At 41.4% G+C, this 144,179-nt stretch overlaps 1 protein-coding gene and 1 long non-coding RNA gene across 4 annotated transcripts; one reads left to right on the top strand and one right to left on the bottom strand.

Moving 5' to 3' along the window:
• The first annotated feature begins 55,879 nt into the window (after positions 1 to 55,879).
• Positions 55,880 to 116,781, top strand: LY86 (lymphocyte antigen 86). Of its 3 annotated transcripts, XR_006202459.1 has the most exons (6): positions 55,880 to 56,096; positions 89,363 to 89,449; positions 91,003 to 91,131; positions 111,900 to 111,952; positions 115,190 to 115,324; positions 116,404 to 116,488. XR_006202459.1 is itself a non-coding variant. In XM_042937986.1 (5 exons), exons 1-5 carry the CDS (start codon positions 55,970 to 55,972, stop codon positions 116,485 to 116,487), a joined length of 480 nt encoding a protein of 159 aa, XP_042793920.1. In that variant the 5' UTR covers positions 55,880 to 55,969; the 3' UTR covers positions 116,488 to 116,781. The 3 variants fall into 3 exon arrangements, 2 of the variants coding, with proteins under 2 accessions (XP_042793920.1, XP_042793921.1); XM_042937986.1 differs by lacking the exon at positions 115,190 to 115,324 and having other exon boundaries at positions 116,404 to 116,781; XM_042937987.1 differs by lacking the exons at positions 115,190 to 115,324; positions 116,404 to 116,488 and adding an exon at positions 110,523 to 110,575 and having other exon boundaries at positions 111,905 to 111,919.
• On the bottom strand, positions 78,625 to 111,321 carry LOC122219596. The gene is made up of 6 exons (XR_006202460.1): positions 111,180 to 111,321; positions 103,794 to 103,955; positions 93,189 to 93,304; positions 90,996 to 91,111; positions 80,585 to 80,778; positions 78,625 to 78,905 (listed from the first exon to the last, which is right to left on the bottom strand). It is a non-coding gene; the product is annotated as an uncharacterized LOC122219596 (long non-coding RNA).
• Positions 116,782 to 144,179: the final 27,398 nt, after the last annotated feature.

Raw genomic sequence — 144,179 nt, 5'->3', positions numbered from 1 at the left:
AGAACCATGCTTTCTTGGACTCCATGGAGTCACTGGAAGGAAAGCTAATATCTCAAAGCCCAAACTCCACAAACAAAATGACATTTTCAATTGTTAAATAAAACAATTGAGTTTTATGGGTAAGACATTTGTCCATACCAGAGTACAAAATATCAGCATCAATCAGAAAAATAGGGAGTGTAGTAAGTGGATCTAAGAGCTTATCAATGTCATGAAAGTTCTAGGCAAATACATGGCTAGTGTAGCATTTAATGAAAATTAAAATTGTTTCTCTTCTTAAAGTGAAAATTATAATTTTAATTCAATGCATCAGGTTATTTTTATTCACATTTACAAATAACCATTTTGATCAGAATTTTTCACTGAAGAATTGATTGAGGTTTTCAATTCATGAAATCATAATTATGTCATATTATAAAAGAATTCCTCTTGGTATAATATATAAGAGCAGCCCAACTAAACATCACTTGGTAGGTTTGATCCTGTGGCTAAATAAGATCACATTTTTCCATTACAATATCCATCCCTCTTACTTCTCCCATCCTAGACTTTTTGACTTAGCTCACTTCAGATTCACACCTGCTAGATATCATCTCATAAAATCACAAAACTACAAGATGGCTCAACAGCTTTGAGATAGAAGACAGCATGGTCATAGGAAATTGGCACTGGTTGACCACCAATGGAAAACCTTACCCCAGTGAATTTGCTTTTCATTATTTTCATATGCCTCTCTCTTCCCTTTATAGCAGAGCCCACTGGACTCAGCACTTCAACAGACAGCTCTTAAAATCTTAGTGCTCAGAATCAAGTTAGATACCCAGCTTGGTAAATAAATTTTCGCTCTGCTCATCATTCTTACCTTCCTATCATTGCCCTCTAGGTCTGATATTTTGCATATCCCATCAATAACAATTGCAATAACAGTAACAATAACACTCCAAATGTAAGAGTTCCAACAATTATATTCAAATCAAGTGCTTGATTCTGTCAAGCTAGCTCATTCCCTAAGGCTTCCTCAAAGCCCCTAATAGCACTCAGACTTTAAATGAATGGAATAAACTTTATGTAATTTTTAAGTTGATTTTACACATTAACATGCAATGCTACCTTTTCACAAAATACTTCACCTGTTCACCACCGGCTTTCTTAAGGTTTGCAGGTAATAAAATGAATGAGTATAGGACATCAATTTCTACGATGTGTATGAATTTTGAAACAGCAGTGGTAATAACCATGCCTCTTTGATGAACCAAAAGAGTAATCACAGAAACTCTAATAAATCCTCTCTCCCCCTTTCCAAGGTTGTCTATTGCTGGGCTAAATCTCTCAGAATCAGATCCAGCAACCTCTATTCCTCTTATATGTGCCTCAGTCATTATATATAGAAAGAATCCATTAACTATCCACTCTATAGGATGCAAAGTGTAAGATGGCTACTAAAATAGCTCAAACCCAGTGCCACACTAATGGAGATATAGAATTCAGAACCCAAAAGAGGATAGTTACACCATGTGGTCTTAGAACATCATATAACAGGTAGGAGGGAAAAAAAGCCATTTAAAACACAATCTTTAAAAATAGTCCTTTAGTCAAAAAACTACTCTGCCCTAAATCCACTTCAAGACTCAATAGAAACTCAAAGGGAACTAAAGGCTAATGGATTCTCAAAAGAAAAACACATTATAATTGAACCATCATATTCCTTGGCACACATAACAGCTGGTCTGACCTCACATGGAGTATTAAGTTCGATTCTGGTGCCATATTTTAAGAGGGACAATGATAAACTGGAATACATTCAGAATAGTGCAGCCTATTCTGGAAACTATTTCATATGATAAATGGCTGAAAGAATTAGTGATCTATATCCACCAGTGAGGGAAATAAGATAACTGTCTGAAATAAGAGGAGTGGTTAGCAAGTGGGACTAGAATTATAAAGAGTGGCTTTGAGCATTAATCAAGGAAAGAAGCCTAAGCAAGTAAATGCAAATTAAAACAATAGTGAAATACTATTTCCACATTCTTGCCCCTCAGGAAATTGGGATATACACAAGCATGTATTTATTTTCCAATGGAAATAGCTAGTGTTTCACTGGTAGGAAGGATAGGAAAAGATTTTCTGGTGGTCAATTTGGAAATAAGAGTCAAAAGACTCAAAACTGTACATACCTTGTAACCAAATGTTTTTGCATCTAAGAAGTTATGTAAAAGAAATGACCTGAAATGTTTTCAAAGACTTTTGTAAATGAATGTCATCAGAACATTAGTTATGTTTACAAAAAAAAAGGGGGAGCAATACCTAAATACTCAATAAGAACCTTTGAATTTTCTATACTAACAATTGTATAGTGTTTACAATGTACAAGTCACTGCTAAATATTTTCCTCATAACTCTGTAATCCCCACAAAAGCCCTAGGAAGAGGATATTATTATCCCCATTTTATAGAAGAGAAAACTGAAGTAAAAGATGTTACATTTCTCAGGGTCTCCTATTCAACATGTGGCAGAGTCAAAATTCCAAAATAGGTGTTCTGACTCAACACTCTACACTCACCAATGCTATGTTAGCTTGGTAAAAAAGTCATGACATGTTAAAATATGGAATGTCATCCTTAAAAGTGAAATAAAAAAAAAGGATTACGATGAGCTCACCTGGTATCAGTCATCAATATCTACCTTAATCCCCTTTTTAGAAAACCAAGACCACATTTTCCCTTCTCCAGTCTTCTGACACTGTCCTGTTCTCCTAGTTTTTCAAAGATCTCACCCCAATACCCTTCCAATTCCTTGAGATGAAATTCTTCCAGGCCAGAGGGTCAGCCCATTGGAGTAAGAGTTTGCTCACAGTCTCTGGCTTTTACTTTTCTCTTTCAAGTGCTATTGTTCCACTGGATCAGTGGACACAAGTCACTGTTTGTTCAAAACAAAAATGTTTTCAGGAAAATTCAAACATAAGAAATTAATCATGGGTAATTTTTTTCTTTTCATTTTAAAGTAATGAGGAAAAAGAAATTAGATGGTGGGTGCACTTACCAAGAAGAAATTTTAAAACAACTTAAGTCAATGTCAAACACCTTTCAAATGAGGTCACAGTCTGTGCATTTTTCCTCTTCAAGCTGAGTTGTTCCTTGTTATGCTGCAGAGACAAATAAGAAACACCTTGGATGACAAAAACCACAAATACAATTGCTATTTCTTTTGTATTGGAAAATATCTTGGTTTAATTTTTGACTTACTTGTAAATACAAGCGCATGTTTTAAACTCACGCAATTTTTCTCCACCAATTCCCATTAAGGGCTACATAAAAGCATAAATGACCAGACGGAGGGTTTTATAAATCTCTTTATTAATACCAATCAGAAGCAGAAAAAATATAGAGGAGGAATTGCTTTGAATAATGCAAATTAGTTTGTTATAGCAAAGTAAGTATCATGTCAAGAACTGTTCTGCTTACTCAGTATTTCTCCAAAATCTACAAGTTTGATGAATAGTCTGCAAGAGCTGGTGAGAGCCAGGAGTTGTCTGATCTTTTAATTCCTTTGGCTTGAACAATATCTAGATTTGTGGACAGTCTGATGTCCTGCCAAAGACTTATGTGACTTCCCAGGAGAGTCTTCCATTCTCATGGTTACTCCTGGCTGTCAGGCCCTTATTTCTACAGAACTAGTTGCAAATGTGAATCATATCATAATTCCCTACATGCCCTTCTGTTCTGTACCAAATCAATCCACATGTGGAAATGGTGCTTTCCTTCATTTTCACAAAAACAAACAAAATTCACCAAACAAGCAAGTACAACCATGCTCATGCCAATGCATGACATGACAGATTTTATTAGAAGTTGAGAAATATCAAAGAAATTTAGATCACAGCAATGCAAACAACAGAAACTGAGTAGAGTATAATCTTTTTTCCAAACCACTTTTGGTCATCTGGTCATGAACTGTTCACCAACACAAAACTTCTGCTTGTCGACATCTTGCTAATTCTCTTCTCCTCTACCTCTTTTCCCAAACCCTCTCTCACAGCAGCATCAGTGTTATACCAAAAATGGGTTATTTCTAGCACAGAAAACTTAGCTCTTTCATTTCCTTTTCTCCTACTAACCCCATGTGACTTATTATATTATTTTTTTAACAAAGGAATTTCCTTCTACAGGAATGATAATGTTGCTATTAAGAAGCTTTTATTATGTTACTTCAGTCATAATCATAGAATCTCAGAAGTTATTTGGGCTCAGCCCGTTAAACTTACAGATGAGAAATCCCTAAAAGAAAGACCAACTGACTTACTCCAAGTTCTATACCTTAGTAGTGGCAGAGTTAACAGAAAACAACCAAAACAAACCAAAACAAAAACATGTTCTTCTGATTCTGTCTGGTGTGTTTTCCATCACTAAATACAAACACTAAGACATCTTAATATTTACTAATACTAACCAGTGGAAGAAAATTTTAAATTCTTTTATCTATCTATCTATCCATCTATCTATCATCTATCTAATACATTGTAAGAAAGTAGTACATTTATTTAATGTTCAGCCAGTCCCAGGAACTTTTAATCATCAAATACTTTTGAGCATATAGTTGTGCTAAATGTCAGTGTAGACACTAAGGACTTAAAGTTGAGCAAAATGTCTTTGGCATATAGATCCTCTGTATCGTGACCCCAAACTTCCTTTCCTAATTTATGACTATAAATACCATCTATAGGTTGGTAACTATCCAACTTCAGGTGTCTCCACTCCTGACCTCAGAAGAAAACTCCATACTTGTACCCCTAAATGCCTTCTTTACCAAGCCAACTGGTTGACTGATAGGCAAAATAGAATTCTTGAACCTTTTCTCACTCTCTCCTTAAATAGTTCCTCTTTTGAATTCTCCATTTCCGTAAATAGCATCATAGCTGCCCAGTTACTCATGCCAAAAATCTTCTGAATTATCTTTGATTTGGTTCATTCAATTATAACCTATGCCTACTCTATCAGCTCCTCTTCCAAAATACACACTGAATCCATTCTCTTCTGTCTCCTCTATAACCATCCCTGTCCAAGCTCAATGATCTTGTGACTAGACTACTACTACTCCTTATAATTTTTCCTTCATTGCTAACCCTTTTCTGTTATCTATAAGGTAGACAAAGAGATTTTTTAAAAATATAAATCATGTTATAATAATCTTCTACTCAAAATCCTCCAATCTCTTTCCATGACATTCAGTATAATAATCAAGTTCTTTTCTAGAGCCTACAATGCCCTTCTTGATCTGGCTCTCCCTTCCTCTTTGTGGTTAAATATATCAACTTCTTTCTTTCTGAGTTTTATTTTATATCTTAAGAATCCTGGGTGAGGGGTGAAGGAGGGCTCCAAGATGACAGCATAGGAAGATTCTGAACTCACCTTCTCCCATAAACACACCAAATCTATAGCTACATATAGATCACTTCCTTCTGAAAAAAAGATCTGAAAAGTTGATGAACTTTTAACCACAACAAAGGATAAAAGGTCACATTGAGATCAGTAGAGGAAGCAGAGAAATGGTCTCATAAAACACCTGACCCCTGGTGTTGCAACATACAATAAGGAGGGATCTCTCCAGACAAGTGCTTCTCCAGGAAGAATGAGGGTTTGGGCACCCTAGCCCCTGGAATCTGCATCAGAGAGATGAGCCCCAGAATGACTGGCCTGGAAAACCAATGATTTGGGGCTGGATAGTGGGGTCCCAAAGTGCTATAAGAACTCCTCTTGGAGGGTTCAAATGTTGTCTTGCTACCCTGAGACCCAACAGTTTGAAAAGTACCTAGCTTGAAATAGTACCCAGATTATACTTGAAGAAGATTTCTTTGTTGATCTGAGAGCAATGGCTGGAGGGGTAGAGGGTGGATGAAATGCTCCTTGGAGATGGAGGGACTGGTGGAGACCATTGTTGCACTCTACACATAGCAGGCTAGCACAGGGGGATGAGCTCGGTCACAGAACCCTTCCAAAGTAAGGGGTAGTGATCCCAGCACTTGTTGATGTCAGAGAATGCAGGAAGTTGTAGTGCTCCCTTACCTCCTGGCTGGAGATGGAAAACACTATAGTAGTGCTTTCTCCCACTCCCAGCCTGAAAACAGCAGAGGCACACAGACTTGCTACTCTCTCATGGCATTACTGAGGCCATCAAGCAGCACACACAAATCAAGACATTTTCCCATTGCCTTTCTGAAACTAGCCAGCATGGTCTGTCCTCTACAACCTCCCACTGCCTTGTTAAAGCAAGCTGGCATGAGCAATCCACACAGGACACAATGCTTGATAAGCAGGCCCTGTGGCCAAGAGGGGCTGGCATTCCACATCAGATAGGCAGTTCTTGGTAGGCCACCACCCCCAGGTCACTTCACTGACAGGTCTTTGCATACTCTCAACAATGGCAGCATATCAAGAATAAACCAAACAGTTTAGACAACCACAAAAATTGAGAGACAACCAAGAGCTAAGGCAAGGTTAAATGAAAAGAATCATCACCACCTAAGGCTACTCCTTCAAGACTGAGAGAAGTAACTGTTTTTGCCTAATACATACAAACAGAGAGAATCACGCAAAATGAGAAAATGGAGAAATATGTTCCAGATGAAATAAGACGACAAAACTCAGAAAATGGCCTTAATAATATGAAGATAAGTAATCTACCTGATAAATAACTCTAAGTAACAGTCATAAAGGTGCTCCCCAAACTCAGAGGAAGAATGCATGAACACAGTGGGAACTACAACAATGAGAGAAATTATAATAAAATACCAAGCAGAAGACACAGAGCTAAGGAGTACAATACCTTAACTGAAAAATACACTGGAGGGGTTCAGCAGCAGAGTGGGTGAAGCAGAAGAATGGAGCAGTGAGCTGACAGATAAAGCAATAGAACTCACCCCACGGCAGAACAACAAAAAGAAAAAAGAATTTTTAAAAAATGACAATAACTTAAGAGACTTCCAGGATAATATCAAGTGGAATAACATTTGTATTAACGGTGTCCCAGAAGAAGAGAGAGAGAAAGGGAAAGAAAACTTATTTGAAAAAAAAGTAATGGCTGAAAACTTCTCTAACCTAGAGAGGGAAACAGACATCCTCACCCAGAATGAATTCCTAAAAGAAGATGAACCAAAACAAAGCCACACCAAGACACATTATAATTAAAATGTCAAAAATTAAAGATAAAGAGATAATCCTAAAATCACCCATAGGAAAAAAAAAATTGGTTCTATACAAGGGAAATCCTATAGGATATCAGCATATTTCTCAACAGAAATTTTACAGGCCAGAAGGGAGTGCCATGACATATTCAAAGTGCTGCAAGGAAAAAAAAATTCCAACCAAGAATACTCTACCCAGAAAGACCATCATTCAGATTTGCAGGAGAGATCAAGAAAATAAGCCAGCCACACAGGAAATATTAAAGGGAATATTAAAGACTTGTTTAAGCTGAAAAGAAATGGCACTAATTAATAACATGAAAACATATGAAGGTAAAAGTCTTACTGGAAAAGGTAAATATATAGTAAAGATAGTGATTAATCACTTATGAGGCTACTAAGAAGGTTAAAAGAAAAAAGTACTAAAATTAACTATAACTATAATAATTAGTTAAAGGATACATAAAATAAAATGATATAAAAATGACATAAAAACAAAATTTGGCAGGGTGTTAAAATGTTAAGTTTTAGAATTCATTCAAATATAAGTTGCTATAAGTTTAAAATAGTCTGTTATAAACATAGGATGATACATGTAAACCTCACAGGAACCACAAAGCAAAGAATTATAGTAAATACACAAAAGAAAATGAGAAAGGAATCTAAACATAAACTAGTGAAAGTCATCAAACCACAGAGAAGAGAGAAAAAGAAGAAAGGAATGGAGAGAAACTACACACACACACACACACACACACACACACACGACAGAAAACAATGAACAAAATGACAATAAGCAAACACTTATCAATAATTCTTGTATAATCACTTGGAATGTCCTCAAATTATTCTTTTAGCTTCATCCTCAGGTTTTGGTATTTAATATTTTTATTATAAATCTGTTTTATGTCTCTCTGATAGTTCTTCTTTGAAGTTTTTCTAGACTTGCTTTAAGGACTATTAAATGTCAATTTTTGCAAATGCTACATGTACTCTTGAGAAGATGTATTCTCCAGTTATTGGATACAGGACTCAATATGTATTCATTAAATCAAGTTCTTAACTGTGTTTTCTAATCTTCTCTATCCTTTTTTATGTATTCTTAACCAATCAAATATAAGAGAGGTAGTTTGAAATCTCTCACTCTGGCGGAAGATTTTTGTATTTCTTCTTGAACTTGTGTGGATTTTTGCTTTGTGTATTTTATATCCACTTTATTAGTCCATATACTTAGAATTGTTATGTATTACTAGCAAATTGACTCTTTTAACATTTCGTAATTAACCTCTATAGCCTTAATAATTTGTCTTTTGTTTGACATAAACAAAAGGATGCTGAGATGTTTTGTTTTGTTCTTATTAATGAAGTTTTGGACTTCTGTTTGTTTTGTTTTTTGGTCTGCTTTATTCTTTTCTTTTTAACCTTTAACTGTCCTTAATTTGTAAATGTATTATTTCCAAAACTCATATAAGTGGATTTTGATTCCACCCAATCTGATTAAGCTCTGCCTTTTAATTGATAAGTTTAGTCCTTTATATTCATTGTAATTATGGAAATATTTGGACTTATTCCAACCATTTCAAGCATACTGCCTTGTGCTTTTTGGTTATTCTGAATTCCTCATGCTTTTTTTTCTCTCCTTTTATACATTTAGATTGATTGAGCTTTGTTTTTTTCCTTAGTCAATCTTCTCCCTTTGCTAATTTTAAAATTATAAACTTTATCTTCAATTTTTCAGTGCTCACTCCTTAAATTTTATCATGTAAACTTTACATCAAAAGTTAATCAAATCTCTACCCTCCTACCTGAATGGACAATTTTCCAAAGACATATAAAGGAACAACAGGTACATGGAAAGGTACTCAACATCACTAATCATAGAGGAAATGCCCATTAAAAGTACAATGAGATATCACTTCACAACTATTCAAATGGCTCCCATAAAAAATATAAGAGACAAGTATTGGTAAAGATGTGGAAAGAAGGGAACCAATTTTGCACAGTGTTGGTAGGAAGTAAATTGGTACAGCCACTATGGAAAAGAGTATGGAGATTCCTTTAAAAATTAAAAATAGAACTACTATATGATCCAGTAATCCCACTTCTAGGTATATATTCAAAAGAATTGAAATGACTATCAAAAAGAAATACCTGTATACCCATCTTCATTGCAGGATTATTGATAACATCCAAGACACAGAAACAACCTAAGTTGTGGATGAGTAAATGAATAAAGAAAATGTGATATTAGTATGTATACATATAAATTCATTGGACTATTTTTATCCACAAAAAAAAAAAAAAAGAATTCTGCCATTTGAATGGGATGGACCTTAAGAGCATTATGCTAAGTGAAATAAGTCAGAAAAAAGAAAAAAACTGTATCATTTCACTTATATTTGGACTCCAAAAGGAGCCAAACTCAGGATGCCTGGGTGGCTCAGTTGGTTAAGCCTCCAACTTCAGCTCAGGTCCTGATCCTTCATGCCCCATGTCAGGCTCTGTGCTGACAGCTCAGAGCCTGGCGCCTGCTTCAGATTCTGTGTCTCCCTCTCTCTCTGCCCCTCCCCTGGTCATGTTCTGTCTCCCTATGTCTCAAAAATAAATAAACATTAAAAATAAATAAATAAATAAATAAATAAATAAATAAATAAATAAATAAAATAAAAAGATCCAAACTCATAAAAACAGAGTAAATAGTAGTCACCTGGAGCTAGCAAAAAAAAAAAAAGGGACGTGTTGGTGAAGGGTACAAACTTCCAGTTATATAAGATCCATAAGTTCTGGGGATCTAATACACAGTATGGATTATAGCTAATAATACCGTATTATAAACTTGAAAGTTGCTAAGAGAGTAAATTCTAAATATTCACAGCCCACACACAAAAATTATAATTATGTGAGGAAATGGAAGTGTTAACCAACTTCACTGTGATTATCATTTTGAAAAATATACATATATCGAATAATCACACTTATACTTTAAACTTACACAATGTTGTATGTCTTTATATCTCAGTAAAGTTGGAGGAAAAAAACTCTACCTCCTCCTGAGAAATATAAAAACCTTAACTTCAATCTCCTCCCTCACCAGTTATATGCTATTGTTTTCCATTATTTTAATTTATCCAGTTTTTAAAGCCTCACAAATAAGACATTACTAACATTATTACTTTAAACAGTTAATTATTGGTATTCTTCTGGTATCATTTTCCTTCTTTCTAAAGCATCCTTCAGACATTTAGTGTGAGTTTCCTAAAGCTAAACTTTCTCTATTCTTGTTTGTATAATAAAATAACATTATTTTGTCCATTTTCAGATGTAGTTTTTTTTAAGTTTATTTATTTATTTTGAGAGAGAGAGTGCAAGCAGGGGAGGGACAGAGAGAGATGGACAGAGAGAGAATCCCAAGCAGGCTCTGCATTGTCGGTGTGTAACCCAACTCAGGACTCAAACTCACGAACCATGAGATCATGACCTGAGTTGAGACCAAGAGTAGGATGCTTAACTGACTGAGCCACCACCAGACATAGTTTTATTGGGATTAGAATTTTAGGTAGTTATTTGTTCCTGTCATTTTGGAGATTTTGATTGTAAGTTTACTGTCCTCTGACTTCCATTGCTGCTGATGAGAATTCTAATGTTAATTTTCTGTATTTTGTAGATGACTTATCTTTTCTTTCTGAAATCCTTTATGATCTTCTAAGATCTTCCTTTTGTGTTTTATATTATAATCTATCAATGAAGTACTATAATAAAACATATTTTATTTACCCTGTTTGTTACTCCTATATTCATGGAAGAATAGCTTTTATCATTCTGGAAAACTTTTAGACACTATATTTTCAAGTATTGCCTCCCATCCTCTCTATTATCATTTGAACTTTGATTAGACATATGTTAGAACTTTTCATTTTATCCTCCATGATTACATACCTCTTTTCTATATTTTTTCCTTTCTTTGCTCTGTGTGGGTAGTATATCAGAAACACTCCTCCAGTTAATGAATTCCGTTAGTTTGTATATAACATGCTAGAAATACACACTGAGCTCTAATTTCAATTATTCTCTTCTTTATTTCTAGGTTCTATTTGCTACTTTTCAAATCTTTCTAGTCGTTGTTGATTGCCTTTTTTTTTCTTAACTCGTTTTTGGGATTCCATTTTTTTTATTTCCTCAAAAATTTCATATTTTATTTTCTGTCTTTGAGCAATCTAATAGCTAAAGTAATTGGGGTCTAAATCTGTTGTTTACTTCCACTAATTCTTATTAGCTATGGCTTGCTGTCTGGAGTGCTTGTAATTTTAATTTTGAGCTTATATTTACACCATGGGAATTCAGAGGGGCTTGCAGGGGAAAGTTGTTCTCCAGGAATGACTTATGGGTACTTTTCCAAGGTGCTGGGAGGCCCTCAGATGAACACATGCCAGTGTCCATGACATCTCCACTCACTCTTAGATCCTACTGTCACTTTAAGTTGAAAACACAGTTGCAATTCAGGAACTAAAATACTCCATCGCTGACAATTATCAAAACCCTTTCATTTAATGTCAGATCTCGTCTCCTCTAGCTACCTGAGAAGGAAAGCTGGATCTGAGTATTGTCCCTCTTCTCCTCCACCCCCACCCAAGGCATCCTCCTCTTGCGCAGTTTGCCAACTTCAGTCTTTGATCTCCCTGGATTAGGACCAAGGGGGAGGGATTAGAGAAAAGGAATCATGCAGCATCAGAGCCATTTTTGTGCTGGATGTGTGGCTGGCTGCTTCTTTCTCTCATAGGCACTTTCGTGGGCGCTTGAAAGATTCTCCCATTGGATTTTTCCAATAACAACTCCCAGCACATGGATCTTTCTTCCCAAGTCAACTGGCTGCTTCCTCTCAGCCCTGGGTCCTCTGGCAAGTTTGCCTTGCACAGACTCGCACAGTTGGAGTCCTTTATTTCCTCCACCCAGCCCTCTGAAGCAGACCTTAAAATGGCTGCCAGTCAGCTCTTCCTCCCACACAGACCGCATCTCAGCCATGAAGGAGCATCTTATGACCCTCCAGGGAATCAGGGTGACTTTCCCCATGCAGCAGCTCCCCTTTGCTCCACCCTTCCAGCCAGTGTCTCTGTGTCTCCCAGTTCTTGCTGTAAATATGGGTTGAACCAAAACACTTGCACTGCAATAGGCTATCTTTCTCCAGAAAGGCTTTGCTTGGCGTGTGGCAGAAGATAAAATACATGAAAGCAATCTGCCTGCATCCTGGCAAGAACTGGGCCCTTTTGAACCCATGTTGGATGTTCTGTGAAGGCTGCCCGCTGGCTGTTTGCCCTTACTCCCGTGGCTTAATCTTTGGGGTCTCAACTGACAGTCCAAAGTGTTTACAAGACTCCTCCTCTTTGGTGGTCTGAACTGAAAGTTATGTCCACCCAACCCCAGGAGCATACCAGCATCTTTGCTCAGCTTTTAAGCCTCTTAGCAGCTGCTTTTGTTTGGTTTCTTGGCCTTTCATTTTTTCACATGCACAGCTTGGAAATCAGGAAATGCCTTGAAGAGAAATTGCCTGCAGACTCAACTCTCTTTGGTTCCCTTTACTCTGTGTTCATGGCCCATCAAGTCCTGGCAACCTTATACTCTAAACTCCATTTTTTTTTTTTTTTTTTTTTTTTTTTGTCTGTGGCAAGCTATGAGCTGCCACTTTCTGTCTGGGTTCTGTACCCACGACAGGACCTGAATCAGCAAATGCTCCAAGGGGACAAAACAACTGTAAAGAAAGGATTCACTCACTTCAATGCATTTGTCTCTTGTCTAGCATCTTGATCCTTTGAATCCTGGCAACCTTGATTGCTCCTTGATGCTTTCAGACTATTTTACATTTATCTTATTCTGCTTTCAGTCTTCAGCATGAGGGTTATTCTGATACAAACTACTCCTTCATAGATAGAAATGGAAATCCTCTTCAAGATTTTTTCCCCAGGAAATGGACCTGGGGGTGTATTTTCTTATTTAATAAAAATGTCTTTCAGTTGGCTTTAAATGTGGAAGAAATTTGACACAGAGCAAAATTCTTGGTTCACAAACACCTTTTCCTCAAAATTCTGTGGATGTTGGTCCATCCTCCTTTTGCATTTAATGTTTCAGAGGAAAACTCTTATGTGAGATGGATTTTTGTTTCGTTGTAACAGGTGTTAAAATTAATTAAATTAATATTTTGGGCAAGACACCAAAAAGAATGATATCTACAAAGCAATGTCTACATAGTTTTTCTGAGTAGGTGGTTGAGAAGGGATTTCACAATTTGAACCCTCTCCACAACCAGAGCACAGGGGGATGGGAAGTTGGGATGATTTGTGACGACGAAGGAAGACCTTCCCTGACACTTTGGAATGCTATGAGTCTCAAACTCTCACTGGTTGTCTCACCTCAAGTGTTTGGGGGGGGGGGGGGGGCGGTGCTCAGTGGACCACTCAGAAACCTTGAGATGCTCCTAACCTCAAGGAGACCCTTTTCACAGAGCCTTCTAGTAATGCTCATATATATTAACCATGTGTAAAAATTAATAAATATCATATGGTCTCAACTAAACTAAACATGCACAGAAAAAAATATTTTAAGGAATCACAACAAAAGAATTACAATGTACTCGGGATCTGGGTGATTTTTAATTTTGTCTTTATATGGTCCCTTATTTTCCAAAAATTTACAAAGATATGTATTACTTTATATAATCAGAAAGTGGTTTATTAGTACTTAAGTGTAAAAATTTTAATATACACTATGTATGTTATATACATATGTATTGTTAAACATACAACTAGGCAAAAAACTTGAATAAACCTCCCCACCACCACCATCACAAAACAAAACAAAAAGCAGTGTTTTTCTCTGGGTAGTGATTTTCCTCTATCTGTATTTTCAAACTGTTATATAATCAGGGGAGGCGGGGCTTTAAGAAAATACCAGTTTCAGAGGCATGAAAGGCCCATCTGTGCCTCGGGTAGTCTGACTGGTATTCTCTCCCACCCCACACCCAAAATTGGACCCAGTCAGTCCTAGTCCTGTCTCTTTACTTGGCCCCGTGCTGGGCTCTTTTCCCTTCCCTTCACAACCTCTCCTAGTCCCTCCCCCTCCCTCCTCTGGACCCTGTGCTGTTCATGGTCAGTCCTACTTAACAGGCCCTTGGTACATATCCTCCAACGTTTCATTCAACGGTTTCACCTTTATTTTGTAAGTCCTATTTCCCCCCGTTCGGGAATCTCTCCCCGGAGGGCAGCCACAGGTGCCTTTTCTGGGCCGAGCTCAGGTGGGGCTCTCCACTGAAGCGATTAAATTGAACAGGTGCCTCTATTCAGCCTTTTACTGCTTGCACCACGCCCCATTCCATGGAATCCCCAGCCCCAGCTTTCTTTGGAAAATCAAACAAGGCCAAAAGGGACAGAGAAGCGCACGGGTGTGACCAACACTGGCCCTCCCCCAGGTCAGTAATTAGTGAGGTCGGGGGAGGGGCTGACCGCGCACAGTCGGTCCTTAATGGCTCCTGCCCCAGAGACTGCCTTCAGATCGACAGCGGAGTGAATCGCCATGAAAAATTCATCAGCCTTTGCAGGTCCGCGGCCCAGATCCGGGCGGAGCACACGATCCCGGCAGGAGCAAGGGCCATTAAAGCAGTCGCCGCCGCAGAGGGGAGGCCGAGCACTGCGCTCGCAGGTAGAAAAGGGCGCACGCCGGAAGGGAACCCTGAGCCCGCAGATGGACGCGCAGGGGCCGCGGAGCCGGCTCAGGCCTCCTGAGAGCCGGAGGGCCCAGCTCAGGCCGCAGCCTGCAGGGCCGCCGCGCCCACCTGCCCAGAAGCGCACACGCCTCCTGGGAGGAGCAGGCGACTTGGCCCGCGGGGCCAAGAGCCTTGGTAATTCTCCAAAATACCAACGGGAAGCACGTCCTCGGCTCCCCGGACCCCTCGAATGTATGTATGATTAGGCCCGCCCGGGGAGACTGAGCCTCCCAACAGGGACCTCCTCCCTTGCCACAAGCTCCCGAGGCCACCGCGCATTGCCCCTCGGGGTGCAGGGTGGCCGGACTCCAGATGTGCTTCAGACCAGGAGCTGGGGCGGTGACGGAGGGTGGCGGTCCAGATTTGGAGAAATGCAACAGTGCCGCAGGTTTCTGGAGGCCTTTGCAGCTCCTGCCATCTGGGCACTGCGCAGACAGACGCTGCGTGGGTCCCCGGAGCTCGCCACCTCCGCGTAGCGCTGCCAGCCACGCCGCTGCAGCTTCAGGAAAGCTCCACGTCGGGGACTGCGGGGAGGAACGCCGGCCCAGGCTCGCCTGCTCCCCAAAGTCTTTGCATTTTGAAGTCATTTTCCTAAAATCAAACTTTAAATAACCACGATGACTTGCCTACGGGCCACGGAATACCAAGAGGGGCTATACTCCGACCTCTCTGTGATGCACAGCATTTTTCTGCTGTTTTGCTTTTGAATCAAATGTGGTGATTAGGAAGTTTGAGATTCAGGTCAGGTTTTCCCTGGACCTCCAGGCTTGGGAATGCGCTAGATTTTAGAGCAACAGCGCCATCTGGTGGTTGTGGTCAACAGGTGCGGGCCTTGCGTGGGGAGACGGGGAGAGTGATGTAATGGTCCACATTTGTCCGTTGGAGAGGCCTCTGCAGCAGGCCCTGCGCTGCCAGGCGTTTTATACTTCAGTTTTTCTTGTAAATGAGCCAAGGGGTCTCTCCACAGGGCCAGTGTTATATGTTGTAACTGAAATTTCCCTCCTTGGCTGTAATCTCTTCTAGAACTATCAGATTTGAAACTGACGGGGACATGGAGATTAAAATCCAACTTCCAGGATTCACAGCCATGAAGCGGGGTGCTCGTGACCTCTCCCATGTCCAGCCAAGCCAGGATATGAAGCCATGCCTCCTGATTCCATACCGGGGAAATGTTTCACTTTCCTATGCTCTTGACCACAACCAGCTCATCATCCCTTGGGCTTGAAGAACAGACCCCTCACTCCCTGAAAAAACTGGGGTACACGATTCCATCTAGGGTCTCCCACAGTGCCTCATCCTCCCCGGCTCCCTTTCTGTCTCATACTCTGACCCCTCCCCCGTTCCTCCCCTCTTTACCCCTCACCCTAATCTTGGCTGACATCCCGAGCTGCGTGTTCTTTTCCAGCACCTCATCGAGCCAAGACTAACGGGAGGTCACCACGCTGGGGACCCGGCCAGCAGCAAATTGCGCCTATTGGACTTTAGAGGAGCCCTCACTACCACTCAGTGCTTTCAACGTTTGTTGACTCCTGCATTGCAGATATTCCAAATGTTTCCTTCCTGTCTTCAGCTCTTGCCCTTACAATACCTCACAGTTTGCAAGACAAATTCTTCTTTCCGGAGATGAAGTTTGCCTCATGTGAGTGTCCCCAATGTTGCCTCTTTCTCACTTAAAATGTTTGCATCATCTCCTACCTTGTCATTCTCACTTACCTCAGGGGATAAAAGTCCTTAGTCTTTTCCAAACCAAATGCATCTACTTTTACTGCTACTATAAAATATTGAGCCCAAACAAAACAGAAAGAAGAAGGAGCTTAGAGAAAATATAATAAACCAAAGGAAACTTCAAGAAAATACCAATAATACTCTCAGGAGAATGAGAAATAAGTGTATACTACATACCTGAAGAGACGATACCACGAAGAAAGGAATATTCAGAAGTTTGAAAGGACTTCTTGGAGATTAAAAAATATGTATATGATAGCAATGATGAAAGGTTCAAAGGCAGAGTTAGAATAGAAAGTTTAGAATAGGGAAGCCCCCAGAAAGTCAAACACAAAGACCAAAAGATTAAAATTGTTTTAAAATAGAAAGAAAATCGCAAGATCTGTCCAAAAGACAGAGCAGCAATGTAATTTGAGGGGCTTGGTGCTAAAGGATAACATGAGGTCTCTTGTTTACAAATCGTTAAGAATTTCAAGATGGTGATAGTAAAGCGTCAACCCAAGCAAAGGGCTGGGGCACTGGGCACTGCTGTCTGGTCCTTGCTCATTCCTCACAGTTCAGGGATCTCAGCAACCCACAGTGTGAGGAATCCTCCTGGTCGGAGTTTTGAGGCACAAGATCACTGCATTTCAGACTGTTTTGGGGTTGATGGGAGGTGAGGGTGCCATATCAGCTCTATGGATGTGAAATTGCACAGTTTAGTACAGGAGCCTTACCCACACATAGATATTGAGATTCAGGTGTGGCTAGTCTGCTGGAGATGTGCTCTAAGTGCAAAAAAACCCCACTGGATTTCAAAGATTTATAGGAAAGAAAAAAAGGAATGTCAAATATCTCATTAATATTACATGTGGAAGTGGTAATGTTTTGGGTATGTTGGGTTAAATAAAATATATCATTAATTTCACTTGATTCTTTTTATTTTTAAAAAACGTGTCTGCTAGAAAAAAATTTTAATATGTCTTATGCTGTATTTCTGTTGGATAGTACTGGTCTAAAGAGGCTTATTACCAAAGCACACTCACAAACCTAGTTACTTGTGTGTTTTATTTCCTGCTCTCTTATGCTCTTACAGTCATGGCTATATCCATCAGCTTCTAAAGAAAACAGAGGGGTACTTGGGTGGCTCAGTTGGTTAAGTGAACGACTTCAGCTCAGATCATGATCTCACAGCTCATGGGTTCAAGCCCCATATCAGGCTCTGTGCTGACAGTTCAGAGCCTGGAGTCTCCTTCAGATTCTGTTTCTCTGGCTCACTGTGCCTCTCCCCCACTTGTGCTCTCTCTCTTGCTCAAAAATAAGTAAATATTAAAAAAAAAAATTAGGGGCGCCTGGGTGGCTCAGTCACTTAAGCATCCGACTTCAGCTCAGGTCATGATCTCGCGGTCCATGAGTTCAAGCCCCACGTCGGGCTCTGTGCTGACAGCTCAGAGCCTGGAGCCTGTTTCAGATTCTGTGTCTCCCTCTCTCTCTGACCATCCCCCGTTCATGCTCTGTCTCTCTCTGTCTCAAAAATAAATAAAACGTTAAAAAAAATTTAAAAAAAATTTAAAGAAGAAAACAGAAACAACTGTAGGTATTTCAAAATGAAGGAGATTTAATATGGGGAATTAGGTTACCAAATTGTTATAAAGACTGGAAGAGCAAAAGAGGAAAGTGGTTTTTCCAGAAATCCAGGACTGCAGAAGGCTGCTACCACCCTCTGTAGGAGCCAGTGTGCATGTAGCCCACACCCCTCACCCTATGCTGTTGTGGGCAACTCCACAAGCTGCTGGCTACTCCCAACAGGAACCTACTCATCTATAGCTGCTGGTAGTAGTATTGGAACTGTTGGCAGTATCGGAGGAGCCAACAGTCATCCTCTGCTGTCACTGAGTTGGAATCTCTGACACTGTTGCCGAGAGAGGGCCTGCCATAAACATAATGACTTCTAGCTTTTCACACCTTCTAATTTCTGTGAATGGCTCCAGTTGGCGGACTTCAGTAGAATTCAGCTAGCAAAGGAGTTGGAAAAATGTAGTTTGTAAGCTCCCAGCCCTGGAGGTAAGAAAGAGGATAGTAGGATGAGGCACAGAGATCTTCTGTAGGTTCTCTTCTAGAAAATGAATCCAGTAAAGGTTGTTGAAGGGATGAAAGGGAAGTCTTTGGTTGAATGGGAATGAATTATTGATAGTGAAACAGAAAACCAGAGGGGCAAAAATAATTAAAAGTAAGTCAATTACAAACTCCGGGAAAAAATAAAGTTGGACATTAAAAGAAATATTAGACCGTACTACTTGGTTCGGTTATAAACAGTGTTTCTGTGGTCATAATAATACAAATTCTGATAATTTACTAAGCACTATTTATAATTTTATTGGGATGTAGGGGCAAGCAAGACAGTACATGTGAAAAAAGTAGGTGACTTTGAGCTCCCAGTCTTCATCTCCAATGATAGTAATTTAATGCATACATTCAAACCTAGGGGAGACAATCAAGAAATAGAAGTATAAGTTGGCTGTTTATATGTTTGAAAATATATCCTCAAAAAAAACCACAACTGAACAGTTAAAATAGGGAGTAGGAATCTGAATGGGGGATATGGGGCAATAAGCCTTCCAGATATATAGATAGCTAGATAGCTACCTAGCTAGATAGATGATAGATAGATAGATAGATAGATAGATAGATATAGATAGATGATAGAGATAGAGATAGAGATAGATATATATGTATATATATTCCTTTGAAAGAGATAAAATTCAATAAGAAGTTTTTAATTTCATAAATAAGAAAACCCTCTGCACCATAAAAAAAAAAAAACACTCCCACTTCTCATAGAGCATTTATTGTGGACACAAAGAATGATGAAAAGAAAATGTCATTACTGTCAGAGTAAGGCCATGCTTGACAGCACTGAGTGTCATGATTTATTTAGGGAACAAAAAGTTGATCAAGCAAGAATTAATTATTATCTTTAGCCAGTATTCTTTACCATAACTCCACATAAGTTTTGTTATTCTTTGGGGGAGCAATTGTGGTTACAAGTACAGTAGATCCTTGAGCAACATGGGTTTGAATTGTGTTGATCCACTTATAAACATGCATATTTTTCAATAAATACAATACTGTACATGTATTTTCTCCTCATGATTTTCTTAATAACAGTTTCTTTAGCTTACTTCATTGAAAGACTACAGTATGTAATACATATTACATACAACATATGTGTTTATTGACTGTTTATGTTATTGGCAAGGCTTCTGGTCAACACCAGTGTATTAGTAGTTAAATTTGGGAAAAGTAAAATGTTATACACAGATTTTCAACTATGCAAGGGGTCAGAACGCCTTACCCCCACATTGCTCAAGGGCCAGCTGTACTATTTTGGAAGGATATATGGAGCATATTGTTCTAGTCTTCAGCCAAGCCAAGATTATTAGATAACTTTGACATCTGTGTCAGTTCTTTGAAGCAAAATTGTATCTGGAGAGAGATATTTACTTGCACCAAATATCCACATTCTTATTATTAGGTAGAGCCATGTGACATGTTAGCCAATAGGCTATGAATGGAATTGATTTGTGTCCCTTCTGAGTCAAAGCACTTAGAAGCCAGTGCTTAACATTCCAGCCCTCTCTTCCTTAGCTTTGGTGATTGTTGGGAAAAGCATTACAAGATGGTGGCAGCATCTTGAGTTACTGAGTCACGACGTAGAGGATGGTTGCTCTAAGAGTCACCCATCATTCAGTGGAAGTTGTGTGGTTGAAAAGTAAACCCTTACCGTTTTAAACCTCTGAGATTTTTGGCATATGTGTTAATGAGACATAACCCAACCTATCCTGACACCATGTTCTCTTGTATTGTCTTACTCACTATATAATTTTAAAATGTGCTATTTATAGACATCACTTACTAATCCATCATCATAAATCCATCACAAGATGTATTCAAACCATACATCTAATAGGAGCAATGGACTTATGCTGACTCTCATACACTCCCTTACACAAGGTTTCTAAGATGACTTTCTTTATAGCGATTGTTGGAAAAGGGAAGCACACCAGGTGGGCACATAACAGACCTTTTCTGTGTGAAGTTAACTCACCTTTGAGGGAACTGAAGTCACAACTGAAGGGCCATCATGTTCTAGCTAACTGAGGACTCACTAAGAAAACAGAACAAAAGGGGTTAGACTGTAGACTGAGTCAAATGTTTCAATCAATCAGTCAATAACACTAATTCAAAGCCTGCTGAGTTAACTGTGTTGAACCAAGTATAACATGAGACTAAAAATTAATGGGAGACATATTTATTTCCCCAACACAGGAAAGAAAAAACACCATGGGAAAGCAATGTTAAACATTTATATAAAATGGCATCTCAACAAATGCACAATAATATACTTCAAATTGCATGCTCGTGCTGTGGCCAAGGAATAAGGAGATGGGAGAAATCAATCAGTGGAGGATGGTGTTTCCAGCTGGGCTTCATAGGAAACAAAGACAAGGATTAGTAGAAAAGTGAAAAGAATATACACTAGATGAAAATATTGGCACATGAGGAAGTGTAGGAAAGAGCAAGGAATGTGCAGAAGACAAGAAGATCAGTGTGGACAGAGGGAGCGTTCCCCTAAGGGGATAAGAAAATGATACGTGGTAAGGAGACATTAGTGAGGGACTTTGAAAGCCAGTGGTGTAAAGCATTAAAAATAATTGTTTGGGGGCTTTATATTAAATGATCTGGAAAAGAGAAACACTATAGACTGAGGAGAGAAGACCTGTTAGAATTTAATGCAATGAGTCAACTATGAAATTATGAATTAATGGTTTGGGGTTTGGAAAGAATAGAAAAAATCCCCCCCCCAAAAAAAAACTCAGAAGGATTTGAAGATTAGATGTGAAAGTTAGAGAAACAGGGGCAATATGACTAATCCAAGGTTTCAGGTTTGGGGGAAGGGTGTCTGCTTTGGGGCAAATAAGGAGCCTCCAAATTCTACACTAGTATTTTCGTATAATCTCAGGGAGAAAAATTAGATCCAAGGGATAGATGGAGAAGAGCAGGTGGGGAGGAAGTGGACCCCAATCTGTTAGCTTTTTGGGGTCAATGATCATGTTTTCTTAGGATCTTCTTTGTGTATTTATTACAAAGGCCAGCACCTGGAACCAAATAAAGACTAGTTATTGAGTGAAAGAATAGATTGGTTTAAAATGATTTAGCTTATCTGTATACCAGACATGTCAGCATGATCTCTAACCTTTCACTACACACTGCAGTGTTGAGGTCTCTATTCAGGAGTTACCAAAGGATTTCTTATGAGAAACTAACTCTCAGTGGGAAATAAGCCAGGTTTACCAAGACTGAGCTCATAACAAAACCTGAGTCATTAAAGGGAAGTTATGATTCAGGGTAGATGGTTAAATTGTTTCTGTACAATTAACTGAGCACAACTCTGAATCCTCCTCAACTTTGAGTTGAGTAGTTTGAGTAGTTGATAAATAAACTCTTACTGTTTCAAACCCATGAGATTTTTGGCAAATGTGTTATTGAAACATAACCCAACTCATCCTGACACGATGTTCTCTTGTATTGTTTCACTTACTATATAATTTTGATATGTGCTATTTATAAGAAATCACTTACTAGGGGCCTGGGTGCCTCGGTTAAGTTCTGACTCCTGATTTTTGTTCAAGTTATGATCTGATAGTTTGTGAGATCGAGCCCTGCATCAGGCCCTGCAATGACAGTGCAAAGCCTGCTTGAGATTTTCTCTCTCTTTCTCTCTCTGCCCCTCCCCTACTCATGAGGGCATGCACACTCTCTCTCTTACAATATAAATAAACATTAAAAAAATCACTTATTAATCTACCATCATAAATCCATCACCAGACATATAGACTTAAAGGGGCTGTAAGAATGAAAGGGCTGCTTCCCCCCCGCCACAATAGAGCATAAGTACAGCTGTGTGTCCTGGGTTGGCTATCATGAAAGCATGAGAAACTACAGTACCTAGAAGGGCAGTGATGAGTGAAAACATGCTGGTCACTTGGGAGAGCAACATGGAAACCGTGGGAGGATTCATAAGTTCATCTTAAAATTCTCCTGACACCTCCCAGAAGTACTTGAAGAAGTGGGAGATATTGCAGGGAACAGAGGCGCAAGTATCAGTAAACTGAGGCCATATTGACAAAGTCAGGACATAATCAGAGCCTTTGGCCAAAGTTCTTGAGACTGTAAAGGTGTGCAGTGGAAACACTTGAAGGTACATTCCAGACAAAAGGGGCCCCTTCTGACCTGGAAAAGGAGAAGGGACAATCAATAACCACGCGAAGCTTCTGATCGATAAAATGTACCCCGTATGTTACACACCAATCTCTTGCCATAATGAAAGGAAATGTATGAAGAATTGGAAATCAATGGACTGCACCACACAGAAACCATTGTACAGACTTTTACTCCACTCCAGTGTTAACATCGCAACATGCCTTGCCCTTTTCTACCTGTGTCTGCCCACCATCCAGTCTCTGCATCTTCTTTACCAATAGAGCTTCTGGGTGATAGTGTGCACAGCTAGTGCTTCCAGCTTGTGTGGGTGGGTAAGACCACATGAACACATTTCTGGGAGGATGCAGAGGTCTCTGGGTAATGTTTCCTTAGCAGCTTCATGAAAGGGGGCAGACTCCACTGGGACGCGCCTCTGCACTGCACCCTTTCTTGCACTGAATGTAGGTACCCAAGCTGAGCTGGAGTTGCCCACCTTGAGACTAATTATATAAGAAAATTAATACTCCAATCAGATTAAGCCACGTGCTGGGTTTCTGCCACACACGGCCAACACCACCGTTCCTAACTGATCACTGCCTTTGCCTCTTTGCTCAAGCGGTTACTCTCTGTACTGCTCTATTTCTTCTTCTTAACTGATGACTCCTTTATATCCCTCCACAAACCCACCTCCCTCCCTGGCCTTCTGTGAAGGAATGATCCCTACCTCATCTCCCTGTGTACCTGTTTGCTGGTTATGGCATATGTGGAGCATTTCCACTTCCCTGTATTTCTAGTTAACTTTTCTTGTGTATGTGATGCATCTTCCCAACTGCATTATAACATTTTGATGACAGAGATTATGTCTTACCCATAGTTTCTTCAGGATATTTTTGGACTTCCACTTTTTGGATTTTTTTTAGACTTTTTTTTTTGAACTTTGCACTTAGTAGAACTTGGTTCCTACTGAGTGTTTCCCTTTTTATGAAATTCTGGGTTAGAAAGGCAACTTTATCCTTGTTTAAGCAGTGTGGAGGGTGAGGGCAGGAGTGGGAAGCTTGTTTAAAATCTTGTAAAAATGTAATCCCAGAGGACTTTTGCATTATAGTTCATGGGCTATTTGGTCTCAACTTTAATTTATAGTACACTAATTATGATTCATTCAGCATAATAATGCCAGACACTGGCCCACACACACAGCACTAGACAGCACTACTACCAAAGCTGCTCAAAACACCATCTCGGGGGGGGGGGGGTTCCTTTATTTGAGCACTTCTAACTATTTCTGAGGAAGTGTTAAGTGACTCATCCGCTGCCTTCCAACACCTCCACCTCTCCATCCTGTGCCAGATCCATCTGGCTTCCTATGGTCAAAATAGCATCCTGGGATGAATGCACCAAAATGGGTGGATAGACAGAATGGTGAAGGCTCTTCAGAGGCACTTGGGTGACTTCCTGGAACAGAATCTTTTGTTTGACACCGTGTCCTAAAGTTTCCCTACTGCCCCCGCCATGTCCTTTCCACTTCATTATTTTCCAGTAACAGTAAACTCTATTCAATGTCCACTAAATGTATTGGTCAAGAACTTCAATTTGTCTCTTCAGATGTTCCTCTCTGAGGTTGAATGGATTGCCACAGTGCAGCTTGGTGAAGGTATTAGATACCTCCGCTTGCCTAGGCTACAACACAATTTCATCAATTCTAATTTCCACATGTTGCCTGATTGAGGAAAATTATACTAGAGCCCAGGGTCTGAAAGTGCCAGCCCTGACATGCCACAGCAGCTCCCACTGACCCAGATGCAGAACAGAGCAAGCTCCTGCCTCACAACATCAGCTAAGCCAAGCCAGCCAAACATGCCTCTTGGTTCACCCTGGTTGCCCCACACTACTACATTAAATTTGGACTCAAGTAGGGCCTCCATTAAAAAAAGTCTCTAAATCATTCATTATGTGGCCCTCCAGATATTGGAGTTGCTGCGCTTCCAGGAGCCTTGTGAGAAACTGCAGACCAGCCAGATAGCCACTAGGGGGTTCCCGACTAGCATTTGCCAGAGCCAGAGGGCTTGGTCCCCTAGAGTTTTCTGGTATATTAGGCATGATTTATCAAACTGCTATTCTCTTCTTCCATTAAGATTTAGAAAGCAATAATAATGTGCAGATGCCAAGTGGAGAGGAACTTCAATTGTTTTACTTTCATTTGCTTTTGGAAAAAAAAACCTGAATTTAACTTTGGCCAGCAGTATTAAGCAAGAAAGCCACCAGAATGGCCCTCTAATTGTAGAAGTGTAGGGTACAGGAAATTCTCTGTCTTTGAAGACACAGGGATCTTGTTAGAGCTACCCAAACACAATATTTTAGTAGGGAAGGCTATGTATGTATTCTTTTTTTTTTAATTGAAATTTTTATTGAGATGATTGTAGATTCACATGCAGTTGTGACTTCATGTGTGTTAAGAGACTTAATGCATGTTTTACTCAGTTTCCCCCCATGACAACATTTTTCAAAACTGTAGTATAATACAACAACCAGTATACTGACATTAATAGAACCCACTGATCTTATTTACATTTCTCCAATTTTACTTGCACTCCTGTGAGTGTGTGTGAATGTGCATGTCAGTGGGATAGCATGTGTTTAATTCCATGCAATTTATCACCTGTAGGTTCATCCATCCACCACCCTAGTCAAGACACTGAGCATTTCCACCACCTCAAGGTTCCCTATTGTTGCCCTTTTATGACCACACCCACATCTCTCCAAGCCCCTGACAAGCACTAATCTGCCTCTATTTCTAAAAATTTGTCATTTCAAAAATATTATATGAATGGAATAATACAGTTTGTGATTTTTCAGGATGGATTTTCTTTTTTACCCAGAATAATTCCCTTGGAGATTCATCCAAGCCAGAGTTTGTAAGTACTCCAGGAAGCTTAACCATTCACCTGTTGAAGTGCATCTGGGCTGATCCAAGATTTGGCTGTTAAGTAAAACTGCTATGAACATTAGTGTTTTTAGCAGAGCATGCTAGCTAATGGTATTGAACATTCTTACTTTTTAAATGCATATCTTCTGCATATCCTTTTCAGTGAAATATCTCTTCATGTCCTAGGACTAATTGGATTGTTCTTTTTCTTACTGTCAGGTTTTGAGAGTTCTTTGTATATATTCTAGATACTAATCATTTGCCAGATATGTTGTTTGCAAATATTTTCTCTCCATCTGTAGTTTGTATTTTCATCCTCTTTATAGAAAATTTTCCATAACAAAAGGTTATTAAGCTCCATAAGGCCCAATTTATCAATATGTCCATGATTTATCAATATGTTCATGATTTGGGCTTTTGACCTCAAGGCTAAAAATTATTTGCCTAGCCCTAGATCCTGAACATGTTATCCAATTTTCTCTACAGGTTTTATCTTTTTTTACCTTTATTTTTTTAATGTTTATTTATTTTGAGAGAGAGTGAACAAACGCACATGGGAGGGGCAGAGGGAGAGGAAGGCAGAGGACTGGAAGCAGGCTCTGCACTTACAGTGACTCAGAGCTTGAACTTTGGTCTGAGCCAAAGTCTGACACTTAACTAACTGAGCCACCTGGTGCCCCGTGGTTATTTTTACCTTTAAATCCATGATCCATTTTGGTTATTTTTTATGATACCAGATTTAGGTCAGTCTGTGTGTGTATTCCTGACTATTGATGTCCGTTTGTTCAATACCACTTGTTGGAAAGCTATCCTTCCTCCATCGAATGGCCATTGTACCTTTTCTAAGACCACTCGGGAGTATTTCTGTGGGTCTGTTTCCAGGCTCTGTACTCTTTTCCTTTGATCTATATGTTTAACTCCCACCCATTCCTCACAAGTCTTGATTAGCATAGCTAGACAGTAGGACTTACTATCAGAAAGATTGATTCCCGCCTCCCCTCTCTATTCTTTGTCAGGATTGTTTTACCTAGTTTTCTAAGGTCTGTGCCTTTCCATATAAATTTTAGAGTAAACTTCTTTATTTCTATAAAAAATTACATTGTCAGGACCTCTGGGTGTCTCAGTTGGTTAAGCATCTAACTCGATTTTGGCTGTCGGTGCAGAGCCTGCTTGTGATTCTCCTTTCTCCCTCACTCTCTCTGCCCCTCCCTGTATGCACGCATTCCCTCCACCTCTCTCTCTCTCTCTCTCTCTCTCTCTCTCTCTCTCAAAATAAATAAATAATTTTTTTAGAGTTGCCTTGCTGATTTTGATAGATATTCTCTTAAAACCATAGGTCAGTTTAGGTAGAGTTAACATCTTTGCTATGTTGAGTCTTCCAGTTTATGAACTTCTTCACTTCCTTTTATCAGCATTTAAAATTTTTTCAGTCTACAGGGGCACCTGGGTGGCTCAGCAGTTAAGTGTCAGACTTCAGCTCAGGTCATGATCTCATGGTTTGTGAGTTCAAGCCCCGTGTCAGGCTCTGTGCTGACAGCTCAGAACCTGGAGCCTCTTCGGATTCTGTGTCTCCCTCTCTCTCTACCCCTCCTCCACTTGCAGTCTCTCTCTCTCTCTCTCTCTCAAAAATAAATAAAACATTTAAAAATCTTATTCAGCCTACAGACTGTATATGTAATTTTTACACTTATTGTTAAGCATTTCATCTTCTTCCAAACGATTGTAAATGATACTGTGTTTCTAAGTTCAGTTTATACATGACTCTCTGGGATTTCTTACAGAGACAATTAGGTCATCTGCAAATAGCTTCTTTTTTTCAATCTTTACTCCTCTCCCTTTTTTTCTTGCCTAATTCCAGAGGCTAGAACTCCCAGTACTGTGCTGAATAAGCATAGTAAGAGCAGACATCTTTGCCTTATTTCTGATCTTGGAGGGAGAGCATCCAGTGTTTTACCATTAAGTATGATTCAGGCCATATGTTTTTTGTAGATGCTCTTTATTAAGTTGCTATAATTCACCTTCATTTTTTATCTTGCTAAAAGGTTTTATCATAAAAGGAGGTTATTTTTTTCCTACATCAATTGATATGATCATATGATTTTTGATTATGGTATGATAGACTACTTCATTGATTTTCAAATGTTGAACCAGCCTTTGCATAGCTGTAATAAATCCCACTTGGTCCTGATATACAATTACTTTTATACATTATTGGATTCAGTTTGCTAATATTTTGTTGAGGATTTTGTATCTAAGTTCATGAGAAATACTGTTCTATATAGTTTTCTTTCTTTTGTACTATGTCCCTGGTTTTGATATCAAGATAATACTGGCCTCAAAAAATGAACCAGGAAGTGTTCCCTTCTCTTGTATTTTCTGGAAGAGATGGTGTAAAGTTGGTTTTAATTTTCCTTTAGTTGTTTTTTGGAATTCTCCAGTGTGCAGAAAATAGTTAACATTGCAGACCTAAGGCTGTGATCCTTGTAAGACCTGCTTGCAAGGTTGACCCTTGGCTGGTGTCTGGAAATCTGGGTGGTAAATAGTTTCCCAAAGTTATGTACCCCTTTCCCTAACTGCTAAGAGCACTCCCTAAACAGTGTGGTGTGGTTTGTGTTAAACTACTACTTTCCTTCCGGGCATCTGGAATTTTAGTGACTATGGTCAGTCACACGGGCACAATGTATCTAGATGAGCAACTCTGATAAAAAAAATCCTGGCCATCTAGGCTCAGGTGAACTTCACATGTGGTATCATAACTCTTTGCTGGAAGAATTAAGAACTGTTTGACTCCACTGGGAAGTGACTCTTGGAAGCCTATACTTGGTTTCCTTAGAATTCACCCCAACTACTTGTCCCTTTGTTGATTTTACTCTGTATCCTTTTGCTGTAATAAATCTTAACCATGAGTACAATATGCTGGGTCCCATGAGTCCCACTCATTATCCTCGGTGTGGTCTTGAGGACCCTAAATACATCTGAGCCTAAGGATTTCTTTTTCAGGATGCTTTTAATAGCAAATTCTATTTCTTTAAAAGTGAGAGGTATATTCAAATTAGCTGTTTTACCTTAGTTGAATTTTGGTAGTTTGTTATTTTCAAGGAAAGGACATTTATGGAAGGTTTTCAATTTATGAGCACAAAGTGTTCATAGCATTCCCTTGTTATCTTTACCATGGCTGCAGGATTTGTAGTGATGTATCCCATTTCATTCTTGATATTGGTAATTGATATCTTCACACTTTTTATTTTCATCAATCTTGCTAGAGATTTTATAAGTATTATTGATTTTTTCCAAAGAATCAGTTTTTTATTTCATAGATTTTTCTCTATTATTTTCCTATTTTTCATTTCATTGATACCTGTTTTTTATTATTTCCTACACTTTGTTTGTTTTGGCTTTATCTTGCTATTCTTCTTCTAGTTTGTTTATAGTAGGGATGTAGATTATTGTTTCAAGACGTCTTCTCATTTCTTTCTCTTTTTTCTTTGTTTTTAACTTTTTTTAAATATTTAGTTATTTTTTGAGAGACAGAGAGAGACAGAGCATGAGTGGGGAAAGGACAGAGATAAAGGAAGACACAGAATCTGAAGCAGGCTCCAGACTCTGAGCTGTCAGCACAGAGCTGGACATGGGGATCTAACTTACAAACCATGAGATCATGACCTGAGCCAAAGCCAGTTGCTTAACTGACTGAGCCACCCAGGCACCCCTCTCCTCATTTCTAATGAAAACTTTTAGTGCTATAATTTCCCTCACAGTAGTGCTTTAACTGCATTTCACATTTTTTTTTTTTTTGTATTTTGTATTTTCATTTCCATTCAGTTCTGTGTCTTTAAATTTTTCCTTTGAGACATCTTCTTTGATCTATGGATTATTTAAAAGCATTTTGTTTAATTTCCATTTTCCAATTTTAAGGATTTTCCTGCTGTCATTATGTTATTGATTTCTAGTTTGATTCCATTATGGTCAGAGAACTGTATAGTTTCTTTTAAATTTGCTGAGTTTTATTTCACGGCCCGGTTTTATGATATATCTTGGTAAATATTCTGTAAGAGTTTAAAAAAATGTGTATTTTCTATTTGTCAGATGGAATGTTCTATATATGGCAACTAGATTCTGTAGATTAGATAGTGTGGTCCAGATATTTTATATCCATACTGATTTTCTGTCCACTAGTTCTGTCAGTTGCTGAGAAGGTGATGTTGAGGTCTGCAACTATGAATTTTCTATGTCTCTTGTCAGCTTTATCAGTTTTGATTCATGTATTTTGAGACTTTGATTTTGGTGCATATATATTTACTATCATTATGTCTTCTTGGTAGATTATTTTGTAATGTCTTCCTCTCCGGTAATTTTTTTTTGCTCTGAAGTCCACTTTCTCAAACAGTAATGTAGCCACTCCTGATTTCTATATTAATGTTTTAATGAAATATATTTTTCCGATCCTTTTATTTTCAACTTATGTCATTGAATTTGAAATGAGTTTCTTGGAATCAACATATAAATTGGTCATTATTTTTTTTTCTTTAATCTACTCTGCCAATCTCTGTCTTTTAACTGATATATTTAGACCGTTTGTACTTAAAGTAAATGCAGGGACACCTGGGTGGCTCAGTCGGTTGGGCGTCCGACTTCAGCTCAGGTCATGATCTTATGGTTTGTGAGTTTGAGCCCTGTGTCGAGCTCTGTGCTGATGGCTCAGAGCCTGGAGCCTGCTTTGGATGCTGTGTCTCCCTCTCTCTCTGCCCCTCCCCTGCTCATGCTCTGTCTCTATCAAAAAAATATACTTAAAGTAAATGCTTATATGTTAGTGTTTAAGTTTGCCATTTAATTATTTGCTTATTTTCTTTGTTTCTCTTTTTTGTTTTGCTTGTTTTCCTATTTCTCTTTTACCTTCTTCCTGTGGGCTACATGGACACTTGTTAGGGTTACATCTTTATTTCTGATGTCTTTGAGTGTATCTCTTTATCTTGTTTTTATAGTGGTGTTTCCCTGAGTGTCATACATATGTGGCTTATAGCAGTCGATTGCTAGCAGTATAGACACTTTGAGTGAGATTTAGAAACCTGAGCACTATTTATGCCTCTCTGCCTTCCTCATTTTTAAATATTATTGTCTTGAGTATAAGATGGTGTTATAACTTTTGTGTCAATCCTCTACTATGATTTGTGCAGCCAGGAGTCCCCAACTTCTGACACTGACTCCAGATTTGCCGGTTCCTGAGACCACATTTCCTTATTACACTAACTGCTAGTTTGGGCACTTCCAAGACTGTGGGAGACCTGATATTTTGCTAGAAAGACTCACAGAACATACTAAAGAGTATTATACTCACAGTTAGTGGTTATTGAAGCAAAATGATACAAATTAAATTCAACCAAGAAAAGAGGTACTTGGGGTGGAGTCCAGGTGTGTCCAGGTGAGTGTGGGATCTAGTTGTTATCTCCCAGTGAAGTCATGGAGAACTCTAACTTCTCCTAGTAATGATGTATGTCAATATTCACAGAGTATTGTCAATCAGGAAGGCTCATCTGAGTTTTAGGGCCCAGAGATTTTATTGAGACTTGGTTATGTAAGCTGGATGGCTGACCTTAGTCTCCAGCTCCTGCAGAAGTTGAGCTGATACCAAGTTCCCAAGGCCCCCTGCCATAAATCACCTTTAGCATAGGCTGTCTGATGTGACCCAAGGTCCCAGGTAAACAAAAGCACTCTTGTCAGGTAGGACATTCCAAAGACTTAGAGATTACCTCCAGGGGCCAAGTACAAAGGCCAGACTTCTCTTTAGGTAAGGTAAAATCTTTACTACACAATTTGCAAAACTCCTGAAGAGAAGAATAATCTATTTCATGTACCTATATTTCTACTTTTTCCTTTGTTTCCTCTTCCTTCCTGGTGATCCATAATTTTTTTAAAATCATTTCTACATGAAGAATTTCCTTCAACCAGTCTTTAGGGGTGGGTCCAGTAACAACACATTCCTTTAGTCCTCTTTTGTCTCAGAATGTCTTTATTTCTTCTTTATTCCTGAAGGATACTTTTACCACATAAAGAATTTGTGATTGACATCTTTTCGTTTCAGCACTTTAAAAATATTATGCCACTTCCTTCTGGCCTCCAAGGTCTCTGAAGAGAAGTCCACTCTCATTTGAATTGGTGTTCACATACAGATAATGTGTTGCTTGATGTGCTTTCAAGATATTTTCTTTGTCTTTAGTTTTCAAAGGTTTAATTATGGCATGTTGACATGGTTTTCTTTTGGCTTATCCTGTTTGGGGTTTTCTCATCTTCATGGATCTGTTCCTTTGTGCCCTTTGCCAAGTTTGGGAAGTTTTCAGCCATTTTTTCTTCAAATCCTCTTCCAGCCTACTGTCTCAGACTTCTCAGACTCTGATGGTACAAGTGTTGAATCTTTTTTAGAGTCTCATACTCCCTGGTGCTCCGTTCATTTATGCCAGGCTATTTTTCTCTCTGTTGTTCATATTGAGTGAATTCTATTGTTCTGTCTCCAAGTTCATAGATTCTATTCTCTGTCAAGGAAGAATATTTTGCCTGTCTGCTTATTGTTTGTGGGATACCCAATGGCTAGTGGTATTGAGCACACTGAATGTAGTCAGAGGGACTCCTCTTTAATGTGGGGGAGGAATCAGCTTCCTGGGGCTGCTTTCCATTGGTAGGATGGGAGATGGAAAATGCCAAGTCTGGATGGCTTTCTTTTGTTGGCTGGGGAACTTAAGATACCCTGCCTCTATGTTGTTCCTCCAGTCCTGGGATCCCTAACAAATTCATCTTTTTCTCTCATTCAAAGTTTTTCTTTGGATATCTCTTGCATTATTTCCAGAGCTTGTAATTGTGCTTCAATGAGGAGGAGCAGATAAAAGGGATTCAACCATCTTTGACACCCCCCTTAGAAACCTAAGAAGGGCTAAGCAGGAATGCCCAGAGACCAGATTGAGGGCCTGTTGGTCAGAAGAGTCATTATAATTGTGTTTGTGTACAAAATCATGTCCACACTTGGAAAAAATCTGATTGGGTAGAAAGACAAATTAGATGTGAACCAATAGCCAAATAGCACGACCTATGGGTTACTGGGATATATTTGTGCATAAAGAGAACAGTGGGGAAAACTTAGTTTAATGAGATAGTAGGGGCATGATATTTTGAGTTAGAAACTTTAAAAGCTATTATTACACTACTTCAACATCTATAACTAGTGAAACAAAGGCTCAGAGAGGTCAGTTAATACCTTCTAAAGAGGCAGAGCTGGGCTTTGAAGCCAGGTCCACCTGTCCCTAAAATGTGTATTCTTCCAATACACCTTCCCACCTCCTATGAATGGGTCTAGACCTCTGTCTTTGGGGTCAGAATTCACTTCCTAGAAATGGAGCTACATGACACTTGGTTCTTACTTCATTATTCTGTCCCTGTTCACACTTGGCAGCAGTGAAACATCTGAGTGAAAACCAGGGAAGGTGTTGACCAAGGACTCCAAGCACAAGAAAACCAATTCTGAATACTTTAGATATTTTCCAATTTTCTTAATTTTCTTATATACTATAAGTAAAAATGTATTAAAATAAGAAAAATATTCATATAAAAAAAGAAGAAAATCCTAAACTTTCCTTTAAAGAGCAGGGTTGAAGTGACCCACCTGAGCAGTAATGGCCAAGGGTCCCCCCCTCTCAGCCAATGCATCCTCCTCTCTTTAGAGCACATGCTGGATCCAGTCTGGAATTGCATGGAATTCTCTTCCCTCCCCCACTGCCAATCTTCCTTACCCTTATGAGGATGCCTCACCTTTGGTGCAAGCAAATATAGACAACCACAGCTAGAATTGGCAAAATGCTGGATGGGCTGGGGTTTCTGTGAAGAAATGGCTAGATTGGCATGAATACAACCTCGTGGGGAGGAAGGAGGTGACTGATTCTATAGGATCATTTGTTTTATTTATTACAGTTAGGATCTGAAAAAGGCTGAGTGTACTGAAACAAATTCTTCTCTGTTCTCATCTCCACTAAGCCCAAATTGAGATGGGTATTAGAACTGAATTTTTAAAAATTTTGCATCTGTTTCATCCTAGATAGAAATAATCATGTGTAGCTGGTGTGCCCTGTAATAATAGTTATAATTAATCTGTTGAAGGTCTGTGCAATTCAAAAAGCAATAGATGGGAGTGATAGCTGCTCTTTGGTTTTGTAGCCTTTGGCTTCAGAACAAAGACTGCAGGTTTGAGAGGAGATGATACAGCATAAAACCCAAGAGCCACCTTCCATCAGCTCCTCTGCTACATCTTCATCTACAATGTCCTGTGGATGTCAATTGTGGGGGGAAATGTTATGTTTTAAAAATCAACTCTCCCGAGTTTGACTATAAATCTCTTATGGAAATTAAAGATGAAAAACACATTTCTTTTTCACTGGTCTCATTTGTCTAATAAATGCCTTAGGGACTCACAGCTCAATCAATGTTTCCAATCTCCTGAAATTAAATTATCTTCCTTTCGTGAGCTAGATAAAAATGATTTAAGTAGGTGGAATAATTTGGCTCTTATCTTAGTGTTATTGACTGAATGGCAGTATTATCAATGTTTTTCCCATCCTGTGTTATTTATTTCAAGAACAGCCTGGGATTTCTGGGGGGAAAAAAAGAAGATTATTTCACTGAAGAGTGTGTCTCCAAATTAGTCAGACTCAGCAAATAAAGGACATTCCCATTTACCCTTCGAGTAAAAGTGTAAACTTAAGGCCAGTGCCCTTTCTCAAATGAAAGTAGATTTAGTCCTCTCCAAATCAAAGTACTCATAATAAATTTAGAGCTTTCTCATGTAAAATAAGATAGACACACAAATTAGAATTACAGAAGAAACATAGAAAAATGTCTCCATCCTTCCAGAAGAATAGTTTATCTTGGTATATTTCACTTATTTGTTTATTATACAAACATTTGTTTCGCAATCAGTATGTACTAGACTCCAGGCCAGGCTCTGTGGACATAAAGATGAATAATGCAGAGGCCTGGAACTCACTCACTTTACAGATGGAGAAGTACACACATAAATAAATAATGCTGATACAGTGTGTAAATGCTACAGTTGAGATATACAATTGTGCCCTATGTGGGTGGGAGTCAGGATATGAGCAAACCTACATGACGTAAAATTTAAAGCAGCACTGTTCAATAGAAGCTTCTGTGATGATGGAAATGTTTGATTTCAGCACTGTCCAATAGTGCTATAAATTTTTAGTTTTATTTAGTTTTTACTGATTTTAATAGCCACATACCTACCATATTAGATATGGCTACCATATCTACCATGGTAATATGGCTACCATATTAGATAGCATAATTCTAAAGCAATGGTTCTCAAGCTTTTAGCCTGCAGCAGAACCACCCAAAGACGTCAATTCTAATTCAGTAGGCCTAGGGTGGAGTGCAAGAATTTGCATTCCTAGAGGCCCAAGTGACTGATATTTCTGGTCCATGGATCTCAATCTGAGAAGCACTGTTGTAAAGGACTCAAGTTCCTGGAAGTCAGCAGAGGGCAACACCTATCCTTTGCCAAATAGACTTATCATGAAGTCAGTGAAATGGGCTCTAGGACCCTCACTTTCATGGTCCCTTCCAACACCTAAGAGGGGCTTCCACAGTGTGTGTTGCAGGTAATAATTTGTAAAATTTATCAGCCTGGGATTGGTTAAAACCACTCTGACCACTCTCCATTACACTTACTTTCCTGATGGGTCATGTGAAGGGGTCAAAGGCATTTGGGGAATGGTGCTAAGGGGAGATTAAATTGAGCATCTATTTTGTTTTTTGTTTTGTTTTTTTTTTTGGCCACGAGCAGGATATTTTTGTGGTTTCCAGTCATGTGCACGTATGGAGTTACTATGGATGGCCCTGGAGTAGGAACTGCATCAAGAATGCTCTCACCACCCACTCTATTGACCTGCTGGCACTGAGTAGAAGGTTCAGGCCTACAGGATGGTGCCTTATGCAGTCTCCCCAGCACCAAATAGAAGTATGTGAGTCATGGGAGAGAAACAAGGTTTGAAATGGAATCTGTGGAAAATGTTTCCAATCATCAGACATTTAAAACTGTGAGTGAAGGGTTCAATTCTTATAGGCACCTAGTCAAAATGGAAGCTCTCTTGGACAGATATATACTGGAGGATTAGACAAATACAATTATAAACAAATCAGTCTCTTTTGTTTTCTTTTTGAAAAGAAAACAATGTTTTGATAAAGCTTGAAGACACTGTTTTACTTGCAAAGTGGCAAGAGGTTTTAAAATATATCAATGAAACAAGTGAAAAACCAAAGTCCAAATTTGGATATAGAAAAGGGATATTTATTTTGGTAATTATTAAATTTATATATTAAAATGTTAAGAGAAAAATCCAACCAAAAATGAATGAAATATAAAAGTTATAAAAATGAGCAATGTATTTAGTAAGGTTTCTTATAATATTGAGAAGCAAGCTGTAGCAAAAAAAAAAAAAAAATTCTTTATATTAAACCCAAAGTAGTAATTCATTAAGAGAAAGAAATACACTGTGAGTGAAAGTAAGGAATGGGCTCTTTGGGTTGTTTGATATTCCAGTTAAGGAAGAGGAATAAGTCCCATAGAAAAATTGAAAAAGAATGAACTCTTACTGATTTGGCACAAATCATGGATATGACCAACTATAACCTAAAACTTATAAGAAGTCACTGAATGAGAACCGTGGTGACAAAATAGTTTATGAGTGTTGCTAAGTCACAGATATTTTTAGAGATTAATCAGTATATTAAAAACATTGAAAAGTCCTTGAATCTTACAGTATTATATGAAAAAAACTCAGTAGATGCTTTTCCAAATATGACACTAATTCTAAAAATCAGCCAAAAAACAAACTTGGAAACTAATCTTTTCTTTGGTAAACTATCAATAATTAAAAAAAAAAAAACAAAAAACCAACAACGCTAAAGGAAAGACTGAATCATCCTCCTCATCTCTTTATAGGAAAATATTACAAAAGTGCCATCTGAGGAGACTGAAACCAAAAAACTCTAGGAGAAACAAGTACTTAAAGGAGAGTCAGAGAGCTAATTAATTAAAATGTTATTTTTAGGGGCGCCTGGGTGGCGCAGTCGGTTAAGCGTCCGACTTCAGCCAGGTCACGATCTCGCGGTCCGTGAGTTCGAGCCCCGCGTCGGGCTCTGGGCTGATGGCTCAGAGCCTGGAGCCTGTTTCCGATTCTGTGTCTCCCTCTCTCTGCCCCTCCCCCGTTCATGCTCTGTCTGTCTCTCTCTGTCCCAAAAATAAATAAAAAACGTTGAAAAAAAAAATAAAAAAAATGTTATTTTTATTTTTGCCATGTTTGTGATACTTGCCAACATTTTAATTTAATGATTTTAAATTTAATAATATATTATTTCTTTTATCATTTTAAATCTTTAATTTAAACATGCATTTGTATTTGCAATTTTTTATTACTTCTTCTTCAAGAGGATCCAAAGATGGTAAGGGCTTTTGGCTCTACAAAACTTGAATTTACCCCTGCCCTTCCCCAAATTCTTAAGAAGTGAGTTGAAATCAGGCTTCTATAAGCAAACGGACTTAGGAAAAGCTTTCTTCACAATTGTACCTCCAGTGCTTACCATGGTGCCTAACACTTAGTAGATGCTTAATAAAATAAAAATTTTAAAGAATAAATTAATATTAAAGCTCATGCTCAAATAATGTGAGCAATTATTCAAGACAGAAATACATGAATGGAAAGGGGGCTAAGGGCAGGGGGATCAGGGGAACCTTCTTTCTGTACATCCTATTTTGATGTTCTTCAGAAATTCAGATTTGTTGGTCTTGTGAAGAGCACTCTTCTAGATTTCAAAGGTCTAATGTTATATTTGACAGTTCCTCAAGGAGCTCTAAGTCCAGATGAGGAGACAGACCCTATGTAAAATAGAGCACACTCTTCAGTAAATGTCATTGGGATGGTGAGATAGTGCAACGGACATCAGAGGAGAGACATCACCCAACACCCAGGTAGTTGAGACAAGTTCATGGAGAAGTATCTTTGAAATAGAGAAAAGGAGATGAAGTCAAAGACTGGGAAGGACAAGGGGTGGAGGTGGGAACCTACGTGGTCTACATGGAAGGGGACAGAAGACAAATGGTTGGCATGAATAGGGAGGTTAGACAGGAAAGTGGAGAAAGGAAAAGTTGGAGCTACTTTGGGAAAATTAACTATAAGAGCCAATAATATTAGACCAATAAACTTGGTACCATCCTGAGGATAGAAAAGGACACACAAAAGTTTCTGTGCATAAGAAGACAAATGTCTAGTGGGGTTCAGAACTCCTTGTCTCCATGACACAGAAGAGGGCTTGGAAAAAGAGACTGTAGGCAGGGACACCAGGTGGGAAGCTATCCCACTATCTCAGGTGGGAGGGGACACAGGCCCCTGGCTAAGGAGTGAGCATAGTAAAGGAGGGATGAGGCTGAGAAATGATGCGAAAAGGGTGAGGGGAGGCTTGGGTTTCTGATTTGGGGTTTTTTTGTTCACACTTACTCAATGTCCAATTTACAGCAGAAGCTTTTTCATGGACTACTTCATTTAATCACCAACACTACAGGAAATAAAAGCCATCATCCCCATGACACATGTGAGGACACTGAGGCTCAGTGAGGTGAAGATACCACAAGGCAGGCAGATCAGGCTGTGTATGCCACGACATGTCCTTTCCAAGCTCATGCTCTTTGCCCATACCACACAGCCAAAGGAGGAAAGAGAGAGATAAGAGTCAAGCACAGGTTCTAAGGGTGCAGCATGAAAACTGGGATGAGTGGAAATAAAGAGGCATAAAGAAGCTCTCCACCGGAGAGTTGGTAGGGTTGGTGGGGAGGAGAGGAATGGCTGGCTTTAAAGGGAATCTTTTGTAGGCAACAATTTTTATGATTTCTATTTGAACAGCTGGAGGACAGTTTCTTTCTCCTTGTTCTCCAGGCCTGACAAGTATTTTGAGCCCTGGGACTTTGAGAGAATCACTCCACAGCTGTCCCTGACATTTGAAAATCTGTTCCCACTTTGAATTAAATGGAGTCTTTAGTCTCAGATATAAAAACTAGTGCAAAAAAAGGCAGTAGAGAGCAGTTTGTTTGAGCTTCTCTTCCTTGTTCCAACTGACCCTCTAAATAAAAATACACAATACAAACAGGCCTCTCTGTCTCCAGGGAGGGAAAGTCTAGGAGGTAAGATCCAGAGCCAAACAAATTTCAGTAGTTCCGTATCTGTGCCTTTCTTCCTAAAGGGCCACGCCATGGTCACACTTGAGGTTAAGCTAATAAAGTATGAATGTTGCTTCCATGTATGAGTTCTTCCTTTTCTCTGTCTGAAGCTCTGTCCTTGAGGAAAATTCAAATGCTAAGGTATGCTCATGAGAGTTGTATTTCTTCTGTTCAACAGAGGAGTAGATATTTATGTATTTCCACAATTTACATTTTAACAAAGACATGTTGACTTATTCATTTCCTGACAGGTCAGTTTTAACATCTTATGTTCATCTTCCAAAGACAACTCACTATAGAGGCAAAACATCCCCCTCTTAACAAAAATCAAAAGAGATGATCACTTTAGAAGTTCCTCTTGCTACTGAAAGTGTCAAAATCAGAGAAACCCAAAACTGGCGCTCCTACAACAGGAAGCAGACTTTGAAGCCCCTGTAGATATTCTTACAGGTTGAGGAAATGATATTAAAAGTGAAAGTTAACAATCTCAACTTGCACTGACTAGTTGAACACTGTTTTCAAATGTTCTTTTTAAATTGCACCAGTGCTATGGGGCTCACCGTAAAACACACAAATGGTATAGAAATATACCTCTTGAATATCCTTCCTTCACTGCCTATCACAGCTGATTACAGTATTGTGAAAATCACATATAAACATTTAAGCATAAAATGTGTATAGTATATATTCCAGGAATAATGTAAAGAATTCAGGTGTTGTACAGGATCACTCTGGCTCTATGCCACTATAAAATCACCCTGGTGTTGTCAACTCAGCTCAAAAACCCTTTTGGAGGTGATGGGCAATAATGCTGATATACCTACCCACAGGCATGAGGAAGTACAAGAAACATTTTTTTTCTAGGCCCAAGCAGAATAAGAATAATATCAAGTCAGTGTGAGGTCACCAACTGTCTTGATTGTAAAGAACTCTTGTTTTAATCTGAGAATGTGCCTTTCTTTCTTTCTTTCTTTCTTTCTTTCTTTCTTTCTTTTTGGTATTAAAATGTCCTTTCTGTAAAAATAATTTATAGCAAGAATGGATAATTTGAGGTTTTTTTCTTTTTAAAAAAAAAATTTTTAAATATTTATTTTTGAGAGAGAGAGACAGAGCGCAAATGGGGGAGGGGCAGAGAGAGAGGGAGAAACAGAATCTGAAGCAGGTTCTAGGCTCTGAGCTATCAGTACAGAGCCCAATGCAGGGCTTGAACCCACAAACTATGAGGTCATGACCTGAGCCAAAGTCGGATGCTTAACAGACTGAGCCACCCAGGTGCCTGGGGTTTTTTTCTAATGTCATTTATCACAAAATAAAAACCTATCAACACTAGTTTTTTAAAACCATTTACATCTTTAAGTGTACAATTAAGTGGCATCAAGTACATTTACAATGTTATGCAACCATAACCACTATTCCAGAATTTTTCAGCCCTCCAAACAGACATTCTGTACCCATTAAACAGTAGGTTCCCATTTCTCCCTCCCCAGACCACTGGGAACCTCTGTTCTATGTTCAGTCTCTATGAATTTACCTATCCAGGAGATCCATATAAGTTAAATCATAAATTTGTCCTTTTGTGTCTGGCTTATTTCACTCAGCATGTTTTCAAGGTTCATCCATGTTGTAGCTTGTGTCAGAATTTCCTTTATTTTTAAGGCTGAATCACATTCTATTCCATGTATATGCCTGTTTGTCTAGCTATTCTTTTGTTAATAGACATGTGGGTTGCTTCCACCTTTCCGCTATTGTGAATAATGCTGCTATAAACATTGATGTACAAGAATTTGTTTCAATCCCTGCCTTCAATTAACTTTGCTGTATACCTATGAGTGGCTTCACTGGATCATATGGTAACTCTACGTTTAACTTTTTGAAGAACTACCAAACTGTTTTCCACAGCAGCTGCATTGTGTTACATTCCCACCAGCATGCATAAGGGTCCAAATTTCTGAATATCTTCACCAACACTTGTTATTTTCCATTGTATCACTTTTTATATATATATATAATAGTCATCCTAACATGTGTGAAGTGGTATCTCACTGTAGTTTTGACCTAAATTTTCCTGATGACTAACGATGACGAGCATCTTCTCATGTAGCATAGATCTTCTTTGGAGAAACACCAATTCAAGTCCTTTGTCCTTGTTTAAATTGGTGTGTTTGTTTTGTGTTGAGTTTTTGGAGTTCTTTATATATTTTAGATATTAATCCCTTACCAGATATATGATTTGAAAATATTTTCTCCCATTCTGTGTTGTCTTTTCATTCTATTGTTATTGTACTTTGATACACAATGTTTTTAATTTTGATGAATTCTATTTTTCTAACGTTAATTTTCTTACCCATGTTTTTGGTGGCATATCCAATAAACCATTGCCAAATCCTATGTCATGAAGATTTTCCTCATGTTTTCTTCTAAGAGCTTTATAGTTTCTGTTCTTACATTTAAGTCTTTGATCCACTTTTACTTGATTTTTCTATAGGTTGTAAGGTAAGGGTCCACCTTCATTCTTTTGCATGTAGATATCTGTTTTTTTCCAGCACCACAGGTTGAAAACCCTGCCATTTCCCTATGACCAATCTGGGCACTCCTGTCAAAATTCACTATGTATGAGTTGTTATTTCTGTGCTCTCTATCCTATTCCATTGGTCTATATGTCTGTCTTTATGCTAGTATCACATTGCTTTGATTACTGTAGCTTCAAAGTAAATTTTAAAACCAGAAAATATGACTCCTTTAGCTTTGTTCTTCCTTTTCAAGATTGTTTGGGCTATTTAGATCTCTTGAGATTCCATATGAATTTTAGGATGGGCCTTCTATTTCTGCCAAACGTGTCATTGGGATTTTTATAGGGATTGCATGAAATCTGTAACTCCCTTTGGGTTGTACTGGCATTTTAGCAATATTAAGTCTTTTAATACATGAACATAAGATGTCTTTCCATTTATTTAATTTCTTTCCATTTTCTTTAATTTCTTTTGAAAATGTTATGAAGTTTTCCGCATACAAGTCTTTCATTTCCTTGGTCAAATTTATTCCTAAGTATTTCATTCTTTTTATACTGCTGTAAATGCAATTAATTTTTAATTTACTTTTCAGATCATTTACTGTTAGTGTCTAGAAATGCAACTGATATTTGTGTGTTGATTTGTATCCTGTAACTTTGCTGAATTCATTTATTAGCTGTATCAATTTGAAGGGGATATTTTTGTGTGGAATTTTTAGAGTTTTATAGATATAAGAATATCACCTGTGAACAGAGATAATTTTACTCCAACCTTTTGAATTTAAATGACTTTTATCATTTAGCCTAATTACTATAGCTAGAAGTTCTGGTACTTGGTTGAATAGAAGTGTTTAAAAGTGGGAATCCATGTCTTGTTCCTCATCTTCAGTAAAAAGCTGTCTTCCACCTCTGAGTATGATGTTACCTGTGGAATTTTCATATATTGGCCCCTGGCTTTTAAAAATTTACTAAGATATGGAACCTACCATCCTGGAGCTACTATATAGGGGAAAGTGCAACAGCTTGGATGTCAGGTAGACTCAGATATAAATAAACCAACCTTCCAAAGTTTCTAGGGACTTTTTGCATGGAGGGAATAATAAGCATAAAATTTACCCACTTCCCTAAACAACTGTAAAGCTAGATAAAATATATGAAACAATTATCTTCAGGAATAGGACAGTAGGCACCATGAGGCTATGGTGCTTGAAACAAGGGAAACACAGATATGATCCCATTGCCTTAGTTTTCTGTTGGGGAGGAAGCAGAGTACTTTCTAAACTGTGGCACAAGACAGCAATACTCAGAACAGCAGAAATCAGGGGATGCTGAGGTAACTAGATTTTCATGGGGTCCTCTTAACTTTTTGCCCGAATGCTATTGTACACATACAGGGCAAAATTTTACAAAGCCTGACAAAGAAAAACTAAGAAGAGTTTGAGAACTGATAGAGATTCTGGAGGTCTCAGTGTGTTGGGAAATAATAGAGTTTCACCTGCCAGCATGGAGATACTATTGGAATCCAACTGAAATCCTAAAAGAAGACACGTACCAGAGATAGAACCTCTCTAGCCACCCAAGCCCACCCTAAAAAAGTCTAAAATCAGATTTTGACTTGATCAAGCTGAGCTTCAGTGGGTTACTTGCTCAATAATTTTTTGTTAGCAGCTTCAATATTATTTGAAGGAAGTCAATGTAATTCAAACTCTCAACATATAGTATCTACAATGTCCAGCATAGATTGGAAAGTAACTTAAAACTGTAAAGGAGCAGGAAAATGTAACTCATTATCAGTTAACAGAAACACTTAGAAATGACTCCTATACTAAAAGTAGCTCAGAAGGACTTAAAAACAGCTATTATAAATATAATTAAGGACTTTAAGGAGAAGATTAACATAATGAGAGTAACAAGGTAGTTCAGCTGAGAAATGGAACTGAGAAGCCACATGGAAATTTTAGAACTGGAAAATATATTATTGAAAATAAAAAATAGTAGATTTTGAACTTCAAGTAGAAACTTTCTTAACTGAAACAGAGATAAATAAGATGGAAAAAATGAATAGAGCCTCACTGATCTGTGTGATAATACCAAACGGTCTAACATGTAAGTGATCAAAGTCCCAAAAAGACAGGAGAGAAAAAAACAAATTTAAAGAACTAATGCCCTAACTTTTTCCAAATTTTAAGTAATCTAACTTGAAGCTCCAAGAGGCTCAAAGAACTCCAACCAGGATAAACATAGATAAAACCATAACAAGTCAAATTGGTGAGAATCAAAGATAGGAAACCTTAAGTGCATTCAGAGTAAAAGAAACATTACAGGGGCATCTGGATGGCTCAGTTGGTAGAGAATACAACTCTTGGTCTCGGGGTTGTGGGTTTGAGCCCCATGTTGTATGCAGAGATTACTTAAAAATAAAATCTTAAAAGAAAAAGGATGAAATAAAGACATTTACAGATAAATAAAAGCTGAGAGAATTCATTACCAGAAAAGATCTGCATTTCAGGAAATACTAAAAGTTCTTCAGTTTGAAAGGAAATAATAATAGATGGAATGTAGGATTTTCACAAAAGAAAGAACAACTAAAATGTCAAATATGTGGATAAATAGGAAAGATTTGTTTTCTCATTTCTTCATTTCTTTCAAAGACAATTGACTGTTATTGGAAGAGGCAATCTGTGGTAGGCTGTGAGAGTCTGTGAAAGTTCCTGCTGCATATACCAGATTTCAAGGCTTATCTGTCTAATAATATCTAATAATACCTAATATCTAATATCTAATAAGGAATAACTAATGTTGCTAAGCAAAACAGCCAGTAAGTAGGTCACGGCTATAGCCATGGATACTGGAGAACTGCTCATTTACCAGCAGTAGGAAGACTGGCTTTTGTTTTCTGTTTTTTATGTTTTTTAGAATGTTTACCTCTTGTCCCAAAAGTTCCAGGCCCTTGACCATGGGTTCCCTGGCTGCATCACAAACCCTTTATATGTATTGCATCCATCTCGGCCCACCACACTGCCCATGTGAGACTTGGGAGTGGGAGGAATCAATGTAAATATGCTGATTTTCATACTGCTCATTATACTGTGAGTAATAAAGCCCTGTATCTCTGACCCAGAAGTTTCATGTCTTCTGCCAGCTTTCATGAAATAATAACAGGTTAATTTATTAGCTTGCAAGGAGGGTGATATCTCTGAAACTTCACAGGTCTTAATATATGTTTAAGCAAAAAATTATGACAATGTATTATGAGGCTTATAACATATGTAGATTTTAAATGCATATTGTAGAATAAAGAATGGAAGGGATTAAATGGACATGTACTAGTGCAAGCTTCTTACAGATGCATGCTATAATCCCTAGAGCAGCATACTGTCTAATAGAAACAGAATACAAACAAGCACAAGACACCTATGTCATTTTAAATTTTCAGGAAGCCACATTAAAACCATACGATAAATAGAATGTTTATTTTGATATTTTATTTAAGTCAATATCTTCAAAATACTATCATTTCAACATGTAGTCACATAAAAATTATTAGTGAGATATTTTACATCCTTTGCTTATACTAATTTTTGAGAAGTTAGTGTGTATTTTATTTTTTAATGTTTATTTATTTTTGAGAGAGACAGAGAGAGAGGAAGGGGCAGAGAGAAAAGGAAAGAGAATCACAAGCAGGCTCCATGGCTGTCAGCTCAGAGCCTTATGTGGAACTCAAGCCCACATACCACAAGATCATGACCTGAGCCAAAATCAAGAATTGGACACTCAACTGACTGAACCATGCAGGCACCCCATAGTGTATATTTTAAACAATGAGCACATCTCAGTTATTGTAGCCACATTTCAGGTGCTAATGGAGCTAATGGTTAACCTGTTGGATGACACACCTCTAGAGCAACCACTAACAACATAAAAAAGAAGGGATAGCTGAAAAGCCAACAGAGGAGATAAAATGGAATACCAAAGAAATACTGTTTTAAGCCAGAAAAAGGCATAAAATAAAAAAAAGTCAAAGAATAGGTAGAACAAAAATGATTTCTAGGTATGGCAGTTCAGTCTGTCCTCACCACCAGACAGAATAGAGCACAGGAAAGGTAGGCAAGAAAGCTCAAGTAGTCCTAACATATTTAGTCCCAAACCCACCCATAAAAAGCTCTGTGAATTTATTCCTTTATTATAGAGCTTGTTTATCTGTTTGCTGGAGCAGTAGAGTGCTGTAGTTAAGAAGATGGATTTGGATATTAGCCCTAGATTTGAGTTTTGGCTCTGCCATTACGTGAACCTTGGACAAATTCCCTCATTGCTCCAAGCTTCAGTTTCTTTATCTGCATAACTGATATTATAACTACCTTAAATCTGTGTCAAAAGTGCCTGCCATCTTGGAAACCCTCAAAAATATTACTTGTTTATTATTATCATTATCCAGCCATCTAACTCTAAGGACCATGAACGATGGGCTAGACACCATTCAAGGCAGCAAAGACTCAAGGGTGAATGGCAAAATTCTTTTATTCGATACAGAAGTGTGACACATAATATCTGACTGTCTACTTACATGGCCATCATTAGGTGGAAGTAAGAGGTAGAGAGAAGCAGTAGAGTAAATATATAAACGTTACTATGTCAGTGTTCACAGGAGGATGTGTAATCTGTTTTCCTTGACAAAACTCAGTAACCAAGGAGCCTGGAAAAACCATGAGTATCATGAGTATAGCTCTGTTCCAATCATTCTTTCCAAAAATTAGCAAGATCTATTCTACTAGTGAATGGAAAATAAATTATTCACGTTTAAGTTAAAAGAAGAGTTTCTATTTGTTCACCAAAAAGTTTGAATCTTTTTAATCTTAGTACTGTTAGGAACCAATTAGTATTTTATTGATAGTCTTCTCCATTAGCTTCTTTTTGCAAAAGTATTGTGTTTGTTGGCATATATAACCCAACCCAACCCCTAATTCACAGAGAGTTATTCTCTAATGAGGACTACCAGGTTTTTTAATGCCAAATGTATAACAAGCACTTTCCATACATATTTAATCTAGTTTTGTGTCCAAGCCTGAAACATGGCATCAGAAAGCTTCTTTTGACAGATGAGAGTCTGTGATCTGCCAGGGTCATATAGTGGTCAGTGCTGAGGCCAGAATGCAGAAGATCAATCTGACTCCACCCACATCATGCAAACCCTCCCTTATATAGTTTCCTCTTCCGGTGGGTACTTAGGAGAGAGCAATTGCTAAGCAACGGTATTTCCAATCTGTTCATAGTGTAAGGAATTGGTCACACCTCTTCCATTTTCACACAACATTCAGAGGCTCTCCAGAGAGACCATATACTTCAAGCAGGAGTGCCGACCTGGAGTCACACGTTCACTGTCAAGAGTGGCAGCCAAGCAAGGTAGCTGAGAATTCCCCTTTTCCCACACGACTTCTAAGTTAATCATCTACAAATATAAAGAAATTATCTGAGCTAATATAATGTCTTATATCAAAACTCCTCTTTATTTGTATTTCTGTATTATAAGCACTGTATATTTTATTAATAATCTGCCCCATCCTCTGAGTAAATTTAAGTCTCAAACAAATCTCATGGCAGGATCTTCTTTACTGGTACCATCTCCTGACACAGTTTATCCAAGAATAAAGAGCACCATGCAAAAAGGTGACGATAAATGTTTGTTGATTGGATTTTCATGAAGGTCTAAATTCGGCCATCGCTCACTTTCAATTTCTTCTATTTAAATTTGAAATCATGATAGAAAAATAGGCAATAGTCATTTGCAGGCATTAACAAAAGAAGAAATACAAATTACCAATAATAATAAAATACATAATAAATGAAATACATAATAAAATAATACATAATGAAATACAAATACATAATAAAATAAAATAAATAATAAAATAAAATACAAATGACCAATAATAATAATGTGAAATATAAATGACCAAAAAAATAGCTCAACTGTATGAACTATAAGAAAGAAATATAAATAAAGACAAGGAGAAACCAATATTTATCTACTCAGTTGACGGAAACAATTTTGAAATAATAATGCCTAGCTGCTGTTATATTGTTCAAAGTATCTGGAAAACAATATGGTAGCATGTACCAAAAGCCTTAAAAATTTGCTAATTCTTTTCACCAAGCATTTCACTTTTAGGAATTTATGTTAGGGAAATAATTATGGATGCACAAAAATATAACAATAAGGAAATTCACTAAGGAAATAGCATTATCTCCTATTATTTAGTGATTAATAGTCTAAATGTCTAAAGCTTAAATTGACTAAATAAATCATGGTCAATCCATATGACCATGGATTAGAATATGATACAGTTATTAAGGATTATGTCTTAGAAGAATTCTAAATGACCAGTGTAAATACTGTAGTATGTTACAGTATGTATGGTTTGTACAATATGACCATGTATGTGTGCATGTGTGTGTGTGTGTGTGTGTGTTTGTGGACTCAAAGAAGATTTCACAAAATTTCAGGAGGGGTTATCTCTGGGTATTGAGATTATGGATGATTATTTTTCCTTTCTCCCTAGCTTCCCTGCCCTACCTCCCTACAACAGAGGGTTATTCTAAATATCTCCAAATCCTTCAATTAGAATATATTCCTTTAAGAATGAGAAGCAAAAAGAGAGAAAAGGAAATTGTGATATACTTTTGGAAAAAGATGACATCACACTTTGCTAACTTCTTTGAGCATCATAGACTCTCAGAAGAGGGACAAATCTCCTTTGTTTTACTTGTAAGGGCCCATGAAATACAGAAGCCCAGTCACCAAGGCCAAAAAGACAAGCTTTCTGGGTCATCTTCATTCTCTGTGTCATCCATTAAGTCTAAAATATTTTACTGAGTACCAATTATGTGCTAGGCACTGGGCATATTAGAGTCAGGGGGAAACAGAGAAAAAAAAATAGAAGGAAGGATGGGAAGGAGGGAAGAAGGAAGAAAGCTTTCCTGATACATTATGAGGGAATCTGATCTCAATCGAATGATGGCTTATGAGCAGTGCTGTGAAGAGGTGAGGTCCACCGGCTGCATAAGCCTACTTAGGGGACTTGCCAGGGTCAGAGCAGCTTTCTCCAGGAAGCCAACATTAAGCTAAGCTCTGAAGGAAACATAGGCATTAAGACAAGGAAGGGGATAACAGAATTCCAGGGCAAAGTAATAGCGTGTGCTGGAGATGCTGGGCAGGAAAGAGCCGGGTTGCTATAGGAACTGAGGGCTGGCAGGGATTGGAGTAGGGAAAACCAAATCAGACAAGGTCTTGTGGACACACACAAGGGGCACCACTGAAGGGCCTTGGTCAGGGTGGGGAGGGTCCTTCACAGATTTGCATCTCAGCAGGAAGACTGGGTGCCAATTGGAGCGTGGATTTCAGAGAGGCCTGGGGTGGATCCTGGGAGACCATGAGGAACCTGTCTAGGGTGGCAGCAGTAGGGACAGACAGACACAGATGGGATGAAAGACTCTCATGCAATCAAATGGAAAGCCCTTGGTGACGGACAGACTATTTTTAAGTGACTTCATCTTTGACTCCCTGATGGGGAGTCTCCAATCTTATAGTTCAAAAGCTTGAGCAAAGGAAAGATCAGCTTTTTGAACAAAAAGTGACAACTCAGGGCCATGACTTTTTAACACAATTAAATTCCAGGTGAGCAGAGGCCACAGCCATGGAAAGCACTGTTTTGCCTGAAAAGTACAAAGTGCCTTTTCCCTTGCTTTATTCATCAATAAACTTACAATTGGAGCTGACATATCCAGGCTTCAAAGAAATAGAAAAGACCTCAATTTCTGAATATTAAGCAGCTTGCCATGAAATTGTCTGACCCTTTGTTTCAACAGTGTCCAGTGGAGATAGGAGACGTGCCATTCATTAGACTCCTGTAGGGGCTCGCCATTTTACTGGCTGCCTTCCATGGCCTCTCTCTTCTGGACTTTGAAGGTCCTGTTCTTCTATTGTCACTTCACATTTCTAACGGGAAGATATTCTTCTAATAAGATATTTATGTCCCACATAGGTCCATCCATTTTGTCACTGGCCTTGTGGTATAGGCCTGGCTTTGGCTGAAGAGCAAAGTCTACAAGCAATTTCCAAGTAGTGGGGTCATTTGCTTTGACATCACTGAGGGGAAGATAAGGAAGCATAAAGGCACTGTAATAAAGACACCTTTTTCTCAGGAGTCAAGAACTTGGGTCTGAAGCCTAACTGTCTGCTTTTCAACTTGGCCCTACCACCTGTGATTTTGAACTTGTTACTAACTATGCCTCAGTTTCTTCTTTAGAGAACGAGGACCATCATAGAACAAGCCCAGAATCTCTAAACTAAAATCTTTGAGTACAGATGTATTTAAAAATTTTTAAGTTTATTTATTTTGAGAGAGAGAGAGAGAGAGAGAGAGAGAGAGACAGAGTGAGCAGGGGAAGGGCAGAAAGAGAGGGAGAGAGAGAATCCCAAGCAGTCTCCATACTGTCACTGCAGAGCCTGATGTAGGGCTCGAACTCATGAATCATGAGATCATGACCTGAGCCAAAACCAAGAGTTAGATGCTCAACGAACTGAGCCACCCAGGCGTCCCAGTACAGATGTATTTTAAAATTCAGAATTTCTTGGGGTGCCTGGGTGGCTCAGTTGGTTGAGTGTCCAACTCTTGATTTCAGGGCAGGTCATGATCTCAGGGTCATGGGATCAAGCCCTGTGTCAGGCTCTGCACTGAGCATGGAACCTGTTGAAGATTCTCCCTCTCTCTCCCTCTGCCCCTCTCCCCCACTGGTTCTCTGTCTCTCAAACAACAACAACAAAAATTAATAATAAAATAAATAAATTGTTCAAATTTCTTGACTTTAGAAAAATAATAAGTTTTATATTTTATAACCACTTTCAGTGGGGTCTGGTGCAAGACCCATTACCCACTAATCAATCGCATTAATATTTCTGCAATGAAACCTAGGTGGGTTAAATTAAGACTATATAATAGGCTAAACAGACTATTAAACTGAGTAGACTATGAACTCTCAGTTTAGATCAGACTTTTTTTTACTAAAAGAGTTTCAAAAAAAAGTCTTCCTTTTTCAAGACTTTGGTATTTCCACATTGTAGATGGGGGATCATGGAGATACAGCTACCCCATAAAGCTGTTATAAGGATGAAATAAGTGAGGGAATATATATCGAGGTGCTTAGAAGAGTATCTGGCACATAGTAGGTGTCCACTTGGCTATTTTTTTTATTGCAGAGGAGAAAAAAGATCTCAAAGATCATTATTTGTGATTATTTATTTATATGTTGAGGTTACTGCTGAGGAAGCTTACTACATCAGGGACTAGAAAGCTCTCCATGATAACCTCTCCAGAAGAATTATAGGTGTATTCAGCAACCACTGCCAGGAGAAAGAAGTCAAGAAAATCTCCAGGGATCTGATGCAAAGACAGACACATTTTTTTTTATTCCAGCTGCCACCTGCCAGTCCATCAAAATGGGCTCTCAAAGAATTTGGCTTGAATGTGATGAGTGCAAATCCCATAATGGCCAGCAGAAAGTTCAGGAACCAACCACAGTTGGATGTACCTATGGAAGCCTGAGCCTAGGGCTTTGCTCATGATAGGAGCAAATCAGGTAAAAGAACTCTCTTCATTCTTCACCCCACTTCTGGTTTCCTATCTAATGCTTTTCCTTCAGTCTATTAAAATCACTTCAATCTTAGGGGCGCCTGAGTGGCTCAGTTGGTTAAGCGTCTGACTTCGGCTCAGGTCATGATGTCATGGTTTGTGAGCTCGAGCCCCGCGTTGGGCTCTGGGCTGACAGCTCAGAGCCTGGAGCCTGCTTCAGATTCTTTGTCTCCCTCTGTCGGCCCCTCCACTGCCTGCACTCTGTCTCTCGCATTGTCTCAAAAATAAATAAATATTTAAAAAATTCTTAAAAATCACTTCAATCTTAGTCAGATGAAGTCTTGAGAGCATTCTCAATTTGAGGAGAGTTATAGCTACAAGTTGGTCATTGATACCATGCTATAGAGAATTTTGCGGCGATGTGCATCAGTGATTTCAGACTAGACCTGCATCTTGGACCACGATATTCTGCCTTAATCAGAAAATGCCATTTGTTGCCCTTCATTATTGGAAATTGATCAGATTGACCTGGAGAACCCACGTCTTCCCAGGCCAAGGTACAGATTCCTCAGACAAATAAAAACCATTTCTGTTTGTACTTTGTCATAGAACTTACAGACCCATTTATTTTTTTTATTTTTTTTAAGAAGGCTTTTTTTTTTTAACGTTTATTTATTTTTGAGACAGGGAGAGACAGAGCATGAACAGGGGAGGGTCAGAGAGAGGGAGACACAGAATATGAAGCAGGCTCCAGGCTCTGAGCTGTCAGCACAGAGCCCGACGCGGGGCTAGAACTCACGGACCGCAAGATCATGACCTGAGCCGAAGTCGGCCGCCCAACCGACTGAGCCACCCAGGCGCCCCCAGACCCATTTAGAAACCAAGTACTTTGCATATTAAGCCCCCCAGAATAATGATAATGAATATTAATATGATACTACATGAGGCAATAATAAGGAAATGGGGGGTAAGAGTGTTAGGGTTTTTTTCAGATAGTCCTGCTACAGTTTATCTGTTGAAACAAACAGTTATTGGAAAGCCCTGATGAGCTGCCTCATTTGTCTGGGGCGAGTAAAACAAAGTTTAGTATACATATGTAATAGTCAGTTGAAGATATTTCAGAAAACTCAATCCCATTTTCTACGTGAAACCCAAGCAATTTTTCAAGGAGCAAAGTCTCTTTTATTAAACGATAGTACTAAACAAATTTGTTGATCGTCATCTCCTTCCACTAGAAAGCAAGCTCACTGATAATAGGGACTTTGCTGCATTCCCAGTGCTTGAGACCATATCTGGTGTGCTAGAGTGCTTAATAAATACTTGCTGAATAAATAAGTGAATGAATCTGAAGCAAGTAGACAAATAGTTGGATTTTTCCTTGTTTTCTGTAGAAAGCAGGCTGTTTCTATACTTTTCTATCAGGTACATACACATAATGTAATGGTAATAAAAATCCAAGGGGTTTCTTGGATCTCACATTTTCCCTGGGATGAGTCTTCCAAAAGTCTGGGAGATACTATGGAAAAACTCAGTAGTTGGCACATGTAGCCCATATAACAGTGGCATGAAAATAGTTAAATAGTGAAACCTCAGCAGGCAGCTCAGGGGGCTGCTGAATGATGTAACACAGGAAGTGGCATGACTTCCTGACTGCTACACACTAGGGAGTCATTTTTAGTTTGCACTCAATCTGGAAGCCAAAAGCATGAAGAGATCAAACCTCACTCATCCAGCTGTAGTGTGGCAGAAACACAGACACAGACCAAAGTGGCAGTGCAATACAACAGGAAATTGTTGCTATTAGAATAAATATCTGAGGGTCATTGAAGGAAGAGTGGCCATAGTTGAAGACAAGGGTTGATGAAGACACATTTGCCATTGGAGACAGTGCCCATCATCAGCCCTCAGTGATAAAGGAGAGTTAGGGCTATCTGCCACCTGCTGGCACATGAGATGTAGGTAAAATTGGCCTGAAGCCCTTTCCATGTACGCAGAAGTGCAGTGCCCACACCAAGATTGAATCACTTTCCCAAGGGAATTGTATTCCCATGTCCTCAGAGTCTCACCTTTTATTCTGAAAATCTCTGCTTAAGCATCAAGAGTTTTCTTCTTAAGAACACTTCCAGGGCCACCTGGGTGGTTCAGTCAGGAAAGCATCCATCTGTTGATTTTGGCTCAGGTCATGATCTCATGGTTTGCATCAGGTTCTGCGCTGACAGAGTGGAGCCTGCTTGGGACTCTCTCTCTTCCTCTCTCTCTGTTTCAAAAACAAATAAATAAACATTTAAAAAAGGACACTTTCAGTGATGGCCATCCTGATAATAACATCTTACCCTGCAAGAAAATAAAGGCACCATCCATAAGCAAACCCCTATGAAAAGAAAGCAGCTTGAAACGCAGAAGAAGGGGATTACAAAAAAAAAAAAAAAGCAAAATAAAAAGTACAGCTTCTTTGGCTAAGATTGGTAAGGTGTTGGAAGTCAATATGAGAGCCTGATGGTATATTTAGTTACCATTTACATCTATAAAAGCATATTTTACATAACTATAATAAATGGATTCTAATTCTATTTTATAGTTCAGAAATAGGACATTGTTAATGAATTCTTTTGTTGTCTTTATAAAGCTTCTAGTTAAAGAACTCCTCAAGACATTTTGGATTGCTTGAACTTGAGCCATAGCTGATGATTTCAAGCAAATCCTCATCCTCAGTAAGCAGAACTCTGTAGAACAAGTGGCTCACTCTGTATTCCTATGTGGGTCTACTGTGTGTTATATAAAATGTCTATCATTTAGCACAAGAATGTTTGGGAAAAACTAAGATGATTTAAAAACAAAACAAAACTGAATGCCACGGACCAAATCTTATAGAGTAGCAGAGGTTCTCGGACTGTGGCCCCAGACCAGCAGCAATGGAATCACCTGGGAACTTGTTAGAAATGCAGGCTCTCAGGGCCCACCCCAGGTTTCCTGAATCTACAACCTAGAAACTCTGGGTTTAGGGCCTGGCAATCTATGTATTAACAAACCCTACACCTGAAGCTGATGCCCACTCAAGTCCAACCCCCACTGCCATTTCCAAATGTCAGAACAATTCCTGAGTTATGCTTCTTTTCATCACTAGGTCCTTTGCTTCACAATCTATAGCTGGATCCTCAGATGGCATGTTGGCAGCCACTTATAGCTCTCTGTTGGGATACCTGCTCTCTGCTCTGCCATCCCGGAACCTTCCACTGGTGTGTTGGCTATGCAGTGCTATGCATGAGTGGAAGGGCTTAGCCTCAATCGCTCTCCTCATTCACTGGTCAGAGTTCTCTCAACACCTTCTAGAGCACTCAAAAGTCCCTAGGGACAGCCTCCATGTTCCCATCCTAGAACTACCAGCGGGCTTATTAAAACACAGTGCCCACCCCCATTGCAGAGTTTCTGATTCACCTGGTCTTGCATATAGCCCAAAGAATTTTCATTTCTAACAAGTTCCCAGTTGAAGTTGATGCTGTTGTCTGGGGACCACATTTTGGTAATCACTGTTGAAACCCAACATCTCTAAACTTATTTACAGATGAGTACCTAAAAAACAAAACAAAACAAAACAAAAAAATCAACCCAGACCTCCCCCTTCCCCAAATGGCTACTTTGTGATGTCTCCCATGAAATCCTAAATACCCATCAATTAAGTCAGTGTATTTGTTTTCACTGGTAATTAAGTTCCACTTACTTCAAAAGAAGTTTGAGGTAACTAAAGTTACCTATCAGCAGAAACAGTCAATTTATCTAGTGAGCTCAGAGAAATGCTTTTCCTCCCAGGGGAAATAGTGTACTCTGTTACTTCTCCAATCTGCTTGCCTTGGCCTTACTCCGGTTCTCTTAAACTAAGTTGAGGTGGGAGGCGGGGAACCAGGGTTGATAAATTTTGCTGTTGTGATGCAGAACAACAGAGGTAGTGGAAGAGGGGGGCAGACTCTTGGCTTTGAAGAGAAAGTGGGATGTGACATTAATCATCCCTCCAATGACCAAAGAAATTAACCTTCCTCCACACCATCTTAAAAAGGAGGCCCTCACTTCCCCCTCCTTCGCCACCCCTTTCGCGAAGCCAAACCTAGAAATAGAACACAGCTCAGCTCTCAGGGCCATTCCCTCCACCACACCTCCAGAGGCCACATCTGCTGCTCCCAGAACAAACTCTGCTCTCACAGCTGCACAATTCACTGCTGAAACCCTAATCCTGAGAGTGGGCTGGAGCCAAATGGGAGAAAATGCCAACAGGGCAAAAACCTCATTCCAGATTCCAAATGTTATTCTGTAGCCCTCCAAAAGCCAAATGCTGCCTGCTGGCACCCCCGCCAGGCCCCTGGTCCACAGCCCACATAGGAGCCTATGGAGACATGGGGGTACTGTGGTGTTGCTTTCCTGAGTTCACCACTCCACCTGGGGGTGCAGGACTCTAAGGGGGCTGTTTGGAGGGGGACCATGGCATAAGGTCATGCATCACTTGCTGGCTCCTTCCCATGAAAGTGGAACATCAACATCCAGGCTACCTTAGACACAAGCTATCCTCACCGTGCTCATTCAAGTGTCAAAGGTCCTGGGGGAACAGTATTCAAATGCATCTCACAGTGGTTCCTTGGGAGAATAAAATATGAGAAGTGAAACTGAACATTCACTCCTGTAGTGAAAGGACAGAGAGGACCCGGAAGACCCTTTGCGTTGGGACTGCTAGTTTTCTGTGGGTCACACGCAAGGTCTCTCATGGAGGGTGTCACGGTGGTCCTCCTCCTTATCTGGACTCTGATATCTCCCAGCAGCAACGGCAAAGCCTGGCCCCCACACACGGTCTGCCGGGATGGAAACTTGGAAGTGTTCTACCAGAGTTGTGGTAAGGTCTTTCAAAACATCATTGTTTGTGTTTATGGGAAAATGAAGGCCCATGGAGGGGGCCACTGAAGTGCTTAGTTGGGGTGGGGAAAGGATGAGGGGCCCAGGGGCTAAACACTTTCTCCACTTGAAGTGGGTCTGCAAGGTGATTCGAGAGCCCTTGGGGGAAGGAGGGGTGGGAGGTGTGAGTAGGAAACAGCCCAAAGAGAGCCACGAAAAGGACATGAAAAAGGCCTTGAGTCTAAATGGAGCAGTTCATTAATACTGCAGAGCCAGAAAACAACGAAAATGACTAAGGAGTCTACCAAATCCTGACACCCCATCAGCTCAAAATTAAGAAAAGATGTTTTCAGGGCACCTGGGTGGCTCAGTTGGTTAAGTGTGCCACTTTGGTTCAGGTCATAATCTCACAGTTGGTGGGTTCAAGCCCCACATTGGGCTTTGTGCTGTTAGCTCAGAGCCTGGAGCCTGCTTCGGATTCTGTGTGTGTGTGTCTCTCTCTCTGCCCCTCCCCAACTTGTGCTCCCTTTCTCTTTCTCTCTCTCTCTCTCTCTCTCTCTCCCTCCCTCCCTCTCTCAAAAATAAATACACATTAAAGATTTTTTTTTAATATAAAAAAATAAAAAGTCCTTCCAATAGTCACCACCACCCCAAACTGTATACCTGGGCTATCTTTCCAGTTTATTTAGTTTGCAAATTGAGTGAAAAGATCGCATATGCCCAAAGAGTAGATTCCTGCCCTTTGTATGACACTCCAGAGCAGTGTTGCTCATGAATTCAACACTTACCTGATCTCTCAATGCCAGGGTTTTGTCCAGAGCCAGACATAACCAATGAGAATGAGCCATGGTTATTACCCCAGTGGGACATATGTCTTTGCTAACAAAAAACACGATTTAATCAATAGAATGCAGGGAGCTGCTGCAGTCAGAGTCAGAACCAACACTTTGGAGCAGAGTACCACAGACTGGGTCTTAAACAACAGATATTTATTTTCTCACAGCTCTTTGGCTGGAAGTCCCAGGTCAAGGTGTCAACATGGTCGGTTTCTCCTGAGGCTTCTCTCTTTGGCTGGCAGATTGTCATCTTCTCCCAATGTCCTCACGTGGTCTTTCCTCTGTACCTTCTTGTCTTATAAAGACACCAATCCTATTGGATTGGGGCCCACCCACAGGACTTCATTTAACCTTAATCACCTCTTTAAAGACCCCATCTTCAAATAAAATCGCATTCTAAGGTACCAAGAGTTAGGATTTCAACATATGAATTGGCAGGTGGGGAGCAGGGAACAATTCAGTCCACAAAGGGGGCCTGAGTGGGAAAAATGAACTCAGCCTCAGGATCACACCTTGAATGAACATTAGAGGGACAGGTTCATGGAAAAGTATGCCAGTATGAAATATGACACTTTGGAGGTAGACAGGAAGCAAAAGGCAGTTCTGATTGGAGGAGTTAGAAAAAAGATGCCCTTTAAGTATTTAAATTGGCCCCATGATAAGCTGGGGAGTAGTGGAGATGTTGCATTTGAGCAGATAGCTGATCCTACAATTGCCACCTCAGGAGTTTCCTTGGAGAGGTTGGGATGGTCAGGCTGGCCTCCAGGACCATTTGTCCAACTTGACTTCACTCTTTTAAAAAGAAGGAACATTGAACATTGAAATACACAAAAACATTTTTTTTTCTAATGTAAAAGACAATGAATGGCTCAGTGCTATAGGACTTGATCTCATTACTCTTGCTCTTCCCATGGGAATGAGATGCTTTCTGCTGGCATGTATGCATTGTAGGTGCAGGATAAGAAGAGAGCCTTGAGATGAATGGGCTGCTCGGAATTTGTTTTTCTAATTCATCCTCCCATAAAAGGTTGCCATGGCTGATCCCTCCCCCAGACCAGCCTGCAGCCGGCAGCCAAGCCTGGCACAGCCTTTCAAGTCATTGCCAAGAAAGGCAAGAGAAGTGGATGCACCAGGAAAAGAAAAAAAAGCATATCACCCGCCTCTGGGGATAACTCCTCCCTATGGGTAGCTACTCAATGGAGTCAACAAATGTCGGCACAAGTCTTGCTCTGGTCACTCAGGGAAAAAGAATGAAAGAGACACAGTTCTCATAAAAGGGTAGTGAGAAGATCAGACAACTAAACAATAGGGGAAATGCTCTATGGGAAGCGCCAGAATAGAAGCGTGCGTCATGCACCGGGGTCATGGTAGTTGGAGAGGGTGAGGTTGAGGATCTTAACCTACCAGGGAAAGGGTCATCAAGCTTGACCTCAGCCTCAAAGAATGATAAAAATGGCAATTATAACACCTTATGTCCTTGGAAGGTTTACACGTGCCAGGCACCATGCTAAGTTCTTCCTACACATTAATATTTTACAGATGTGTAAGTGAGAGTTAGAAATGCCAGGTGACTCTTCCAAGGACACACAGGTAATAGTGGCAGAATTACATCTTGGGGGCACAGAGAAGGCATGAAGTCAATATCTGTGGAATTAAAATGAGTTGATCCCAGGCCTGGCTGACTCTGGTATGCTTTAATCTCCTGCTATCTGAAGGCAGGCGGGGTAGAGGTAAGGGGTAGGAAGGATAACTCTGGCACGTGTGTGACAGCAGGGAGATGCCAGCAGGCAGAGTTCAGGGGACTGCAGAAGGACTGGAACACAAGAGAGGATGAGAAATGAGGTAGGGAATGTGGGCAGAGCCCAAGAGTGATGGTGAATTTCATGTGTCACCTTGCCTGGGCCATAGGACACCCAGGGAACTGATTAAACACTTTCAGGGTATGACTGTGAGAGTATGTCTAGGGGAGATTAGCACCAGAATCAGTGGCCTGAGAAAAGCAGATCGCCCTCCCCAGCATGAGTGGGCACTGTCCAGTCTGTTGAAGGCCTGAACAGAAACAAAAGGTGGAGGAAGGAAGGACTCACTCTCTCAGCCTGACTGTCAGCTGGGACTTGGACCTCCTGCATGTAGCTCTTCTGGCTTTCTGCCTCTCTCTCAGGCCTTCAGACACCACCAGCCTTCCTGGGTCTCTGGTTTGCAAATGGCAGATCATGGGGCTTCTGAGCCTCCATAATCATGTGAGTCAACACCTTATGATAATTCTTTGGAGCTGCATCCCTTCGGCAATGAGGAGATTGCATTTTGGAAAGATTTCCTTGGGGAATGGGTTGGAGCATGGATGTTAGATTGAAAGCTGTTTGAGGCCACAGCCAGGATATGTAGGCTATAGAATCAATAACCCAGGAAAGAAATGATAAAAGTCTAAACTAGTATCATATCAACAGCCTCGACTTCAGAAAGATTCTTGGTATACTTTAGGATCAGCAGAAAAGAAAGCAATGCCCTGGGGGCTTCTCCAAAGGTGGGTCCTGCCTCATCTCTTGAGAGCCATTGAGCTCTCAGGCACTGAATGGTCACATACCCCTCCCAGATGGAAATATTCCTCCCTTTAGCTGCTAGATTCATAACAGGGCAGCCCCCTCACCCCCAAGACGTTCACATTGTTAACATAGAGCAAAGGCCACGTGTTGTGACCCTGTATCCAACCCTGGTATCCAGACATCCTCAGTGCATATCAGGGCTTCTAGAATCCCTACATTCACACAGATGTGGGGATGTCATCCTACAAAAATAAAGGATCTACTGTTTTCTGAGTTTAGTGCTTCATTATTTTCCTTCTTGTTTTGTTTTATAATTTTAGTGGGAGGGAGAGCTTTTAGGCTGGACACTGTTCTAAATAAGACAAAAATCCTTTGGGAGAAAGAAAGAAGCTCCCAAGCAGTTACTGGGCTCTGAATACTGATTAGGAAGTGAGCACGATTTTCTGAAAAAGCAGAAGTCCTGCTCTGTCCAACTGTTTATGCTATAGTAAAGAAAAGAGTGGCAGTCTTTACAAAAGCAGAAGGAGGAAGAGAAGCAGCTGGGGACCTTTCTTTTGTTAAATCATAAGACAATCTCCACAGCTAGCAAAAGCCCAGGGACTTCACTCCATTCACAATGGATGCCACAAATGTCCACTGATGTATTTATTTATATGCTGCTTCTATCACACCATGGCATCAGGTGGATTGCAAAAGTCCACAGGATTGGAGGATGGAGGTAGTGGGAGAATCAGGAGGGGGGCAGGAGGGGAATAATAAATCCAGGAGAGGTCAGGACACATGCAACAGACGAGGCAATGTCCAAGATAAAATATGGGGGTCTGGGATCAGGAAACCTCATTCCACCCCTTGGGCAATACTCTCTGCCTCCTGTCCTTGATTGCAAAGTGGAGTACGAGTTTCCTATGGATGCACTAATGGTTACCACTTTCTGGCTCAAAATGACATACATATATTCTTTTAGTGTTCCAGAGGTTAGAAGTCCAAAGCCAACTTCACTTAGTCAAGGGCCACGCTCCTTTGGAAACTCCAGGGGAGATCTCTTTCTTTGTCTTTTCCAGCTTCTACAGCTGCATTCCTTGAATCATAGCCCCTTCCTCCATCTTCAAAGCCAACAGTGTCGCATCTTGCTGTAACATCTTGTTGTCACATTGCTTTCATCTATGCAAGATTTCCCTCTGCCTCCTTTTTAGGACACTGGGATTAGCATTATCTTCCTGTCTCAAGGAGATTTAATCACACCTGTAAATTCCCTTTTGCCACATTAGGCAGCATTTGCATGTTCTGGGGATTAGGACATGGGTATCTTTGGGAGCCATCATTCAGCCCATGACAATAGGGATAATAATTTTACCTACCTCTCAAAGGCTATGTGAGGATTAAGTAAAAAGCACCACATACAAAGTGCTTAGTACATACTATGCGCTTCAATAAATCTTTGCTGCTGATGGCTTGTAAGATATTTTACAGTCAGTATAGGTATATTTGACTATGAGCTTCCTTGAAGCCAAATCAAATGAGGAGATTACATTGTTTGCAAAATAAAACCAGTTTTTAAGGAGCTGTCTACATTTTCCTGATACTGGGATGAGCTCTGAGAGGAATCTCTCCCTGGACAGATGTGACTCCCATCCACTGTTTCTCATGGTGCGCTTCAGTGGGAAACAAGGGCTCATCACAAAAATGCAAATCAGGGTTAATTTTGCAAAGGGCTGCAGTAGAAACTTCCATAAATGTAAGCACTTGCAGGTCTGAATTGCTCAAGGGAAAGTTAGACTACCTAGAGGAATGGATGAGCCACATGTGCTCCAGGCAGCCACCCATAAATAGTGTTGCCATTGTTGTTGCTGCTATTTTGGGTTTTTTGATAAGGGTTGGCAAGCAGAGGTCTAGGTTGTATCTTTTGGCAAGGGCCTTGAGTGTGAACCTCGGGGTTGTCCTTTAACAGACTTTAACATGCTGTAAGATGCTTTGACATCAAACAGGCAGAGAAGAGGATCATAAAAAGTAAGAGACCTATGATACATTGCCTAAATGACTTCATGTCTCCCTTTTGATATGTTTGATACTCACAGTCAACCTGGCCATGCAAGTGGCTCCTGGGATGAGTCTAGGGCAGCAGTTGGCAAGTGAAGTCTACACACTAAATCCTACATGCTGCCTGGTTTTTTGTTTTTGTTTTTTTAATTTTTTTAATCTTTATTTATTTTTGAGAGAGAGAGAGAGCGTGTGAGCAGGGAAGGAGCAGAGAGAGAGAGACGCACACAGAATGCAAAGCAGGCTCCAGGCTCTGAGCTGTCAGCACAGAGCCTGATGTGGGGCTCACACTCACAAACTTTAAGATCATGACCTGAGCTGAAGTGGGATGCTCAACCCACTGAAGCCACCCAGGCACCCCTACATGCTGCCTGGTTTTATATGGCCTGTGAACGAAGAATTGTTTTTACATTTTCAGATGGCTAGAAGATTCAAAAGAATAATAATATTTGTGACATGTGAAAATTATATGAAATTCAAATTTCTGTCTCCATAAAGTTTTATTAGAACACAGTCATGCTCATGTGTTTACGCCTTGTCTATGGCTTCTCCCATAAGTAGTGTGATAGTGACTGTATGGGCACAGATCCTGAAATATTAACTGTTTGGCTCTTTATAGAAAAACGTTCCTGTTCCCTGGTCAAGGTTAGGAAAGAATCTTTCAAACTCTTCACCAGTTCAGAGCCTCAAGTTCTGCATCTTCTGGATAATTTTAGCCATAGAGAGGCTATGTGGCCAAGTAATCTTGACACAAAACCACCATGAATGCAGGAAGTCATGATACCTTTGAGAGAATCATCATTTCCATAATAATCTGATTTTCCGTAGTGTTTTATAATCTATAAAGTCCCTCCATTTATAAGGTCTCATTCAATCCTTATGAAGAGTCCTATGAGGTATATAAGATGTTTGTCTCCATTTTCCAGGTAGAGAAATTGAAGCACCTACATATTAACTATCTTATCTAGTAACATACTGAGTCATGATACAACCCTAAGTGTCTGACTCCATGCCCAGTGATTCAAAGCCTTATCATGGAATTCCAATATGGCACAACCTATGCCATCTGATCCCAAAGATGTAGGATAGGGACAGGGAGAAGAGGCAGCTCAAAGACCAAGTCTTTGGGTGAGGAGGTTAAAACCTTACACTAGCAAAAGAAGGAGGAAGAGTATGAGGAGGAAGGGAGGAGGAAGTGAACGAGAAAGGAAGGAGGAAGAGGAAGAGGAGAAAGACTTGTCTTCTGATTCAAGGATTGTTCCATCTCTACCTACACCAGCCTCCCCCTCTCTGCATGCATTCAGAGCTGGACTAGTTTGGCTCTTCCCAAGTATCCATCAGAGACCCATAAGAGTCGTAGAAGAGAAGGAACACTCACATCTACATTTTTCAGCCACGTGTATCAAGTTCTTTTTTGTTGCAAGGTGTTTGGAAATAACATCTACCAAATTTTTAAGACAAGCAAATGGAAGGCCATTCTCTTGTCAGTAAGAATAGCAAATTTTTTGATCATAGCCCTCCTTTGCAGTTGGCTTGCTTATTTTATAGGGAAACCCTATTTCCTCTGCACCTGACAGCAGTTTTCAGTGTGGAGAAGTTGGTGAGTGGGGAGAGCAGGGCAGGGGGAACCTCATCTACAGCAGTAAGTTAACAGTGTGGGTGGCCCCTAGGGGATCTGGGCCAGTCACCTGGGAGGTTCTAGGGTGACTGGTCACCATGCTTCACACTTAATCAACACATACTCTTCTCTCCTTGAAGGCAATCAGCTTTGTCCATTTCTGCCTAAATAGGTTTTGCATGCTGCTGGAGTTTACAGTAGGGCAGGCACTTTATCTGACCTCCAAAAAAATCTTTAATTTCAAAGTCAAAATCAGGTCACGTGCATCTGAATAATCCATCAAGATAGTCAAAGAGGACAATTAATCAGATTTTAAAAATGCGAAGCAATGCTGGCGACATCTTCTCCAAGATAAAGGGTAAACTCCAAATGACCTGGCTGCAGAGGAGGGCATGTTGGTAAAGTGTTTGTAGAAAAATTATTTTAAAACTGCCCTGGAAGGAAAGGGAGTGGGGGGAAAAATCTGCTTTCCTCAAAGCCTAATAATTCTGAAATAAATGAAGCATAAAACAACACAAAAGAAGGAACACAATTAAAAGAATAATAATATTGGAAAATATCACAGGCTCATAGTCACTTAACAGTACTTTAAAATATTGCACACAGAAAGCCATTTCTCCCTTAGTTTATGTTCCTAGATTAATAGGGATATAAATATTGTACAATTAGAGAAAAGTAGACAAACAGCCAGGGAGACAATGATGCCATTTTAAAGGGATAAGTGGGCATGCAAGATTAAACAGCTAGCTTCTGGGAGCATAGCGAGGCCTTACTGCTCAAATTTAAAGGCAGAAAGCTGATTTTAAAATATACAATTATTTGGGGTGCCTGGGTGGCTCAGTCGGTTAAGCGTCTGACTTCAGCCCTGGTCATGATCTTGCAGTTTGTGAGTTTGAGCCATGCGTCAGGCTCTGTGCTGACAGCTCGGAGCCTGGAGCCTGCTTCAAATTCTGTGTCTCCCTCTCTCTCTCTACCCCTCCCCAGCTCATGCTCACACTCTCTGTCAAAAATAAATAAACTTAAAAAAATTTTTTAAATATGCAATTATTTTTAAAATGTATATATTTGTAATATATTATATATATTAAAATAATATATATAAATAATACATAATATATCATAAATTAAAATGAATATATAAATTTATAAATATATATAATATATATTATGTAAATAAATATATGTACTAGAATATGCATATTAAGTTAAAATAAAATATATATGTTATATATTATGTTATATATATTAATATATATTATTAAACATGGGAACAAGAAAAAGTTTACTGTGAACAGGAGCTGGACCAGAGCAAACTGTGTAGGTGGGTTCCGGCTACCAAGCCACTGAGCTCTTCCCCATTTCTGTGAGGTTGTTAGAGCCAGACTTCCAAGGCAGCGTTAATTCTCCCAAGCACTTTTCAAAAGAGATCCTGAGTCCATTAGTGAATGAGGACTTAAAGAGGGGAAAAGGCCAAGAGCCTGTGAGTCTAAGAGGCTCTTCTGCACAGGCAGGAAATGTCTTCTAGGGTGCTGTTCACTGCTCTTCCCATTCTCAAGCAAAATAGTGATAAGCAGCCTTGTTCATGTTTTGGAGGAGAATCTTTGAAGGGGCAGAGATGGGGGGAAGGATGTTGTTGAGCTCTGTGGCTATTTTTGTGCAAACAACAACATAAACCATATATTCCCCCAAGCCGCCCCCAGTGCAAGGTCCCGGGAAAGGCTTCAAACTCAGGACTACGGGTAGAGGGAGCACAGGGGACCAAAGCAGCTTGCTTGCTCCAGGCCAAAGAAGGTGAAGGTGAAAGAGCCCCTTTCCAGCCCCAAATTATGCAGCTGCAGAACCTGGCAGAGGCTGACAGGCACCAGGCTCCCAATGATGAAGGAGTACTGAGCCCAGCAGAGTCCTCTGCAATGCTGATAAGAACAAGCTGGAAGGCGCAATGCAGGAGCAATGTTGGTCACACATATGCGGGGGCAGATGCTTCCTTCTAAAACCCAAACAACAGGGCTGGTATTTTAATGGAAAGGGAAAGATGATCCACCCAGGAACTCTGTGTCATGTGAGTTGGTGTTTGGTATCTTTCTGGGATACCTTGTAAAGTGATATACCAGGCCCCTGTACAGTAGCTCTGTTCTGGGACCCTAGAGGAGCCAACCAAGCATTGGAAGGGGTTCTCTGGGGTCCACCAGAAACAATTATTTGACCATCCATCTGGGTGCAGTCAAGGGATGATTCATGCACAGCAGGCAGTGTGCAAGTCACATCTGCCAGCCTCCTTGTGGGATCCAAGAAGGCATCATTGTGTGTCCCTTCTTGAAATTCTGTACCAGTTCCCTCCATGCCTCTCCGCCTTCAGGACAGAAGTGAGTGGTGACCAACCCAATGGCTAGGAGGAGGAAGAAAATATCCTCAGCCTGGAAAATGCTGCTTCCAAGCACAATTAACAGTCGAAGAAGAGCTGCCAATGGGCACCACTATTTGAAGCCTGGTGTATCCCCTTATGGCCAGGTGGGAACTGTGCCAGATCCTGCTGTGGAGAAATCCACAACAGAATGATCAGGGTTCCCTCTGCCTGTTAGCTATTAGAATCTTTTCCCATAGCTGGGATCTTTCCTATTCAAGGGTCCTCCGTATGTTTCCATGCTCAATTCAATCTTCCTACACCATATAATAAAATCCCTTAAGCAATTAAATACTACTTGGACAATTAAGTCAGAATTTTGTAAGTTAAACACTAATTTTATTGCAGACATGCATACATTGGTCACCCATTTATTAATAGAATTATCTTGAACATTTAACCTAATACAACAGATTTCCTTAAATGCTTTAAAATCTTTAAAAACAGGCAAAGCAGATACAAATTACCACAATGATGTTTCCACTTACTACCCTTTTTTCTTAAACTACAGTATTTTTCAAATATTGGTAACATGGGTTTACATTTATGTCTCTAATATGGTTACACTGATATTTATTCGTACCTGTATTCTTACACCTTCCTGGGGTTATAGCCATACTTAGTTCAGTATCTTCCTAGGTGTCTGGGATGTCCCAGACCAAAGATAAAGACTATGACCTCAGACTAGCCAAGGACACAGGTTCTGAGTTACCAGTCAATTGATTCTGGGTTTGATGGCTGGTCAGCAAGCTCTCTTTACTTAAACTTGACCTATTGTGTCCTGAAGACCCTAAGGCCTTTCTTTGCACAAAGTTCCCTGTATCCTAGTGCTTTTTCCTCAAATGGTACGTGTTTCGCAGGGTCATTGTGCTGTTACTGTCCTAGCATTATTATACATTAACCTGGGCTGTCAGCATTGCAGGAAACTTCGTGGTAATGTCAAATGTACAATTAGAAGGGTTGTATAGAAGAAATGATGGGTTCTGTCTGTACAGGTGAGACTAATCTGCACAGCAGTTAGCTGACACATCATCTCAGAACATACACTGAATTGTCTTTCTACTTCTATCTTCTGTGTGAATGCTGGTGCCAATTTGATTGCTGTTGTTGTCTGGCTCTCTATCCAAATTTTATATGAGACCCCTCAAGTTCATCAATCCTACTGTCCCATTTTTTTTCTGGCTCAGTCATAACTCTTGGTCCTTACTCTTACCTACTTCCAAAGGGAGAGAAAAGTGTTTTGTTCTCTGTGGTCTGTCCATAGGGGTAGAAACATTCTGCACCTCCAAATAACTAAGAATGAGGCTACGTGCGCATCTAGTCCTTGGGATGTGACCCGACTTCCTTCCTGCTATTGTTAGGGCTGCAGCTCCCAGACATGCTTGTTAAGTCATTCTCAAAGATAGAGTCATGAGAGATGAGGTCTTCAAGAGCTCAAAACGATAGTCACTGTCTTTGCTGCCTCTTTCCAGCTACTGTCTGGAATTGCTGATTGTGGTTCCCCAACCAGCAGGGAGGAAGTTCCCAGTGGTGTCCTCCCACCCTAATGCCTCTCAGTCAGGGATGAGAAGGACAGGCCACACTAGCACTTCCTTGCCATCTGTTTATAGTTCTGTGGCCAATGTAGCCATTGTAGTTCACAGTGGTAGGATAGCAACAAATTGAGGAGAAAGATGCATAGGGTAAGGTTCCTGGTGCAGCTCTACTGCTCTGTGGGGCCAAGGATCAGTTTCTGACATATTGCCTCATGGCACCTGTTATGGTCATGGATGTCACATGACCATCTATTTCTCCACAAGAATGGAGAGAACGACACATAGAGAGGAGTCAGAATTCTACCACCCCTTTCCACAGGCTCAGGGTAGACTGGAACCTCACACAGAATTGTAAATATTCTGGCCAGAAATAACCTCAGGGCTTCAATACCAAGTGCCTCCTTGTTCAGAGCAACTTGAGCCAGAGAGGCAATGTGTCCTAACCACAGCCACAAAACTGCATGGCAGTTGAACCCAACGGGACCTCCCAGGTCAGCTCTGCTTCCTCTTTTAGCCTGAAAACCATGATGGGTGAGCTCATCCAACTTCAGGTCAAAGATACCACATACAGGGGTGCCTGGGTGGCTCAGTCAGTTAAGCGTCCCACCCTGGATTTCAGCTCAGGTCATGATCTCACAGTTCGTGGGTTTGAGCCCTGCACTGGGCTCTAGGCTGCCAGTGCAGAGACAGCTTGGGATTCTGTCTCTCTCCCTCTGTCTCTGCCCCTCCCCTGCTCATACCCTCTGTCTCTTTCTCTCAAAATAAATAAATAAACTTATAAAAAAAAAGATACCACACGCAGCAAGATCAGAACCTCTCTTTTATACCAATAACCTCAAAGTGCAAAACATCCTCTTCCTATGCAGCCCTTCTCTTAATGCAATTTGTCCATATCTTTTCTTGTCCAAGCTCCTATAAAACAAGAGCCTTTGTATGTACAGAAAACCTATGGGGGCTCATTTATAATACCGAGAAGACCAACGGCTCCATAAATGTACTCTGATTGCAGACCTTACCTAGAAATGACATGGTTTCATAAAGCAGTAAAAGCAAGAACATGTTTCTAATAGAGATGCCTTGCACTGTGATGTGAACCTTGTTAGGTAATCTAATCACAGTTAGTAAACAAATAACCAGGACAGGGGACACCTGATGAAAATATGACAGGTCACTTGGGACCCTAAAGCCCTAACGCTTCATGCCAAGCTGCCTGCTTCTTCTGTTCTTTTCTCCACATGTAGAAAAGCTTCCTCAGTGCAGCCAACTTCAGCCATTAGGCAAATTCCCAAATGCCTAAATCCTTCTGCCCCCACTCCACTGGGGTTGACTGGCTTGGGTCCGAATCTGAGGTGGAGGTTATTCCAAAAGGGAAGTACGAGGAGCCTCAGTTTCCCCAGACACTCTAATTTCTAGCCTGACTTACACTGAGTTGTTTGGGATACAAGTAGTGTGGAGAGTGGGCAGGAATATAATTTTTCCACGGTGAACAATAGCCTTCTGCCTCACATTTGGCTTTGGTTTTTGCTAAATTGAAGAGCAATTCTCATGTGAATATATTCATTAAAAAACAAACAAAAAAAGACCTGAAGAAAAATCGCCAGTGGCTCTTGGTTTATTTGAGCCAGTGGTTGAACAAAGCACAGGATTACAAGCAAGTATCAAGTGTCCTGATTTTTAATGCATAACTGATCTTACAAGAAAATAGAGGAGGTCTTTAGGAACTAAAACAAAGAGAAAGCCTAAAAGCAGAGGAAAGCCAACACTGAAGCCATATCCGCCCTCAGAAAATTTGTCTCCAGGAACTAGAACTCAGGCTTCAGTAGCTGTGTGGGAGTCTGGCAACACAGTCCTATGCTGTACAAGATGGAAAATTGACCCCTCCATGAAGCTCAGTCTTTCAAAAAATTACATCCACAATCTTAAAAGTGGGTAAGAAAAAAAATGATTTGGCAAATATGGAAGACAAGGAAACTTATCTAACTTACCTGGCCTCTGGAATAATAAGTGTTCCCTTAGAATTAGTAGCTACAGACCAGAGAGCCTATAGGCCTGGGTCCAAATGTATATTACCTTCATGATCCAGGAAACCCCAAGTCTAGAAATTAAATTTCAGATGTTTTTTGAACAAACAAAATCTAGAATTTCCCCCAAAAGACTCAGTAAAGGAACTTTCCAAGGGATACTTCAGAAAGAAACACAATGATCTCTCAGAAGTAAGTTTGGAGGGGCACCTAGGTGGCTCAGTCAGTTAAGTGTGTAACATTTGGTTTCAGCTCAGGTCATCTCAGTTCGTGGGTATGAGCCCCACATTGGGATCTCTGCTGGTGGCACAGAGCCTGCTTGGGATTCTTTCTCTCCCTCTCTCTCTCTGCCCCTCCTCCGCTCACACTGTCTCTGTCTCTCTCAAAATAAATAAATAAACTTAAAAAAAAAAAGAAATACTAAAAATACTTTTAAAAAAAGAAGTAAGTTCAGATATGCAAGATGGACTATCAAGAAAAGAGTTGGCAAATTCAAATAAGTGATGAGTATATAAGGATGATAATTATGTCTAGTTTGAAAAGGGAATATATTTGTTTTCCATTGTTGCATCACAAATTAGTCTAAAACTTAGCAGCTTTGAACAACAGACATTACTGTCTCAGGTTTTCTCTGCAGGAGTTTAGGCATGGTTTCACTAGGTGTCTCTGACACAGGGTGTCTTAAAAGGCTGATCAAGGTGTTGGTCTGGACTGCAGCCGTCTCAAGGCTTGACTGAGAGAAGATCTGTTCCCAAACTCATATGAGTGTGGCTAGAGTCAGGCCCCAGAAGGTCACTCCAAGCTCACTCACATGGCTGTTAGCTGGATTCAGGTCCTCAGTGGCTGTTGGCCAGAGGCATCAGTTGCTTGCCACGCGGGCATCTCACAACATGGTGCTGTGCTCCCACAGAGCAAGGGCTCCAAGCAAGAGAGTAAGAGAGGGCAAGAGAGGCAGATTTTTTTGTAGCCTAATTTCAGAAGCAACTTCCCAACACATTCGCGATGCTCTACTGCTTAGAAGCAAGTCACTGGGTCTCTCAGGGGAGAGCTTCACACAAGGGCTTGAATTAGGAGCAGGGTCCACTGGAGGGCGGTATTAGAGGCTGCCTACAACAAAGCCATAATTCAGCACAAATAATAGCACATGGAGGAGGGGGCTGGTGATGCCATAAAGCATTCTGATGTCCTTATCCTTGTATTTATCAGGCAGAGAGTAAAGACCACGTTTACTTTTGCAAAATGAAAAAGTTCTGTTGTCCTATGGTAGTACAACAATGTGAATATACTTAACACTACTGAACTGTGTGCTTGAAGATGATTAAATGTAATAAATCTAAATGATAAATGATAAATCTAATATCATGTGGTTTTCACCACAATAAAATAAATAAATAATGCCAAGAGTAAAAGTAAAAAGGAAAAAAAGCTAATATTTAATTTTAAGCTTTATTAAGTGAAATGTTCATGTTAGAAATTCAAGGGCAACTATTTAAAAACTAGCCATATAGTATATTACTTTCAAACTCGTAAAAGAAAAAAAAACACTCCAATCAATCCAAAAGAATGTCAGAATGAAGGAGACAAAGTAGCATGGAAGGATCAGGGCATTAAGAAAATCCACATGTAAATGAGAAATAATTACAAATATATCAGAGGTCCTAATATATATAAATTGACTAAGGTAAGCGGATTTGTTTTACAAAAAAGAACACTAGCTTGAACTTTAAGAATCAGCTATCTGAATTTTACACCTACACTACAATCCTAAAGCACACCTAAAACACAGACCTACAGTGAACATCACATTTAATGGTGAAACATTGGAAGCATTTCCTTTAAATATAAAAATGAGGCAAGCATGTCTACCATCATTATTTCTATTCCACATTGCACTGAAGGCAGTGAGACAAGAAAAATAAAACATTTAAGCATTTGAAAAGAAGAAACAAAGATGTTATTATATGCATACAATAGGACTGTCCAAGCAGAAAAACCTAATCTAAAAATCATTGGAATTAATAAGAGCATTGCTTGAACAATTTCTTTGGGGACCTATGCATGACATTTATTCCAGGAGATAGCTAGCATGCATAGCTTTGGTTAATTCATTTTCACAGCTGTAGAGTATATAATTATTTGTGTAGACTGCAATTGTATCCACTTTCCTTTTGATTAATCTTTTGGTGGCTTCCAATTTTTTATAATTATAAACTGTTGGCAGCATCTATGATTTATGTCTCCTTGTATCAGAAAAGGTTTCCCAGCCCAGGACTTTTTTTTTTTTCCTACCTCTCAGGTTTAAGGCCAGGCAAAGGTATTTAGAATTGCTCTAGGGTTCTTATCTATAAATGTTTCCCCACAATAACATCTTTCAAATGTTATGTTCTGAAAACATATGAACAGATGCAAGAAAAGGCTGAATAATATCTAAGTGGTTACAGCAATGATGTGAAAGAGAAAGGTGAAGTGTTGAGTCAGGGGTCTACTTAAAACTTAAAACCATCAGGGAAACCTGGGTGACTCAGTGAGTTAAGCCCCTGACTTTGGCTCAGATCATGATCTCACCAGTTTGTGAGTTCAAGCCCTGCGTTGGGCTCTGTGCTGACAGCTTGGAGCCTGGAGCCTGCTTTGGATTCTGTGACTCCCTCTGTCTCTGCCTCTCCCCTGCTCTCTTTCTCTCTCTCTCTCTTTCTCTCTCTCTCTCTCTCTTTCTCTCTCTCTCTCTTTCAAAAATAAACATTAAAAACAACAACAAAAACTTCGCTGTGATCAACGTGCTGCATTTAACTTGAGTGTGGGTGGGGGGCAGGAAGGCTGTGGGTATACAGCAGGTACTCTATCCTCATTGATTAATCTGAAGTGAGGTTTCCCATCTTATTTTTCCTGTTAGTTTGCTATCTTCCAATATAATTCTTTTATTTTATTTTTAGCAAATGTATTTTTAATCCTTTAACCAGGAGGGAAGTCGTAGGATTGTGTTGATTTGGGAAGCAGAGAGATAAGCCCTTTGTTTGCTTAGGAGTTAATTTTGTTGGCAGAAGGGTCAAGCCAAAGGCAGCTGGTTCTTTTCTCCTCCAGCATCGACCTGTGAGTGATCGTAGTCCTATATCATTCATGCCATGGGATCTTATTCCTAGGGTGGTCTGTGTAACACAAGTGACAAAGTGCTGGAGAAGTGTGGGTTTTCCCACAGAAACATCTCCATCCTTCCCATCAGGGAGAGCTCAATTGCAGAGCTGGGACATCCAGCAGACCTATTCTGGCTCTGTCTCCCAATGTGGGGGACACAGGAAGGAATGGTGAACTGGTTTGGGGAATGAGGAATCCTACTTCCTTGATTTCACTACAAGACCCTCTGGAAGAAACTCTGGTTGGGTACCCACTTCATCTTCTCAGGAAATCTCCAAGGCATCTTGAGGAAATGTTGATTCCATGCCCTAGAGATACTGTGCCTCTTATTCTCTGAAGAAGGAGCCAGTGATCCTCCTTGAACATGTCTTCTTCCTTCAAATGCCTTTCTGTGAGTGAGCCCTTCTCTTCATTCTGAATCAAGGTGGTCACATTTGGAGACAGTGTCACTGAGTGACCCCTTTACCAACCCGCTAATAGTGAAGAGGAGGGTCTTTACACATACTATATACTGAATGTTTGTGTCCACCACAAAATTCTTATGTTGAAGCCCTAAACCACAATGTGAAGGTAGTAGGAGGTGGAGCCTGTGGGAAGGTTGGATGAGATTATGTGAAGGGGGTTCCATGATAGGACTAGTGTCCTTATAAGAGGAAGAGACCAAAGAGAGCTTGCTGTCTCCCTCTCTGCCATGCAAGCATACATTGAGAAGGTGGCCATCCGTAATCCAGGAAGAGGGCCCTCACCACAAACCACATCAGCCAGCACCTAGATCTTGGACTTCCAGCCTCCAGAGCTGTGAGAAACAAATGTCTGCTGTTTAAGCCACCCGAGCTGTGGGATTTTGTTATGGCAGCCTGGCAAACTAAGACAACACGTCAGCTCTGTCAATAGGATTGCTTCCTTGAAAAAGTGTAAATTGGTTTTTTCCTCTTGTGGGACTGATTGGAGGCAGCATGGACAATTCATTACCACATGTGGGGAGAGCAGTACCCAAGGGGGACAAAAAATATATCAAGTTGATCTCATACCAGACAGCATTAGGGAAACAGATCTCAAGAATGAACACTTGCCCTGCAGGCCTCTATAGGACGGAGTGTGGCCAAAATTGCTTCAGGGGCCCCGAGGGCAGCATCGGGAAGGAAGGCGGGTGGCAAAGTAAGGAAGCTCCCTGCCACAAGTATCTAAGCCTCCCAACCCACACGTTATTACCAACAATTACCACGGCTACCCCCTGCACTTCATGGCTCCTAGTACCGTAAAACCTTGGATTGCGAGTAACTTGTTCTGTGAGTGTTCTGCAACATAAGCACATTTTTCTAACAAATTTTAACTTGATAAACAAGTGCGTGTGATGTCTTGCAATACGAGTAGTACGAGACGCCAAACATCACATGGTCACAACAGAGAAAATGGCTCTTCTTCCCCAACCCCCCTCTTGCTATGGAATTGTGGGTGATTGTCTCCCATGCTCTGATGCTCAGTCTCAGGCTGCGGTGTTTGGCAGAAATCAGTGATTTTTCAGAATGTTGGAAGGTGCCCACAACTGGCACTAGTGTATTTTTTGTCACTTCAAAGCACCTATGGACAGTCCTTTGCTTTTTCATACAAGAGGAAGCTTAGGAATGCTTTGCTTCATTCTAGGTCAGGCTGCCTGCAGATAGAGATGCTTTCCTCTGCTGCCTTATTGCCAGTTACATTAAATACAGTAGATGACAAGAGTTTATTCATACTGTACTGTAGTCAACATCTGTGCGAGTGTATACAATGGCCCCATGCAGAAAAAGATTCCATTGAGCCAATAGACAGCAGTGATTCTGTTAGTGATAGTGAAAGTTGTCCTACACAATCACCCTCCTCTCTCTTGTGTCCCTCACACCAGCATGAAAGTTTTCAAAGCTAAGTGAAGGTTAATTTATTTTTCTTTATATTTTGTATTTTTTGCATTATATTACAGTATTGTAATCATTTTTATATGAATATTTTGGTGTTGTAGGACGAACCATCTGAGTTTCCATTATTTCTCATGGGGAAATATCAATATACAGGTGCTTTGGATTACAAGCATGTTTCTGGAACGAATTATGCTTGCAAACCAAGGTTTTACTGTATTTGAATCATTTCTGAGAAATTCTTCTCACGTCACAGAGGGAGCCTTGTCACAATCTCCAAGGCTGAGCAGGTATAGAAGCTATCAACCCCATATTGGACCATAAGCTCCTTCTCTGATTTCTCCCTGGGGAACAAGCTTCTCTAGCAAGAATTTTCCTTTAACAAGACCTGCTTACATTGCTGGAGAGAATGTAAAATGTACAGCCCGTACGGAAAACAGCAAAGCTGTTTCTTAGGAAACTAAATATACATTTACCGTATTACTCAGCCATCTCAGTTCCTGGTACATATCCCAGAGAAATGAAAACTATGTCCATATAAACCTGTATGTGACAGATCATAATAGCTTTATCTGTCATAGCCTCAAATTGGCCAAATGTCCTTCAGTAGGTAAATGGTTAACAAACCATAGTGCATCCATACTGTAGAATAGAGCTCAGCAATAAACACGAATTAGCAATAAACACGAATTAGCAATAAACACGAATAGAGCTCAGCAATAAACAAACCATAGTGCATCCATACTGTAGAATAGAGCTCAGCAATAAACACAACCTAGATGGATCTCAAGGATGCTATGCCAAGTAAAAACAACCAATCTCAAAAGGTTACACACCATATGCATCCATTTGTATGACATTCTCAAGATGACAAAATTATATTGATGGAGAGCAGATTGGTGGTTGCTAAGGGTAAGGAAGGGGATAATTATCAAAGGGAGCCTGAGGAATATCCTTTGTATCTATGTCTTGATTGGGGTGGTGGTTACACGCGATAAAATTACGTAAAACTGCACATGCACATGTGTTCACATGTGTATGCACGAGTGCATGTAAAAACTGGTTAAATTCAATTATGTAAAATGTTAGCATGGAGGGAGCCAGGTGAAGGATACACAGGACCTCCCTGTACTCTTCTTGCAACTTCCTGTAAATCTATCATTATTGCAAAATAAAAAGTCAAAAAAAAAAAAAAAGCCCAGCTCTAGGTTTGAGCCTAAGTCCCTGCATCTCACTTTCAGTAGTTCTGTCGACAGCACAAGCTCTGAGCCCCACATGCAGGCTCCACGGCCTTGGCCTCTAGGGCATCTGAGAAATTGGCACCAGAAGGAAGTGTAAAGCTTAAAGCATGGGCACCTGGGTGGCTCAGTCCGTTAAGTGTCCAATTCTTGGTTTCAGCTCAGGTCATGATCTCATAGCTCATGGGTTTCAGCCCCGCATCAGGCTCAGTGCTGACAACGCTGAGCCTGCTTGGGATTCTCTGTCTCTCTGTCTCTCCTTCTCTCTCTGCTCCTCCCCCACTGGCGTTCTCTCTCTCTCTCTCTCTCTCTCTCTCTCAAAATAAATAAATAAACTTAAAAATGTTTTAAAAAGAAAGCTTTAAGTGGTGCCAAGTTTTTCCTTCTACAGATGAGGAAAGAGAGGCTCAGTAAGGTAGGGTGATGGCTGGCTGTCGCCTTGACTTAAATTCTGAGTTAAGTAGAAGTAGCTATTCCTATTACTTCTAGAAAGAGCCCCCTAAAATGGTTAGCCTAGAAGACCACAGTGACACACAGTTGTGGTTTTTGTTCTTGTGGAGTGTGGGATGGTGGGAGGAGAGTATTTAAGGACTGCAAAAGACAAACTGGTTTTGGGTCAAACTGAACATCAGCAGTACAGTTATTCAATTCCACATGATGGGAAGATGTTTGGCAAAGTCTGAGAAAGGGTGAGAACTCAGAGCTTACATGCAAGATGCAGGCCAGTGATGACGGTGCAGTCTTCTTAACCCCAACAACCACAGAAGCATGTGCTTCACTGGGGCGCTTGAGTGGCTCAGTTAGTTAAGTGTCTAACTCTTGATTTTGTCTCAGGTCATGATCTCATGGTCTTGTGCTGACAGTGTAGAGCCTGCTTGGGATTCTCTCTCTCCTTCTCTCTCTGCGCCTCCCTGGCTCATGCTCTCTCTCTCCCAAAATTAAAAAAAACAAAAAACAAAAAAACAGAAATGTGTGCTTCACTAAGGTTGGCACCTTCTTGGGAAATACATAGGAAGAAAGCAGAAATCTACCTTTCCAGTGCCTTTCTAAACAAGAGAAGAAAGAAAGTTAAGTATTCTGGCCTTTTCAGGATCCTTCCTGAGGTGACTCTAGGATCTTTAAGATCTGTGTATGTTCCTACAAACACCACCCACCTCTGACCTCAAGTCTTCGAAGAATCTGAACTGACTGCATATATAACATTCAAGGTGAACGCCACAAATGAAGAACTTCCCTGATTTCACAAAGGGCTTTGTTGGCAAATGTGAAGCTCCCAGAAATTACATGCTCTTGAGGCCTTCAGAGTTTTTGTATGTGTTGTTCTCTCTGCCCAAGTTTCTTGGAAAAGAGTACCTGTGTATAGACAGTCTCTCTGGGTTCATACTGCAGCCCCTTTCAGGTGTGTGACCCTAGACACTTTCCTTAAGCCCTCCTTGCCTCAGTTTCCTAGACTCTAAAATGCAGATAATAATACTATTTCTCTCTTAAGGCTTTTGAAAGTATTCAAGCTAATACACACATAGTGCTTCGAATAGCACCTTTCTGTGGTCAGAGCTACAAAAGTGACCATTGATTTCATTCTCCTGCGTCCCCTGCAGCTGGCAAGTCTGAGCGCTGGCATCATCTCCATTTGGTGGCCATCTCTGACCACTCACACTGGATCACGCACACCCCCCTTGTTCTTTGTTGCACCTTGTAGCTATGCTGTGTGGAGATTGTCTATTCACCTTTCCTTTCTCCTTCTACACTCTGTGTTCCAGAAAGTCACGGGTTATGCCTAAAACTAACTCATCTTTGTATCTTGCACAGTGTTCAGCCCATGGTAGGAGCTTCAAACATGTTCGGGATTTGATCAATAGACTGGTATTAGAGTTCTTGTCTCCCCTGTTGATGTAGCATCTCCTACTCTATTTTCTGGTCACCCACAAAAAATAGGAAGAGTCCAAATGTTGGCAGGCTCTGATTGGTTGGTCTGACTTCAAGTGTGTGTCCCAAACACAATCTCACTAGAAGAACGTTGACCGCCCCCCTCCCTCCCCAGTCTGAGTACTGAGAACTATAGGGGGAAGTGATCTTTATGTCCACTTGTATTAGGAGAAGACAAATTAAAATTGAGACTTATTAAAACAGAAATGTTTTAGCAAAACATCTGAGGAGATAAAGGAGCAGGCAGACCATTTCCAAAATCACTTCAATCCCTTACTTACCCCTGTCTGATTGTTTTTCAACGTTCCTTTATTCACTCAACAATTATCCAGTACCTATTACATAGTGCAAATCAGACAAACAAGATATTGTCGGAGTGTGGAATTCAGAAATAGTAAAGGGACTGTATGTTGTTGTTGTTGTTGTTGTTGTTGTTGTTGTTTTTCATTCTCAAATTCTTATGGAAATATTTTCTGGAGAGTTTATAGCTTAAACCTTACCTCTCTTCTGAAAATGAAAAAGTTTTTATTTCTTGGTAGCCTGTACTTGTGCCTGTGTTCAGGAACAGAGGCAGCCTCTTAAAAAGAAAAAAAATTCAATAAAAAGTAGATGGACCCAGGAACTTTGGTGGCTCAGTCAGTTAAGTGTCTGACTCTTGACTTCAGCTCAGGTCATGGATCTCATGGTTAGCGGGTTCGAGCCCTGCATTGGGCTCTGCACTGGCAGAGCAGAGCCTGCTTGGGATTCTCTCTCTCTCACTCTGCCCCTCCCCCACTCATACTCACCCTGCTCTCTCTCTCTCTCTCTCTCTCTCTCTCTCTCTCTCTCCCTCTCTCTTTCTCTCTCAAAATAGATAAATAAACTTAAAAAAAAAAAGTAGATGGACATGTTGACATTCCATCCCCAAAGGTCATGGAGGTTTATGGAGAGATACCAAACACATACAACATGACACATTCTGCCGACAATGACACCCAAAGGTTCTGAGCCCCACCATGGTGGACCTTGGTCACCTTTGTGGACACAAAGGGTATAGGAAAGTAAAGCCAATTAGGCCACAAAAGACACAACTAATCGTTTAATTATATACTTAATTAAGGCCAGAATGTCTTTTATTTTCAATCACAAAGTTTTAGTATTTTTAAGTTTATTTACTTATTTATTTTGAGAGGGTGTGGGGTGCTTATGGGAAGAGCAGAGAGAGAGACAAAGAGAGGATCCCAAGCAGGCTCTGAGCTGTCAGTGCAGAGCTTGATGTAGGGCTCAAACCCACAAACCATGAGATCATGACCTGAGCAGAAATGAAGAGTTGGACTCTTAAACGACTGAGCCATCCAGACACCCCAAGTTTTTAGTATTTTTTAATTTCAGGGATTGCTTGGATCCCTACACAAAAGTGATTGCTCCCCCCTCAGCACAGAGGTCTGAGTGAGCCCTGTAGGCAGCCCACTGGTCCTGGATGGCCAGCTTCTCTGAGCCCATACTTTCTCTTCCCCTCACATGCCCCCCACCCTATGCCCACTCTCTCCCAACAGCCCTCAATGTCCACCTTTTTACCTCTATCCTCTTGGTCCCTGGACCCCATCTCAAACCTTTTCATGCCTGGGTTAGTGTTTGGCATTGAGTCCATGTTCCTGAAATGAAGCAGAAAAAAATTCTCTTAAGGGGCTGTTCCAAGAATTCTAACTAAGCCTTTCTTGAACGAATTCCTTTACAAGCCACTGGGGTGGCTACTGAAGCCCTGGAGCGCCTGGTGTGCTTCCAGACCCTCAGCATGGAGACAATGGGAAATATTTTGTCTAGAGAAAGAAGTTAGAGAGAGGAAGACAGGTAGGGGGGGGCCAGGAATATGGTGAAACACCCTCCCCCTCCCCCCCGTTTCTTCATACAATCTATAAATTTGTGAAAAGTTTTGTGAGGAGATTTCTTAGGAAATCTGTGAAGTGATTAAATTTTCAGCCTGGAATAATAGCACAATAGATCTAGAAGCCCACCCATGCCAACCCAAGCTCAGGGAATGAGCACACAACTTACTGTGGCTTATGACCATGGTTTTCACAAGTCGCTGAACAATAGAATCACCTGCGGAGTATATACGAATCTTGAGGCCCAGACAGTATCCAGAACATCTGAGGCAGGACCCAGGCATCAGTAATTTTACAGAGCTCCCCAGGTGACTCCAATGTGCAGCCACGTTTAAGAACAAGGGACAAAGAACATCTCCAACCTCTAACCGTGTTCAGTGTGATCCTATTTATATCTCAACGGCTGAGAGGCTCTAGCTGACATCTAGGTTTTGTTTCAGAAATATCTATTGAACTTTACTAAATTATTTTAAACCCTAGAGTGCTCTTAATGTGACAAAGAAAATTTTAAAAAGAAGTTAGTTTCATTTTGAATGGTCACAAGAAGTATAGTCAATGTGGCCCTAACAGAATCCATCCTTTTTTGCCCAATGATTGAAAATCTACTATGTAGTTACCACTGGCCTAGATGCTTTACATGAATTATTTTTAGTTTTTTAAATGTTTATTTATTTATTTTGAGAGAGAGAGAGAGAGATCAGGAGAAGGGCAGAGAGAGAGGGAGACAGAATCCCAAGCAGACTCTATGCTGTCAACACAGAGCCTGACTTGGGGCTTGAACCCATGAACCATGAGATTATGACCTGAGGTGAAGGTGGACCTTCAACCAACTGAGCCATCAAGGCACCCCTTGGATTGCTTAATTCCTACAAAAACCGTCTAACACCTCTGTTTTTTCATCTGTGCTTTCCCAAAGTCCTTTGGGTTGGGAAACAGCCACCCAGCTTTGCAGAGTAACAGTGAGCTAGGCAATCCTAGCAAACAATCCTTGCAAGGAAGTCTAGCCAGCAAGCCTAGCAAAACTGAGGACTCAGGTCTGCCTTGCCTTGTCCCTCCTCATGATCAACCTGAGACACAAGAGGAACAGTCTTGGTGCATGTATCTGGGTTCATTCCACTTCTGTCCAGAGCTCTGTTTCCTTCTCTGAGTCAGTTGACCTCTCTTGCTGTTTGTCTATCACACACAGCTGTGTGAGAGCAAAGCCACAGCAGGCTGAGTCTGGAGACTGGAGTCCATCACTTTGCTGCCCTAGATCTCAGCCTCTTCATCACAAAATGGAGATATTAATACCTGATGTCCTGGCCACCCACAAGACAGGGGCCAGAGTCAATGATTCATATATATCTTAGAACCTCCTGGTACTTTGGGTGCAAGTCCAGTTCTATAAATAAGCAGACAGGGATGATGTCAGATGTTCCCTCTCACCCAGTTTACTGGCCCCTACTCACTTATGCTTCATATTCCACAGCATCAGATGCCAAGGACAAAGTCCTTAGCTTTTTCCCAGTTCATGATTTACAGAAGCAGGAGGGAATTCCTTTTCAGCGTGCCCAGCATTTGAAGAATAGTCCCAGAGTTTATCTTCAAAGCCACACACACCATCAAGTACACCACCTGTACATCATAACCCAGTCCTTGTGCCCTGTCAGAAAATAGAAAGATTTGCAGGAAATGCAGAAGTGAAATATGACAGGTATATCCTGATTGTGTCTCAGTGTCACCAAACACTGCCATGGTTTCTGACATACCTAAGCCAAAGAGTATGAAACCACATGTGTGCTCCTTCCTGGGAAAGAAGTTTACCTGCTGGCGAAATGTAAATCCCCACCCTCAAAGTGTAGTGGAGACTCATGCTCTGAAGTCTAATTTTCCATTAAAAGGAAAAAAAGACATTTTAGCTTTTCTCCATTTTTCTATCCCGTATGGATTAACTACAGATTAGCAACAGAAAGTTAAATAATTTTAAATACTAAACAGAATAGGCAAGTTCCTTGGATGCTTCTAGACTTGGGGGAGCCTACTCAATCAACATCAACAGTAAGGCTCTGGGTAAACTGTCCTAGTCAAACACAGTTTGAATACACCATCTGCCTATCCAAGATAAAACGAGAAGTCAGACCATACATCTGACTTTGGCTGTGTGAGTCAATTCCCAAGGAAATACCTCCAAAGAGACTGGAACATGGTGGGACTGCTATTATTTGAATTAATGGCCCATTGGGGGGCATCCCTGCGCTGTCCTAGAGTAACAAGATTTGAAAGGCAGAAATAAAAAGATATCAGGAAATAACAGAGCAACATAGGTAAAATACGTTTGCCACATTATAAGTCACTTCTCTATCTTCAAAGGCAGAGAGGGAGTCTGAGGGAAGGGGTAGAAGGAACGTACCACAATGGCATCAAGGACGAAAAGAGGAAAGTTAATTTTATGTTGCCATGGTAATGAATTTCCAGCAAAGACATCTCACTTACATATGAAACCTTACACACCATCCTCTTTTTAGGGATCCACAGTGACCCTTGACAGTTGTCCTGCGAATCACACAAACAAATTAAAATACCCCAATCAAAAAAGGCAGACTTCCAGATCCATGCACAATTAGGCCTGTATAAGATACAGAATACAAATTTGCAGAATTGGTAATCATGTAACTTAAAGGAAGAAGTCAAAAGCAAGGCCTATTTGTTGTTTGGAGTTTTGGGGGGGAAAAGAATTCTGAAAGATGGCAGAGGAATGAGTATCTTCTACTATTTGGCCTGGGATTAGATTTTTGACCACACTCTGAAACTCCATCCTAAGTGCCAAAGCAAAATTCTTATTATGATGATGATAAAGTTAATGTACTAACACCTTCCAAGAGAAACTTCCAGGTATGGGGAGAGGTTTGATATCACTGGCCTTCCAACTCAGTCTTCCCCGGTAATTGCTGGCACCCACCAAGCCTGGAAATAAATGCTCAACTTCCCTTCTGTTATCATCAGACTAACTGACTTTCTGTCCTTCCCATCTATTTATCCAACCAACTGATATTCTGAGATATGCCTACTAGACTAGATTCTGGTTATGTGGTGATGAGTAAACAAAGCCTAGCTCCTGACCACTCACAGCTTATACCCTAGTGCAATCTACCAGAGTGCAAACTAGTAATAATTCCCACACTCACGATGATAAAAATATACACAGGGTACCATGAGAGACCAGGGGAAGGACAGGTGAGAAAACCCCAGTTGGAATCCTGGGGAGGGGGTAGTTGAGCCGGACTGTGAAGGTGTAGAAAACAAAACAAAACAAAACAAAAAGTAGGGGAGGCAATCAAAGTTTTCCTATGTGGGGTCTAAACTTCTCACAAGACATTTACTGGAAATTGGCCAAATTGATTTTTACACTGCAGATAGAGGGAAACATGCTTTCGGAAACCAGAGAATAAAAGTAAGACTGATTTATCAGCAAAAACTGACTTAGCACCTGCCATTGGAGGTGCATATCAGATATGACGGGAAGGGGAGGAGTAATCAAAATACAAGGGAGGCGAATATGATACAATAATATACAATAGAAAGGTCCTGCCCTCGAAGATCTGACATTGGTTGAGGAAGCAAGACATTATCATATAAAGCATTGAGTAACTATGCAATGTAGCCCATGTTACATGCTAAATAATCAGCATAGATCATAAATTCATAGGAATAAAAAGAAAGAAGCTGGTGGAATGAGGTAATATATTTCCCAAAGAGGTCAGGGTTTGGATAGAAGGGAGAGAAACCATTGCAGGTAAGGAAAGCACGGATCATATCATGTCACCCTCTCCTTCTACAATCATCAATGGCTCCCCAAACATAGTTACTGGCTCACTCTTTGGGCTTCCATGGGCCAGGACATCCCTACTCATATACTCCTGAAAACTAAGATGGCTTCTTTGAATCTCTATATCCCAAGCATTAAGCACAGTGCCTACCACTGATAGGGAGTTCAATATATCCACCCCAGAAACATATGGAGCCAGTCAGAGATATTTGAATCCCAAGTTACTTTGGACCATATAAGAACAAGAAGGATTGTGAAGGCACAATTTGAAGAGCTATTGAGGGTTCCAGCAATACAACACAAAAGGCCCCCCATGATGATGAATTCTATGCATCCACTTGGCTAGGCTCTGGTGCCCATTTGTTTGGTCAAGGTGTTGCAGTGAAGATCGGGGCACCTGGGTGGCTCAGTCGGTTAAGCATCCGAATCTTGATATCGGCTCAGGCCGTGATCTCATGGTTGTGAGATCGAGCCCCACATCAGGCTCTGCACTGAGCATGGAGCCTGCTTGGGATTCTCTCTCCCTCTCCCTCTGCCCCTCCCTCTGTTTGTTCATGTGTGTGTGCAAGTGCTCTCTCTCTAAATAAAAAAATAAACTTAAAAAATAAAAGATGCTCCCTTGAAGGTATTTATGGATGTGATTAACATTTATAATCAATAAGCTTTGAGTAACGCTGGTTATCCTCGCTAATGTGGGTGAGACTCATCCAATCCTTTGATGGCCTTAAGAGAAAATTCTGAAGTTTCCAGAAGAAGCAGCAATTCAGTTGCAAGGCTGCCACCACAGAAATGCAACCTGAGTTTCTAGCCTGCTGTCCTGCCCTGCAGATTTCAGACTTGCTAGCCCACATCCACTCATAGTCACACAAGGAAGAGAGAGACAGAGAGAGACAGAGAGAGACAGAGAGAGAGATTACCTTCGTGCAGCAGGAAGAACATGGATAAGCCTAGAGATCGACTTGGCAGAGACATGGGAAGGCCAGTGGAGGTGAGGCTTGAGCTGGCACTGCCATAAGAGCAGAAGAGCCAGTGCTTCACCCAGTTTTTTAAAAATGTTTATTCATTCTTTTTGAGAGAGAGCAGTAGTGGGGAAGGGACAGAGAGACAGACACAGAATCTGAAGCAGGCTCCAGCCTCTCTGAGCTGTCAGCCCAGAGCCTGACATGGGGCTTGAACTCACAAACCACAAGATCATGACCTGAGCCCAAGTTTGATGCTCAGCCGACTGAGCCACCCAGACGCCCCAGTGCTTCACCCATCTTGCAACAGTTTGTAAAACCTAAGCAATCAAAATGTAAAGGCATCCATGTGCACGTGTGCATACACATACACACATGCACACACACACACACACACACACACACAAACACACGCACATAAATGTGTATAAAACTGGTACAGTCTGAATAAACTCTGTTCATGGTACCAGTGTCAGAGTCCTGGTTCTGATGTTGTACTCTATTATATGTAAGATGTTGTGATGGGGGAAAGCAGAATGAAGGGTGAGTGAAACTTCTCAGTATCTTTTTGCAACATCTTGTGAGAATATAATTATTCAAAATATTAAGTAAAAAGTAACCCTCAAGCAGAGCTATGAGATATTTAAAAAATAGTAGCATGAGATTTGGCCCCTCTGGTAACCCTCAAAGCACCCAGCAATACGGCTGCTGCCTGCCAGGTGACACCCATGGACTCCAGGACTCAGCAACCGATGCCTGAGAACAAAGCAGCAAGGAACCCAGCAGAGGGCACTACCCGCCCCCAGACCCATCAAGCTTGCATCCCCACCACCCTCCAGTAAGGAACTACATTTCCAGAGCCTGTGCTGTTGGGTTTAGTGTTCTATCCTGATTCTAGCTGAGGCTTGGCACTGACGAGAAACTACCAAGGCGAGCTTGTCCTCTCCTGGACCATCCAATTCTGGCCCAGACCAGGTGAACGCAGGCCACCAACAGAGATTAAGGCACAAAAATTGTTCTGGAGCTGAGATTTGTTAAGACCCTGCTCACACTTAGTCCCACCTGTTTATCTAATTCTATTCTACTCTATGGATGAGCAGGAAAACAGCTCCAGGACCACTGCCCTTAATATGCAAGGCAGATGCAGCCAGCTGCTTTCCCAAAGCCTCTTCCTCACCCCCAGCACCATTTGCTTTCAGCTGTTTAGAGGAGCCTGCCTTCCATATGCACACGTGTCCCAGAGGCCAGGGACAGCAGAGGCAGTTTGGGGCATCCCGGGCTCACTCCCTGCAACTTGGGCAGAACCCATAGATGTCAACAGAACAGACAGAAGGGGGTTATAACACAGAGGCTAAGGAAAAAAATATTCAAAATGAAAAGACTGTATATTTCACGATGAAGCTTTGGCTTTTTCCTCAGCTCATTTGCCATTCTACAATGAAGTGTCTAGAAGAAACATTTATCTCTGCCCTCATAGCCCGGGAACACCAACTCTCATTAACTTTCCAATTTCATTCTTTCAGAAGATCCAAGTTCAGATAATCCAATTTATATGTATTAAAAATTACTTGAGGCAAGTGTCCAAGGGACTCTCTCCTCTCACCACCACCACCCCGCTCCCAGCAGTTTTCAAATTACATAAGAAGAACTACTTAAAAAATGCAATCCGCCATCTTTTATTTTGGTAGGCGATTCCGAGCCACTTGCCTGGTAAGCGACAAAGAAGTTCTTGAAAATAGAGGTTCTCCACCACAGGCGGATTTGTCCTCCAGGACACATTTTGGCAATGTCTGGAGACATCTTTGGATGTCACAATTGGATTTAGGGGTAGGGGGTGCTGCTGGTATCTGGGGGGTCAAGGCCAAAGATGTGGCTAACATCCTACAATGCACGGGACAACTCCCACAAAAAAGGGTTACCTGACCCAAAAAGTCAGTAGTGCCAAGGTTGAGAAAACCTGTCTTAGAGTTCTCTACAAGTTTACTATATACAACATTTATCATTCAATTCATCAAACAATCACTTGGAACTTAGCATAATCTTAAAGCATTGTGCTAGACCCTGAGGCTGGAAGCCTGCCTTACAGCATCTAGTAGAGGGATGGCAAAGGTATAAAGAAAATACAAGGCAATATAGAGCCTGAGTGAAAACACAAATCTGCAGAGGGAAGGCTAGCCTCTGAGGATGAGACTGGGGGACAGGAGGAATTGATGTCACTTTTCCCAAGACAACTACAAACTGCATGTTCACGCTCAAATATAAAATTTGATCACAAATATAGGATAAAAATAACCACTAGGAAAGATCACCAAACCCTTAAGAGATTTTGAAGCAATCTGTCTTTTTTTTTTAAGTTTATTTATTTTGAAAGAGAGAGAGAGAGCTGAAGGGGCAGAGAGTGAAGGAGAGAGAATCCCAAGCAGGCTCTGCACCATCAGCACATAGCCGGATGTAGGGCTTGAACCCATAAATCAGGAGAACATGACCTGAGCTGAAAGAGTCAAAAGCTTAACCAACTGAGCCATCCAGGTGCCCCTAAAGCAATCTATTTTAATGTTTTTGTGTATCCAGCCTCAGAGAGAAGCAATCTATTGCTTTCTTTGTGACTTTGTTCCCTATTAAGATTATTCTCCTGGGCATGTCTAGATAGCTAAGTCAGTGAAGTTGTTCAACTCTTGATTTCAGCTTAGATCTTGATCTCACAGTTCGTGGGATGGATCCCCATGGCCCTGGCCCCTAGGGCATCTGAGAAACTGGCACCAGAAGGAAGTGTAAAGCTTAAAGCGAGGGTGCCTGGGTGCCTTAGTTGGTTAAGCGTCATGATCTTGGTTTTGACTCAGGTCATGATCTCACAGTTCGTGGGTTTGAGCCTGGCATCAGGCTCTGTGGTTACAGTGCTGAATCTGCTTGGGCCTCTCTCTCTCTCTCTCTCTCTCTCTCTCTCTGCCCCTCACCCCCCAAAGAAATACAATTTTTTAAGATTATTTTTCTAACAATATTTTTCCAGTATCAAGATGTTTTATTTCCTTCTCCTGCCCTTTGTTTATTTTTTCTATCTAAACTTTTAAAACATCAGTAAACATTCAGGTGCACTTTCCTAAATGTCTGTTCATTGGCCACTTTTTGTCAATACTGAGTGCCAAATACTGAGCAGGGACGATTGTCTCCATACCTCCTTCTCCCATTCCCCAAGCTGAAAGAATCCCAGGACCACACAAAGGTGCTTATGAAGGAGTAAAATGAGCAAGACAGAATGGCCTTTCCTCAGGAAAATGAGTGGCCAGATCAAAGAGGGTTTGATCAAACGAAGTGCACCTTAGATTAGATTTGCAAGGCAAAATAGCCTAGTGATCATTTCCACAGCAGATACCACAGACAATCACATATCTTCCAGGTCAGCAGTGTGGATGATAAAACTGTCTGGAACACCATCATTGACAAATGTGAGCTCATAGCTAAGCTGAAATTAAAACCAGTTATGAAACAGAATTATCACATGCCATATGCCTGCGCACAAAATATTCCAGGCCATCTTACAAATTAAATCATTAACATACATCTTTGAGGCTCTACTTCATGAATACTTCTGCACAATACTGGGCTGTAATTTTTTGTTTGTTGTTAAGTCTGGGCTTGAATCTTGACTCTACCCACATGATAGAGTGGGACCTGGATAAGTTCATAGAACCTCTCTGAGTCTATATTTTCCCATCTGTGAAATGAGGAAAATCATAGTTCTCTCTCAAGATTGTTGTTTATTCAATTGGTCTAAGTCCTATCAGGAAAATACAGATCATGTCAGTAATTTTCACTGGGACAGCGAGGAAGCAGCAACCACCAGGAGGGTTGGGAGAGCAGGGGGCAGAAGTTGGAGTTACCAGAACCTGGAAGCTTCAAAGAAGGACTCTGTAAAGTTGAGGCACAGATTGCTGGGGAAAGGGAGACAGTTTCTGCAGCAGAAACTATTGTAGCAGAAGCTTAGGAGCCCACAGAGATGAGCCTCAGCTCATTCTGGGAAGGTGTAGAAGAGAGCTGGACACTGGAACCTATTGCCACTGCCAGGGTGACAGGCCATTTCCAGGTGACACTCTTAGGAACTAACAAGTATGCAAGAAGGAGCAGATTCCTTCCCTCACTCAGCCTCAGTCTTCCTCTGGCACTTCTGCTGGTGGGTGGCAAAGGAAAAGCATAATTGCGGAGAGCCCTGGTTTACACAGCACAGTTTGGAAGACTGGATCTGGAGCTGAGGAAGAACAGCTTAACTCATGGCCCATTCAATCCATTTGTTCCCTATAGGTACAGGGTGTTTTCCATACAGCCGACTGCAGGGCTCTGCTCTACACACTAGGGAGTCGGGAGGATGAAACAGAAAACTCTTATAAAGTGCACAACTCATTGACCATTACAACTTAGACTCTCAGTTAAAATCAGTTCTCTCTCTCAGGCCCAGTGGGAAACAAAAAGAAAGGACATAGAAACCAAAACAAAACAAAAACCCAGCTCCTTTCTTTCAGGAGCTTCCAAGTTTAGATTGAGTGTTGTAGGATGAATCCAAGAGCAGATTACAAAGTAATATGTGTTGGTACATTTTGAAATAATATTTCAGACAACTGTTTTAAGAATTTGGAGAAGCCAAAAAATATTTGGGGGATAGTCAGGGAAACGCTCACAAAAAAGATGGGAATGAGCAAGTCCTCAGTATTAGACAACAGCCAAAAGGGTGAGACCATTACATGTTAGAGAAAGCACCTTAGCAGGTAACTTGGCAGGAATTTGCTGGGTGATTACCTGATCTCAAAACATGGAGGATGAACTAACGATATGGAGTATGGAAGGTGGGGCCAGTAGGACATTTCCTGACTTTATTCTGAGGCATAAATGAACTTCTGGAGATTTCTGATGAGCAGAAGTGCAAAAGATATTATCTTTGCAGTCCCTATCATATCTAGCACAATACCTCACATATAATGGAATATTTGGGAAAAAAATATTACATTGAATGATATGAGATGGCATGAAATTACAAAGGCAGGTCTTAACTTTGAAAATTTGTATAGATTTCCCTCTGTTTTAATTATAATAATGCTTTGTGAAATGTTTAGAATAACCAATAAGCAATTTTAAGGCCAAAGGTTCAGGAACTAAAAGAATTCAAGTAACGATAAAAATGTCAAGTCGGATTGTCACCCACCCATCAAGACACCTTGCTCATTCCAGATTGACAGCCTTCCATTGGTGAACATCGCGTTGACCAATATTGGCTTTGGAGAGACTTGGAGGGATTATTGAAGACATTGTGAATTTATGCAAAAAAAAAAAAAAAGTGCTGGGCAACATGGTGTTGAATCCATTTTAGTGATTCACGTAGGAGAAAAAAAAAATATCATTCGTGTGAATTCTTAATGTGAGTTTGCAGAGTATACAATGTACTCACACCTAATCTGTTGTGTTCTTCTTGGCAGATCCACTACAAGATTTTGGCTTTTCTGTTGACCAGTGTTCTAAACACTTGAAGTCAAATCTCAACATTAGGCTTGGAATCGTTCTGAGTAAGTGAAGATTATTGACATGAAATGAAACATTGCACCATCTCTTCCTGCTCCACACACCCCCATTTCTTACATTAACTCTAGTGGCTAGCTAAGCCACTGTTGCCCACCATTCTGTGGGATTAACTCTATTTCCATCTCCATTTTCACTTCTCTTCCTGAGTGATATCCAGACACAGTAGAACTCTCACTGAATGCTGTGATTTTGTACTGAAAAGACTCTAAGCATTCATTTGGATGATATAAGCACCTGGAATCAGTATATCCAACAGCAACAAAAGATAACATGTCAAGCCTAAATATTGATGTCTATGCAGGAAAGAGCTTTTGCTTTGTTATCCCAGCAGCAAACAAGTCAACCTCCAGCAGCATAGCTTATAATTTGCTTTATTTCATTTCCCAAAGAGTTAATGTGATTCCTGAAACTTGTGACAAAGGTAAATACCTTCTCCCTCCACCCCAATCAATGAGCTAGGTAGCTGTCTGATTGTTTGTTTTTATTTAGCTATGCCTTTAACAGTTAATCATTATATTGCTATAGCTACTAGAGTATCTCCTTTCTAAAGTGGTTTTATCAAAGCCAGAACAGAAGGATTCAATAAACTTCATGTGTGGAACCATTCCAGAGAAATGGAGGGAACATTGCTAGGGACCAAGAACTCTCATGCATTTTGCATTTCTGGAAACTTGCACAATATCTGGATTCTATAACAGCAGCTGAGTAAAAGAGAAATGGAATGAGAAGTAGGTGCAACATAGAAGGGGAAAATGGAGGAAAAGGCACAGAGAATTAGAAGCCAGCACTGAGAAGCACCCTAAAGCTTCCTATATAACTGTGATATAGTATTTACCTAGCAACTGTGGGGGGTGACCAAACCCCACCGCCCTCAGGGGAGGCACACAATACTATGCAGCTGAGAAGTTGTAGAAGCCAGAGCATCAGGGCTGGGGAGCACAGAGAGTGACTACCTTGCTCCAAAAAGAGAACGTTCATAAAAGGGTCACAGTTCATACCGAGGGCTTCTGCCATTATCCCCTGTAGCTTTGCCTAAGTGTTGTTTTACAAATAAATGAATAAATAAATAAATAAATAAATGGAAGGAGAGAAAGAAGGAAGGAAAGAAGGAAGGAGAGAAGAAAGAAAGAAAGAAAGAAAGAAAGAAAGAAAGAAAGAAAAGAAAAGAAAAAGAAAGAAAGGGGGGAAGGAAAGAAGGAAGGAAAAAGAAAGAAAGAAAGAGAAAGAAAGAAAGAAAAGAAAGAAATAGAAAGAAAGGGAGGAAGGAAGGAAAGAAGAAAGAAAAAAGAAAGAAAGAAAGAAAGAAAGAAAGAAAGAAAGAAAGAAAGGCAAAGAAAGCAAGAAAAAGGAAGTTAGGAAGGAAGGAAGGAAAAATGGAAGGAGGGAAGAAAACTTTCCCCATACAGAGCAGACTTCTGGAAATAAAGGCCCTCTGCTCATTCTGGAAATAAAGGCTCATGCTTCTATAAACGTTGAATGCTTTGATACACAGTGAAACCCACACTAACAATAAAGCTGGTCTTCTCTTACCTTTAAGGAGAGGACATCAAAGAGCTGTTTCTTGACATAGCTCTCTTCACTAAAGGATCGTCCATTTTGAATTTCTCCTATCCCATCTGTGAAGAGGACCTACCCAAGTTTTCCTTCTGTGGGAGAAGGAAAGGGGGTAAGCTGTGTGTCTTGCTGACTGCTTGCTTGGGGTCTAGAGAGGGATGAACAATGGCTTCCAGTTGAGGCTGGGGCCCTGGTTCCACCCCTCACTTTTGGACCAGCTTAACCTTGCTTAACAGCATGTGTTATATGAAAACAGCCCTAAAGCCCATTTCACAGGACCTACCATATACAGTGTATGTGAAAATCAAATGCAACATGCTTCTGAGGCACTTTACAAACAGAAAAGCGTTGCTGTTAGTGGTGGCACCTTATCAAAAAAGGGCTGGCAACAGAAAGAGCCAATAGCTTTGCCAAATCCACTGAGATTCAAAGTATCTCCAGGTTTCTGCTCAGTGATCTCCCAGTAAACAGGGTCTACTCAATAGGTCAATGGACTCCGAGAAAAAGAAAAAAAAAACGAAGCTTTTTAAATGTCACTATTTTATTGTGGTCTTGCCCACTCGAGTCATTGACTGATAGGGCTATTCGGTAGCTAGACTTAAAGTACAAAGCGTAAAACCATTACATCATCCCCTCCTTCCTTTTTCAATTCACTAGCTGCCTACCCCCGTGCCATATGTACCTAAGGAACACAAAAACTCTACTCCAGCCTGTCCTCACCTCGCTCTGAGTCTTGTCCTCACCCAGCATCTTCACCAAGGCCTTGAGATGCCTCTGTTTATTTAACTAAAACTTAGGTCTGATCTGTGAGTGTCCTCTCCAGAACCACTCTCCTCCTCCTTCCCAGTCCCAAGGGGGAGCGCACACCTAACTCCTTATGCCAGAAGCATCCGCTTATTTATTTATTTATTTCCTCATTCAGATAGGGCAGGGTGAGATCACCCAATTATGCTTTCTAAACAAAGGATCTAGGAGAAACTGGGGTCCCCTTCCCACAGTAAAGGGTGCTGACAGAGGAAGTTTGTGCAGGAAAAGGAAACAGGGGATTAAAGGGAGTGTAGGCCCACTGAAGCCCAGTGGGCTTTGCTGTGACGAGTAGGTGGCAGGCCTCAGCTCAGCCTTCCCTCATCATCCTCCTCTCTGTTCCCCAAAGTATGGGGTGCTTACTCCTATTGTAGCACTTGCCATATTGGCCTACAATCATTTATTCCCACTTATCATCCCCAATAGACTATGGGCTTCTTGAGGTTGGAGTAGGAGCGTCTTAGTCTCTAAAGCCAGGACTTCAAATGCACCTGCTACAATGGGAGTGCTCAGTACAGCGTGCGTGCAGATAGAAGGAACCCACATCAGTTAAGCATTCTGTGCTGGGCACTGTTCTAGGAGCTTCACATCCAGTAAGACATGTACTTACTACCCCAACCTTTTGAGCACAACCTTAGTACTATTAATATGCCAATGCACAGAGAGTTTCAGCAACTTGTGCCAAGTCACAGAGCCGGTGTGAGAGCCATGGCTCAAATCCAGGTGAGCTGGCTCTGAGACCCATAATCTTAGTGAATAAACAAAAGAAGAAACAAGGAATTGTGCCTTTTGGCCAGGAGTTTATTTAAAATCATCATTTAAGAACTCATTCTGGCCAGTGATCTGACTTTGTTTTAAATGGGGACATTTTTTTTTTCCCTCCTGGCTAACTTACCATAGACTGGCCAGTCAGCTTTCCTCTCTGAACTTGCTGGAAATATTTCTGATTGATCGGATGCATTCGTGTACTTCTTCTTCACTAGCTGATACCTATTTAACCTTTTCCATAGGCAGCATCTACAATTTTATTGCCTGTATTTTGCTTATCTTCCCAATTTTTCCCCAAAATAAGTGTTCTTGAACCCACATGTGGAAACAAGTACACTCGGAAGCACTATGAGCTTAGTAAGAAAGAGCACATACTGGGCCAACCTTCACTCGTACTTCTTTCTATTCCCTGAACCAAGACTCCCTCACTCCCTCCTGAATGATGGAAATGGTGTCCTACCTGGTTTCCCTCCTCCCTACTGCAGCCAGGGCAGTCTTTTCTCAAATAGAAGGTCTGATGGGGCTTGAGAGGCAGGCTAGAACCAGCCGGATGAATTACTCCCTCTGGATGTTCCTGGAGCATCACACTCTACTTACCTCAGCTAGAATCGTATCCCATAGCATGTGTGTGTGTATCTCCCTCCTTAAACCATGAACTCCTTGAAGGCAGGAATATTTCTTGCTCCTCTCTCTGGAGATTTGGCAAAGAGAGCCTGGCACAGAATAAAGATGCGATAAATACTTGTTTTATTGAATTTTTATATGACAGATTGAATGTAAGTTTACCAGCTCCCCTTAAAAGTGACTCTCTAATAATGCTTATATGTGCCACAAAGATACAGGTGCACCATATCCTAGCTAAGGGTGAATTATCTTGATCCTCCAAGTTTAATAAAACCTGGTTTTTCCTCCTATGAATAGTTTTAATAGAATTAATAAAATAGAAAAGATATTGTTCTCCCAAACTGAGGTGTCCAATTCAGTATAAGAGCTCAAAAGGCTGGTGTTTACCTTATCTGAATGCCGGGCAGTCCTGCAGTCATTTATTTGCTTTATTGCCATGGGCTGAAACCTGCATACTCAGTCTGAGAAGCTGGCATTTGGGGAATTGCCAGGAAATTTCACATCGTATAAAGCAATCAGAGAAGTGATATACAAATGCGGCATGAACAAATAATTATGTAAATTATATAAGCCAGAAAAACTAACACCTTAAATTTTGAGGCTTCTTGGGTTATTACTTTTTTTTTCAACCCGCCCACAAACCTATTGCAGGAATGATTCTATTGAAAGAAGTGATTAATTCTAAGACCAGAGAGAAGCCAATTCAAATCCAAGCACAAGCTGCTGTTGACATATTAAGAGGCAGCAGAGTCCCTCTGGGGTTTGCAGGTCCTTCTGAGCAGAGCAGTGAGAAAACTTGGTGTCTGCTGAAGGTGGCACAATGGTGTTCAGTATCATTTGATGTCATTATTTCCACGGCATTACTATGCATTCCTCTGCACCCTGCACCCTGCTGGCTGTTCTCTGAGCCAGAAAAACTACAAAATGGGGGAGGGGCGCCTGGGTGGCTCAGTTGGTTAAGTGTCTGACTTTAGCTCAGGTCATGATCTTGCAGTTCCTGAGTTCGAGCCCGGCATCAGGCTCCATGCTAATAGTGCAGAGCCTGCTTGGGATTTTGGGGCACTTGGGTGGCTCAGTCAGTTAAGTGTACAACTCTTGATGTTGGCTCAGTTGGTGAGTTTGAGACCCACATCGGGCTCTGCACTGACAATGCTAGAGCCTGCTTAGGATTCTCTCTCTCCCTCTCTCTCTCTCTCTGCCCTCCCCACACCCTTCCTTTCTTGCAAAAAATAAATAAACTGAAAAAAAGTGTTTCTTAATGTGTTAGGCTTAGTGAGACCGTGTGGATAAAACAGTGTGTCCTTTTCTTCTGCATCTGCCCAGCTAGCTCTAAGGCAAGAGGATGTCAGATTTAAAGACCAAGGGATGGGTGCCTGGGTGGCTCAGTCTTCGGGTGGTATCAGACTTCAGCTCAGGTCATGATCTCACAGTTCATGGGTTCGAGCCCCACAACAGGCTATGCACCTGGAAACAGCTCGGAGCCTGGAGTGTGCTTCTGATTCTGTCTCTCTCTCTTTCTCTGTCCTTCCCCTGCTTGTGCATGCTTTTTCTCTCAAATATAAATAAATAAACATTTACAATAAATAAATAAATAAACAAATAAATAAATACCAAGGGATGTTCTTCTTTTGGCATTAGCATTTGTGGTGTGATTAGCAGTTTGAGGGAAACAGCCTATATATACAGTTATAGGGGATTGATTAAGTAGATCGTTGTCCAGCCAAACACAGGTTCAATATGCTGTTGCAGGAGATTATTAAATTACTTGAAAATATAAAAATGTTGTTAAGTGACAAAGAATCTTGCTATAAAAGAGTGCTAACTCTTGGACACTGTTTTTATTAAAATATGTGTAAGTGGATGCACCAAAAAGCTCTGAAATAGTACACACTTGGGTGCTAATAGTGGTTATCTCTAAGTGGTAGAACTACAGATCTTTGTTCTTATCTTTTTGGAAATCTCTTTTGCTTTTACAATAAATTTACAAGGTTATTCTTTTTGAAGGTTAGTTGAGCACTGTAGGAAAGAACGGAGAGGGTGAATTCTCTTCTTCTTCCTCTTCCTCTTTTCAAAAGCATCTTGACCTACTTAATATTCAGTGATATTTGGAGTCAGAAAGTTCTGAGTCAAAATGTGGCATAGAATGTCAAGGGATTGCTTAATATCTGTTTCGTATTTTTTTTTCTGGGATACTCAACACCCCTTCCCCCTTTACCCAGCTATGGGTTCATTGAGAAGGAACCAAAACAGATCACTGTTTTACTTTGTCCTCTGTTAATGTTCCCATAGTGTCTTTCTCGCCTCTGGTGGCATCAGGTCATATAGATTCATTTGCTTTACTTGATCTTGCTGCTTTCAAATTGACATCAGTTTTTAAGACTAAACTTGGATTAAATTGAATGTCCTAATGGCCACACCTGATTACTAACCATAGAGAGAGAAGCTGCAGTAAACTTTATACTCAAGTTAAGAACAGTAATGTCAGAAGAAGCTCCATGGCTTTGGGCTGGTCCGCAAGGGCCCTTACCCCAGTGGATCTCAATCTTGGTTGTACATTAGCTACACCCACGCTGTTCTATGCAGTGGCCACAAGCCACAAGCCGTGGCTACCCAGCCACGGAAATGTAGCCAGGCTAATTGAGATGTGCTATAAATGTAAAGTACACACTTAATTTCAAAGACATAATACGAAAACAAAGAAAGTGAAATATCTCAATCATTGTGATATTGGTTATGTGTTGAAATAATAATATTTGAGACATACTACGTTAAATAAAATATATAATTACTATTTTATTTATTATTTATCAACAATAAAACATTGTTATTGACATTATTAAAATTAATTTCACCTTCTTAAACATGACTACTAAAAAATGTAAAATTACACATGCAACTGCCATTATATTTTTATTGGGCAGTGCTCCATTTTAATTTACCTTTACAATTTTGAAGATCCCAACACCCCACACCACAGACTAGTTAAATCAGAATCTCTAGAGGTACAACCCAAAGCAGGTGGTTTCAACACCCTGCCAAGGTTGAGGAGTACTACCTTAGCCCCAGGCAGGGATGACTCCATAACATCTGGCATTATCACAGCATTTAATACATGCCAGGGACCTTTGCAGATGTGTTATGTATATTAACCAATTTACTGTTTGTATCAACCTTGTGAGGTATAGAAGCTATTATTGTTATTATCTTCATATTAAGAGAAAAGGAAACTGAGTCCCAGAGAGGTTAAGAAACTTACCCAAGGTCACAAAGCCAGAAAGTGGTAGAGCTGGGCTTCTCTCCAAGAAGCTGGGCTCCAGGGACTCGCTCTAAACCTGTCTGCTACATAGTCTTTTTGAACATCAAGAAAACTCTGCTAGAGAAGTATGACTCATTTCAGCCCTCCACTAGAATTGGAAACAAGATTTAAAAGGCACAACAAAATTATAGGAATCAAATAATCATTTTGGGCATAACCAGTCATTATATACAGTGGTGGTTCCCAAAGTGTGGTCCCTAGACCAGAAACATCAGCATCAGGTAGGAAATTATCAGAAACACACATTTTTGGCCTCACCCAGACTTATTGAATTAGAAACTCCAGGGTCGGGGCTTAGCACTCTGTATTTTAAAAATCCCTTTGGGTCACAGGTCAGCAAAGTTTTTCTGTCAAGGGTGAGGTAGTAATTACCCTTTCTGTAAAGGGTAATATTTTAGGTTTTGCAGGCTATATGTTCGTCTGGCTTCTGCAGGATAAAAGTATTGACAATATGGAAATGAGTGGACATGGCTGTGTGCCAATAAAACTTTATTTATGGACACTGAAATGTAAATTTCATGTAACTTTCCTGTGTTGTTAAATATTATTCTTCTTTTGATTTTTTTTCTATCATTTAAAAATATAAAAACAATCCTAGCTCATGTCTGCTGAAAAACAGGCCATTAGGGGTATTTGGCCCACAGACTATAGCTTGCCAGTCCTGCTCTAGATGGTTCTGTTGCATGCTAAGTCTTGAGAATGACAGCTGTAAGGAAAATAAGGATTCAAGGCTCTTAGCCAGAATTGCCGAGCACAGGTATTCTCTAGCTTTCACTGTGGTGAACACTCACCTAAGGTTCAGGATAAATTAAGATTAGGTTACTTTCGAAAATGTAACAACTTTGCTTTAAACTATGCTTTTCCAGTGCCAACAAATTAGATTTGGGGCAAAGAAAGGGGCATAACAGGAAGACAAATGAGAGAGGCCAATTGCAGAGAAGAAAGAGAACTGTTTAAAAAGCCAAAGGAGCACCTGGCTGGCTCAGTCAATGGAGCATGTAACTCTTTATCTTGGGGTTGTGACCTCAAGCCCCACATTGGGTATAGAGATTACTTAAAAATAAAATCTTTAAAACAAAAAAAGAGAGGAAAGAAGGAAAGAAGAATGGAAGGAAGGAAAGGAGGAAAGAAAAGTCATAGAGTAGGACTGATAGTCTCCTCCTCTCTCCACAGCTGCCATTTATAGGCTGGGGATAGAAGCCACTTCTTTCTGGAGAATCATTTGATCTCTCTAGTTCTCAGTTACTTCATCTATGCAATGGGAGTAACCATAATTCTTTTTCAGGTAATAGTGCATATTAAAAAAAAGAACATGTCTGGCACATTGGAAAGCAATAAACATGGCAATGACATGTCTCTCTGCCTCCTCCTCTACCTGAGGGACCTCGAGGCAGGGGTGGAGCAGCTTGAGGGACCCATGGCTGGTTTACCCAGGCTAGGGTTTCCCACAGGAATGAACCTAGTAAGGATCCTGACTCAAATCAGCTCACCAGAAGCTGGGAGCAATTGACCTAACACTCTGCCACCTGCTCAGGATCCCAGGACTTCCTGTGGAGTAAATGAAGAAGTCTCTTCTTGTGTCTCTGTTTTGTTTTGTTTTGTCTTGTTTTGTTTTTTCTTGTGTCAGTCTAAAGCCAGTCTCTAAAGTTCTCATTTTATGCCCCTGACTTGACTTCTTTCCAGAATGAGTGGTGGTGGAAATGTCTGCTTCCTTCCTGGAAACATGACATCTACCCACAGAGGTATGGTTTGTCCCCAAGGCCCCAACAAGACTATCCCACAATGGTCTCACATATAAAATTTTTCCAAAATTTGGATTTGTCAGCACTGATCTCCACCATGAACAAGACCCCACAGCTTTGTCTAGCTTAGAAATGAATTGAGCTCATCTCAGTCCCTTTCATCCCCTTCTGATTTATCATGAGGTCAACATACTTTGATATCCATTCTCAACAAACTGGGGTTCACTTTGTTCAGCAACTTTCCTGTAATATCCTGTCTCAGGAAGATGAGCATAAAATGAAAAGAAGAGAATAAAACTTATTGTAGGACTTACTGTTGAACATGAAACTGAAATACCAATCTGGGAAGTAGGAAGGATCCCCTGCCGGACACACTCCACCCAAACAGAATGTGAGGTGGGGATACTCAAAGGAACAGAGTGGCTTGTGCTTTGGCTGTCCAGAATATAGTGTGCAGGGCTATGTAGAAACAAGATTCTCAACTGATAATGAACCTGGAGCTTTGGCAAAAACTTATATTAAGACCATAAAGTAAATAGAGTGAACACAGGATTTTCATTCTTGATGACAAAGACACATCAACTGTCAGACTTGACTCTGGCCAAACTTCTATGAGTTCTGGTCAGGGTGGGTCAACCCAGGTAAAGGGTATTGGTTTCACAGCGCTAAGTACTAACTGGCCTTCAAAACTAATTTGTTTATTGTTTCATGGATTAACTTGTGAATATCAGTTGCACCCAAGCTCTTGCCAAAACCAACTGAAATTAAGATAGAGGTTTGGGGCACCTGGGTGGCCCAGTCAGTTTTGGCTCAGGTCATGATCTCACGGTTCGTGAGATTGGGCCCTATGTCAGGCTCTGCTCTGACAGCGAGGAGTCTGCTTAGGATTCTCTCTCTACCTCTCTCACTCTGCCTCTCCCTTGCTCTCTCTCTCCCTCTCTCTCAAGATAGATAGATAAGTAGATAGATAGATAAATAAATAAATAAATAAAAGCTTGAAGAAGTTAAATAACAACATGTGTGTGTGCACACACTCATGTGTGTATACCGGGTATATATGATTATAAAGTAGGACACCTTAGGTCAAGGGGAAGGAGACCTTGGCAGCTGTGATTGACATGGCTGAAACACAATGAAAAGCTGAGAGGACTTGATGTCACATGCATGTCAGAATCCCAGAGAGGGGCAGAACTCAACAGTCTTCAGAAGATCTGCACAGTGCACTCGTCTCTCTATGTGGAGGCTAGCACCTTCCAGGAAGAGCAAATCTATTAAATAAATACATACAACAAGGAATCTACCCCAAAAACCAAGAGCACACTTTACACACTGTATGTTAACCAATTTGACAATAAGTTATATTTAAAAAAAAGAAATACACACAACAGATATTGATATACTTCATGCAATATGTGAGAGACAGATAAAAAAAAAGTAGTTGTGGGATTAATTTCAAATGCATTTGGAAAGCTTGTAATTAAAACAAATATTACAGGGACACCTTTTATAAGCTGAAGAACCCTTTAGTCAAGGAAATAATTGCTCCCTGGTTTATCTTTTATGTAAATCTGAAGGTTCCTGCTTTAAGTATTTGTCCAAAGTGAGGAATGCATTGTAATTAGATGAATTTCAATAAACACAGAGTAGGTCCCCTGAGTACTGTATATAAAGTCTGACATGACATTTCCCACAAGGTAGATATTATCTCTGACAGCAGCTAAGGGATTCTGTTATAATAGTCCCTGATTTTACTTGTACGAATAAGACAAAGCCAGAAGCATAGGGGATGCTTAAGTTGGCTACCTGCCCTCCTTCCTTTTGGTTAGTTGGGGTGTCTTTCATCTGTCCTGGTTTATGCCAAATGAGTGCACTTGGCCATCCTCTGAGCATCATTAATATTAATTACAGAATCTTCTCAATCTCACTGTCTGTAACAATGCAAAACTCGGTCTGAACATTCTATCTAGATCAGCAATTCTGATTCCATCCATCAGATTTCTATTGCCCTAGCCCTCTATGTGTGCCTTTTCACAGGTCTATGAAATGGAGGAAATTCGGAAATTAACTAGATTTGGAAAAAGTCCCACAAATGCTTTCTGCAAAATGCCTTATGTCTTGCATTGCTGTAGCAGAAGACGCAAAAGCACCTTCCAGGCAAGTGCTTCCATGGTTAATCTACACCAATGGTCTCGACAATCTCTATAAAGCATGCTCCCAACCAGGCCCCCCTACCATGAGCCTCACTTCTCAAGCATTTGGGGTTCTCTGCACATGGATTAATGAATGTGAGCCCCAGGAGCACGGTCATTGATTTCTGCTATAAGAGAAGGGGAACAAGCAATTTTATCTGAGGCTTCACTTTTAAGATATGTCTTCTCTAGGTCATCTGTCCCACCTATTTGCTTACCCCTGATATGTGGGTCATTTTAGGCCACCTGCTTCAGGCTTTCTGCTCTGCTGTCCCTGTACCTCCTTCTCAAACTCTCATGATCCCAGGTTTTTGTCCTCTTTCCCTCGATGACAAAGTGGCTTAGATGGGAACTCATGTGTCTTGGTTCCACTTCACTTGGATAAATCAATAGACCCATGGAGGGGTGATACTTCTTGGCCACCAGGGACAGTACCAGGTGGGGAGCCTGTCATTGCCGTCCCTACTGTCATTCTTTCGCTGCAGGAGCACACTACCAAACCTGATATTATTCTCCAGGAATTTACTGCTGCCTACCTTATCTCACTGCAGAGCCAGCTTGGAGGGGGGCAGGGGGGCATAGCCCAGGACAGTGGTCCTCAAGCTAACACATACATCACATCACCTGGAGGACTTTTCAACCACAGATTATTGGACATGTCCACCCCATTTTCGATTCAGTACATCTAGAGAGGAGGTTTAACATTTGCATTTCTTACAAGTCCCCAGGGGAGGCTGCTGATGCTGGTCCAGGGACTACACTTTGAGAACCACTAGCCTAGATAGGGATAAGCCCAGAGTTTGAAGCTAAACCTGCACGGAGTTGGACCACCACTGCCACTTGCCTGTATACAACTTCAGGCAAATTACACAACCTCTCAGATCCTCACTCTGCTCATGTGTACAATAAGGAAAATACGAGACACCTCATGGGATTCTTACAAGGATAAGATGGGGTGATCCACACAAAGCCCTTAGAACGGAGTTTGGAGTGATAAATGGAAGTTACTTCATGCAGCTGATAAGGGGTTTCTCAAGCCAGGGCTCTGGGCCCCTGAGGTCATCCATCTCAGAATGGAAGTCTGCGTTTTAGCAAGGCAGGCAGAGGCAGTAGAGCTTTCGAGGGTTGGAAGTTTAAGACCCTTTCTCTCTGAGGTGGCAAGAACATGACTGAGCTGTGTATTCTCTGGTGGCTGACAGAGCCGAGTCTCCGTGGCCCCTGTGTGCCCCTGGGGAGACAGATCCATTTGCATTTCTCATGGAACTGGACATTTGGAGCATCATCTCCTCAGCCTTCGGCCTTTCTTCTCTTCATGTTGTATTCCTCATCTGCACCCTTCAAGCAGCTGTGGATTTGCTGGGCAGCCACCACTGCTGCAGACTGGTGGGGAGTCTGCAGAAGCTGGAGTGTGCTACTGTGATAGCAAAAAACCCCCCTCTTAACACCGCAAAAACCAAAGTGGAAACAATGATCACCCTGGAGAGGGCACCAGCAAAAACCAAGCAAAAGGGGACTTTTTCATGAAGGAGGAGGAGAAGAAGAAGAAGAAGAAGAAGAAGAAGAAGAAGAAGAAAGAGAAAGAAAAGAAAAGAAAAGAAAAAAAGAAAAGAAAAGAAAAGAAAAAAGAAAAGAAAAGAAAAAAGAAAAAAGAAAAGAAAGGAAACCTACGGCCTATTAAGGAATCCCATAGGCCTGGGAGATTTCCCTCTATCCACAAATTCAAGCCCATTTGTAAGAGCCAAGAATGTTTTGAAACTCTCCTATGACATCACATTTTCCCTTCAGTTGAGCCCAGCATATTTAGACTAATGATGACCCAGGACCAAAGCATTTTTAATTTTCTAAGGCAATACAAGCTCCTTTACAAATTCTCAGCCTGTTGTAGATTTTGCATAAACCTGGCTCAATGACTCCCACACTTTCATGTAATAATCATTTAAGAACCCAATTAAGAAGGCCTTCTCCCAGCTCCCCGGACTGCTCCAAAACTCTGATCCCACGGGTGGCTGACATTTGCATATTAGCAAACATCCTGAGAGCTCCAATCTGTGTGGACCCCGGAGACCCCCAGTCTGAGAGAGGCCACCCTCTGTAATGTCTATTTCATTATTTCCCATCACACTGCTGTTTCCTGAGTCTGCCCCAGGTTCCTGGAGATCAATTCAATTTCTTCTCTTTCTCCCCAGCACCGTCTTCTTCATTTCCATTTCTGGAAATCCAATCAGCCCGCCAATTCACAGGCTATATTTTGAGAGTTACATTAAGTATTTATCTGCAGGAATTCAGAAATAAGTTGGTAGGGACAAAAACTTAAACTTTCTTTCCTTTCTGATTGTCAGAAGTTATGTATCTCTTGGAGGGAAGCTGAGCAGCCAAGACCAAAAGGTCTTACAGGAGAAATAAACTTGGAAGCAAATCATTTCACCTTTTGGGCCCCAATTCCTCATCAGTGACTTAATATTGGCATTGTTTGCTGCAGTAGCCACTAGCCACATGTGGCTATTGAACACCAGAAATGTGGCCAGTCCAGAGTGAGATGTGGGCTTTGTTTTTAACTTTTGTTTATTTTTGAGAGACAAAGAGACAGAGAATGAGCAGGGGAGTGGCAGACAGAGAGGGAGACACAGAATCTGAAGGAGGCTTCAGGCTCTGAGCTGTCAGCACAGAGCCCAATGTGGGGCTTGAACCCACGAACCATGAGGTCATGACCTGAGCCAAAGTCGGACACTTAATCAACTGAACCACCAAAGCACCCCTGGAATGAGATGTGTTTTATGTGTGGAATACACACTAAATTTGAAGACTTTGTAAAAAAAAAAAAAAAAAAAGTATGAAAAAAGGAATTCTAAATATCTCATTAATACTTTTTATATTGGTTACATATTGAAATTACATGTTTAAGGTGTGGGTTAAAATATATATACATTACTAAATTAGTTTCATTTGCTTCTTTTTCCTTTTTGTCAAATGCGGCTACTAGAAAATTTTGAATTATGTATGTGGCTCACGTTATATTTCTATTAGACGGTGCTGACCTAAAGCTATCCAATATGATCACCACTTGTCACATGTCTGTATTTAAATCATTTACATTTAAATTAAATTAAAAATTCAGGTCATCAGTCACACTAGCCACATTTAGCTAGAGGCCACCATATTTGATGATGCATATGTAGAACATTCCCATCTTTGCAGAACATCATTAGACATCACTGATCTAGTAGTTTCTACATTGCTTTAATTTTTTTTAACAGTCTATCCTGAATTCAAGTGTGTGAATTTGTGTTGGAAATTTCACTCTCTAGCCCAAGACATAAGCCCAACCAAGTACCTTCTCTTTTGCTGAAATCCTGGGTTATGCTGGTGCCATGGTTCTGAAGGGCCCTTTGTCGGGGACCCAAATCCAAACAAGCCATCACTCTTGACCCCTTCTCAAGTTGATCACCTGGAGCCTCTTTTCTTTATCCAAGACCACTGTGTAAGTTTCCTACTACTGTAACAAATGACCACAAATTTAGTAATTTACAACACAAATTTATTCTCTTACACTACTGGATGTCAGAAGTCTAAACTCAAAGTGTCACTAGGGCCATGTTTCTTCTGGAGGCTTTAGGGGAGAATCCATTTCCTTGACTTTTTCAGTTTCTAGAGGATGCTGGCATTCCTTGGTATTTATCCATCTTTGTGATCTCACTGAACTCATCCAGGTAATCCAGGTTAATCTCCCCATTTCAAAATCCTTAATGTAATTGCATCTAGAAAGTCCCTTTTGCCATGGAAGATAACATACATATTCTGGGGATTAGGATAGGGACATCTTGAGAGTCGGCACTCCTAGCCTGCACAACTCCAAGTGGAAAACCAATCCATCCTGTCTGACCTCTGCATACCATGTGAAAAGGTCAAATAATTGGGGTGCCTGGGAGGCTCAGGTGGTTGAGTGTCCGGCTTGGCTCAGGTTATGATCTCACGGTTTGTGAGTTGGAGCCCCGCACTGGGCTCACTGCTGTCAGCACAGAGCCTACTTTGGATCCTCTGCCTCCCTCTCTCTCTCTGCCCCTCCCCTGCTCATTCTCTCTCTCTCTCTCTCTCTCAAAAATAAACATTTTAAAAAACCTTACTTTTTATTTTTTAAAAAAAGCCAAATAATTGTGTATAATCCAAGGAAAACTCAAACTCTATATGTTTTCAATGAAAATACCCTCACAGAAGTCAAACAGTTTGGAGACTTCACAGATGATACAGTCACTGATTTACCTGAGGAGAGATAACGAGTTTTTCTGTTAGGGGACCATATCATTGCTAAGAAAAGGTTTGCCTCGTTGGGCCATTATTGTCACCCTATCCAAGACCCCATAAAGCCCCCACCTGTCATAGGACCCTACTCACAACAGAAGCTATTTGGCTAGAAGTCAATTCCATGACCCATTTGCTGGAATCATTCTGGCAGAGGAAGAAGATAAGATGGCAATGAGACATTTATAAAAATGTATTATTAAGAGGAAGCCAGTGTGCTATTAGGAAAAAAAAAAAAAAGAATAGGGATAACAACAGGCACATCTCTGAATCACCAGAGAAGCGTAAATCACAGGACCATGAACGAGTAAACCTTGGAAGGCTTCTCACTTCATAGTTTTATAAGTGATCCATTGCAAGTACACAGTGAATGTTTTCAAGTTGTAAATAATAATAAGTTTCTCTAGTGGAAAAGGCCAAATGGAAGTTCTCATAAGCCCATTTGAAGGAACAGGTAAAGATATCAAAGTAGCATAAGCAAAGCTAAGATGTAGTAATCCAAACTCTAATCAGATACTTATGAGCTCCAAAGTACAGCTGTTAATTCTGAAAAAAACCACAGCTATGATGCCCAGAGCTTTATGGGGTCTCAGACAGAGTGACAATAATGGGCCAAAGGGGCCAAATGACATGCTGGACATCTCAAGATACGTTTGGAAATAAAATTGAACATGTTCGAACTACTGAGCTCCTAGTAGCAACAGAAAAAATTCTCCCAATAAAAGGGTCATGTGATATGCCAGGGAATCCCAAAAGTTCGAATCAGTGAATGGAAGACACTTTGTTTATTACAATGCTCCACTGCTCAGCGACAGGAAGTGTCCATGTGACTGAATGAAGAAACCAGAAACTAAGAGGCTAGCTGTGCACCTCTCCCTCTCCTTCTCTGCTCCCTCTTCCCTGAGCTTGTCAGCTCCCTCACCTCCACACACCCAAGGAGGTCTTCACCTCCTTGTCCCTTTCTCCCAACTCCCATCCTCTCCAAAGCACGAGGCTCCGAGCCGTCTCAGGGACAACCAAGGCATTCATTCTTCTTCCTGCTCTTTGGCGTAGAAGCCAGTCAGAAAGCAGCTTTCAGGGTGTTCACATTGTTCCTAGGCTGGGTGGCTCCAACATTAGACTCAGACCCAAATATATCAGCAGCCAGCTTTCTAGGACTAGCTTTTATGGGGCCTCAATAAAAGGTTCACCTTCTGCCAGGAAGCGTTCCTAGTTTGGGGTCCCCCCGCAAAGTCAGAGACAAGGACTTGAGGGTGAGTAGTTATGCCAGAGAGGAGGAAAAGCCGGGAAGGGATAAATGGGAAGCTGATTTCCAGTGTGAGAACTGGGGCTCAGTCCCACTGGGATCCTTCGGGAACCGCAGTGTGCATCTCAGAATTGCCCCTCTGAAAGTCAGGAGGCTGCGGAATACATCCCCAGATTCCAGTCCTTGTGGGTTGAAGGCCTGCAGAGGATAACGTCCCTGCACTTCCTGGTTGTCCTACATGGGCTGCTGTGCAGTGGGAAAGTGTAGAGAGGTGTGAGCTCCTGACCTGGGATAATGTCAGAGGCATGGCTGATGCCACCAAGGCTGCCATGATTTCAAAACTGGCTAGGGGATGTGGCCGGGACACCAGAAGTATCTGCAGGTGGGGCCCAGCCCAGCCCCAGCCTGCAGAGTCTGGCCCCGTGGGGTAGGAGCTGTGTTTCTGCTTCCAATCACCCACCCCCTCGGCCAGGGCTGCCTGTGCAACTATACTCAGAGACTGAGATCACTTGTGAGGTGATACAGGCATGCTTACCTGGTGGCAAGCCCTCAGGAGGGACATAAGAACTGCAGAGGCTCTAGAGACTAATAGGTGAAATGGCCCAGGAGATGGAGAAGCTGACAAAGTACCACACCACACACACACACACACACACACACACACACACACACACACACACTAAATAAATAAATTAATAATAATAATGATGATGATGATAGTAAATAAAAATTGGGCCTGGGCCTGAGCCTAGCCTGGGGCTATCTGCCCAAACTATCTGGAATCCATCCCTTGAAACCTGGATGAAACCTCCAGGCTTTCAGGCCCCCAGGGAGTCTATCTGCAGCCACACTCAACCTGGAGGCAGGGGACCCTGTTCCAGATCCCCACGCAGGCAGGCTCATTATCGATTTAAATGAGTGCCCTAACCAGCAGCTAGTGCCCTGTGGGACCAAGAAACACGTTCCACACCCTGCAAGGTCAGAGACTGAAAAAAGCAGAGCTAAAACCAGGGAAGAGATGAGGACTGGTGCCTGGGCCTGTGCCACCTACAGACTTGGGCCTCTTTAAAGAAATGCCCAGAGGCAGAGAGAGGAAAGAACAATATATTTAGAGCTCACCAAAATGTAGTAATATACTCGCTCCCTCTCATTCCTGAGACGAGGCTTTTGGTCTGTTTGGAATGTTCTCTTCACTGTGGGACCACTGCCCACAGGAGCCTTTGTATGGGGCCTTCCCAGGTCCTGAGGTGCTCCCACTCCTGGAGGACAGGGTGAGGGCTGTGCCCTCCTAGTTCAACACAACCCCACAAAGATTCCCCCGACTGGGCCTGGCAGGTGAGAAAAGGCTCAAAGCTGAGCAAATAAATAAATGATCATTTTTTTAAGTCTTTGTCAGAATATACTAATGGGCCGACTTATCATAAATTATAACTCTAAGCAGTTTTACACTGTTGAGCACCCTAATAATGCTGAAATATTGATGACATTTTTGTAATAAATTTGGAAGACTGGAGGCAATTGCAAGAAGGCACTAGCAAGGGCCAGGAAACGGGGAGGACTTCTCCCACAGAACCCACGCCTACAGGGAGCACTTCCAGGCCAGCACCCGCACTGGTGGCTGAGGACAAAAGGCTATAGAGTGGGAGGCAGCCCTGAGCCCCTCATCCATCTGATCCAAAACCCTTTGGGAACTTTTATTTCCACAATTTAAAAATCAATTTCCTTTCTGAAAAAGACACTCTGTGCCAACCACACAAAGATTTGGGTCAAAAACAAAGCCAATTCGCAGAAATGACTTCATGGGCTCAGAACCGGGGAGGTGGATTTCTTTAATCCACAGCACACTAAAAACTGATAAAGATTTCAAATGGAGGAAAGGAAGGAGTGGGCACAGATATACTGGGGCTCTTTTTATAGAACGGGAGTGTGAGAATGTTAATTAAAGGAATCTCAGAATCAGGGAGGATCTGAGAATGGAAGGGGCGAGAATTTAATTTTAGGTGTTGTTTCATTAGGTTAAAAAAAGAAGACAGTTTCATGAGCTACCTGCAGCCATGCTCCGGAACTTCATGGATCCCCCAAAAAGCTCTAACTGAAACCGTAAAGTGTAAGAGACAGATTTAATGAAAACCCCCTTGGCCCAGTAAAGAACCCCTTTATTTGAAACATAAATTCGCAAATCTTGGAGCATTAAATAAGCATAATAGAATGTTAGATGTCACTCTAATGTTATCCTTCAAAGAGTTGTCCTCATGCATTTCTTTAAAACAAAGGCACTCACAGAATTTACTGGTTGTTAGCTCTGCCAAAAGGTTCCAAAACCTAGGCCTGGTGTGTTCCTCAGCATCCAAGTGAGTTTTCATTACGTCACCCTTCTTCACATCCAGTGAATAATAATACAACTAATAACAGTAACAATAACTAGTGATTCTGCCCTTACTGGGGACCCCACTCTTCTCATCAAGTTTATACACAAGTTCTCTGGTCCTCTCAATGCCCTGCAGGAGAGTCAGTCCCATTTCTATCTTGCAAGTGCAGAAATTGAGTTCCAGAATGGATGTTCAGCTGAGGAATGGGAGAGCTGGGTCCTAAACCCAGGTCTGTCTGCTTCCAAGGTCAAGTAATTTGCACTATGCCACCTTAGAACAATCAGTAGAGGCACAAAGCAGGGGTAAAATGTTTCCAGGGGAACCCAACCAGACCAGACACAGACAGGCACACTCCCTCTCTCCATTCTTGGGCTCTGCTCCTGGGCTGCACTGCATTCCCATACCTTGATGGCCAGCATGAATGATTTTGACTGGTTCATGCCCACAGCATTCACAGTCCTTGAATTGTGGGTAGCAGAAACAAAAGCAGACAACAAAAGCAAAGGGATTTTCTGAAAGGCTATCTAGGAGCCACAGACACAGTAAGAAGGCTGCAACCCCAGGCAGACAGTGAACAGCTCTAGATACCAGTGAGTAGAAATCAACCATCTTTTGACAGAATAGATTGGTCCTGGGTCTCATTGTCTTCTTGCTGAGATTATTCTGGCTTGGGTAAAATAACATCCCCTGGGGAAGAAAGAATTTCCTAAAAAGGAACAGTGTACTGGTAGTTGGGCCACTGCATTGCACAACTCCAGGGGGCACCACTCACATAAATTATAATGTGAATGGTACGCCCTCAGGTTGCACAGTATGCCAGCACTACAATCCAATCCTAGGCAGCCTGAGCTCTCTGCACTTGTGAGATACACCACCCACATAGGTATTCAGCTCTCCTCACACAGTTAACTCACTCCTCACACAGTTAACATTCAGTGTAGCTAGTCATTGTATCTTTCTCAGTTGCACCGGAAGATTCTCAAGGATAAGATCCAGAAGTTCAATATCTCTATTTCCAAAATCATCTTGTATGGAAAAGTAGTTTCCAATTAAAGTTTTGCTTATATCCACAACCAAGTATCAGTTTCCTTTCAAAAGTAAATGGATCACTTCGTTTAGTGCAATGAAATAGGAAGGCTGTCCATCTGGCATCCACCATGTTTGTGCGTTCTCCTTGTGAGGTACAAGAAATTGACCAAGGGAAGGAAGGATGGATGTGTTGGGGGCACGAGCATTTAACAGAAGCCAAAGTCTATGCAAAGAATGGGTCTCCTGGTAGAAGTTGAGGTTCAGATTGCCTGGAGAGGCCTTTTTCAAAAAAGGATTACCCTCATGCCCCTGATAGTATTCTGTGTGGGCAGCTGTTCACACACCAACCATGCTGCCCTTGGCCCAAAACCTCATTTCATGGAGATTTTGTTCTGTCTCCAAATATTTACTGAGCAGTGGTTAGGCACCAGGGGATATATGAGACAGAAGTCACTGTGCCATTAAAAGAGCTGAATACCTAATGCCACCAATAAGGGTCACCTGGGTGGCTCAGTCAGTTAAGCGTTTGACTTTGACTTCTATCATGATCTCATGGTTCATGAGTTCAAACCCTGCATGGGGCTCTCTGCTGTCAGCACTGAGCCAGTTTCAGATCCTCTGTCCCCCTTTCTCTCTCCCGTCCCCCACACATTCTCTCTCTCTCTCAAAATAAATAAGTAAACTTTTAAAGAATATATTTAAAAAACACATAGTGCCATCAATAAACTAATAAGCATTTTTTTCTCCTCCATTCTCCTCTACCATCCCTCCACCCTCACCACCATATTGGCTGCTCTGCTGGCTCATTCCCTAATCCGGTCTCTCATGTAAACAGCCCAGGTCCAGAGCCCTCCAGCAGGGAGAGGATTACAATAGCAGGAGCAAGAATGAAGTTGCTTGACAAACCCATGTCCTGGCTCTGTATCTGCTCATTCAACAACCTCTACAACAACCCTATATTGCACCCTGCTGTGTGTTAGATTCTGCAATGTACCGGGAGCTATGCAAACAAGAAGGCACGGGCTACTGCAGGAAACAGCCTGTAAACAAACGATTACAATTCTGGGTGGCCAATGATTCAAATGTTTCACATAATATTCTTGTCTCCTGTTGTATCTAGCACCTGGCACAGTGCCTGGCCTGTATTGGGCGGATGCCCTGTAGAGTGGATTGGTGAGTGAGTATATTAATGGCAAATACTTACTGACTGCTCCCCATGCGCCAGATCTATTAAAAGAGTTTTACTTGTATTAACTCATTTGATTCTCACAACAACTCTGAGGTGAATATTATTATAACCTGCCCATGTTTCCTGATGAGGACACTGAGGCCCAGAAAGATTAGGTGACTTGGCCAATTAGTAATAAGAAAAGACAAAATTCAAACCCAGCACAGACAATCTGACCCCAGAGCCTGTGCTCTTAGGCACCGCTTATAATGTGTTAAGTGCATGGGGCTGGGGAGTCACAGAGGAGGCAGTCACAGCCCATCACCACCATAATGTCTCAGCTGATTCACCTCCACTACCATTTTCCAACTACCGTTTCCATCATTCCACCTCAACCCCTGACTCCCACGTCAATGCTGTGTGTTGTCATCATCAGAAAATGCACCACTTCTGAAATCTCATTGTGAAGCCTTCTGCCATCTGCCTTCACCATGTCCTTCCAGCTCACCCATTCTAGGACCTTGACAGCCATGATGGAAACTCCATTCAACGAACTCTACCACTGTTTCTACTATCAACCCCCACCCCCACCTCCATTTTCTTCCTTACCTTCCTTAGATTCCATGGTCTGTTATTATAAGCTTTCCCCAATCTATTCCCAACAGTCTTGACTTTCTCTCCTTACCATTCTTGCTCGGTAAAACTACCCAACCATCTACCCTCTCCATTATTGCATCAGAGCTACTGAATGTTGTCTCATTCCCTTCCCCCAGGGCTTAGCTCAAATATCATCTCCTTAGAGATAACCAGCCATCCAACCAAACTTGGCGTCTCCTAGTTTGTTATTTTAGCAAATTACTTATTGAGTGCTTTCCAGACACCGGTATTAGAGCTTTACATTGATTAATCCTTTGGTTCCTCAGAGCTCAGGCAAGTGGACACTGTTATTATCATTATTATACCCATTCTGAAAACAAGGAAACTGAGCCCACAGAGATAATGACTGTCCAAGATGAAACAGTTATCACAGGTGGTCTCAGGATTTAACCCCAGGCAGCCCAGCTCCAGCCTGGCCTCCTAACCATCTCACCATCTGCATCTCTTACACCACCTACATGTCTCCTTCTAGCACTTTCAACAATCCAGACACTGCCTTGTTTAGTTATTTACATGTTGTCGATGTTCTTCCTAGAATATGAGCAACTGTGTGAACAGAGACCTTCTTTCCCAATCTTAGATCCCTATTGAATAGCAAGCACAGATAATAGGAGCAAATCATTTTTGTTTAATATGACTGAGTAACATTTGTCTGTTTTGTATATGTTTCAGAGCAGATTTATTATGCTGGCCCCATCAATAATCCTGGATTTGAAATTCTCGAGGTAAGGTTTTGGTTTTCTGCTCTGTTCTGTTACTTAATTATTGTATCGAGCAGTTTCTTGAGTTTAAATTTCAATAGTTTAAACATTTTCCACTGACCCCTACCAAGAAAACCGTTCTTCAGTAAAGCTGATACCTCATGATGGGTACTCACAAACGCTTAACACACTGGTTTTACCTTTTTGGTTATAACATTTTATGTCTGTTGGACCCTCTGGGATCCCCTGGGCAGACAGCTCCCACGGAGAGGGAGGCCCTCATCCTGTCCTGCAGGATGGTTGGTATCTGAGGGTACTGCATGGGCTAGAGCTGCTGGGGCGTGAGCTGTCTGTGAGGCTGGCTGTTCAGAGAGAGGAAGACACACACACACACACACACACACACACACACAAGCGTGAAGGGTAAAGGCCCACAGGTACCAGCCTTACACTATTATTAGTGGGCTGTCACCAGGTGAATAAAATGCCCCCGCCCTGAGCATTCACCGGCAGGGCTCACAGCTAAGGGTCCAGTTTTCCACAAATTCCTTTCCGCAAAATAATGTGACCTTCTTAAATGGCTGAACTCAAGCAGCTCTGACATGAGCAATACATTTTCAATATGCTACTCCTGAGAGAATCTTACGGGACATCATAAAAGGAATCACAAGGTTGTAATAACTTTCTTTTTTTGTTTGTTTGTTTGTTTCAACTTTAACCTCTCTGCTTTCCAGATGCCAAAACCCATCTATGGCTCTGGGAAAGGGTTTCCTTCTGCGTAAAGAATCTGTTTAACTTTTCATTTATCTTGTGTGTGTTTCCTTTCTGTCCCAGGCTCTGGGTTCCTAAGGTGCAAGCCGTACTGTCTCTAGAACATTCTCTAGCTGTTGCTCCCACAGATGGGAAGTCTGCGGCTTCACCTTCCCCTCTGGGGTTCTCCAGAGTCTTCTCTGCTGGCATTTCATTGAAATATTAGAGTCTTGCAAACTCTCTTCACTTCTAGGATGTGGAACCAAAATTCTCCCAGTTAGTTTTTTCTTTAAGTCTTTGCTACTTGAATTCTTTTTTCTTCCCCGATTTCCTCCTGAACCCCTCCCTTCCCCCTTCCCCTGGCAATTGGCTTAAAATTTGCAAACAATTGATTTTCATCTGGCATTCCTGGCTTTTTAATTTTATATTATTTCAATTTATTTACTTATTTTGAGAGAAAGAGCATGAGCAGGGGAGGGGCAGAGAGAGAGGGAGAGACAGAATCCCAAGCAGGCTCTGCATTGTCAGCACAAAACCCGATGCGGGGCTTGAACTCACGAAACGTGAGCCGAAATCAAGACTGGGACACGTAATCGACTGAGCCACCCAGGTGCACCTGCATTATTGACTTTAAAAAAAAAAAAAAAAAAAGCAGCTCCCCTCGGGAGTTGCTATGACCTGGAGGAGGGGAAAAGAACTTCCTAGAGGCACAGAATCCTTTTGAAAGAAAAATCTGGCAGAGATGTAAAAAAGCTTTACTGCATTCCCCTAGGACGCTTGGGTGAGCTCAGGATCTGCATTCCTCAACCAATAAGGGGTGCTCAGGCATGTCACCTGGTGTGAGGACAAAGCCAGGCTCAGGTGTCCTGGCCATGGGCATGGCTGCTTAAGCATCTACTGGTCCCCTTTGGCTGGTCCTCCCATCTCTTCCTCATCTTTGGGGCCTAGGAAGCAGAAGCCTGGCCAGCCCTGACTGTGCCCCAGCCTGCTGACACCTGGCCAGAATCAACAGGGGACATCACCCAAGTGGGACACATGCAACCTGTCACGTATGCAGCAGAGGCAGCTGGAGGCCTTAATCTCAACATGAGCTCCCACGCTGGCGGGGGACCAGCTGCAGCCAGCCCAGGCTTCCTTGGCAGCCAGCCAGCCAGCAAGGCTCAGAGACTTTGCTTCCTAATATGGGACAGAGACAGTGTGAAGCCTTCTGGTTTTAAAAGACCTGCCCCGGATCCCCTCCTCCCACCAAATCCCCCAGAGATGGGCCTCTGTGCTAATTCTATCCCTGTTCGGCTGAAAACTTTTCCACTCAGCAGTCAATCTGCAGTGTCTTGGTATTATTTGCTTTTCAACACAGCCAGTCCTTTGGCCCAGACTGAGGTCCTGCCTGGAACCCTGCATCTCCAGGACTGCTGTTTTCTGAATTAGAATTTAGAGGCCTTTTGGGGTTCCAAAGTACGTGGACAGCTTACAGGGATGGTCTAATTTGCGTAAGTGCTAAGGATATAACTATAAATTCCTGACTCGTAAATTTAGTGCTCTCAACAGCACAGAGGCTGCTGCTCTCTGTCCCTTGTCCCTCCCTACTCTGCCCCTCCTGTCCTCCTAGCATGTCTCTCCACCTGCCTGAGGATGAGCACAGTTGCCTAAATACCCTTACCTCCTAAACCAGACTATGCATATCTTGGAGGTAGGTATGCACGTATGTAATGTAAGCAGTAATTCATCATCTAGAACCTTCCTGCAAACACTACATCTTTTCTTAGGCTTATAAAGCAATAATGAAAAATTCATTTGGTTTTCAATAATTATGTAGGGTGTGTACCTGAAGGCACAGGGACTCTAAAAGAAAAGTGGACAGGAATGATGGCAATGATGGTGGCACAAACAGATGCAGGTTCCCATTGCTCTTTACTCAGAATTAATTCTCTAACTTTTACACTGCTTTGGTGAAATTCCTAAACTGCTTCTGAAATCACAGCTGCTCCTGTTTGGGTGATCAGCCTCAGGGAGCCCCGCTGTCGCTGTCGCAGGATCCTCCAGCTGAATGGTGCCCTGCGGGACGGCTGTAAGCAGCCTTCCCCCCTCAGCCACCATCCAGTGCACAGCCTGGCTCTGCCCAACGCAATTTTCATTGTTGGAGAATCCACTCGCTCCTGGACCTTTGCTCATTGCTAGATAGTTGTTCTTTTCTTTTCTTTTCTTTTTATTTTTTTTAATGTTTATTTATTTTTGAGAGAGAGAGAGAGAGAGAGAGAGAGAGAGAGAGAGAATGAGTGGGGGAGGGGCAGAGAGAGAAGGAGACAAGAGCATCTGAAGCGGGCTGTGCTCTGACAGCCTAACTTGGAGCTGGAACCCACGAACCCTGATATCATGAACTGAGCCGAAGTCAGACGTTTAACTGAATGAGCCACCCAGGCGCCCCAAAAGTTGTTCTTTTCTAACAAAAACTACCTCTCATGCAAACTCCATCCAGTGTTCTGATTTCTTCCTTCCCTCTGGCTTCTACAGATTAAACCCCTTTCCTTCTCTGGATGACAGGCACTTCAAAGATGTGCCAGGAATCTCTTGAGATCCTTCCCTCTTGGGCCCTTTGCCCTGCTTCCCACTAAGTCGTGCCACCCAGAGTGCCTCTTCTCCAGACGGGTGAGTCTGCAGACCTGCCACCACCGTGTGGCCTCTGGGGGCTTGGGGCGGGGCTTAGCCACTGAGCAAACACATGGGTTTTTCTGCGATTCCATATATAGCCCAGCTGCTAACCACAGACGAAGGGAGTCCTCTGTGGAGTGTGGTTGCCAGAAAGGAACCCTAAAAGGTGGTAGTACTTTTTCTGATAGAGCACTGTGGTTTCGTGCGGGTGAATCTTGTGTCTGGAGGTCTTCTCTGTCTTCCCTGGATCTTCCAATTGCTCAGGCCAGAGTCTTCAGAATCACCCACAGCTCCTCTCTTTCTCTGCCACCCACATGGGTTTCCTCAGTAAATCATATGAGCTCTTCTTTCAAAATCTATGCAGAATCCAATCTCTCTTCTCACCTCCCCCATCCACTACAGGCCCGAGTGGTCTCCTACCTGGTCTTAACTGCTTATACTCTCTGTCCCTACAGTCTTTTTTCAGAGGGCGGCCAGAAGGATCTTCTTAACATGTACACATGATCAGGCCACTCCTCTGGGGAGGAGGCTCTCATGACCTGCGACCCTTTCCAAGTGAAAGCCAGTGTCTCCCTACCATGGCCTGTGAGGCCATCCCTGATTCATGTCCTTCCCCCACTTCCTGTGGTTCTGTCTCCCTACAGCCCCTTGGGCTTCCTCGCAGTTTCTGGAATGTGGGGCCCAGCCCTCAAAGTAGCTCTCCATCTACTTCAGGTCTTTGCCCAAAGGTCACCTTTGCAGCAAGGCCTGCCTTGACTACCCTACTTAAAACTGCCAACCGGCACAAGCCCAGCCCCACCCGGCCCGGCCCTGCTGTCCATCCCCTTCCCCGCCTGCATTCTCTCTGTGGCATCAGCACACACAATGCATGCACAGTGAAGTATCTCATGCATTGTCTGCCTGTCCTGGTGAGGCCCATAAGCTCCACAACGTGAGTTCAGTTTCCTTGGTTCTACTTCATCCCCAGCGTCTAACACACTGCCTGCACATAGAAGGTGCTCAGTGACTACCTGTCGAATGATTGACTGATTGCTCTGGGAGTCACACACGTCATGCTTTCCCTGTGTCCCTTCCAGGGAGAATACCAGGTCTTGCTGGAACTGTATAATGAGAAGCGCTCCACCGTGGCCTGCGCCAATGCTACGGTCATTTGCTCCTGAGAAGCTAAGACGCGGAGCACACTCTGTCTCGTGGGAACTGCAGGCTGCCCACACTGAACCTGCTCTGGAAGAAACACCAGTCGACGACAGAGAGGCTCACCCGAGGTGCAGGTGCAGATTTTAGCCCCAGGGGTCAGACGTCCCCAGACTCCACAGGTGTACGTGCCTCTAAAGGAGCCTCCTGATGGTCGCCAGCCCATGGGTCCACCCTCCTCCAAACGGCCAGGCTCTCCTGCCTCTCAGCTCCTCGGGAGCACTTCTTCAGTTACCCAGAATAAAGAAATCTGGCCCACAGTCGCTCCTGATGGTCTGTTCAAAGGATCTTAGTGCCATACTTGAGTTACAATGTAATTTCCTCCAGACAGGGTGCCAGGTGCTGGCGCAGCGTAAGTAGTTCTGAGATTCAGGAAGCTGACGTCCTGAGGATATTGGGAAAATATGCCCCTTCTCCTCCTCCTTCTCCCAGGCAAGTCCCAGGCCCTTTGGCCGCGAGGGCTGAGGAGCCGATGAAACCCTACAGAGTGACATCAAAGTCCCACCTACCAAACCTCATTACATCTTCACCCCAAAAGCCTTGGCTACCCCTGGCCTCAGCACACCATGGCTCTCAGTAATGCATTCATTCATTCTCCATGTGTAACTACTGAACACTTAAGTACCAGGCCCTGTGCTCAGCACTTAGGATTCTCCAGGGAGCAAAACAGACACTGTCCCTGCCTCGTCAAGTGTGCGGTCCCTTGAAATATTAAAAAGTCATGTTGATCGGTGTGGACACATCCATTCACGCACAGAAACCTCTCCTTCAATGCCCTCTGCAAAGGAGCCGGTTGCTGTCTGCTGTTAGAGCCGTTTTGGCAGCCCTGTGTTTTTCTGTCCCAGGATGTGCAGAATCGCACGGTGGGCTCCACATCCCTGACACCATCCTGTGCCCTCCTCCCCTACCCCAATCCTTCCAGTGTCCCTCAGCCCAGCATCTGGCCCTCTTGCTCCTACTGGGGAACTGGCATAGGGTGACTGGGTGACTTTGTAGGTCTTTGATATCCACACAAATGCCACTATGTTAGAGATTAAGACAGGAAAACTACAGAGTTTAAAAATGTTCATTGCTATTAATTACCATCCGCACATAATTAAACTACCCAGGATAGCAGGCTGTAAATGCCTGGGGAATTAAAACTTTAAAACCAGCATCTGAGGTTTTTTTGGCTATGGAGAAACAAAATTATAGCAGTGTCCTCACCTACACCCATAAATGCTCGGGAGAAAAGACATACTGTGGTTATGCCCCGCTGGGGAGCAAACCTCTGAATCCACACACGGGGGTGATCCTGTTATGTACACAGATGGCATTCCCTCAAGAGAGACATGCCCCTGTTTCCTTTCCCATAACACGCAGTAAAAGTCGTGTGGAGATTCTGGGCACTCACACGTTCCAACAGCTCAGGACAGTGGTCACAGCCTTCCAGAGGCAGGGACAAGTAGAAACAATCTCACTTCTTATTTTTCTGCAATTTCCCTTCCTATTCTTTTGTCCTCTTAAAATTCATTGACAATGCGTGTGTACGTGCACGCGCACACGTGCGCGTGAGCATGAGACAGAGAGAGAAAGAGAGAGGTTCAGATCTCTGGGTTTGGGTTAAACAGGGGTTTCCGTGTACGGGGCTGGCCCTAGCCATGACTGAGTACACATGAATACACAGAGGCTGCACTAAAGGATTGACTTGAGAGGAAACCAAAATGTTTCTGTGTCCTGTCACAGGCCTTAAATTTCACCATGAGTTTCATTCCTGCAAGCTGAGAAAGTTTTTCACTGGTTCCGCGTCTCCTATTAAAACACAAACTGGGGCCGCCTGGGTGGCTCAAATCAGTTAAGCATCCAACTTCGGCTCAGGTCATGATCTCGCAGTTTGTGAATTTGAGCCCCACGTCGGGCTCTGTGCTGACAGAGTGGAAACTGCTTGGGATTCTCTGTCTTTCCTTCTCTCTCCGCCCCTCCCCGCCCTCTCTCTCTCAAAAATAAATAAGTAAATGAACATTTAAAAAAATAGTAAAATAAAATACAAACCATCTTGGTCAGAGAAATGCCAGAATAATTATCACTATTAAACACTCTGGCAGAAAATTAATAACTAAGATGAAGTTTGGAACTGCCCCTGCAGGAAGCAAGAGTTATTCAGGGAGGGGGCTGGGCAATACCAAGGCAAGCTCTCTTGGGGTAACCCCCCCACGTGTGGGGAGGGGGGTACACTGACAAAGAACTTAAGTTGTGTCTCATCTTCTCACAGAGTTTGCTGCTGTTTCAAAATCACTATAAAACATCCTAAATAAACTTCTCAATAAAATTCCCTGAAAAAAAAAAAAATCAGTTTGATTCAAGATGATGCTATGTTTCCAAAGAACTCTTGTGGAAACAAGACAGTTCTAGGCATTTTGGTGCCCACAGGCCTCTCCTTATATTTTAAATCTCTGTGTTTACATATACAGTTAACCCTTGAACAACATGGGGATTAGAGGCACCAACCCCTCATGCAAGTAAAAACCCACATATAACTTTTGACTCTCCAAAAACTCAACTACGAAGAGCCTACTGTTGATCAGAAGCCTTACCACACAATAAGTTAATACATATTTTGTATGTTATATGTATTAAATGTTGTATTCATACAACAGAGTAAGCTAGAGAAAAGAAAATGTTAAGAAAACATAAGGAAAAGAAAATACACTTACAATACTGCACTCTATTGAAAAAAAATCAGCAAAGACATGGGCACTGGCAGTTCAAACCCATGTTCCATTTTCAATTACACATATGCATGTTGTTCCAGGGTGTGTATCTATATATTTGGTGGGAAGGGCCCAAGGCCAGCACTCAAGCACAAAGCTGAAGATCCATTTGGGCAGTGTGACCAGGTCACTTAGAATGTTTGAGCATAAGGAACAGAGACTCAACTCAGTCTTAGACATACAGGGGCCTCCTTGGCCCCTTGATTGCTGAGCCCCCACGTGTTTCTGGCACCAGCTTTGATTTGCCGCAGACACTAACACTTCTCATGGTGCTTCACCTCTATTTCTCCATGGTTCTTGCACCTCTGGCCCTCTGAATACTGCTTTCACTCTCAGTCTTTCCTATAACAGCAAATAGTTTCACACTATTTTGTCCAGTGTACAAAAGGAAAGAGACACCCTTCTCCCAAAGCCCTGCATTCCTTCTACGTGCAAAGGCTTGGGTCACATGACCTCTCCGGGCCCTTTGCTTTGGCCCTGCACTGATTGGCTTAACCTAGGTCATGTGACCCGGTACTGTGCGGGATCAGCCTCAACCCGGCTGGAACCACACTTGTCCCTAAGTGTAAACTGGGGGAGTTGGACAGGGGTAAAAGGAGAAAGGGGGGAAAGATGCCAGGAGGCCCTAGCATGTCTGGAATTAGATCAGCACTGCAGTCCTAACCCTCCCCTAGCTGCTAACCGAGTGACTTAATTCTCTAACCTTGGCTTGCTCACCTGCAAGTGTCAGCGGTGACACCTGCCTTATAGAAGTACTGAGACTTAAGAAACAATGCGTGGCAGACACTTAGAACAGAGCTTGGCAGGTGACTGAATAAAAGGGAGTTATTATGCCAAGGTGGTGCCTAGTCCCTTTGGGCTGCTGTGACAAGAGTCCCTTAACCCGAATGTTTTGTAAACAATAGACATTTATTTCTTACAGAATTTTGGAGATTGGGAAGCCCAAGATCAAGGTGCTGGCAGATTCAGTGTGTGATGAGATGCTGTTTCCTGGTTTATAGGAGCTGTGTTCTTGAACATGGAGGAAGTGCAAGGCAGCTCTCTGGAACTTTTTTCTTAAGGGCACTAAGCCTATTCATGAGGGCTAGACCCTCATCACCTAATTTCCTCCCAAAGGCCCCACCTCCAGATACCATCTCCTTGGGAGTTAGGATTTCAACATGTGACTTAGGAAGGACACAAACCATTTGTCAATAAGAGGTAGGAAGGAGATAAAGCCCCTTTCCCTAATTTACTTCTCCTGTCCCTCCTACGTGATTGAGGCAGCCTTCCAGCCCTGCCCTTGCCCATAAGCCCACATTCCTTTTGAAGTATTCAGATGATTCCTTGGCATCTAGATATCTTTCTTCTAAGTGCAGCTAGTTTTATCAGACCTGGCATGGGGCATGTCCACTGAGCCTCGTCCTGGAACCATGAACTCCAAAGAGGATTGAAGAGAAATATCCAGGTCCAAATTTCCCCCAAACAAAAACATTCTTTTTTTTTCTTTTTTTACATTTATTTACTTTTGAGAGACAGAGAGAGACAGAGCATAAGTGGGGGAGGGGCAGAGAGAGAGGGAGACACAGAATCCAGAATCTGAAGCAGGTTCCAGGCTCCAAGCTGTCAGCACAGAGCCTGACGTGGGGCTTGAACCCACAAATTGTGAGATGGTGACCTGAATCTAAATCGGAAGCTTAAAGGACTGAGCCACCCAGGCGCCCCTTCCCTAAACAGAAACATTCTAACCAGGCCAAACAGGCCCAGGAAAGAAAATGTGCATAATTCTTAATTAAATTTGTTTCTTGTAAAAGGAAAAAAGCAAAGAAAGGATACACATGCAAAAAGGAGGAACTAAATGTAACATCTGCACATTTAACAATTACATCTGCCTTCAGCGAAAATAACCCAAAATAGCTAGCAAGAGAAGGGAAAGGGCCACATCCTGATTTTAACCCGAATTGTGAGGGAGGCAGTTCATCGGGTCTCAGCAGTTCAAGTTCAGATTTGAATCAGCTGCATTTTTTGTCAGTCAGCAAAACAAGTTCCTCTAATTTCCTGATCATTTTCTCTGGCAGGCAGGGGCTCCAGGAGAATTGGGAAAGAGCTAGTTTACATCCAGTTTGTAAATAACTTCAGTGGCTCCATTTGGAACTGAAGGCTTCAGCTACCTTCCTTCGGATGCACCAGACTGAACTTTCTTCCCACCCCACCCCCCCCCTCTGCTCTCCTCTCATCCAGCTTTCCTTTAAAATGTGTGACAAAACCAAATTCTTTCCCCCAGTATCTTGGTCTCCTCGCTCCTGTGGAAAAGAATTTATGCATGGATGTTATTTCAGCTGAAAACAATGATTTCTTCCCTTAGCTGATATTTTTATGGATTCCCTGAAACCCAAGCAAGGTCTAGAAAAAAAGAAAACATCCATGCCGCAGAAGGCTGTACCATTTTATTGTGGCTTTCCCTTCTTCTATTCAGAAATGGAAGAGAATTTGAGAAGGGGCCAGAGAATATTATAGAAATGATCAAAGGGATACAACCAGGCTTCAGCATAAAGAGAAATTAAAAGGATTTTAAATGAGCGGGCTTAGAAAGGTAGCATCTGAGAAGTCAGAACAACAACAATAATAAAAATAATAATACCATGGCTTGAAAACTAACCATTATTTGACCATTTGTTATGTGCCAGACATTGATACATATACACATATTTTTCCTATCTCAATAACAGCCGGTGCGCAGGTGATAAGGTAATTCAAGTTGTAGAAGAGAAAGCTGGTGTTACAGAAGGGAGGTAACCACCCGCCCCCTTCCCCCCCCCCCCCATCCTGCTTCCCATGAGCCCAGCAGGCTGGGATTTAAATCCGTCTGACTGCAAACCCAGGCTCTTGCTGGCTGATGCTGCCCCTGGTTGCTTGGTTGGAGGTCATATAGTAGGGAGCACTTTATGGGTTTAGCTGTGGGCTTGCAGAATTTAAGTCAAGAAGCAACCAGGCTATAAACAAAGGTGGGCTAATGAAGAGTTCTATTAACCCATTGATGAGAGCAGAAAAGAAAAAAAGAAAAAAAAAAGACCATGAATGTTTAAGGAATATACTGAACTACTGAGTTTCATGATTTGAAAGAGCTACACTCTTCAACAACAACCAACACACAAAACAAAACAAAAATCTCTTGGTCATTCATGTCAAACCTGCCTGGATGAATTGGATGAATAGTCCAGGAGAGCCTTGCTTTTTCACTTTCTCCCTTCCTCCCTCCATCCCTCCCTTCCTGCCTCCCTTCCCTTCCTTCCTTCTTGTTTTCTTTCTTCCCTTCTTTTCTTCAGTAAATTTTTTATCCAGCACCACCTACTTGCTGACCACTGTATTAAAGATAGTACATAGAATATAGAAATGAATAATATATAATTCCTGTCTTATATTTTAGGCAAAGGAAAGAAGCAAAGTATCAAAAATCTTATAGGATGGGTAGTCCATGGTAGGTAGCAAGAAAGAGGAACAGAACACTCTGGCTTCATGGGGAGGGTGTACAGCGTTGGCTTAATGCTGGCCCTTGAAGGATGGATGACATTAGAGAGCCTGGTGCCCATGATGGAAGCAGTCCCAGCTCTCGCTTCCTGGCTATCAATCTGGTGTTTCATTCCCAGTGACTGGCACATACTGTATTTCTGCTATCATTAGGCAATGAATTTGATTTTAGATGAAATGAAGTATATAATAAAACACTCTCACCCAAGCACAGGCTTTTCTGTTAATGCTTAGTTACAATCCCCAGAACTAAAAGAATCAGCAAGCGTTTCTTGAAGCTTATTGTGAACCCACATCTCAGTCTGAGCCCATCTCCCCATCAAAGGGTGCCCTTGCCTCCCTCTCGAGGAACTCCTTTCCATCCCTCCCTGGTGAGAAGGTATTCTCTTCACCAAGTGTACCCTCACCCCTGTCATATTTAACTCATGTTGTCTTCATCCCTGAGTGTTGAGAGGTGTGGGTCTGACCCAGTAAGTGAGGGTCCTGTGTAGGTTCCCTGAGGATGGGATGGATGAAGGAGAGAGAGAGGATGCCAGCCTGAGAAGCACCTGGAAAACAGCATGGTAACCTGAACAAATGCAGTGAGAGGGGACAAGAGACTGGAGATGCAGGGGGGCAGGGAGCAGAGAGCAGCTGTTTTGAGGGTAATAAGCAGCAGGTGTGAGGAAATTCAGGGCAGACATAGCACCCACAGAAGCCAGGAGGCCTGGATGGGCAGACCCATAGCACCTGGCCCTGTGCCCGTCAACCTTCTTCCCACATTTGTTTTCCAGAGCCCACGTAGTCATACTCATGTACCACGATATTCACTGGAGCCAAGATCATGGTCTTTGTAAGTTCTCCCCTGGGTCCCATCCCTTTGGACTGCTGTAACAAAAATACCATAGAATAAGGAGCGTATAAACAACAGAAATGTATCGCTCATAGTTCTGGAGGCTGGGAATTCCAAGATCAAGGTGCCGGCATATTCAGTGTCTGCTGAGAACCTGCTTCCTGGATCGTTGGTAGCTGTCTTCTCAGTGTATCCTCACTGAGGTGGCGGGGGCGGGTGAGGGCATTCTCTGGGGTCTCTTTTTTAAGGGCACTAATCCCACCCCTGAGACTTACACCTTCATGACCTAATTATCTCCCAAGTGCCCGCCTCCAAATACCATCATCCTGGGAGGTAGATTTCAACATATGAATTGGGGGGGGGGGGCGGGGCACAGACACTCAGACCACAGCACTTCTTTCCTTTCCTCATCTCATTTTTGGTAACAAAACGGAAATACAGTAAAACCTTGGTTTGTGAGCATAAATCGTTCCGGAAACATGCTTATAATCCAAAGCACTTGTCTATCAAAGCGAATTTTCCCATAAGAAATAATGGAAACTTAGATGATTTGTTCCACAACCCAAAAATATATATATAAAAATAATTATAATACTGTAATATAATACAAAGTCACAAAGAAAATACAAAAAATAAAGAAAGACAAATTAAATTGCACTTACCTTTTGAAAAACTTCATGGCTGGTGTGAAGGAGTCAAGAAAGGAAGGGTTATTGTGTAGGACAACTTTCACCATCACTAACGGAATCACTGTTATCTATTGGCTTAATGGAATCTTTTTCTTTTTGAGCAACTTTAACAAGGAACCTATCCATTGACACTTGCTTTTGCCTCCTGAGGATTTCATGGAAATGCAACACTGCATTCTCTTTAAACATATTCATCGCTTGCACTGCTATAGCCTTATTTGGGTGGTGCTTTTCTACAAAATTTTGCACTGTTTCCCATATTTGACATATCTTCCTAATCTCATTTAAAGTGAGGGATTCCTCTGCTTTTTTCCTCCTCCTCCTCTGCAGATGAGATGCAGATGTAGACTTCTTATAAAATCTTGCAATTTCCACCACACACATACCTTGTTCATACTTCTCGATGACTTCCTTCTTAACTTCCACCATAATCATAATCTCATAGCCATGTTCAGTGCACTCAGAGTCTTAAAATCAGAAACAAGCCACTAAAGTCATCCACTGAGAGCTGCATCACACCTGTTCTCGCCCTCGAGGAGTTGTTCCCAGAGGACTTTCAAGGCTGGGGAAGCAGCTCTAAAAAAAAAAAAAAAATAAAATAATAAAATAAAATAAAATAAAATAAAATAAAATAAAATAAAATAAAATAAAATAATAGTGGGGCCCCGGGGTGGCTCAGTTGTTTAAAGGTCCAGCTTCGGCTCAGGTCATGATCTCGCAGTTCGTATGCTTGGGCCCTTCATTGGGCTCTGTGCTGACAGCTCAGAGCCTGGAGCCTACTTCAGATTCTGGGTCTCTCTCTCTCTCTCTGCCCCTCACCCCCCATCTCTCAAAAATAAATAAACATTTAAAATTTTTTAAAGTAATTAAAAATCAACACAACTTTGGAAAGGAATAAATTCTCACCTTAGCAAAGGACACCATGTCATCTCTGCTGGATATCTTCAGGGTGGAAACCATGAGGTTGGCATCATGTTGTAGCTGAGCTCATGAGCGCAAAGGTACAGTCAAAAGGCATCCCATCTCCTCACTCAGCCCCTTGGATTTGTGGCAAAGCCTCAAGGAGAGAGAAGCTGAGCCAGAAGCTGACTTTATAATGTCAGGGATCCCGTGGCATTTTGTAGGGTCCAATAACCATGTGGCAAGTGGGTAGAACACAGCATGGCTTGTTCCACAAACTTGGAAGAACCCAGCACAAAGTGGGGGAGGAGAGAATCAGGCCTGGCACAGGCCCCATGCTTCTCCAAAACACACAACAGTAGCTTTAAGAGCTTGGACAACAGCACCAGGGGAGGGTGGTGAAGAATGAAACAGGAAAGAGCTGCTCTTGAGCTGACACGAGGTGCCCAGAAGTAACCAGCCTCAGATAAGAAGAGAGTCTGGAAAGATTCTGTAACATGCATGTGGAATGATAAGTCAGTGATATTTATTTAAGTTGTGATTGTTAGAGCATCTTCATATGAATCCACAGACTAACACAGAAATTCCAATTTTACTAGTGGGCAGGATTTCCCTTCCCCAGAGCCACATGGGAATAGGGAATCCCATTACCTTATCGTGTGATCCCACCCCAGCTCCTTCTGTTTCCCCACTTACATCTGGAACTGCATGTGGACCTACTTATAACTTTTGCACCATCCCCATACTATTGTTTTTCCCTCTGCTGGAAGAAAGACAGGTGTATTGTTTCTATTGTGAGTAAAGTTCCTTCTTCACCATCCTCCTGACAATAGCATCAGAACCTATAGTCTGTTTATATTCTGGCCTGGAGCACACCCCTCAACCCCCACAGCACTCATTTACTTTACTTCTAAAGAAAATACGTGGTAGGGTCTGCAGGAGAATAAACTCCGAAGTCAGGGAAATTTGCAAAGTGCTAGACAGATATGTGCATGACAAGAATGGAATTTGTGGAGAACATTGTCCTAATTGCACAGATAATATTTATAATGAACATTTATTAGCCAACGGCTTAGGGCTTTATTATGTCCCTTCCCCTCTAGACTCCACAAAAACCAGATATGGTCTCAAAGTCAGGAACATGAGCCAGAATCCATATAATAAAGGTTCAGACTTCAGCTAATTTAGCTAATGAGAAGGGAATACAGTTAGTTGTCGTGGATCCAGTCTCTAACTGTGTCACAAGGACTCCTTGGGCAGACTTCCACCATGTAAAATAGGCTTTGTTTCAAAGGAGCAGCTGCCTTGTCATGCGGCAAGATCAAATTCCATGCTTGGGACTACCACTGGGATAGATAACATCAATTATATGTGATTATAAAACATTATATGTGATTATAAAAAGGTACCCCTGGTGAAGCCAGAATCAGTGTCATATGACTTGGCAAGAAGATGACACTTTTGTGCCAAGCAGAAGAGTACTTGTCTTGTAGACAGACATGGGCCTATGCCCAGATACATGGCTTTGTAAGTGGGCACACACTGGATTTCAGTCCTCTGTCTCTGTTTGTGCAGTCCACAACCTATACAACCTAACCTAGTTGTCCATATCTAGCTTTGGAATTGTCTCCCACCACATAGCACATGTTCAAGAAAAAGAGCCAAATAAAGGGAATATTCTGACTCAAAGAGACATCATTTTGTGCCTATTGATTAAAGGTCCCTGATATCATCAATTACTCTACCCTACCCAGTCCCCACTCACCACTACCAATAACCAACCTTAATAATGAGCCACCCTAGCTAAAAAGTTATTCTGGAGGTAAAACTGCTAAATGAAACAAATACATAGGCTTCCCTCTAATCTTGCTTGTTCCTGTCATTTTTCATTCCAACTCAGAACTGAGCTTGTTCTATTATAACAACAAAAAAGTTGTTAACATCCTTGTTCCATGACAGCCTTGTCCTTATCGAAAATACTGCTACTTCACCATTTTTAGAGTATCACTCCCTCCAAGAAGCTTTCCATCTCTGATACCCAGGCTGGGTTACAGGGGCTCCTGTAGTGCCCTCCCCTTGCCTTGACCATGGGGTTGCACTAACCACATTCTCCTGTAATTACGTGTTTACTTTCTGTCTGCCATACTGAGGCATAAGCAACCTGAGAGTAGAAACAAGGACTTATTCACCTTTGAACAAATCTCTCGCACTTGACTTAAAATGTCTGATCAATGAATGGTCTAAGGAAGAAAAGTAATCTGGATTGCACACTGTATTAGTTTGCCAGGCTTGCTGTAACAAAAGTACCACAAATTGAGTGACTTAGAGCAACAGAAATTTATTGTCTCACAGTTCTGGAGGGCAGAAGTCTGAAATCAAGGTACCAGCAGGGCCATACTCCCTCTGAAGGTGCTAAGGAAGAACCATTCCGTGCTTCTCCTAGCTTCTGGTAGTCTGGTAGCCTCAGGCATTCTTTGGCTTATTAACACCTCCTCAATCACATGGCCCTCTCCCTGTGTATCTTTCCATCACCTTCCCTCCATACATGTCTGTCTCTATGTCCAAATTCCCCTTCTTATAAGGACACAAATCATACTGGATTTGGGCCCCCTCTAATGATCTCATTTTAATTTGGTTGTCCATGTAAACACCTTATTTCCAAATAAGGTTATCCTAAGCTTCTGTGGTTAGGATTTCAACATATCGTTTGGGAGGATACAATTCAATCTGTAACATGTGCCTATTATTTGGCCAACTTTAACATGTGGGTAATTTTGCTTAACACTCATAGCAATCCCCTGTAGTAGGTAGTATAATTCCCGCTATTCATAATATTGCAAACTGAGACTCCATGGGAGAGCACAGGGTAGTAATTAGTGCAGCCAGGTTTTGTGCCCATGTGTATGTGGCCTTAACACTGGACAGAATGTCATGGTGAAGACGAGCATGGACTTGGGGTACAGATAGTCCTTAGCAGAAATTCTGCCCCTGGACCTCTGGGCCATGTGGCCTCCATGTCCTCACTTGTTAGTTAAATAGAGGCACTAATAGAACCAAAGTGTTCACGTCATTTGGAGATGCGGGGCAAGTAAAACAATCACCATATATTGTCTAGCACAGAAATTGACAAAAAAATTAGCTAATATTGTATCATGATGTCACTCTAACTGCATCTTCCGGAAAAGCAGCCTCAGAGACAGCACCAGATTTCAGTTAGAAATGAAGCATGAGTCTCCGGTTCATCTGTGAAGGGTGAGACTTTTCTAGCAAAGTCCACCCATCCTGTATTCACGGAGAAGCCATCTGTTTCCTTTCCAGCACCTCCTCCTCCAGCTCAGATATGGTATTCTGAGCAAAACAGGAATGTCCAGGAACAGCAGCCCAGCCCAGACATCCTCCCCTCTGACACAGCTTGCTGTGCCACTAGCCTTCTAATCTGCTCCTTGCTTATCTTTGTCCCTACTGTCACCACTTCACAATGACTTGTAACAATGGGGTACTTTAATGCAACCACGGGGATCCTCCAGAGAATCTTTCAGTCAAAGGATACAGGAGGCAGGAGAAGACCTGAGTCCTGAGTCCTGAGTCCTTAAAAATCTCCAACAAAGCAAAACCTATACTTTTCTAAAAGGTTTTTTCATTAACCAGCAGCTTAACAGTCCTAATGTCTTCATCTCACCCAAATTCCTTTCCTTCTTTTCTTTGCGCTTAATGTGGTCTAAACTTGAGAGCGTGGTGCCATTGAAAACAGATCAGGGGTGAGCATGAGCTACATCACTTCCGGGTTATGTGACCCCCTGGGCAAGCTACTTAATTTTTCTATGCCTCGGTTTCTGTAAAATGGGATAACAGTTTCTGCTTCACAGATCCTTGTGTGGAATATGTAATATGTAGGGCTTAGTGGGCACTCAGTATATATTTTCTCTTCTCTTTCCTTCCTCCTTTGAGCCATCTATAATTGCTCATATGCAAACGCATGATATTTATATAGAACATCAGAACAATTCTAAATACTGACTGGAAGATAATATAGACTCTAAATCTACTGATGCAACTTGTATCTTAAAATACAAAGGTTAGTTTGGTGAAAAAATTTGAAGATAGCAGTGATGGTTAAACAACCAAGTGAATGTACTTAATGCCACTGCAAACTTAAAAAATGGCTAAAAGTGCACATTATGTATAGTTTACCAAAATTTTTTTTTAATTTGGAAAAAATTAAAATGAGTTCATTCTGAGTCTATTCCTTACTGGGCCAGAAAAAGAAAATGGAACCATAAGTGTTTAATACTTGACATGGCCTCCCCATTAATCTAACATTTTTCACAAAGTGTTGACTATTGTATAAATCTTTTCAGATTTCTTTGATCCTGAAATTTTGGCAGACATTAACGCTATAATAAAAACGTGTTCAAAGGCATTGTTTAGATTTTTCTTAAAATGCTTTGTTCTTTGTAAGGGTAGTAATCCCTTCAACTGAAGCTGGGAACAGATTCAAACTCTCTTAATGGAACAGGAAAATATCTCTTATCAGGGAAGTGCAGAGAGGGAAGATCTTGGCCCTATTGAGTTCCATATTCCCAAGAAGCTTCTCCCCCGCCCCCATGCTCCCCCCCCCCCTTTTTCCAAAGGAAAGAAAAGAAAGGAAGGTCTCTGATGCAAACAAACAATTCTGTTTAAATATCCCAGAAAGAGTGAAAAAGGGAGAAAACTTCATTCAGAATCAGTTGCCTTGAGCACTTTGACCTTGGATTTACCTGCAATGTTTTTTTTCAGTCCTTATTATGGGCTTGCTTTGAAGAGCACTGTGCTAGATACTTTCTCACAAGTGAGGTAGTTTAAAAGTCACCACTATCCTGTAAACCAATATCCCCATTTAAAAGATTTTTTAATGAGGTTCAAAGAGGTTAAAATCAATTATCCAATTATCATGACTGAAACTAGTACGGTCAGTAATTAAAGTAGAACTATTCTTACAGAACTACATTTTTGATAAAGTATGGAAACCAAGCATACGGAGTTGTGCAGAGTATCAGCCCCCAACCAGGACTGTTGTCCAAACTCTTGAAGCTATGCGAGGGTAGAGCCTCCTGCTTTAGGGCAGCACGGAGCCCTACCTGGTGCTGGCTTGCCCTTCCTCATCATTTTGCTGACATACTTGCAACCTAGTCACCCATGTCTCTTCACAGAGTGTTCATCGTGTCTGTCCCACCAGGCCCTGGGATAGAGGCCAGATCACCATGTGAACGAGGTGGACACAGCACTTGCTCTTAGGGCACTTCTGATTTGATGGGCAATAGCAACAGGGGAAGTACAAACTGTGAACACAGGACCCTACGGTCCCCACCTGTGTGAATCTCCTGCCATTGCTGTGTTAAATCACCACTAACTTGGTTTGCACAAGTGTATTATCTTTCAGCCTGGAGGTCTGAGGCCTGAAATAGGCCTCTAGGTCTAATACCAAGGTGAAGACAAGACTGTGTTCCTTCTTCAGGTCCTGGGGAAAAATCTTTTCCCTTGCTTTTCAGCCACCCACATTTCCTGACTCCTGATCTCTTTCCCTGTCTTCAAAATGTTGCCTCTGTGTCTTTCTTCCAGAGTCACACCTTCCTGGAGTGTCTTCCCCTGACCACCTTAGAGACCCTTGTGATTACATTGGACCCACCTGGATAATCCAGGAGGCTTTCTACATCTCAAGGTCCCTAATCACACCTGCAAAGTTTTTATTTTTTCCATATAACATAACAGGTTCTAGGGATTGAGACAGAGACGTCTTGGAGAGCCTGGGTGGCTCAGTCGGTTGAGCATCCGATTCTTGCTTTTGGCTCAGGTCATGATCTCACAGTTTGTGAGCTCGAGCCCTGCATCTGGCTCTGTGCTTACAGTGCAAAGCCTGCTTGGGATTCTCTCACTCTCTCTCTCCCTCTCTGCCCCTCCCCTGCTCTCTCTCTCTGTGTCTCTCATTCAAAAATAAATAAATAAACTTTAAAAAAAAAAAGACAGAGACACCTTTGGGGGCTCATATTCTGTCTTCCTCAACAAACCAGACTGAGGGACACACCTAGGCTCCCAAAGGAGAGGATGATTTCAGAAAGACCCTTTCCATTTTTTTAACAAATGAAATAAACCCCTTGTTAAATTATATTCAATCCCAGTGCTACCAAGTAACAGCAAAACCCTGATAATCTTGAATCATTCATAGTTATGGAGAGATAATGGTTTTGTCTGAACTGCCAGAATCAATGTAAAACTGTGCATGGTAGAGCAGTTTCTCAAAAAATTAAAAACAGAATTACCACATGATCAAGCAATTTCCTTCCTAAATAACTGGAAAAAAATTGAAAGAAGGGACTAGAACAGATACTTGTATGGTCATGTTCATAGCAGCAGTATTCACAATAGCCAAAAGGTGGAAAAAACTTAAGTGTCCATTGATGGATGAATGGATTTAAAATGTGGTCTGTACATACAATGGAATATTATTCAGCCTTAAAAAGAAGGAAATTCTGACACGAGTTACAACACTGATGAACCTTGAAGGTGTGCTAATTGAAATAAGCCAGTCATAAAAGGGATGAATACTGTATGATTCCACTTCTATCCAGTACTTAGAGTCATCAAATTCATAGAGAAAGAAAGTGGAGTGGGGGTTGCCATGGGCTGGTAGTGGGTGAAATGGGGAGTTAGTGTCTAATGGGGACAGTTTCAGTTTGGGAAGATGAAAAAGTTTTGGGGACAGATTGTGGTGATGGTTGCACAACAGTATAAAGGTACTTAAGGCCATTGAACAAGTGGTTAAGATGATAAATTTTATGTTATGTATATTTTACCACAATATAAAACAAAGGTCTTTGTGGATTTTTAATAGAGTTTTGATCATTAAAAAATGAAATAGAAATACCAAACAGAGGGGAACCTGGGTGGCTCAGTCAGTTAAGCATCCAACTTTTTATCTCAGCCCAGGTCTTGATCTCAGGGTGGTGAGTTCAAGCCCTGCATTCAACTCCACACTGGGTGTGAAGCCTACTTAAGAAAAGAGAGAGAGAAAGAAAGAAATATGAGGCAGAGGAGCTTTGATGAAGTGTACATACAGCCTTTTGCTCAATTCTTTGTATTTTTCAGACCTTCTACTCCCAAAGTTTACATTGATCTAAAGGGTCAGACCAGGTAGAGACGGCAAAGGGGCCAGGCTGTCCCCAGAATGCTGTTCTCTGCCTTGGAGTCCAACCTAAGATGTCCTTCTTTTTTATTTTGCCACACCCCCACCCCACATCCCCCATTTCAGTCCGTTTTTTCAGGAACTCTTTGACAGCCAGCTATTCCACAAGTACCTGAGAAGTAATAGCTTTTCCACACCACCCACCTGCCTGCCTCAGAGTCCAGGGGAACACGAGGGGATTTGCCTACCATTTGTCCTTGCAAAGGGACCCACAGAGCTCCAAATCTTGAGGTGTAGACCATAAATCTCAACTATTTATGTGCACTTCTCTGTATTATGTTTGTTTCTCTGGGAGATTACGTTTCTCTTAAATGTTTCCAATTTTCATTCAGTACCTTTATTCTTCCTTTCTTGTTGAAAACATAACACAAGTCTGTCTCAAGAAGCTCACCAGCCTTGCACATAAGCCAACACGGAGTTTTGAACCCATGTAAGAAAGTGTGTGCCTGACAGAGCCTGGGTTGGCCCCAAGAATTCCCAGGGCTCTCAGAGCCCTCCAAGACACAGGCATGTGGGATCCCTGTGGGGTGAGAGAGAAGAGTTGGCATATTGAGAAAGCTACACGAAACATGGCTGCTGATGTGACCCATAAGCCACGCTATTCCACATAGGCCATGGAGGCCCACAGGTGTGGAGAAAAAAAACACATTCTGAGGTAGAAACTAGTAGACCCTTAGGGATATTTTGTAAGTCTGTCAATAAAAAAGTAATACATGTAAAATGCTCAACACTAATACCTGACATATATACAGCAAATGCCCAATATGGGGACCTATCACTACTAGCTATTACTACACGACTTGGGACACATTTTGATCCAATCAAAACTGTGTTGGGCTTATCATGTCACTCAGAGATAATATGCCCTAAGCATTTATGGCCTCAGGAGAGACCCAGTGGTCTTTCTTCATGGAATTTAGAAAAAAAAGAAAAAAGAAGCAGAGAATCAGCAACTGTGTATCTGAAAAATGGGCCCATGGGAGATTCCCATGTGTTTGGCAAGTGGAATGAAGTTCTTATTCTAACTGCATGATTGTTAAGCTGCCTTCCAACTGTGACATGGTTCCTCACATAGACTCTTCTGCAAATGTAGCAGTGGGGTAGAATCCTAGAGTTCTCACTAAAATGGGAGTGGAGCCAGAGTTTGAGTTCCAATCCTGCCATGTACAATGAGTTGCCTAAATTTGAGTATGTGTTTTTGCCTCCTCAGGTCTCAGTCAATGGGCTAAATTATCTCAGCTATCTTTTTGGCCCTAACATCCTACATCTTTGAGCATTCTAGTCCACTGGCAATTATATTTGTCATAGCAACTAAATAAACTCAGTATTCTTTATCAAGTCACCTCTTCTGAGTTCAAAATGAACCACTTCCTCTGATCCTGGTTATTCCAGGGATAAATGATAAAAATTTAGTTTCTGGAATTACCAGTCTGACAGCAAAGCCTTAATCATGGAGAGGCACCCAAGATGTAGTCTTTCTGTCTTCCACTGCAATAGCCCCAGCTTCTTTTCCATCTGCAAAATAAAGGTGAGGTCAAACCTTGATTTGCAAAGTATGATTGAGCTTTAAAAAAAAAAAAAAAAACTCTAAGGAATGCAAGCTGGTGCAGCCACTCTGGAAAACAGTATGGAGGTTCCTCAAAAAATTAAAAATAGAACTACCCTACGATTAGTTAGGAATTGTACTAGCAATTGCACTACTAGGTATTTATCCAAGGGATACAAGTGTGCTGTTTCAAAGGGGCACATTCACCCCAATTTTTATAGCAGCACTATCAACAATAGCCAAAGTATGGAAAGAGCCCAAATGTCCATCGATGGATGAATGGATAAAGAAGATGTGGTATATATATTCAAAGGAGTATTACTCAGCAATCAAAAAGAATGAAATCTTGCCATTTGCAACTACATGGCTGGAACTGGAGGGTATTATGCTAAGCAAAATTAGTCAGTCAGAGAAAGACAAATATCATGTGACTTCACTCATATGAGGACTTTGGGAGACAAAACAGATGAACATAAGGGAAGGGAAACAAAAATAATATAAAAATAGGGTGGGGGACAAAACATAAGAGACTCTTAAATATGGAGAACGAACTGAGGGTTACTGGAGGATTCGTGGGAGGGGGGATGGGCTAAATGTGTAAGGGGCATTAAGGAATCTACTCCTGAAATCATTGTTGCACTATATGCTAACTAATTTGGATGTAAAATAAATAAATAAATAAATAAATAAATAAATAAATAAATAAAATGTAACCAAAGAAAAGACTACCTAGAAAATTACTTTGGAAATACAGTGTATTCTGAAATAAAGTCTCAATATATTAAAATATAATAATAATAAATAAATAATAAAATAAAATAAAATAACCTATATTTAAAAATAAAAATAAAAAAAATTAAAAACTCATGAATTATGAATTGTACATTTAAATAAACACAAGTTATGCTCTTCATTTACTTTACAAGTGTTGCTGGGTGACAAATTTACACTACCAGCCAGATAGGAAGAAAGAATGTGGTCTGTTTTGTTTGGACCTGTACCTGATTCTGTTTTCCTCTTGATCTCCCACCTATCAGGTAGCAGAGGAAAGATAATTAATTATAGACTGATTTCTGACCTTAGTTAGATGCAGTAACTTAAACAATCCCTTTGATACTCGTTCTTGGAAAAATTATATCTCAGTGCCCTCACTTCCATGTCCATCCCTTCCAAGATGTACTGGGTATATGGGGGTAGAGGCTTCCTATGACCTCATGGTGGTGGAATAAAGGGGTCTGGGGATCCAGGAACTATCCTCAGCCCCATTTTGTCCTGGTCAATCTGGCACTAAGATGGCCTGATTTTGTCTGTTGGATCTGCCAGTCTGCTGATGACATTTGTGCCTCATGACCCTGAGGCCTGTTCCTTTCCGGTGGATCCTCCCACTGACTTAGCCTTCTTTCAACTCTTACTGGTTGACAGCTGAGTCTGAGTTCCCTGACCAGGCTCTGTCATGGGGTTCCCCACCTTACCACAGCAGACCATAGCTTTCAGCCCAACATTTACACTATGTGAGAAACTAGGTAAGGTTGAGAATGTTAACCAAATTTGCTCTCTGTCCAACTATGTCATACCACCATGCTGGATCACACCATGCTAGTGTGGTCCCTGCATAGCATTGTCCTTCAGGGTGCCGAATGGTAAAGAGGGGAAGCATATCCCACCCTCTGTTCCCCATGTTCCCTTTGATCCATCTGTCACCAGTACTGTGCTGATAATTTAGCAATAGACTCTCCAAGAGTTTGAAATGTTTGCAATTATCATGGTGCAAATATCCCCACCATGTCAAATTTTAAGAGTTTGTACAAGCCAGCTCCAACACACTTCTGATACTCAGACACTCTCAATCCTCCTCAGCATAAAAACAGAAAATTGCAACACACTTTCAACCAACCTCTCCTACCTCTTTTTCACTATTTTTTTCTCTCATCATCTCACCTTTTCACCATTTAGTATCTTTTGTTTGTTCACTGAGACTTTCTATCCTCCCACTGTTTTCAAGAGGGTTTGCCATTACTTCTTGAAGCATTGTTATATTACTGCTTTAAAGTCTGCCAGATAATTCCAACATCTGTGACATCATGACTTTGGCATCTGTTGGTTATTCTTCCATGCAAATTAAAATTTTCCTGGTTCTTAGAATGCTAAGTAATTTTGGATTATTTCCAGGATATTTTGGATATTATGCTATAATACTCCAGGTCTTATTTCAAACCTATGGGGAATGCTGATGGTTTTGTTTAGGCAAGGAAACTGCTTTGTTTAACAGACTCTGTTGGGTTCAGCTGCAAGTTGTGAACAGCCTTCTGTCCGTGTGGTTTAAATATCAATACCATTTTGAAAGCTTTTGCAGAGTTATTCAGATGTGTCTCCCATGTGTGTCACCCAGTGGGCAGTCTGGGTGCTGGGCTGTGGTCTATCTAATGGGTCAGTGCTCAAAGTCTGTGTCTCAAAGTCTCAAAGTCCGTTCTGTTTAGGGTCAGATCTATGCATTTGCAGCCCAGTGGTGAGACCAACAATTCATAAACAATTTTACAAGATTGCTTTTCTGAGTTCCTTTTTCTCTGTGATCTCCCCAATACTTTCTGGTCTTTTCAGTCTCCAGCCAGAATGTTGGAGCTTATTTACTCACTATGACACACACTTGGTGCAACTGAGTCCATGCTTGGGACCAAGCAATGAAAAAAAGTTTAAAAAACATTAACAAGTGTTCAGTGCACCTTCTTGGACCACAGCTCTTCTGACTGGGGTTCTTCCTCCCTCAGAGTTTTGGGGCCCCCATTGCTGCCACTATTCCTGCTGCCACCAAAGAATTGCTTAGGGGCTGAGATGCAAGAGAATGGAGAAATGGGGGAAAATATGGGGAATTTCCCACTTTCTATTAGCATTAGGAGATCCCTTATCCACTCCTCAAGTCAGACCCAGAAAGCTTCTCCTAGATCTTTCTCTGTGCTGGTGCCACTTTCCAGGTTGCAGGTTGTGCTGAGTCCAGGAAACATTGGAAAGGAAAAAAACTCACAACTGGCTTAGTGGCAATTCAAATGCTAGTCTTCTTCCCTGATTCACTTGCTACTATTTACCTCCAGAGTCCTTAAATAGCTGTCCAAGTTTTATACTGATTTAAGGGGAGAAACTGGATGAGCTATGTTTAATTCATCTTATCTAGAACTGGAACCATCACAATGTAGTCAGAGAAATCTTTCTAAAGCACAAATATGCCCAGGTCACTCCTGTGCTGAATGTTCTGTAAAGTTCCCTCAAAGCCCTCCATCTGTGGTACCATCCACTCTATAATCTGGGTTTTCCTCCTCTCTCCAGCTTCCAGCGACTCCCACCTTTCAATCTACACTGAAGCAACACTGAGCACTTGAAGCTCCTGGAGTACACAGTACTCTCCTGACCACCTAAGCTTTTGCCCATGCTGCTCCCTTACCTAGAATGTGCTTACCCTTTCTTTCTTGGCTACTTCCTCAGAGATCTTAGTTGAGAATTGCTTTCTCTAGAAAAATGTTCCTTACCTACAAAATGGATTAGTTTTCCCTATAATGAGCTCCCATTGTAGTTTATCATAGCACTTCATCACTCTGTGCTAGAGTGTGAGCACCTTGAAGGCAGGCACAGTGCTTTCATGAGTTTCTAATAAAGGATCTGGAGAATAGTATGTTCTAATCAATACCTGTGGAATTGAATTGTATCCATATCAACAGTGCCCCCGAGAAATTGATTTTCCACCCTTGAGCTGCTGCCTCCCTTGCCATTTGGTTCTATGTCAACAATATGCCCTACCCTGGATCTTAGACTCCACCCCAGATCCTGGTCTGCACCTCTCCAAACTTCCATTGTCAGAACCCCCAGATTTTTGGTCCCATCTTTAGACTCAGGTGACTGAGTGCTGCTCCCTCAGATGTCCACCCCTTGACCTCAGTCACTATCTGTAGAATTGAATAATATAAGTAAGTATTCATCATGCCCTAGGAAGAAGATTTCCTCCCCCAGACCTTTGTCCAAGCCCCTGGTAACCACCAGATAGTAATCACATGGAATATGATTTGGGGGTTCACTTTACCATCCCACCCCATCTGCCTGCCTAGACCTTCAGAGTACAAAAGAAATCCGATGTGCAAGCCATAGGTATAATTTAAAATTTTCTAGTAGTCACATTTTTAAAGCAAGAAAAAGAAACAGGTGAAATTACCTTTAATAATATATTTTATTTAACACAATACATCCAAAATGTATCATTTCAACAAAATAATATTTTAAAAATTATCCAAGAAATATTTGACATTCCTGTGTTCATACCAAGACTTCAAAATCCGGTTTGTATTTTATATTCACACACTTCTCAATTTGGGCTAGCCTCATTTCAAGTGTTCAAAGGCTACATGTGACCAATGGATGCTATATTGAACAACCTGTGACTGGAGACTGGGTATTAAATTGTTAGCAATAGCTAATGTTACTTACCCACAAGAATGTGTACTTACAACATGACCAGCACTCCATACTGAGCCTCTAAGACTTTTTTTATGCATTATCAAATTTAATTCCCACAGCAATCCCACAAGCTAGGGACTGTCACAAATGAGGAACGATCTCAGAAATTAAGCTCTTGACACAAGTGGTTCAGTGACAGAGCCAAAGCTAGAACCAGACTGGAGTATCTCCAGGCTCATGTACTTACTCCTCTTCTACTGCCTTCTAACCTGTGGGGCACTTAATAAACATGGAATTTGCTAACCCTCAGATGCCATTCATTGAAAATACACATAAGGGTTAAAAATTCTATGGATAGCATAGCCAGAAAATTTAGATGGGTAAATTCATGTTTTGAAAGTCATCAGAGACAACAGTCATATACTTCTAGAAAATAGCTCATGTGCCTGGTCAAAGAATAGTTGAATCAATGACAAGTCCAGTGAAAGGTAGTGTTTATTATGTTCTAAAGCTTTGAAAGCTTCAAAAGGAATTAGTTTAGAAAAAGTTAATTTTCAACAGATTTGACAGACAATTAAAATCAAGCTGGTTTTCTTCTTGGTCCCCTCATGCAACAAACTGTTAGCCTCTGGGGCCAATGTTTTTAGCCTGGTACACAGTGGGGTGGTTTAAGCTGCTTTCTCACATGCTGTTTTCAAAGACCTCTCCATGATGAACATCAGTGGTTTCCTTCTCTTGCCCTTGCTAACTAAGAGGGACGCTGTCCTAGAAACAGGAATGTGAGATCTACTAGTACTCTCAGCCTATGGAATAAATATCATCTCCCAGTAATTGTCCTGGGTGATTAAGCTTTTCTTTTTGCCATCATTCATTACATGGGAATTATTTACTTCTTTAACCTTCAGGATTTATATACAAAATGTATATCTTTTTCAATCAGGATTAAGTTCTGTTTTGAAGAACAGAAAATCAATCAGTGAGTTACACAAGTTGGAAGTTTATTTTTCTCTCCCATGAACCTAGGCTGTCTAAAATCAGTGGTGCTTGGGTTTGTTTTATTGTGTGGCTTCATATCCTCCACAAAGGGCTTCTGACTCATGGTCCAAAATGGCTGTTTAGGGCCAGTCATCTCATCATAATCCAGCCAGCAAGAGAGGAGAAAGGACAGAGAAAGAGTGCACAGTCCCCTTCATTTAAGAGCCATTTCTGAAAGTTGTTTATGCATCTTATACATATACCGTATGAACCAGAATTCAACACAAGACCATCCAAATTTCAAGAGAGGACAAGAAGTGTAATCTTTGCTCTGGGTGTCCGCAGCAGCAATGAGAATGTGCCTCTTGGATCTGTAATGGCAGGAAGCATAATTTTCCGAGGGCCCCAGCTCCTGTGCTCTGAAATCCATCACCACATTTGCAGTGAGGCCGTGCTTCCCACAGGTTGCTCCAAGCCAATGACTGAGTGCATCAGAGATACCAAGGCAGGCTTATGTGTAGGAGTCGTTAAGATTCTCTATTGGCAACAGTGGCTTGAGAACTGTATTGATTATCTGTTGCTGCACAACAAATTACTCCAAAACATAGTGGATCCAAACAACACATATTTATCTCACAGCTTCTGTGAGCCAGGAATTCAAATGTAGTTCAGCTAGACACTCTGCTTCAAGAAGTCTCACAAGAATGAAGTCCAAGTGTCAGCCAGGGCTGTGGTCTCATCTGAGGCCTGGCTGAAGAAGATCTGCTCCCAAACTCACTTAGCAGTTGTGGTCAGAATTCAGCATCTCATCGGTTGTTGGACTGAGGGCCTCAGCTCTTTCCTAGCTGTTACTTGTTACATGGGACTTTCCAACATGGCAGTTTGCTTCATCAAAATCAGCAAGAGAGTCCAGTAGGATGGAAATCAAAGTCTTTTGTAACAGCATCATGGAAGTGACATCCCATCACTTTGCCATATTTTCTTCATTAGAAACTAGTCACTAGGTCCAGTCCACCCTCAAAGGGAAAGGATTTCACAAGGGCATATGTACCAGGAGACAGAGGTCATTGGGGTTCTGGAATCATTTCTGGAATCTGCCTATCACAAGGATCCCCTACAGCTTTGCCTAACTTTCCTTAGAATTGCGCTGTAGTCTAATATGCTTCCATCCAGCCTGCTTCCTTCCTTCCCCTTCCTCCTTTCCATCTCTCCTGCACTTCGGGTCAGACCTGCATTGCAGTCCGGTGGTCCTTCCAGACTTCCTCTAGCTCCCTTCCCTTCTTCTTTAACAGATATTCCCCTTAATAAATCCCCTCTTGGCATCTGCTTCTCAAAACACCCAGAATAACAAAGTGGCCATGAGCCAGATAGGATTCTGCTGTTCCTGTTGTTGAGGAAGAAGGGGAGAAAAGATTATGAGAAGTCTTTTCCAGCATACTTAATGTATTTATGGACCTGTGGACCTCAGCACATACTATGTTAAAGGTAAAATACAACCTCCCCCCTCCCCGAAATAAAATTTAAATAACCGGAAAAATTTATTTCTACCTTTGACAATATATATGTATTGTGTGTGCTATGATAAGCCTTTACCTAACACAGAACTTAAATTTCTAAAGAGTAAGATCCTAATAATAAAACCACTATGAAATAATGATAAAGACTGATATCAGATTTGGTATTTGTTATTGCATAGCGAGAGGGGAAGATGGTAGCAGAGTAGGAGAACCCTAGGCTTGCCTTTCCCATGAACATAAGTAGATAACTATCAAATTATCCTAAAGACCCCAGAAATCAATCTGAAGACTGGCAGAACAAACTCCACAACTAAAGGTAGAGAAGAGGACACACTGAAGAAGGTAGGAAGTGCAGAGAGAGGGCTTGGAGAGAAATGGATGATGGCTGCTATAGCAGTGAGGGAGCTGCAGTTGTGTAGAAGGGTCAGAGACAGACTAACACCTGGGAGCACACAGAGAAAATGAATCTCCATGGCAATTGGCTTGGAAAAAGAGAATGCCTAAATTTCATGAGTTCTTGCAACTAGCAGAGTTTAAGCCTAGAGTTTAAAAGGTCAGCATGCTTGGCTCTGGGAGAACTTGGAGGACATTGGGGCTGCTCTTGGAGAAAAAGCAGGGAGACACCCCTGAGACATAAAATGTGGAAACAGCAACGTGAAGAGCATGTGGGGCACACAGTGGAGAAGATAGTTGTTCATCTCAGAGCATGGCTCAAAGAGGCAGCATTCACAGAGAGACCCCTCTGGCAAAAAAAGAAGTGGGAGGTGCCATTTCCCTCCCCCAGCCTTCAGTATAAGTACTGGGCCACCTGTGGGAACCAGCACAACACCAACACTCACTACCTAACTTGACAACATGAAGCCTTGCACTCCCACACTCCAGTGGAACCACTCTTCTCAGTCATGTTTGCCTCAGTCCCATTGTGCTGGGCCCCTTCCTCCAGAGGACCTGCCCAAACCCCTGCCAACACTGTGTCTCCCAAACCAGCCTCAGTTTCAGTGTGCAGCATTTCACAAGCAAATCAGACACAAGATCTCATTTCACAAGCAGATCAGACCATATCTAGTTAAAACATGCCACATTCGGGCCAGAGACCAAATACTACCCACAACAGGCAAAGAGAGCCTCTACAGAAGACTGGCCTAAAGGACAAAGTATCCAGTACACAACAGCAGATATTGGATACACTCCCAGAGTCACCAGTCCCTGGGGAACAGGGGACACTACACAGTAAGATACTACAGGACCTCTTCTTCATAAAGCCGTTACCCTTGAGAACAGGAGATGTAGCTGACTTTTCTAACACAGAGAAACAGGCACAGATAATTAGACAAAATAAGAAGACAGAGGATTTGTCCCAAAAGGACGAACAGGGCAAGACCATGGCCAGAAACCTAAGCAAAAAAGATCTAAGTAACATGTCTGATGAAGAATTTAAAGCAATATCATAAGGATACTCACTGGATTTGAAAAAAGAGTGGAAGATGTCAATGAGACCATTAACACAGAGATTAGGAATAACATAGCAGAGATAAAAGACTCAGTAAACAAAATGAGAAAGACACTTGATGTAATGAACAGCAGACTGGAAGAAGCAGAGGAACAAATGAATGACCTAGAAAACAGAGTAATGGAAAGTAATCAAACTAACAAAAGAGAGAAAAAAGAACTATGTAAAATAAGAACAGATTTAAGGAACTCAGTGACTCCATCAAATGTAATAATATTTAGATCATAGGAGCCCAGAAGAGAAGAGAAGAGAGAGAAACAAGGGCAGAGAATTTTTTGAGGAAATAATAGCTGAAAATTTCCCTAATCAGGGGAAGGAAACAGATACCCAGATCCAGGAGGCACAGAGAACCCCCAATAAAATCAACAAAAGGAGATCAACACCAAGGTATACTGTAATTAAAATGGCAAAATATAGTAATAAAGAAAAATATTAAAAGCAATAAAAGAAGACAGTAACATACAAAGGAAAAACCATAAGGCTATCAGGGAATTTTTCAGCAGAAACTTTCCATTCCAGAAAAGAGGGGCATGTTATATTCAAAGTGCTAAATGGGAAATATCTGTAGCCAAGAATACTGTACACAGCAAGGCTATCATTCAGAATAGAAGAAGAGATAAAGAGTTTCCCAGACAAACAAAAACTAAACGACTTCATGACCATTCATCAGCCCTACAAGAAATATTAAAGGGGACTCTTTAAGTGGAACAGAAGACTAAAAATGACAGTATGAAGTAGGAAACACAAAATCAGGAAAAATGAATATTTCTGTAAAAAAAAACAGTCAAGAAACTCACACACACAAAAAGGGATGTAAATAAAATATGACACCATATACATAAATGTGGAGATGAGAGGAGTTAAGAATGGGTTCAAACTTAAATGACCATCAACTTAATATAGCTGTTATATGCACAAGAGGTTATATACAAACCTAATGATAACCACAAATCAAAAAACCACTAATAAATATGCAAAGAAAAAAGAGAAATAATTCCAAATAGATCACTAAAAAAACAGCAAACCATGAAAGAGAGGATGACAAGAAAAGCTCAGAGACATCCACAAAACAGGTCATGAAATGGCAGTAAATACATATCTATTGATAATTACTGTGAATGTAAATGGACTAAATACTCCTTTCAAAAGACATAGGGTGACAGGCTGGATAAAAAAACAAGACCCATCTAGATGCTGCCTACAAGAGATTCATTTTAGACCTAAAATCACCTGCAGATTGAAAATGAGGGCATGGAGAAACAAGTATCATACAAATCAATGTCAAAAGAAAGCTGGAGTAGCAATACTTATATTGGACAGAATACATTTTAAAACAAAGACTATAACAAAAGACAAATAAAGACACAATATAATAGTAAAGACATCAATCCAACAAGAAGATATAACAGTTGTAAATATTTATTTATCCAACATGAAGCACCCAAATACATAAAACAGTTAATAACAAACATAAAGGAACAAATTGATAATAATACAATAATAGTAGGGGACTTTAACATCCCACTTATAGCAATGGACAGATCTTCTAAACATAAAATCAACAAGGAAACAAAGGCTGTGAATGACACACTGGACCAGATGGACTGAACAGATATATTAAGAACATTCTACCCTAAAACAGCAGAATGCACATTCTTTTCAAGTGCACATGGAACATTCTCCAGAATAGATCACATTTTAGGCCACAAAACAAGCCTCAGAAAATAAAAAAAAAGATCAAAATCATACCATGCTTCTTTTTTTATCACAATGCTG

Source organism: Panthera leo, chromosome B2, assembly GCF_018350215.1.
Source record: "Panthera leo isolate Ple1 chromosome B2, P.leo_Ple1_pat1.1, whole genome shotgun sequence".
NCBI classification, from domain to species: domain Eukaryota; kingdom Metazoa; phylum Chordata; class Mammalia; order Carnivora; family Felidae; genus Panthera; species Panthera leo.
The sequence above is the reverse complement of the archived record's forward strand: the minus strand, read 5'-3'. Positions and strand labels throughout refer to the sequence as shown.

Bases quoted from the DNA above. Each gene is read 5' to 3' on its own strand.
- LY86 (XM_042937986.1), top strand. From the start codon at position 55,970: ATGGAGGGTGTCACGGTGGTCCTCCTCCTTATCTGGACTCTGATATCT. The intron at 56,097-89,362 runs GTAAGGTCTTTC...TCTTCTTGGCAG, and splicing joins AGTGTTCTACCAGAGTTGTG to ATCCACTACAAGATTTTGGC. The intron at 91,132-111,899 runs GTAAGCTGTGTG...TATATGTTTCAG, and splicing joins CTGTGGGAGAAGGAAAGGGG to AGCAGATTTATTATGCTGGC.